This window comes from Parasteatoda tepidariorum, chromosome 4 (genome assembly GCF_982258835.1).
Source record: "Parasteatoda tepidariorum strain Cologne lab strain chromosome 4, Ptep-v5.0, whole genome shotgun sequence".
Classification (NCBI taxonomy): Eukaryota; Metazoa; Arthropoda; class Arachnida; order Araneae; family Theridiidae; genus Parasteatoda; species Parasteatoda tepidariorum.
The window spans coordinates 96,764,945-96,906,544 of NC_141758.1; the positions used below are offsets into that span (position 1 = coordinate 96,764,945).

The 141,600-nt window shown below is 30.9% G+C and overlaps 1 protein-coding gene and 1 long non-coding RNA gene across 2 annotated transcripts; both read right to left on the bottom strand.

Annotated features, from left to right (window-relative positions):
- Positions 1 to 25,046: 25,046 nt before the first annotated feature.
- LOC107453943 (Iroquois homeobox protein 5a) lies at positions 25,047 to 121,628 on the bottom strand. The gene is made up of 8 exons (XM_071182783.2): positions 121,325 to 121,628; positions 61,101 to 61,259; positions 50,624 to 50,712; positions 50,381 to 50,540; positions 48,121 to 48,277; positions 36,169 to 36,390; positions 35,025 to 35,375; positions 25,047 to 26,934 (listed from the first exon to the last, which is right to left on the bottom strand). Exons 1-8 carry the CDS (start codon positions 121,370 to 121,372, stop codon positions 26,804 to 26,806), a joined length of 1,317 nt encoding a protein of 438 aa, XP_071038884.1. The 5' UTR covers positions 121,373 to 121,628; the 3' UTR covers positions 25,047 to 26,803.
- LOC147812058 (uncharacterized) lies at positions 103,704 to 108,248 on the bottom strand. Its single transcript, XR_015433210.1, has 2 exons — positions 107,908 to 108,248; positions 103,704 to 105,496 (listed from the first exon to the last, which is right to left on the bottom strand). It is a non-coding gene; the product is annotated as an uncharacterized LOC147812058 (long non-coding RNA).
- Positions 121,629 to 141,600: the final 19,972 nt, after the last annotated feature.

The following is a 141,600-nucleotide window of genomic DNA, read 5'->3' on the forward strand; positions in this document are numbered from 1 at the left end:
AAGCGCAAAAAGTGAAATTAACATTAAGGGATTCAAACTTTGAATTGCTCTCTTGACCAAACTATGGGGTCCACATTTCCCAGATTGCGACTACCCCTATATTTTGAAGATTAAGAATTCAAATATGTAAAAAAATATACATATGTTTATTCAGAGAAAGTACGATTTTGTGTCCGATTTCGTAACTTAATTAATAGTTAGCACTAAACAATTAGCATATTTGAGGTCACCCCCCAGAAACTATATTAAGATTGGCACTTAGTATGTGAAAATCCGATCATTAGAACAAAAGTTATTCAGGGTGATATCTTTCTTTTTTTTTTTTTTTTTTTTTTTTTTTTGCTCACTGTACATTATTTACGTCGCACTAGAGCTGCACAATGGGCTCTTGGTGACGGTCTGGGAAATATTCCTAAGGATGATCCGAAGACATGCCATCACAATTTTGATCCTCTGCGGAGGGGATGGCACCCCCGCTTCGGTAGCCCGACGACCTGCGCGCGAAGTCGAGCACTTTGCGGTAGCACAGTTTAGCGAGGACCAATACCGCACACCCTCGGTCCCTACGCAGACTGATCCAAGTGGTCACCCACCCGCACACTGACCGCAGCCAGTGATGCTTGACTTCGGTGATCTGCTGGGAACCGTGTCTTAACGATCAGTCCACCGCGGGACGGTGTTCTACTAGGAATGGTATCTTTACGATAAGTCCACTGCGGGACAAATGAAAATGGAATGCAGCAAAACTGTAACCCTGTGGTAAAGTTGGAAATCTTTCACACCAGGTCAAGGGTACTAAGCATTAGTGATGCGACTATAGTTACCAGAAGTTTGGGAGCACTACCCTTAAAATATATGAATTTTAGACTATTTGCTTATTTACTGAAGATAACAAACAGAACTTATCAAATCTGAGTGCAAGATTGATTGATAAGGAAATATCTCTGTCGCAATCTACACAAACAAACTAGTGTTTTTTAACCCGTTGGCAAAATGGGTGTTGTTTTGGGTTTGATAGCGTGCGCGACTTATTTCGACGTCATCAAACTTTTCAACTGTGTCCAAGAGTGATAGTAAACAGTGTGCATGCGTTGCTAGGGCGATCACTGCTGTTTTTATTTTTATTTTCAATCGCAGGCATTTTTAATGTATTTACATAATAACAGTATAAAGTATTTTTATATTCTTTTTATTATTAACGGATAATTACTGACTTGACGGCGATTTCATTATAAATATGAATACTGAAGAAGGAAAAGTATTTTGTGACGTTTTGAAACACGTATGTAGCTAAGATTTGAAAACCAATCAATTGAGACAGTTTTTGCAACCCATGATTTGAAATGTTGTGGCGTTTAACGGATTAAATCAAGAAAAGAAAAAAAAATTGACCAATGGGTGACCAGTGATCGAAATAAAGCGATCACAACTTTTTCCTTTTTTTTGTTTTTTTTTCGGAGAAAAATTTATACTTGTTTATTATTTTTTGCTGTTCCTTTTACACGTTAACAACTATTCAAAATATTACACAAGTAATAAATTTTTTTATTTTATTTATTTATTAATTTTTATTTATTTATTTATTTATATATATATATTTATAAATATATATTTATATATATATATTTATAAATATATATATATATTATTTATAAATATATATATATATAAATATATATATATATATTTATATATATATATTTTATAAAAAATATATATATTTATATATATATTTTTTTTTTGCTTCTAATCATCCAAAATTTTAACAAAAAAAAAAAAGATCACCAAAAGGGAAGAAAGGCCATTTATAGAATAATGAAAACATAAATATGTCTTTATTACGTGTCATCAAAAATTATTTGGCAGCTTTATACAGTGAATTTAAGCAATTTTTCAAGCATGTGCACGAAATGAGCTTCTGTTACCAGTCATATTGACGGTCTCTATGGAAACCGGTTTCACCATTGGGTTGCAAGTGCAATAGAAATGTTCTATTAGTTCATTTAACGATCCATCTTTCCTTATTATTTACAGATGCTTTCCGCCAAGGCAAAAAATTTTCCGTTTCCATAGCAACTGCCACGAACTTTGCACGATCTTGGTTACTGATAGTATACAAAATATAAGTAATTTGAGGAAAACATTTTTCAGTGCAATATATTTTCTAAAATAAATTAATAGTGCAAAATGGAGTTGTCAATTTGTTCAATATCAAACGGTTTTTAGACAAATTTTAAAAAATAAAGATGAACTTAAAATACAGTCGGACTTCTATTTAACAAACTTTCAATTTGCAAATTTCTCTATTTTGGGATTTTATTTCGAGGAAGCAAGTGCAAAATTTTAGAAATTTCTTTGTAAAATTACTTCCAAATAGCAAAGTAAATTTTCTATTTCACGAACTCTTCTTTGAAATCCACTTTCCCGATTTCCCAAAATATTTCAGAACATTTCAAACTCGTTAGCGCATTTTGTGCTGGAAATGACCTTGAATTGATATTCGAACTCACTTAACTTTTAGAGAAAGCAGTGAAATCTCTTTCCCTTTTTGTTTGCTTTCAAACGAAAAAAACTCAGACAAAACTAACGGATTTTATCATCGGCAATCAAACTTAAGAACACCTGTGGTAATGTATGTTTAAAATTACTTTTATAATAAATGCAGCTTTAATTTTATACATGAATTTAGCTTTTTTTTAGTTGAAAACACATATAGCATGAAAGAGTAACTCTGGATTATGTTTTGCTCTATTCTTGCTTTCCATGCAAATTTCTTTTATCAGGGGTCTGTCCAGACATTTTGTGAAGGGTCCGTTTTTGTAAAATTGTGAAAAAATGACTCGTAATTTGTGAAGATAAAATAAACGTTAAATCACATTCTTTCAGCCAGGGTCCGCTTTTGTGAATTTGTGCAAATAGGGTCCGTTATTGCAAAAAAACTTTTTCAAGGAGTTTTTAAATTATAAAGACATACAAGATTATGCTCAACACTGTAAGATAATAATTTTAAAAAATTGAATTTTTAAAAATAAACAGCAATTGCTGCTACTAAATTAGAGATGAATCATACAAATATTTGTTATTTAGCCTATACTGCTGCAGCAGAATATACATTTCGGAACGACGAATAAAGGTAGAAGCGTCTGCGGAAGACAAAACTTACTTCGTTTACATGTCTTCCCCCCCCCTTCCTGGGAAGGGTTTATTCGATTAACAAAACAATAATGAAGATAAACAAATTTGTGAAGGGTCCGATTGAAAGATAAATTATTTTGTGAAGGGTCCGTTTTTAAGTTAAAATATTTTGTGAAGGGTCCGTTTTTATGAAAAGTTAATATGTTAACGGACCCAAATTTCTTCTAAACAGACGCCTGATCAAGATATGCATTTATACTACTGAACTAGGATGTATAATTATCAAAAGATAAAGTGTCGTAAAACCCCATTCCAGCAAACAATTTGGAAAAAACTATGAGGCAAAAACAATAAAAATTTATGTTAGATGTGCTAATCTGCATTTGTATAAGTAGTATCTGAAGTCTCAAACGAACATTCTAACTAAGTAGCAGAAAATTCTAAGTAAATGGCTTTCCACCTAAGGTTCCAAAAATGAAAATTTTGTAAACTAAAAAGTAAATGGGGTTGTTTTTGCTAAGGTACATGCACGTGACTACCAAGACCTGTCCTAGGGTTAAATGCACTCGTGGAAAAATGTTTTATATGCTCTCTTTGTTTCTATACAGCCAAATACTCATTGAAGAGGACACCATAACACGGGAGAAACTTTTCGTCCCAAATTCTCTTACACAGCTAATTTAAAATTTAAACTATAAACAAAGTGAGTTCAGACAAACCTAGAGTAGGCCACGAAGTTTCAAATACTGAAAATAAATTTTTAAAGTATTAAAATAAAAACAAATTACGAGAAGTTCTCTTAGGATTACGCAATTTAGAAGTTTTCTTCCAATAATTAGTCTGCGTTTTGATATTTTGATTTTTTTTTCTTACTGCAATTGAAACTTCATGGCTTATTCTAGGTTTGTCTGAACTCGCTTTGTTTATACTTTTAAATTTTGAATTAGTAATGGAGATGAAAGAAAATTTAAGAGGAAACTTCTTTCCGTGGCATTTTTTTAAACAAGCGCTAAGAGACCGTAATATTTGCTGTTATAACCGACAACTCGTAAAATGGCAAACATTTATACAAACTTATTATAAATAAAATATTTTATCTATTTCTGTACATCACAAAATAGTTAATTTGCTTTGAATTGCCTCTTTCCTGTGATATTGTCCTTCGAATGAGATTTGTCGCCCAAAAAAATCACCCTTTATTTACACCTCGCATCTAAAAAAGTTCACTGAATTTGTGATCATACAATTTACATCGCAAAATCTGAATGAAATCGGTCGAATACATCTTAAAAAGAAATTTAAATGTAAAATTTTTTTTTTAGATTTTATTGCTACGTAGATTTAGTGATTTCTTTAGGAATATTGGAAATGGCCTAACATATGAGATAAAATATTTTATAATTATTATTTATTATTTTATAATATTATTTTATTATTTTATAAAATTATTTTATTATTTTATATTTATTATTGTTATTTTATAATATAAATATTTACTAATATACTTAATTTTATTCAAGTTTAAAATAAAATAACCAATTTAACAATGAAATGTTTCTCGCACTATTCTCAGCATTTATAGATAAAACCGTACTTAATTTTATTCAAGTTCAAAATAAAATAACCAATTTAACAATGAAATGTTCCTCGCACTATTCTCAGCATTTATAGATAAAACCGTACTTAATTTTATTCAAGTTCAAAATAAAATAACCAATTTAACAATGAAATGTTCCTCGCACTATTCTCAGCGTTTATAGATAAAACCATACTTAATTTTATTCAAGTTCAAAATAAAATAACCAATTTAACAATAAAATGTTCCTCGCACTATTCTCAGCGTTTATAGATAAAACCATACTTAATTTTATTCAAGTTCAAAATAAAATAACCAATTTAACAATAAAATGTTCCTCGCACTATTCTCAGCGTTTATAGATAAAACCATACTTAATTTTATTCAGTTTCTTCTACACCAGTGTTTCCCAAACTTATGACTTATGTGTACCCTTTCTAAACTTTTCGTTACGCTGAGTACCACTAATAAAAAAATGAATGAATTTTTCACTATAAAAAATTTGCACAAAAGTTAAAAATCACAACTGGCCGTTGACACCACTAATTATTAACTGTTAACTCTACAAAAAATAGTCAATAGAAAAATACGTAATCTTAAATTTTCATGGCTAGCTTTGTTTTTAAATGAAACTTTTTGAAATGTTCGTTTGTTGCAAGATATTTCGCATATGAACGCGTACCTGCACTAAACTGTTCCCGTATCGATGGGGTATATGCGTACCACACTTTGGGAAACCTGTTCTACACCAAAAATAAATTTAGAGCTAGGCTATAGTTCAATTTAACTGCCCAACATCAAATTTAATTTTAAATTGATTAATAAACTTTTAATGAAAATTGTTCCGTCAAAAGAAGCGTTTAGAATTGTATACTAAAGATAAATAATTCAGAATATAAAATGAACGATTGAAATTTAAATTATTGAAAAACCTTCACGATGACGGTGCGAATCGTGAGGGATTGTTTCCACGAGAGATCGACCAAGCGTGACAATAAGGAAACCAAATAAATAAAAAAAGAAACCACTATCCAATTGAAGATGCGCATCAGAGCAAAAAGCATTCCCTTCTCTAAAAACCGGATCTATTTATTCACTTCCACAAATGTTTCATTCCTGGCATTATTCAAACACTACGTTAATGTTTCTTTTTTTTACTAATAAAAGTGTCAATGACTAAAGTAAAATTATTGAAATGGGTGACATCAATAACGGATCAGTAATAGCGCTTTATTTACGTCGCACTAGAGCTGCATTGTAGGAAATTGGAGACAGTTTGGTAGGTAGGTTCTTAATTTACATCGCACTAGAGCTGCACAATGGGGTATTATAGTCAGTCTGGGAAACATCCCTGAAGATGATCCGAAAACATGCCATAGCATTTTTCATCCTCTGCTGAGGGTTTTAATTGTCCGACGACCTGCGGGTGAAGTAGAGCACTTTATGGCAGAATAGCTATCGAGAACCGATACCGCGAACCCTCGGTCCCTACGCAGGCTGATCAAAGTAGTCACCCAACCTCTTACTGACCGAGGCCAGTGATGCTTGACTTCGGAGTGACAGTTTGGGAAGCATTCCTCATGATGATCCGAAGACATGCCATCACCGTTTTTAATCATCAACAGAGGCTTGCTCTTTTAGGGTAGTCCGATGATCTGCGAGCGAATTCGAGCGCTTTGAGGTAGAATAATTTAATGAGAACCAATACCGCACACCCTCGGACCTTGCGCAGAGTGTTAAAAGTGGTAAGGTCACTCACTCAAAATCAGTGATGCTGCACTTCGGTGATCTGTTATTAATCGTTTCACCGAATCATCGAAATGATGTGATAAGGAATAAGATGTTTTTGAAACTAAGTATAAAAACAGGCATTAATGCAACTAAATAAAGTAATGATTTTAGCATAGCTTTTTACATGCATACTTTTCAAATCATGACCTTTGTATTGATTAGAAAGAAGAAAAAAAATGCATTCTTATAAATGAGTGATGTGTAAGCTTTGTATTTTGTAAAATTTCTGCTTAAGAAAATGGGCATAGCATTTAATTACGTCTTTCAAACTGCTTTTATATAAATTGTTCACTTAAAAAATTTTTTTAACTAATGGATTCTAAAAAATTTTTAATGTGATACGTATTTGCCAAATATTTTAATAAAAAATCAACAGTTCTTTTTACAAGGCTGTACCGTGACCTATGAATTTTTAACAGCGGTATTCAATAGACGTCACTCGAATTTATATTTTTTTACAATCAATTTATCGAATTAGTGATCTAAAGGCGAAAGAGATGTCTGAAAAGTTAAATGGGGTAATGTGCCCAGTAGCTATTGAGTTGAGGTGCAACTTCCATAATAGGGAGATTTCGCACTTTTACATTACAGGGATGAGATTCTTCCGCGGATTCGCGGATTTCCGCTTTTTTTTTCAGATTTTTCCATTTTTCCCGCTAATTTCAGCTAAAAATTTTTTTTGCACAAGTTAAAATTTTTTATGAGGAATTTAATTTTCCGCGGAGGGAAATTATTGAAGTCCCTTTTCCTCCCTCTGAAGTTTCTCTAAAAATCATTTCCTTGGGATAAAACTGGTTGACCTTTATACAGGGATGAGATTTTTTTTGTCTCTCGAATTTCAGCCTTTTTATCAAAAACTCCGATTCTCTAAAAGTTTCGTTTTTTTTAATAAATATCCCGTTTTTTTTTCTTTTTTTTAAAATTCAGTCATTGAAGTAAAATAATTATATTTATTTACGATTTTCAAAGATAAACAGAAAATTCAATCTACGCCCTAGCTGCTAACCCTTCCGCATTTTTACTTATTTTAGCTATTTTCTCCGATTTCACGCACAGAAAATAAGATTTTCCGTATTTTTTATCCGTCGGCTGGATAGTTCGTATTTTCGTAATTCAGACGTCGCTGCTTCTTGTATTCTGGCGTGAAAACAAACAAAAAAGAGGAAAAAAATAGAGGTGATTTGCGGTGAAAATATTTATTTGCTCATTCAATTAATCTTGCAAATTTTTATTTATTATGTCTAAACAAAAACAATACAAACTTTTAGAAATCACAAGTCCAGACTCTGCAAAAATCTCAATTTTTATTCACGCGATTTCAATATCAATCATCGATTTTCGTATTTACCTGATTTAAAAGTTGCACATTGCGATTCTTATTTACGCTATTTAAATATCGTATATTATGATTCTTATTTACGACATTTAAAACCCAATATCGTGTTTTGTATTTATGCATTTTTAAAATCGCGATTTTATTATCAAATCTCGATTTTCGTATTTACCTGATTTAAAAGTTGAACGTTGTGATTCTTATTCAGGCGATTTAAATATTGTACATTGCGATTCTTACTTACGAGATTTAAAAAATCAATATCGCGATTTGCATTTACGAGCTTTTAAAGCCCTATGTAGCAATTCGTATTCACGCGAGCTTAAAATCCAATATCGTGATTCGTTTTTGTGGTTGTAATATCGCGCGATTTAAAAATTATGCATCGTGATCAAAAAATTAAAAAATCATGATTTGTATTATCGCATTTTTTAAATTCGGTGTAGAGTTTCATATTTGCGTGATTTAAAAGTCTCATATCGGGATTTATATTCACATGGTTTACAAGTTTAAAAATCGCAATTTTTTTTATCACATTTTTGCTTATATATATATATATATATATATATATATATATATATATATATATATATATATATATATATATATATATATATATATATATATATATATATATATTTGGGGTTTCCTCTTTTTTACTTTCTGACTGTTCTCATCCCTGACGTTAGCATCCGTACGTAAGATTGGAGTAATATCTGCGCAAGTTCACGCTTATTTTAGTTGCTACGAATCGAAAATTTCCACTACAGCGCGAGAACGCGAGAATCTCGCATATTTTTTTCTTTTCTCTCATTAAAAAATGATTACCACGAGAAATTTGCGCATTCTATAAACCAATTTCAAAATTCGCGAATTAGAAATGAATTAGAATTTAGAAATGAATCCTGTGATCTTACAATTTTTCATTCAATAAAAAAAAAATAATTTTATTAGTTTTTGGTTAACATTATGGTTGTCTAATAGCATTAGTTCCATAAGAAACTAGATATATTTTCGCTATTTCAAAATCATAAATTATATTTATTTTAACTAAACAATTTAGTTAAAAGAAGTAAGATGATTAATAGAGGTTCAATAATATTTTTTTTTAAATATTAATAATAATAATAACAAGCTGCATTTTTTTATCGCCGAATTCATCAAAATCTATAATCTACCAAATTCTCCTGCTCACAGATCCACAGTTTTATGTAGAGCAACACATTTTGAATCATATGTCACAACTTTAAAGAAATAGTCTACGTCCATTGTAAATGTTTGTTTTGATTTTATGGTCGAAGTTAAAATGATATTCCACTACGTTAGCGTTTGCTTACGGATCTTTCCAAAATTTCTTATTTTTCATGTGAGGCCATCAATGTCATTTATGGTTCAAAATCGCTAATTGAGGTGAGAGTAGAGAGAAAGAGGATTTTTGATTAGGACATACTTTTTTTAAAACTTTTTTTACATTTTTTTGAAAATTTTATTTTTATTGCAATTTTTTTAAGACTTTTTTCGGACCTATTTTTCTGGTACCACTTTTACCCGCATTCGTTTTTTATTCAGCTCATCAAAATATCTGGAAAAAGTTAATCTGCAAAAGAGAAAGTTGAAAGTAGAAAACTCCTATATATAGCCAGGGGTCTGTTTAGAAGAAATTTATATATATATATATATATATATATATATATATATATATATATATATATATATATATATATATATATATATATATATATATATATATATATATATATATATATATATATATACACACACCCTTGTGCAAATTAATTGAAACAAACTCAAAAATTTTTAGTACATAATATGATCTCCACGACACTTTATTAACATTTGATCACGATTCGGCATGGATTCCACTAATTTTTTTACAGTCATTTATAATATTTGTGTCCTTGTACCACACATGAATTAACGCCGTGATTAGCTTCTCCATAGTTGTACAGTACATATTTAATAGGCGATTCTTGCATATGGCCCAGAGATTCTCAATTGGGTTGATATTCGGAGAGTATATATATATATATATATATATAGAGAGAGAGAGAGAGAGAGAGAGAGAGATGACAATAAAGAGCCAAAAAAAAAACAGATTATTAACTAAGAATATTAAGAAAATGTATGTGATTTAGAAGAATGTATATTTTTCCCTTATTTTCTAAATATTTTTAACTTACATAGAGATATATACTATATACACAAGAGAGGGATAGAGTTATTGTGGATGACAGGGGTCACGTGAGTTGTGGAGGGAGGGGAAGGTGAGAGAGTGGGTTGTGTCCGGGTCCATAGATACTCTTCATGGCATCGCTTACAAATTAAAGAAACGGCGGGAGCACCACGGATATGGAGAAGGCACCCCGCCGAACACAACTGTCACTTCTCCCGCTACACACACACACACACTCCCTTTCGAACATTTCTCTCTCTTCTCAAAGAAGAAAACTTTTTTCCAAACCGGAATAAAATGTCTCATTCTCAGAAAGAGAAATTTGACTCGTTTTCCCTATTTTTGTGTCTTTCTTTCCTCATCTTTGAAATAGACGATAACGAGATATATATTCTACGAAAGATTCTATGCAAAATCTTAATTATCAGGTGATACTATACAGCTTTATTGTTTTTACGCGGTTTGCACTTGTTTATGTTTGCGTATCAATTGGTTAACTTTACAATGAAATTGTAAAGTTAACCAACCGCGTTTGCACTTGTTAAGTTACCGCGGTTTGCACTTGTTATGTACAAATATGAATGAAATACTTAATACATAAATACAAATAGGAGGTATATGAAAAATATCCTGAATAAAAACCCATTACATGTATGTTTAAATATAAAAGTATTGCTTAAAACTCGTGCAAAACATGTAATTATCAAAAAACTACAGAGTGTCTATTAATTTGGTTTAATTATTATAAGATGCTAATGAAATGTCTGATATGATAAACATCCTATCTTTCTTTAACATATCGTCTAATTTATCCAATCGTCTAATTTATATTATATATCGTCTAATTTAACCCATTGATACGCAAACGTAAACAAGTACAAACCGGTTTCAGTTGCATAAATACAATAAAGCTGTATAGTATCACCTGGTAATTAAAATTAAAATTTTACATAGAATTTTATAATAGTGCGTCATATATATATATATATATATATATATATATATATATATATATATATATATATATATATATATATATATATATATATATATATATATATATATATATATATATATATATATATATATATATATATATATATATATATATATATATATATATATCAGGTTCAAAAAGCAGAAAAACAGAAATTGAGGAAAAATTATCTGATACTCGGGAAGTGTTTCCATATCTGATGTTGAGGATTGCTCATCAGCTAAAGATTACTAATTTTTTTTGTACGCAAGACGAAGAGTGATGAAAAATAACACAACTTTTTTTGCTACTACATAATATTTTTCAGTCATTTATATGAATATAATGTAATAAAAGGGAGGAGTTTGGGAACCATTAGTGAAATTGCCTGCGTAACGGATATAGTGAACACCCGGTTATAGTGAACCGAAATTTCAGTCCCATGAAGGTTCACTATAGCGGGGTTTGATTGTATATATATATATATATATATATATATATATATATATATATATATATATATATATATATATATATATATATATATATATATATATATATATATATATCAGGTTCAAAAAGCAGAAAAACAGAAATTCAGGAAAAATTATCTGAGAGTCGGGAAGTGTTTCCATATCTGATGTTGAGGATTGCTCATCAGCTAAAGATTACAGATTTTTATTTGTACGCAAGACGAAGAGTGATGAAAAATAACACAACTTTTTTTGCTACTACATAATATTTTTCAGTCATTTATATGAATATAATGTAATAAAAGGGAGGAGTTTGGGAACCATTAGTGAAATTGCCTGCGTAACGGATATAGTGAACACCCGGTTATAGTGAACCGAAATTTCAGTCCCATGAAGGTTCACTATAGCGGGGTTTGATTGTATATATATATATATATATATATATATATATATATATATATATATATATATATATATATATATATATATATATATATATATATATATATATATATCAGGTTCAAAAAGCAGAAAAACAGAAATTCAGGAAAAATTATCTGAGAGTCGGGAAGTGTTTCCATATCTGATGTTGAGGATTGCTCATCAGCTAAAGATTACAGATTTTTATTTGTACGCAAGACGAAGAGTGATGAAAAATAACACAACTTTTTTTGCTACTACATAATATTTTTCAGTCATTTATATGAATATAATGTAATAAAAGGGAGGAGTTTGGGAACCATTAGTGAAATTGCCTGCGTAACGGATATAGTGAACACCCGGTTATAGTGAACCGAAATTTCAGTCCCATGAAGGTTCACTATAGCGGGGTTTGATTGTATATATATATATATATAATTATATATATAATATATATATATAATATATATATATATATATAATATATTATATATAATTATATATATTATATATAATATATATATATAATTATATATATAATATATAATTATATATATATATATATAATATATATATATATAATCCTAAATTTTATTTTATTTTATAACCGTCGTTGAACAGTAGACACTATTCTGGGTTTACGACTACTAATGTTCAACTCCGTAGCCTTGTAATTTTGAACCCAATCCAGAAGACAAGGGAACTCCTGGATTAGTACCACCAGAGGTATGATTTGTTATTGGAACAGGAGGACTTTGTGACTTGACAGATATAACATGTGCATCAGTTACCGTTTACTACATGGGGAGTCTTCGGCTGGTATTAGATGAAGAAGATTTCAATTGCCCAGAATATCAATAATAAAATTTTCTTAATTGTATAAATAGTCGACATTCTTTACGCTAATGATTCAATTTACAGTTAAATCAATTTTAAAGTAGGGTTCCCTCTGAACAGAAATGTATTTTAAAGAAATAAAAAACTACCGTAAACCGGGGCGAGTCTGCCCATTTTTTCAGTTTGTCAACTTTCAAGTGGTCAAACTTTTGTAAATATTAAAGAAAAAAGGCTTTTAATAGGTGTTTCGGAATCGCTATTTATCCCTCTTTAAAGCTGTGAAATCGATTTTAGAAAATATTAACAGTTACGCTGTTACTGTATATTTTTATAGAACTGCTGACAAATCTCTCGTATGGAGCGAGTCTACCCATTCTACTAAAATTAATGTTAACATTGTAAATAATCAAATTTTACTATTAAATTGTTATTTTAGTTACTATATGGGATATTTATGAAGTAAAATTCATAACTATATTCCATTTTTTTATTCATAAAATAACACACATTGAGTATTTGATCGATTATCACATTTTGATCATAGTTTTGTTTTTATAATCATTAACATTATAAAATAACATTTTTTTCTGATTATTGTTGATAAAAATAAATTAAAATTAATATAAATTTACAATTAAATAATTAATAAATAATAATAATTAAAGATTATTAACAAAATCGAAATTCAAACATTAGGAATCATGAAAAATTTCGTATGAATATAATTTCGAACCATCTGTAATAATAAATAATAATTTATTTAACTTGCATTAAATAAAAAAAGTTAATTTTGTAATATAAAAATTGAAGAAATAGGTAAAATAAACATATTTTATATTTACATTTATATTTAACCTATAAATTTTCTTATTAATGATAAATTTTTCTATGCAGAATTAAAATAATATACTCAAATTCATTTAAAATGACTTAATTTTAATATAAACAAAGTTCTAAATTATATTATTATGCTTTATTAAAACTAAATACGAATGGGTAGACTCGCCCCACGAATTCTGGCTTTTTGTTTACAACAGCAAAACTTACATTCTTTTTGTTTTTTTTTTCATATAAAATTAATGTAATCTTAGTCTTAGATAAGTTTATCACTTAACCAACGTGAAAATAGTAATAATAATAATATACTTACGGAGCACCAACTATAAGTTTGCTGATTTTCAATACAAATCCCTCAAAAGACGTTTGAACAGCTCGGTTAAAAAGACACCAAATAAATAAAAACGGATCAAACTACTACAGCGCCATCTTCCTTAGAGTCTGAACTAAGTCCTCCGTAGGTAAAATTTTTTTTATTTGCAATTTAAAATAGTGAAAATTAAATAAAACTAAAATGGGTAGACTCGCCCCGGTTTACGGTACATTTAAAAGAAGCAGAAAAATGTGGCAAATTTTGACCTTGAAAATCTTTAGAAAAATTACGTTTCTTTATCCAAAAATAAAGGGGGGAGTAAAACTGACTTTTTTACTGACCAGAGTGTGTCCATGAAACTTTCATTTCAACAAACTATATTTCGCCACCATTGTTAATTATTATCGAATAATAATGCCTTGAAAATAAAGGCAGTCTTCTGAAAGGGACTGTTGGGAAGTGTGAGTTGGGGTCATCCATCAAAACAACAACAGTTATTTTTTTTCTTCCAGGAAGATAGAATTTTCTTCAACAGTAGAGGCGGCGGTGTTCACGCCCTACTCGTGTTTACAGCCATCCCACACACAAACAGGTGGAATTTTCTTGATGAATGGGACATACACCACGATTAATAAAAGGGGGGGCAGCTGGCCAGACAGATGATGCCCCAACAGCTGATCCCCCTTTTATCTCGTCTTAGAATCTCTGGACACCCCTAACGGTAGCTGATTCAATTAGCGCTACTCATCTGCCCCTGAAGTAGAAATTTCATTCCAGAAAACAACAACAGCTTTTCTTTTTTAATTATACAAGTCTATCCTTATTCACTGAATTTCTTTTTAATCTGGAAAAAACTTTTTTAAAATGAATGGGATTCGAGATTCAGAAAATATCTCTGGATAGACAAAACTCAAAATATATTTCAGCAAAAAGTTTTAAACCTAAACAGATTAAATAATGCTTTCAAAAGGATGCCTGGAAACTCATTATAGTTATATATCATCGTTTATATAGTTATCGTCCACACATAATTATCGTTCGTAAACGGAAATAATAAATAAATAAAACCCTTACAGCGTAAAAAATGGAGTTTTATTTGAAGATTCGGGTGCAAAAATATAAATTTTTCTCTCCTTTTATTGTAAAAAAAATTTGTCGTCTTTTTGTTTTCTTCTTTCTGAAGTTTCTGAAGTCAAAGAGAAACTACTACGATTTTTCTCAAAGTATATTTCAGCAAAAAGTTTTAAACCTTAACAGATTAAATAAAACTTTCAGAATGATACATGAAAACACATTATAGTTATATATCATCGTCCATTTAGTTATCCTCCACACATAATTATCGTTCGTAAACAAAAATAAATGAAACCCTTAAATCATAAAAAATATAGCTTTAAAAAACTCCATTTTTCTCACCTTTTATGGTAAGAAAATGTTGTCGTTCATTTTATTTATTTTGTTTTTTTTCTGTCAGAAGTCGCTGAAGTCAAAGAGACACTGTTACTGTGATTGTATATCCACTTTGGCATTTTAAAATGCTTTAAAAAAAAAAAAAAAAAAAAAAAAAAAAAAAAAAACACCTTTTTGTTTCAAAATAGTTAAGGCAAACAGAAGCAAACCAAATAAAACCAGGTTTGGCTTTATTTGCTTTGTTTTTATAACAAAAAAAATTATTTATTCTCTTATTGTTTTTACTAGTGTCTAAGAGAGCATGCAGTCATGATTATTATTTCCAATGAGCTGCACAATCGGTCTTGCCCATGAGCAGACCTAGTGCGTTCTCCAGAGGTGGTATCCACTCTTTCAGGACCACCACAATGGGTGAGATACCGTTGGTCATGTTAATTTGGACGTCTAGTTTCTGCCATACTAGATGGCAGCACCGAGACTCTATTTGGATGCTAAAGTGCACTAGGAGTTTAATTCTGCCGGAAATGCCAAGAGCCAATAAGGCACTCCAGGGATCTTTTACATGCCGCATAATCATACGACATGGCCTCTGAGGATTTTCTGCATCCCGAAAATCCGGTGTCTGGGCCGGGGATCGAACCCGCAGACTTGGACTCAGAAGGCCGACGACAAACCAACTGCGCCACCCAGCCACGAGTCATGATTATTGAGTTTGTTTAGAATTACATTCAAAAGATGCCTTTCTCACGCATCGGAGTGAGGAAAAAATGCTGGTGATTTTTCTATTCTCGTTTGAGAAAAACGAAAAATGTAGAATAACGAAGTAAGAATTGGTTTTCTTTTCTGAAAAATTTTCGTTCTATTTTTTCATACAGTTATTGGTACAGATTTCCACATAGCTCTTAAAATCCGATATTTTTAATACGATATTATTTATTACAACAACTGAATCTAGGATTGAAAACACGCATTTAGTAACCTCTTTTTGAAGAGTTCGATTCGCCTGATTTCGTCGTCGATGTTTTTTCCAGATAGTTACTGCAAAAGATTTCGCGATTTTTTAGTTTTTTTTTAATGTGATGATGAATTACAAAAGGCAAAAAAGGAAATAATTAGTTTGTTATCTTCCTTCAAAATGCAAGAATATCGCCCATAATATTAGAATTAAAAAAAAAATTACATATTCAATTAAAAAAAAATATTTTATTTGATCACATTTATTTATTTATTATTTTTTTTGAAGTTAGCGCTTCTGTTACTTTAAATTAAAAACTTGTATATTTGTTATTTTTAAGTATCCTGCAGAAAGATATTAGTATTAGAGAGAGGTATGCCGCCGAAGGCCCGAAAAAGTTCTAAAACGGGGCTCACCTCCATGACTTTGTTCACAGGTGCGCATCAGGTAACGCTAAATGAGCAATACCTTCGGCATCTTCCTAGGCAATAAGTTCAGTGCTTGTAGTTAAAGAAAAAAAAATGTTTAAATCTCAAAAAAGTATAAATTGAATTTTAAAAAAAAAACTGCCTTCAAACTATTTAATTTAGGCTTAACAATTTCGGCTATTTTTTCCTTTTCATTGTCAAGAAATGTATTAAAACCTTGTTTAAGTTAAAACTAAGGACAGATTTTTTTTTAAAGCACTGATTTCTTGTTTTTTAAAAAAGCTGTTTTTATAGTTTAAATTTAAGATTTGACGTTAGTTCATCAAAGAAAAAATTTTAAAACTCAAAAAGTATAAATTGAATTTAAAAAAAAAATAACATTCAAACTACTCAGTTTAGGCTATTTTTTTTCCTTTTCATTGTCAAGAAATTTATTAAAACCTTGTTTAAGTTAAAGCCAAGGACTGATTTAAAAAAAAAAGGAAAGAAAAACACTGATTTCTTGTTTTTTGAAACAACTGTTTTTATAGTTTAAATTTAAAAGTTGATGTTAGTTCATTAACCTGAGATGCGTTCGAAAATACCTTAAAAGTTATTACTCGGAATTTCATGGTTTTATTTTAACTGGCTTTGGTTTAAGTAAATGGTTTTTTTGCGCCTAAAATAAAATATCTATACATGTCTTTAATTATTTTATTTTATAGCAAAATTATTATAGTATTTTTCTCTCAAAGTTTCACACTTTCAAAGTCATTTGTCATTTGGTGCGATTACATTTTAAAATGTTCAAATAATTTTCTCGTATGGAATAAGAAACAGGTGCAACATACGCAGTAAAAATTACTTATTTGTCACAAACAGTTTTTACGTAACAGAGTGAAGATAATTGTCATTTTCATTAGAATTTAAAACATGTTTTTTTTTTCCTTTCTAAATGACATTGCGCTCTATTTTAATGTCCATTCTCTCTGTTTAGCCATTGTTCGAAGGTCATCTTTCAAATTTTCGAAATGCATGTTCCCAATTGTGACTTTTGTTGTAATTCTCCAATATTTCCATTCCAACGCTTTTTGTGGGTGGACATACTTATTCAAACAATCATTGTTTATTGTAGTTTTTTTTTTTCCTTTCTTTTTTTCTGGAGGGGAATCTTTTGTGTGTGCCCAACAATAAGGAGGATTTTCAAAAAATGTCTTTTATTCAAAAAAAATAAATAAATAAATAAAGGAAAGAGAGAAAAAAAGAGAGAGAGTAAGGGAAGACACGCAGAAATGTTAACTGAATGCATGACGTAAAAATGTTGGCAAAGTGTTAAATATCCGATTTATATCACTAAAAAAGCTTAAAATTACTCTGATAACCCCTCTTAACATTTTTAATAGTTCTTTTCAATTTTCATTTCCATCAAAACTCCAACTAATGCATACACCAAAAACTGATTCAAGATCAGCGAATTCCTTGTCAGTCAGAAAATCTTATTTTAAGATAAATATGAATAAAATCGTGCAAAAATTTCATTCTTTACATTTTATTTCATTTTATAATCGTCGTTGAACCCAATTTTGGAACCAATTTTGAGTTTAAGACTACCAATGTTCAACTCCGTAGCCTTGTAATTGTGAACCCAATCCAGAAGACAAGGAAACTAATGGATCAGTATCTCCAGAGGTATTGATTTGTTATGGGAACTTGGAGAACATTGTGACCCCGACAGATTAAACTAAAAATGCTGGCAGTTGGTCAAAGTGGTGTAGTGAAGCACCAAACATACTTCTTGGTCCAAGAACGTTCTTTAACACCACCGGTTCCCAAATGGTATTCCGCGGGAGAAGAACTAATGATTTGTTGAAGAGTTAAACGGGTTAAAAGAAATAAAACTTTTTTATACAGTTTTTTTAAACATTTTTTTTAAAACCTGTAATTATATTTAGATCCAATCACTTATCCAGTATTTGTTTTGAATAAACGATGAAAATGTTGGTAGGTACTTCATTTACGTTGCACTAGAGCTGCGCAATGGGCTAAACGCGACGATCTGGGAAACATCCCTGAGGATGATCCGAAGACATGCCGTCGCAATTTTGATCCTCTACAGAGGGGTTGGCTTTCCCGCATTGGTAGCCCAACGACCTGCACGCGAAGTCGAGCACTTTACGAAAGAACAGTTTAACGAGGATTCTGATACCTCACATCCTCGGTCCCAACGCAGGCTGATCTAAGTGGTCACTTACCCGCTTACTGACCGCAGCCGGTGAAACTATGAAAAGATCATAAACTTATAAAATATTGCCTTAGTACTTCCCATCACGCTTTTAAAATTTAAAAAAAAAACTAAATAAAAAATTATGTTTTCCTTTTAACCATTTTCAACAGTATTTTTAGTTTTTATTTCAATGAAAACCATTTTCATCTTATATTCATACACCAAAAAAAAAAAGAAAAAAAAAAGGAAAGAAATTCATAGCATGACTTGATTCAGCTCCAAGACTGTGAATTCAATTTTAGATTATAAAGGAGAAAAAATGACATTCTTCTTATCTAATATTTTCAAAATCAAGCGCGCTACTTGGTATTAAATAGCAGAGACTATTTTTATTATTCAGAAACACTAAAATTTATAAATATGGTAAGATATGGTACAAAAATGGTAAGATATGGTATAAAAATGAAAAAATGATATTCTTCTAATTGAATATTTTCAAAATTAAGCAATCTTTAACACATTCACAATTGTCTTTATATATTTTAGAGATAAAGTTGGGTTCCATCGAAAAAATGCAAATAATTTATGGTTCTCTAGTCGAAAAAAGTTGGGAACCTCTGTTTTACTCTACTTGGTTGTTAAATAGCAGCCACTATTTTTATTATTCAGAAACACTAAAATTTATTAATATGGTAAGATATGGTACGAAAATGGTAAGATTGGTATAAAAAAATGAAAAAGTTACATTCTTCTTATTGAATACTTTCAAAATCAAGCAATCTTTAACACGTTCACAATTGTCTTTATATATTTTAATGATAAAGTTGGGTTCCATCGAAAGAATGTAAGTAATTTAGGGCTCTCTAGTCGAAAAAAGTTGGGAACTTCGGTTTTGCGCTACTTGGTATTAATTAGCAGCTACTATTTTTATTATTCAGAAACGTTAAAATTTATTAATATGGTAAGATGTGGTACGAAAATGGTAAGATATGGTATAAAAAAATGAAAAAGTTACATTCTTCTAATTGAATATTTTCAAAAATGAAGCAATCTTTAACACTTTCCCAATTGTCTTTATATATTTTAGTGATAAGGTTGGGTTCCATCGGAAGAATGTTAATCACTTAGGATTCCATGACCGAAAAAAGTTGGGAACCTCTGTTTTATGCTACTTGGTGTTAAATAGCAGCCACTACTTTTATTATTTAGAAACACTAAAATTTATAAATATGGTAACATATGGTACAAAAATGGTAAGATATGGTATAAAAACATGAAAAAGTGACATTCTTCTTATTGAATACTTTCAAAATCAAGCAATCTTTAACACGTTCTCAATTGTCCTTATTTATTTTAGTAATAAAGTTGGGTTCCATCGGAAGAATGTTAATCATTTAGGGTTCCATGGCCGAAAAAAGTTGGGAACCTCTGTTTAACGCTACTTGGTGATAAATAGCAGCCATTATTTTCATTATTCAGAAACACTAAAATTTATAATTATAGTAAAATATGGTACACATATAAAGTTACTTTTACGATAATCAAGGATTTTTCAATGTATATAGGGTTTCTTCGAATAAAATTTGCTTGCGAATCCAATGTACATAATGCACCGAGAGAAAATTAATATGAATTTGATACAGTTTATATATTGATGTGAGCCTATTTAATACAAAGTAAGTTTTAAACTTGTAAAAAATACAGTCGGAACTCTATTTAACGAAGTCGCTAAATCCCGATAATTAGTTCGTTATAAGAAAAATTCATTAAGTAGAAAATCACCTTTTGAAATAATTAAACAACACAAAACAGGTTTTAAATTCATAAACACTAGACATAATTAAAATAGCAATTGATGTAGCTTTATCTTGTAATACTAGAATAGTTTTATCTTCTAATATAGTATCTACTATATTTATTTGATAAATCTTAATCATAAAAGAAATCTGCATGGAAAGCAAGAATAGAGCAAAACATAATCAAAAGTTACTCTTTCATGCTATATATGTTTTCAACTAAAAAAAAAGCTAAATTCATGTATAAAGTAATAGCTGCATTTATTATAAAAGTAATTTTAAACATACATTACCACAGGCGTTCTTAAGTTTAATTGCTGCTGATAAAATCCGTTAATTTTGTCTGAGGTTTTTCGTTTGAAATGCAAACAAAAAGGGATTTTACTACTTTCTCAAATAGTTAAGTGGGTTCGAATATCAATTCAAGGTCATTTCCAGCATAAAATGTGTTAACTAGTTTGAAATGTCCTGAAATATTTTGGGAAGCATGGATAGTGGATCTTAAAGAAAAGTTCGTTAAATAAAAAATTTACTTCGCTATTTGGAAGTTGCTTTACGAAGAAATTTCCAAAATGTTCTTGATTCCTCGAAAAAAAATCGCAAAATGGAGAAATTTGCAAATTGGAAGTTCGTTAAATAGAAGTCCGACTGATTTCGTTCGATTATTCGCCAAGAAATTTCGAACTTCATGTTTTGACAAACAACTCATACAAACTGTAATAAAATGCAGTTATATTTTTTGTTGAATAATAAAGATATTTGTGTTCTCTAAAGATTCATATAAATCTGTCAATTGTATAAAATAGTTCTATAATACTTGAATTCTACTCACTTCGGTTTTGTTCAAATTCGTACTAATGTTCTGTCTGTGCCATGTGTATTTTGGTTAACAAACTAATTTTATTTTACGAAATACTGCATTTATGCATCCTGAACTTAAGATTCTCGGTTTAGATTTTATCTTAAAAGTAACTTTACTGATTTTTATGTGTGTTCATATCTCACTGCAATTATAAATTTTAATATTAATGAATAACAAATGTAGCGGCTGAACTTAATCCTAACTAGCATAAAAGAACATTCTTCATCAAGAACTACCCTAGGTTTTGGTGTAGTTTGGTGGTGAACTTCGGTTAAATTATCTTTACTTTTAAGAAATAGTGTATTTGTGCATCGTAAATGAATGATTCTTGTATTATATTGTATCATAAAATAATTTTACTGATTATTATGTGTATCATATCTTCTTGTAATTTCAAAATTTAGTGTTACTTAAATCAAAAATGGTGGCGTCTACTTTGCACCACGTAGTGTAGAAGAGCATTCTTGGTGTAGTAAAACACGGGGTTATGTACGGTTTGTCTAACGTGAGAACTCCCCTAGCCATTCGCCTGGACCCGTGGCGGTGACTATGGTAACGAGGTATAACTATTTCAAGTAGGGATGTGGGATCACTGTTTTGGACAGGTTTCGACGAGAGAAAGGGAATCTTTTTCTTCAGTCTATTGCGTTATTCTTGTTTCCATAGCAACGGACGGCCTCAGACTTTGTGACGTGGGTAGTTCTTACCGTAGACAAACTATATGGTGTTTCTTTTTTGCTGTAATAAGGAAGAAAAGGATAATAAAGTAAAAAAAAATGAATGAATAGAGTGATAAAATGTACTTTATTTGGGAGTGTAACAAAACATCGCTATAAACACTCTAATAAATCCCATAAAACAATTAACGGCACTTGAAAAATATCTGATTACACAATATCACAGTTTATTATTATTAAATGAGAAGTCAGACCGACAGATATGCAACGCTTCTAGCTCCTTGACATCGAATGTGTACGTTAAAATTACTTTTTACAGTACGTTTTGTGAAACAAGGATTTGACAATAAGGATCGGATACCCAAGTAAAAATTCTTGATGCTCCCATAAAATCATTTTGATGGCTTATGTCAGTTTTTAGTGCTATTCATGATGGCCCAACATCATTTGATGGTCACCATCATCCAACATATTCCATTATGCGTTCATGATTTTTGATATGCCAGCAAACTTCCATCATTTCCTGATGAAAAATTCTACTTTAACACTAAGATGGTTAACCATCAATGGAAGTTTGATTCTCATGGATCAACAATCCATGAGATGGTCCATGATGGTTCCAAATATACATTTCCATGATGGTTTAATAGCAATTCTTGTCGGTTTTCAGGAATATGCCATCAAAATAATTTGGCTTTTTTTATGTTGGCTCATTATAAATCAGTCCGAATTCCTACATTGAGATGATGGTTGTTCCTGATCTTTCCAACATTTTATTTCTGATATACTATGATGGAAATTCGTGATGATCCGTAATAGTACAATAATGCATTTCTATGATAGTTTAATAATAATTATTGTTGATTTAGCGGAAATTTACTATCGAAATTTTTTTTTTATGCTGCCTATCAAAAATCAGCCCGAATTCCTAAATTGTGATGATGGTTGTTCCTGATCTTTCCAACATTTGATTTCTAGGAAACTATGATGGAAATTTCTGAACAAAACATGTTCGCTATTTCTATGTTAGCCATCATAAATCAATCCGAATTCCTATATCGAGGTGATTCTTACTTATGTTGGTTACCGTCAAAAATATAATGGTTCGTAATGGAATTATTGATGGCTACCATCAAGTTGATCCATCAATGAAAAAACCATCAAAGATTGTGTATCATTAAACAGCTTGGATCAGACAAGATAAGCACATTTACAGACTCTATAGTGTTTCTAAAACTGAAGAAACGGATTGTTCCATTAAAGAATTAATTATTGAAGAAATGAATAACATAGAGTAATGGTGCTTTTGCGTTCTCGAACGACATTGCATATCTGCGGGAAACTTCTCAATAGGATTAATAAAGGAAAGGACATTTTCCGCACATTTTTATTTCATTGAAACAGTAAGTTCAGCAGCTTTCTCTTTAAAAAAAATATTAAAGAAATAAATTTCAATGAAAGTCTATACATTTGATTCTACATAGTTTATCAATATATCATTTACAAAACATATAGATAGCAAAAAAAAAAAAAGAAAAGAAAAGAAAAGAAGAAGGAAAAAATATGTCACATTTTTAAAAATAGCATTCGTGGCAAAGACAAGAGTAGTTGAAAATCGTAGTACGATGAAAATCAAAACAAGTTTGAAGTTTAAAAACAGTAGTTTGGGGCTAAATGCAGTAAACGAATTACTAACCACAATAAGCAAGCAATCTTGAGCGCACAAATTAAAAATTATTATTATTTTGAACAAACTATTTTTTTGAATAATTCTTCCGAATGAAATTCCCCAGTGAGATTATATTCCATATTTTGGGCGAATGATATTCTGTCAAACGATATTTTGTCAGTTTTGGATATTATTCAGCCATAGTGTTTGGTTTTCCATGACCAAATGTTAAAAAAAAAAAAAAGAAACAATGTCAATTATAGCAGTATGATAATAATATATATATATATATATATATATATCATAAAAAGGTTTAACTATCTTTATATGTTATTCCTTTTCTGTAGATCCTTTTCTTAATTTATTATTCAAAACGAAACACTTTCTCACTCTCTTAAATTCACATCCTGTCCTTAAATCTATTTTTGGTTTAAGTATGCGTAAATTAAAAGTAAGAAATTTTTTCCTTTGCTCTTTGTGGGAATCGTGCGACCTATTTAACAAACCAATTACAATTATTAAGATTTCCCTTATTCCCTAAAATGAAACATTTTTCGGATTTACTTTGCAAGATTTTCCCTAGCTTTTATTGAGGAGCACAACGATTTCGTGTTCATTTTGATAACCGTTCTCTGTCTAATATATAATAAATAAATTTTATACCCTCTAGCCATGTCTGGTACGCATACATATTTACTTACACAGAAAAAACTTATCCCAATAGGGTAAATTTACTTTTAACAGAAAACGCTTGTTTTGGAAAACTGACTTTGCACTTGCACAAAAGTCAGTTTAGCTTTTATAAGTTCACTAGTTTTTGTCTTCCTTGCTATTGTAACCCAAATCCTACTGTTGTTAAAATTCATGACTTGACTCCATTCTGTGTTTACATTTCAACAATTTGGAAATTCCTGTTCCTTAATACAAAAACAAGTATACATAAAACCGTGTGCACATCTTCAAATCGCGTTTCTGATCATTCAGAATGAGGCAATATTTTTCATTCAATGACAATCAAAATAAAAGATTAATAAGTATTCTCTCGAATTAAATTAAATAAATTAATTTAATTCGATTAATTAATTTATTTAATTTTTAATTAAATAAAATAATTTAATTAAAGGAATTCGATTAAAATAAACAGAAATTTCGATAAAATAATTTTTTTTTTTTTTTTTAGAGAAATTACGAACAACAACTGAATTGTTGAAAACTATTGGGCTTACTTATTATAAACTTTGGTTTGTTTGAAACATGATAGATGAAGTAAGAAAACAATCCTATTACTAATTTGAATGAATTTAATTTTTTAAAGTGAATTATAATGTTTGTCGTTCTTAATCTCAAAAATTGAAATTAAAGCTTTAAATCAAGTATGCTTGAGAAAACGAAATGGAATTTGATTGTTTTGTTTTTCTACATTTAAAACTTAAAATATCTGGAATTCGATTTTAAAAATCTAATAAAACATTTAAATTAAGCCTACAAAAATTCGACATGTGTCCAAATTAAAACTTATAAAAGAAGAAGTGAAATTAAAACTTATAAGAGAAATTAGTTTATTTTATAAGAATGTTTATTTAATAAATGAAAATGATTGATGCAAGTTGTGCGAAGAAAAATATTGATTTGTTCAGAAGAATTATTAAGAAATGCAAAATACGGAAAATATATGCAAATATGTATAATTGTTTTCTTTTGTAGCTTGTCATGTTCTCTTGTATGCTAGAGAATAAGACAGAAGATACAAAACACAGGGGGTGATATTTGTTGACCGCCGCTTAGAGTCTATAGATTCTCCTATAGATTAGATTTTATAGATTTCGCTCATTATGAGGAGAGTAATTAATTGTGTCTGCATATTCAAGATGTGCACAAGAAATAAAGAATTTATCAAAAGTATGAATTGATCCGTCTTGCAACAAATGTATACTTTACTTAAACGCATATTGCATGCTTTCTTAATATGCAATATGCACTTCATGTTGCAAAAAAAAAAAAAAAAAATTTAAAAAGCAAATTTAAAAAATTTATTAAAAAAAATGTCGCAGAAGATACTATGTTCTTGATGAAGTTACCACAGTCTGGTGTGAGTCCCTGTAAGCTCAGCCTAAATAAAGCCTTGCAAAGTTTAAAAACAAAAATAGGCAAAATGAATTACAAAGTTTAGCTTCGATATTTCGATTGACTATATGGAGTTATACGAACCTATATGTATATGAGGCATTTTTGTTATTCTTCAGAATTTTTTTTTAATGAACTTGTTACGCTTTTACATAGGACAAATAGGGGAAAAAAACATAAACAAAACAAGAACGGATATTTTATGCTTCTGCAACAATAAAATTCAAAAAAAAAAAAAAAAAAAAATCCCCATTAGAAGAAGAAAAAAAATTTAAAAAAATAAAGTAACAACAGAGTTGCCGTGATTTCCCCGTCTATTCAATCGTGAAATCCTTTAAAAATATTTTATTTACCATGATTTCCTGGGTAACCAGAATTTACCAGGGTAAATTAGGGTAATACCCGAAGATTAAAAATTAAATAGAAATATAAAAAGACTTCCAGATTACAGACATAACTCATAAGGACTCTAGTAAAAGTGCAGACAGTTCGTCGAAGTCAGATGAAGTAAAAGTTGTGCAATGTGTCTGCAAAAGCATTTGTGGTTATAAAATGCTTCATGGGGGTGCCACACACTCGAAAAGTGATTTATCGTCTTCGATGCAGTTCGATCCATATTTTAAAACAGTATTGATTGCTATATTATATAGTACTTTTGACGAGTATTGCAAGTATCCAATGTATCGATCTTCGTTGGCCATAAAAAGTACTTTGATGGCTTTAGAAGTGTATATAATCACCGGTGGTGCAGGCGGATAATAAATAGTTCTTCCGGCTGGGTTTTCGAACGTTTTCTATCGAACGGCATATCGGGGTGGTTCCTCGTAGTCTTCAGGTATGCAGTCTGATGGAGGATTCTGATTGGACGATGTGCTGCCAGATAGTACGGATGGGTGATTACCAGCAAAAGTCTCCATTTTTTCATCTACAAAAAAGAAATATGTTCAAGACACAATTATTGATTTCACTCAACCTTTTCATCTGCACTCAATACAGTCTGCTGAGCAAGATATTCTCAAAAAATACGGGAAAACGATTTTTTTCCTTCATTTATTTCTTTTGTTAAGAAAAGCATTTAATTTCTTTCGAATTTTTGCTCTAGCCTAATTTATTTCTATTTTTCTCTCTCTCTCTCTCTCTCTCTCTCTCTCTCTCTCTATATATATATATATATATATATATATATATATATATATATATATATATATATATATATATATATATATAAAATCCTGCCACAAGGTATATATGAAACAAAACATATAGACATACAAATTGAACAAAACTTTTGGTAAACTAGTTAAATATAACTTTCTAATTTCTATTTATTTATTTTTTTAACGTTTTTTACAATCAAATCTTTTTAAGCATTAAAACCATTTTTCTTTTCGTAAAACGAGAGCATTTGCTTCATTTTTTATCGCTTGAAGCAAAATTTTGAAATGGTATTACATAAATATAACAAAAGTTTCTGTTTCTGAGAAATTTCCTATCGCTATAAATTCTGTTCTAATCTCATGACATCGTGATATCAGTTACATTTTTTTGACAAAAATCGCTCACTCATCATAATAGTCATTGATGACACAAAAAAATGTATTCTATTCATTTCCTCTCCTGTTTTTCAAACTAGGTTTTCAAAATAAAATTCCAAATCGGCGCTGTATAAATTTTGAACATTAATAATTAGTGACTGAAATTAAACTTAGTAACGACACCACGAGAACTAAACTTATTCCAAAGCTATCTTCATGTTTATCGGTCAAATGTTTTTGCAAAAATCGCCCACTCTTCATAATAGTCATTGATGACACGAAAAGAAAAATGCATTCTATTCATTTCCTCTCCTGTTTTTCAAACTAGGTTTTCAAAATATCATTTCAAAACGGCCCTGTATAAATTTTAAACATTAATAATTAGTGACTGAAATTAAACTTAGTAACGGCAACACGAGAACTAAACTTATTCCAAAGCTATCTTCATGTTCATCGGTCACATTTTTTGGCAAAAATCGCTCACTCATCATAATAGTCATTGATGACACAAAATAATGTATTCTATTCATTTCCTCTCCTGTTTTTCAAACTAGGTTTTCAAAATAAAATTCCAAATCGGCTCTGTATAAATTTCAAACATTAATAGTTAGTGACCGAAATTAAACTTAGTAACGACACCACGAGAACTAAACTTATTCCAAAGCTATCTTCATGTTTATCGGTCAAATGTTTTTGCAAAAATCGCTCACTCATCATAATAGTCATTGATGACACAAAATAATGTATTCTATTCATTTCCTCTCCTGTTTTTCAAACTAGGTTTTCAAAATAAAATTCCAAATCGGCGCTGTATAAATTTTGAACATTAATAATTAGTGACTGAAATTAAACTTAGTAACGACACCACGAGAACTAAACTTATTCCAAAGCTATCTTCATGTTTATCGGTCAAATGTTTTTGCAAAAATCGCCCACTCTTCATAATAGTCATTGATGACACGAAAAGAAAAATGCATTCTATTCATTTCCTCTCCTGTTTTTCAAACTAGGTTTTCAAAATATCATTTCAAAACGGCCCTGTATAAATTTTAAACATTAATAATTAGTGACTGAAATTAAACTTAGTAACGGCAACACGAGAACTAAACTTATTCCAAAGCTATCTTCATGTTCATCGGTCACATTTTTTGGCAAAAATCGCTCACTCATCATAATAGTCATTGATGACACAAAATAATGCATTCTATTCATTTCCTCTCCTGTTTTTCAAACTAGGTTTTCAAAATAAAATTCCAAATCGGCTCTGTATAAATTTCAAACATTAATAGTTAGTGACCGAAATTAAACTTAGTAACGACACCACGAGAACTAAACTTATTCCAAAGCTATCTTCATGTTTATCGGTCACATTTTTTGGCAAAAATCGCTCACTCATCATAATAGTCATTGATGACACAAAATAATGTATTCTATTCATTTCCTCTCCTGTTTTTCAAACTAGGTTTTCAAAATAAAATTCCAAATCGGCTCTGTATAAATTTCAAACATTAATAGTTAGTGACCGAAATTAAACTTAGTAACGACACCACGAGAACTAAACTTATTCCAAAGCTATCTTCATGTTTATCGGTCACATTTTTTGGCAAAAATCGCTCACTCATCATAATAGTCATTGATGACACAAAATAATGTATTCTATTCATTTCCTCTCCTGTTTTTCAAACTAGGTTTTCAAAATAAAATTCCAAAACGGCGCTGTATAAATTTCGAACATTAACAATTAGTGACTGAAATTAAACTTAGTAACGACACCACGAGAACTAAACTTATTCCAAAGCTATCTTCATGTTTATCGGTCAAATGTTTTTGCAAAAATCGCCCACTCTTCATAATAGTCATTGATGACACGAAAAGAAAAATGCATTCTATTCATTTCCTCTCCTGTTTTTCAAACTAGGTTTTCAAAATATCATTTCAAAACGGCCCTGTATAAATTTTAAACATTAATAATTAGTGACTGAAATTAAACTTAGTAACGGCAACACGAGAACTAAACTTATTCCAAAGCTATCTTCATGTTCATCGGTCACATTTTTTGGCAAAAATCGCTCACTCATCATAATAGTCATTGATGACACAAAATAATGTATTCTATTCATTTCCTCTCCTGTTTTTCAAACTAGGTTTTCAAAATAAAATTCCAAATCGGCTCTGTATAAATTTCAAACATTAATAGTTAGTGACCGAAATTAAACTTAGTAACGACACCACGAGAACTAAACTTATTCCAAAGCTATCTTCATGTTTATCGGTCACATTTTTTGGCAAAAATCGCTCACTCATCATAATAGTCATTGATGACACAAAATAATGTATTCTATTCATTTCCTCTCCTGTTTTTCAAACTAGGTTTTCAAAATAAAATTCCAAAACGGCGTGGAATAAATTTCGAACATTAACAATTAGTGACTGAAATTAAACTTAGTAACGACACCACGAGAACTAAACTTATTCCAAAGCTATCTTCATGTTTATCGGTCACATTTTTTGGCAAAAATCGCTCACTCATCATAATAGTCATTGATGACACAAAATAATGTATTCTATTCATTTCCTCTCCTGTTTTTCAAACTAGGTTTTCAAAATAAAATTCCAAATCGGCTCTGTATAAATTTCAAACATTAATAGTTAGTGACCGAAATTAAACTTAGTAACGACACCACGAGAACTAAACTTATTCCAAAGCTATCTTCATGTTTATCGGTCACATTTTTTGGCAAAAATCGCTCACTCATCATAATAGTCATTGATGACACAAAATAATGTATTCTATTCATTTCCTCTCCTGTTTTTCAAACTAGGTTTTCAAAATAAAATTCCAAATCGGCGCTGTATAAATTTTGAACATTAATAATTAGTGACTGAAATTAAACTTAGTAACGACACCACGAGAACTAAACTTATTCCAAAGCTATCTTCATGTTTATCGGTCAAATGTTTTTGCAAAAATCGCCCACTCTTCATAATAGTCATTGATGACACGAAAAGAAAAATGCATTCTATTCATTTCCTCTCCTGTTTTTCAAACTAGGTTTTCAAAATATCATTTCAAAACGGCCCTGTATAAATTTTAAACATTAATAATTAGTGACTGAAATTAAACTTAGTAACGACACCACGAGAACTAAACTTATTCCAAAGCTATCTTCATGTTTATCGGTCACATTTTTTGGCAAAAATCGCTCACTCATCATAATAGTCATTGATGACACAAAATAATGTATTCTATTCATTTCCTCTCCTGTTTTTCAAACTAGGTTTTCAAAATAAAATTCCAAATCGGCTCTGTATAAATTTCAAACATTAATAGTTAGTGACCGAAATTAAACTTAGTAACGACACCACGAGAACTAAACTTATTCCAAAGCTATCTTCATGTTTATCGGTCACATTTTTTGGCAAAAATCGCTCACTCATCATAATAGTCATTGATGACACAAAATAATGTATTCTATTCATTTCCTCTCCTGTTTTTCAAACTAGGTTTTCAAAATAAAATTCCAAATCGGCGCTGTATAAATTTTGAACATTAATAATTAGTGACTGAAATTAAACTTAGTAACGACACCACGAGAACTAAACTTATTCCAAAGCTATCTTCATGTTTATCGGTCAAATGTTTTTGCAAAAATCGCCCACTCTTCATAATAGTCATTGATGACACGAAAAGAAAAATGCATTCTATTCATTTCCTCTCCTGTTTTTCAAACTAGGTTTTCAAAATATCATTTCAAAACGGCCCTGTATAAATTTCGAACATTAACAATTAGTGACTGAAATTAAACTTAGTAACGACACCACGAGAACTAAACTTATTCCAAAGCTATCTTCATGTTTATCGGTCACATTTTTTGGCAAAAATCGCTCACACATCATAATAGTCATTGATGACACAAAATAATGTATTCTATTCATTTCCTCTCCTGTTTTTCAAACTAGGTTTTCAAAATAAAATTCCAAATCGGCTCTGTATAAATTTCAAACATTAATAGTTAGTGACCGAAATTAAACTTAGTAACGACACCACGAGAACTAAACTTATTCCAAAGCTATCTTCATGTTTATCGGTCACATTTTTTGGCAAAAATCGCTCACTCATCATAATAGTCATTGATGACACAAAATAATGTATTCTATTCATTTCCTCTCCTGTTTTTCAAACTAGGTTTTCAAAATAAAATTCCAAATCGGCGCTGTATAAATTTTGAACATTAATAATTAGTGACTGAAATTAAACTTAGTAACGACACCACGAGAACTAAACTTATTCCAAAGCTATCTTCATGTTTATCGGTCAAATGTTTTTGCAAAAATCGCCCACTCTTCATAATAGTCATTGATGACACGAAAAGAAAAATGCATTCTATTCATTTCCTCTCCTGTTTTTCAAACTAGGTTTTCAAAATATCATTTCAAAACGGCCCTGTATAAATTTTAAACATTAATAATTAGTGACTGAAATTAAACTTAGTAACGGCAACACGAGAACTAAACTTATTCCAAAGCTATCTTCATGTTCATCGGTCACATTTTTTGGCAAAAATCGCTCACTCATCATAATAGTCATTGATGACACAAAATAATGTATTCTATTCATTTCCTCTCCTGTTTTTCAAACTAGGTTTTCAAAATAAAATTCCAAATCGGCTCTGTATAAATTTCAAACATTAATAGTTAGTGACCGAAATTAAACTTAGTAACGACACCACGAGAACTAAACTTATTCCAAAGCTATCTTCATGTTTATCGGTCACATTTTTTGGCAAAAATCGCTCACTCATCATAATAGTCATTGATGACACAAAATAATGTATTCTATTCATTTCCTCTCCTGTTTTTCAAACTAGGTTTTCAAAATAAAATTCCAAATCGGCTCTGTATAAATTTCAAACATTAATAGTTAGTGACCGAAATTAAACTTAGTAACGACACCACGAGAACTAAACTTATTCCAAAGCTATCTTCATGTTTATCGGTCAAATGTTTTTGCAAAAATCGCTCACTCATCATAATAGTCATTGATGACACAAAATAATGTATTCTATTCATTTCCTCTCCTGTTTTTCAAACTAGGTTTTCAAAATAAAATTCCAAATCGGCGCTGTATAAATTTTGAACATTAATAATTAGTGACTGAAATTAAACTTAGTAACGACACCACGAGAACTAAACTTATTCCAAAGCTATCTTCATGTTTATCGGTCAAATGTTTTTGCAAAAATCGCCCACTCTTCATAATAGTCATTGATGACACGAAAAGAAAAATGCATTCTATTCATTTCCTCTCCTGTTTTTCAAACTAGGTTTTCAAAATATCATTTCAAAACGGCCCTGTATAAATTTTAAACATTAATAATTAGTGACTGAAATTAAACTTAGTAACGGCAACACGAGAACTAAACTTATTCCAAAGCTATCTTCATGTTCATCGGTCACATTTTTTGGCAAAAATCGCTCACTCATCATAATAGTCATTGATGACACAAAATAATGCATTCTATTCATTTCCTCTCCTGTTTTTCAAACTAGGTTTTCAAAATAAAATTCCAAATCGGCTCTGTATAAATTTCAAACATTAATAGTTAGTGACCGAAATTAAACTTAGTAACGACACCACGAGAACTAAACTTATTCCAAAGCTATCTTCATGTTTATCGGTCACATTTTTTGGCAAAAATCGCTCACTCATCATAATAGTCATTGATGACACAAAATAATGTATTCTATTCATTTCCTCTCCTGTTTTTCAAACTAGGTTTTCAAAATAAAATTCCAAATCGGCTCTGTATAAATTTCAAACATTAATAGTTAGTGACCGAAATTAAACTTAGTAACGACACCACGAGAACTAAACTTATTCCAAAGCTATCTTCATGTTTATCGGTCACATTTTTTGGCAAAAATCGCTCACTCATCATAATAGTCATTGATGACACAAAATAATGTATTCTATTCATTTCCTCTCCTGTTTTTCAAACTAGGTTTTCAAAATAAAATTCCAAAACGGCGCTGTATAAATTTCGAACATTAACAATTAGTGACAGAAATTAAACTTAGTAAAGACACCACGAGAACTAAACTTATTCCAAAGCTATCATAAAACCTCTTCCAAACAATTTCGAATATATTTCCTTCTCTTTTTTGCCTTGTAGTCTCTAAACCAGGAAGGAAGTTCACAGAAATGAGGAAAAAATTCCAATGTATATGTTCCATTGTTAATGAACGTGTTGTTTTTAATCAGTTTGATAGTACTTAAAATTCTGCTATGAAGAGAAGTATTATAAGCCATCATCCTGAACAAATTGGCAAACTGAGAGGGATTTTGTTCAAAATATTAGGCATACCATTTGTTTTCAAGGTACTAAACTAAGATTCGTTTATTCGTGTTTTATTTTTTAATTTATTGATTCATTTTTTTTAACTGAATACCGTTATTGAACTATTAATACTAAACATATCATAAACGATCAAATGACCGTTTAAGAACTTTTGCATTGAAAATGCGCTTATCATCTTACCGTTTTTTGTGCATTTGACTTCATGACTTTTTCTAACAATTATATACAGTTAATATTCGATTATTATTTTTTCGTATTTTGTTCGTTTCGAATAATACTTGTCGTATACCTATTTCTACCACAACCGGTCATTTGACCGGGAGAACAATTTATTGCTTTATATGGTTATCGGATCAGAAATGACGATGCAATGCGTGTTCAACGTATTGCATTCGATGAGTTGCACATTTCTGCAGAGACTGTTGCTTAGTTCTTTTCTTGCTTAGCTTCAATCAGAATAACTGCGAATTCAAATTTCAAGAAAGTACCTAAAATTTTAGATTTGCATTTTTTTTATAAGACAAAGTGACAAAAAGTAAATGTTTCGGTAAAGAGTTTATATTTTATTTTGACAGCTTTACTTCATTTCTAACTAACTGTTAGTTTTTTACCAGAAAAATGTCGAAACAATCGAGGCAGCACAAGTTTTTAGAGGAAATAATATTAATTATAAAAATAATTATGAGAATAATAGAAATAATAATAATTAAAAGAAATAAGTTTGCGGAAAATGTACAATGGAAACACTCTGTAAATGTAGAAAACACGTTGAGCAATGAATTAAAAATTCTTATTCTTTGTGTTTATAATTCATAAAAATCGGCAATATACAATTTTGTTTAATTATAATGACGTGTTTTTAGTTTATTTCCTTCCTAACATCCATGTTTCATACATTCAATGAAGAAACATCAAGTCCGGGTATTTGACCGGCTATGGTAGAAATAGATATAGATTAAGTGTTGGTATGTTTAGTGTTTAAGACGGTTGCTTAATAGTAAGCAACTTTATAACAGATGTTATGATTATTTGCATTTTATTAACTGAATCATGAAAGTACTTACACTTATGAATATATATTACTACTTATTTACGCAAAGAGTAATAAACTCAGACGATACCTCTAATTTGTCCATCCGTGATGGTGTCTTGGGAGGGACAGAGGTTTAGGTAGGCACCACCGCCGTGTGGTTCAATGTATGAGGCTGATGAAGGCACTGCCTGGTGTCCGGACACCATTTTCATGTTGGGCGGGGTTTGTGGCGGAGTGTCTGTCTGGAGAGTGATAGGATTGAATCCATGGAGATTGCAGCTACCGAACCTCTGGAAAGGAATGGCGGCACAACTTTGGTATGGAGTTTTTGTTGGCGACCATCCGTTAGAAGAGAGATCATTCGCGTAAGGCATCTCTAGAACTTTGTTTGTAGCTGTGTCTGCCAGAGACCAGATCTTCGGTTTGTAGAGATGATCGCCTAAGAGAAAACGAGACGGATTAATGGAGTCCCATGCACCATAATAGAACGGCAGGTAGGCAGGTAATTCACTAGAGCTGCTCAGTGGGCTATTGGCGATGGTCTGGGAAACATCCCTGAGGATGATCCGAAGACATGTCATCACAATTTTGATCCTCTGCAGAGCTTCGTGCTGGAATACTAACATTGTGCACTACTTTTTCAATTAATATCGAATCGAAATATCGCAAGCACGATTGACTAATATCGAATCGAAATATCGCAATACACCCACAGACCTTATGCTCGCATAACAAGTACTTCAATTTGGGGAATACCAATTTTAAAATACGCTTTAACTATTTAACAATTTCATTTAATCTAATTTTATAAACCGTCGTTGAACAGCCGATCCAATTTTTTGGGTTTACGACTACTAATGTTCAACTCCTTAGCCTTGTAATTTTGAACCCAATCCGGAAGACAAGAAAACTCCTGGATCTAGTATTGGGACAAACTAGCCTCCGTGGAAGACTTTTTGGTGGAAGTAACCAGCGTTTGCGTTACATGGAGAGAGCCACGATACCATGAAAACCTCCCACGGTTAGCCTGAGGGAAATTGCTTAAGGGATATTCTAGATCTCGGAACATTGCATATCTTAGCCCTAGCTTTAAGTCTTAGCCCTAGAGTGAAGAGAAGCTATCCTCTCTGAAATGCGCTGTTTCTATAGCAGCAGACAACCTCAGGTTTTTGTGGCGGGGGGAGTTGTTGCCGTAGACAAACTATAGACGATTTGCGGAAGGTTGGTATTACCTGAGAAGCATGAAGAGACTGTTGTGGAATCCTTGGATGACCTGTGGTGAGAGGCCATGTATGTCTCCATGGGACCAATGTCCGGTGAGGAGCTCTGAGAGGACGGAGTGAAGCCACTGGACGAAGCCTCCAGTGTGGCATGTAGCGCATCAACAGAAGCATCTTCGTAGTGGTGACGGTCGCTGATCGAAGATCGGTACGTTTCATCGGGTCCTCCTATTTCTGCAAAATAAGCAATAAGATCCGATATTTCATTCATAAATACAACCCTCCCAGCCATTTCTACTGAAATTCATCTGATCAAAAATTAAGCATGTCCCAGAGATCGATTTAGAGAATGGGGGAAGCATGCCAAGTAGCTACCCAATATTTATTTTTAAATGAGGCATATTTGGATAAATGTTAGACATTTTGACAATGGATTTTATTAAGATCTTTTAAAGTCACCAGGAGGATTAGCAGATTTTTTACTAGCTTTATCTAGTTTTAACCATCATGTCAAAAATAATTTTTGACATAGTTTTTGAGAATTGTCAAAGAAATTTTGGTGTAAGGATAATTATCAGCTACTATAAATATGAAGTATTTATGAATAAACATTCATATAAAATTACAAAGAATCAATCAATTGTTTTTATTAATTATAATTGTAATTAATTATTATTTTGACATTAAACTCTTTTTCTGTTTTGGAAATGCAATTTATCTAATCCGTTAATTTATTTAATTATTGAAAAAATACTAATTAATCATCTTATTCATAATGTGTAAAATTAATTTTCATTTACTTTCATTTTAGCACCTTCTTTTTCCGAAGCAAGCGATTATAAAAAATAAAATAGTTTTGAAACCTTCTCTACTCCAAGTTCATTTTTCAGTTTTGTATGAATATGACCGAAATTCGAATATTCTTTCATTTGATGCTGAGCTGCATGGACTAGAATGAAAACGTATAAAAACTATTATATAAAATAAATAACTATATAGACGTATTAACAGTACAATAAAATGACATGTAATTAGGAAATTTATTTTATAAAAATGTACTAAATATTAGTAGTAACTTAATTAAACTCTTGAATAGATTGCTTGACTCATTTAAATAAGCACTTATATTTGTTATAAATTATAGTTACCTTACTTATCCGGGAATATAAATAGTCATAATTTATTGAAAATATTCATGTACATATGAAAATTCTTAGGTCCTAACATTCCGTCAAAACAAATTTGTTTTAGATCAAAATTTCACAAAAATTGTAGCGCTTTTTTTTTTCTTTTAAATTTAAGGTCCTACTTAAACTTAGAGAATTCAAATTAATAAATAAACAAATTGTCATAAAAAAATTTAGCAGGGAAAAATATTACAAAGCAACACATTTTTGAGCATTAAAAAAATTTTGTTGGAAATTTTTTAAACCGAAAATTTTCTCTGATACCAATAATTCTTCCGCAATAATTTCAGGGACACCAATAATTCTTCCGTTAACCATTTTAAGGGTTTTTGACATTTCGAAAAAAATAAGCACTTTCAGGGATTCTGACGGTTTACTTAATCTAAAAAATATCTGCATTGTGGCATAAAAAAAAATTAAAATCAATATTTAGATTGGCAATAATTTGCAATTCATAGTTACTACTTATAATATAAACTTAATAGTTATTACACAGCAAATCATATTGATCTTAAAGTATTAAGAGTAACATGTTTTTAGAAATTAATAGTTTCAATAATTTCGGCTACATCTTTATATATAACTAGGAGGCTCCGCCCCCTGCTCGCTAACGCTCGCCAACCCCCGAGAATTTCTACGCAATCCTATGTGGTTCACGCCGTGAACCATGGCTCGCTGGGCTCGCTCGCCAATGAACACAATGTTCTAGCACAATGACATAATATATTATCATCAAAGACATAGTATTTTATCATCAAAGACATAGTATTGTACTTATGTAGAAGAATTCTACCAATGTTCTTATTGGCTTTTAAAAAAGTATATTAGCTATTTAGATTGTACATGGTGAAAAAATCAAAACATTAGCTAAATAAGAAACATATTAGCAAAATAAAATTTTAAATATTGCTTCACTAATATTCTGCATTTTAAAGCGTGAAAATTCAATGCATAAATAAACGCGAAATATAAAAAAATTCAATGCATTCAATACAAACACTTAAACATTTTTTAAACGTTTAGGTAGCTCCCAGTAGAAAAATATCAATTCAACAGCGGCCTTTTAAAGCATTCTCACTTCAATTAATTAATTAATTCCTAATTGAGTTTAAACTAAATATTGTCATGTTTTTAGTGCATGAATCTGAATTGAACAACCTGATAATGCTCACTCTGGTTATTGTTATCTGGTTGCTCACTACGTGCTCTTGCGCGCCGAATCCAATCAATTAAAAATGAAAACTGTTGCCAGCGCGAGAAAAGAAATATCATCGGTTTTATTGATGCATACATACGTACGTACGTATTAGTGTTTTATATAATATAGATTATTGTATTCATTAATGCAGCCTGCATTGTGCGGGATTTAACATCTAATAAAATACTCTCTCCAATGACAAAAAAAAAAAAAGAAATTCCCCAGGTTTTTATCAGATTTTGACAATTTATGATATTTTTCGACAGGTTTTTGACGCGTCAATCCAAAATCCCGACCCTGGGATCTTTTATGCATAAAAATCCCACCAGAAAGCCTTTCGGGAAACCAAACCCACTGCAGACTCTCAGATAAATTTTAACAATGTGGATATTTAATTCGAATTGTATTATGTCGGCTCTTTTTTTTAGGGGGGATGGGAGTGGGGGTGGAGAGGGAGAGAGAGAGGCCATGTTCTCGTTTGCATACTAAATGACGAATCCAATTGTGTGCTCAAACTTTATTCGTCCGAACTCGCGTGATTGTGACGGAAATTCTGTAATTGGCCTCTCCGCATCGGCAAACATAAAGATAATTATTCTGTTTGGAAGAGGAGCCCTCTTCGGCCATCATTATTATTGTCCATTATGGCCATTATTAGTGGAGTGTGACAGCGAGGCACAACTCCCATTGGTGGACATCGGTCATGCATGACCAGGACCGGTCACGCGAGATGCGGATGTCTATTAAGGACTGGAAAGGAAAGAAAAATGTTAATGCCGGTTGAGCTATTACATTGTAAAAATGAATGACATTATCATATTTTGCACGCGAACCTCTTTTTATTTGTCCTCTCACGACACAGAGGATATTTGTTGGTCCCTTTTTATATAAAACGGACCACTTCTCTTGTCCAATGAAATTTCAACATCCTCTTTTTCAAGTCACGAATGCCATTAAAATAGTCTTCGAACGCACACGGATTATCCACCAATCGATGGCTTCAGAATTTTTTTTTTTCTTTCTAAGGTATTTTAAAGTTTCTGAAGTCAATACTGTTAGATTTTCTTTTTCAGTTCAGTTCAATTCCCCATTTGACTGATTCCATTGGCTCGACAGATAAAATATTTTTATTTTATAAACGTTGTTGAATTTAGGGTTTGCGACTATCACTCCATGGCCTTATCGTTTTGAGCCCAATCGAAAAGAAATCCTGGATCAAGTGTTGGGAAAAAGTAGCCTTTCGAGAACTTTCTCCCGCACTTTTAACGGAGTAGATACATGCTTTTTGAATAAATAAATCTGCTAGTCTTAACAAAACGCAACACAACAAATCACTTTGCGATGCAGATCCAATGTAGCCAAACAAAAGTGCCTATTTAAAAGCAACCATCAGAAAGGTCTTTTTATGCCACATGGTTGACACTATCCAAATGTTCAGAGATTTTAATTGCGTTTTTTGAAGCATCAAGACCAGTTTAAGCGCCTTAACACTTCAGGCAAAGCTATGATTTTAAACTATCTTAACCTTCGTGATATAAAATATTATTTAGGCTTTAGAACAAAAACATATTTTAAAAGTTATTAAACTTTGTGACAGACAATTTGATGAGATTTTTTCACCTAGATGGAAATAATCAAAGTAACTGAATAATTCTATATTTTTACGTAGCTCAGATCGCTTTTTAACTATTTCGATTCAACTTTTGCAGCATTAAAATTTAAATATGAAAAGCAGTTTATTTTAATGGTGATATATTAAAATAAGTATACTATGAGTTTAAAGTTATCCACTTTTCCCGTTTTCCCAAAAAATCACCTGGGACAATATTTTCCGATCGCCTTGAATATTGTAAAAATACATACATATATATTGCATGGGAGTAAATAATACAAATAGTATAAATGCATCGAATTATTTGTTTCTGCAAAATTGGGATCTGCTTATCCATTAGGGAATAAAGTTTAATCTTTGGACATATATGTCCCATTCGGGTCGAAAGGGTTAAATATAAACAAATTAAATCACAAAACCATTTTTAAAAAACTGTATACATTTTGCATCATTTTCAGAATTAGCATGGAGTGCTATGGTTAAAGATAGGCTTAACTTGACATCAAGAATCTCAAAACACAAGAAGAACTTTATTCCGACAGAGCAACCGCTACAATTCTGAAAAAAATTATTTGAAGGATTCTTCATCATACATATAAACTTAAATTACGTCTGAATTACTTAACGTTACGTCTGCTTATGTTAAAATTTGCAAATAAACTAAAATTACGTCTGCATTACGTTACGTTAAAATTGACAAATAAACTTAAATTACGTCTGCATTGCATTACATTACGTCTGCTTACGTTAAAATTTGCAAATAAATTTAAATTACGCAAGAAATATTTTTAACGTTATGAAACGAGCACAACTTTTTCGTTTCTTACGACATAGTAAGACCACTATATTTTCTACTATCAAAATGTGCTATGCGAAGCTCATAAGTTTCTAATCAAATAGATAAACTACCAGGGTAGAGTCCCTTACTAGTTATTTAGTGAAGTAAAGCAGTTTAAGTACTCGAACTAGATTACTAATGATTGCCTGAAATTGAAAAATATCTATAGTCTTATAAATGAAAATAGAATACAATATTAAAAACTTTTTAAACTTGCGCATTTAAATTTAAAAAAAGAAAAACTATTTCATTTGTGACAAACAGTTTAGTTAAAAATAAAATTTAGTAATAACAATTTAGTTAAAAATAAAATTTAGAAATAACAGTTTAGTTAAAAATAAAATTTAGTAATAACAATTTAGTTAAAAATAAAATTTAGTAATAACAATTTAGTTAAAAATAAGATTTAGAAATAACAATTTAGTTTTAAAAAAAATTTAGTAATAACAATTTAGATAAAAATAAAATTTAGTAATAGCAATTTAGTTAAAAAATAAAATTTAGTAATAGCAATTTAGTTAAAAATAAAATTTAGTAATAACAATTTAGTTAAAAATAAAATTTAGTAATAACAATTTAGTTAAAAATAAAATTTAGTAATAACAATTTAGTTAAAACTAAAATTTAAAAAAAAAATTATGACGAAGAATTCAAGTTTTTAAATAGCTTTATATGCAGAAACAAAAAATTGGAATCATTCGAAGTTCATTAAAAAAAATGATAGCGAAACATACTTTAAAAAGTTCGATTGAGAAAAGGAAGATTTTCGTCTCGAATTTCCGCGTAGGAAACAAATGGAACTACGAACAAATGAAACAGAAAAGTTCTGCTCTATTTAATTGTTGGGACTCAATTATTCTAGGATTATTTTTTCTAAAGAGGATTAAACGAAAGCATTGCAGACATATTTTCAACTTTCAAAATCATATAAATAATAATTCCTTTTGTTAATCCATTTATTTATTATCAAACTTAATTTCTTCAATGATTAAAAAATGACGTTCTTGCATTTAATTTTAGGATATAGTGTTATTCATGACGTGATTTTTAACTAACATGCAACATTGTCTTTTTTTTAATGAAGATGCATAGCTTTGCCTTCATTACGAAAGACTATCATTTCTTACTACTAATACGTTGCTCAATATGCAAGAAATGCCAGATTTTTGAATATTAATTAGCGCTACTGTAATAGGGAAAATAAAGATTAAAAATCATCAAAAATCAATTTTATTATTCTAGTAGAACTGTTCTCGTAACGTTAGGAAGCGTTTTTCGGCGTTCGTCTAATGAAATGGTTTTAGATTATTTTAATCCTTCCTTTGCCCTTTCTCCATCAGAAATTGAAACGGTCATTATCACTAATCAAAGTTTAAAAAAGTTTTTTTTTGTTACTTTATTTGCAATTTTATTCCTGTCATTTGAGGCGATAAATATTAACATTGTTTTTGCATTTTAATTATATTTTCCACATTACTGTCATTTATGTTTTAATTCATTGCATCTGCTTTAAATCTACAGTCAAATAATTTGCATCGGACATAATCGGGCAAAAGTGATAACAAAAAGTGACTTTTTCAAATACTAATTATTTTTTATTAGTGCGGACTAACTCTAACCTGTGTTGCTTGCCTTAGCTGTGTGCCGTCAATAGCTTAAAAACCTTTTTTATTCACTTAATTTGCAATTTTAATCCTTTCATTTCAGGCGATAAATATTCACATTGTTTTTGTATTTTAATTAAATCTTCCGCATTATTGACATTTATGTCTTAATTCATTGCATCTGCTTTAAATCTACAGTCAAATAATTGCTTATAGGGCATAATATAAGACAAAAGCTATAACAAAAAGTTAAATATTTCAAATAGTAATTATTTTTTATTAGTGCGGACTAACTCTAACATGTGTTGCTGCCAATGGGCCAAAAGATTAAAAAAAGTTTTTTTCTCGCTTAATTTGCAATTTTATTCCTTTCATTTTAGGCGATAAATATTCACATTGTTTTTGTATTTTAATTAAATCTTCCCCATTACTGTCATTTATGTCATAATTCATTGTATCTGCTTTAAGTCTACAGTCAAATAATTGGTATCGGACATATTATAAGACAAAAGTGATAAAAAAATATTTCAAATAGTAATTATTTTTTATTAGTGCGGACTAACTTTAACCTGTGTTGTTGCCGATGGATCAAAAGCTTAAAAACCTTTTTTCTCGCCCAATGAGCAATTTTATTCCTTTCATTTTAGGCGATAAATATTCGCATTGTTTTTGTATTCTAATTAAATCTTCCGCATTACTGTCATTTATGTCTTAATTCACTGCATCTGGGTTAAATCTACAGTCAAATAATTGGTATCGGACACATTATAAGACAAAAGTGATAACAAAAATATTTCAAATAGTAATTATTTTTTATTTGTGCGGACTAACTTTAACCTGTGTTGTTGCCGATGGGTCAAAAGCTTAAAAACCTTTTTTCTCGCCCAATGAGCAATTTTATTCCTTTCATTTTAGGCGATAAATATTCGCATTGTTTTTGTATTCTAATTAAATCTTCCGCATTACTGTCATTTATGTCTTAATTCACTGCATCTGGGTTAAATTTACAGTCAAATAATTGGTATCGGACACATTATAAGACAAAAGTGATAACAAAAATATTTCAAATAGTAATTATTTTTTATTAGTGCGGACTAACTTTAACCTGTGTTGTTGCCGATGGGTCAAAAGCTTAAAAACCTTTTTTCTCGCCCAATGAGCAATTTTATTCCTTTCATTTTAGGCGATAAATATTCGCATTGTTTTTGTATTCTAATTAAATCTTCCGCATTACTGTCATTTATGTCTTAATTCACTGCATCTGGGTTAAATTTACAGTCAAATAATTGGTATCGGACACATTATAAGACAAAAGTGATAACAAAAATATTTCAAATAGTAATTATTTTTTATTAGTGCGGACTAACTCTAACATGTGTTGCTGCCAATGGGCCAAAAGATTAAAAAAAGTTTTTTTCTCGCTTAATTTGCAATTTTATTCCTTTCCTTTCAGGCGATAAATATTCACATTGTTTTTGTGATGTAATTAAATCTTCCGCATTACTGTCATTTATGTCTTAATTCACTGCATCTGGGTTAAATCTACAGTCAAATAATTGGTATCGGACATATTATAAGACAAAAGTGATAACAAAAATATTTCAAATAGTAATTATTTTTTATTAGTGCGGACTAACTTTAACCTGTGTTGTTGCCGATGGGTCAAAAGCTTAAAAACCTTTTTTCTCGCCCAATGAGCAATTTTATTCCTTTCATTTTAGGCGATAAATATTCGCATTGTTTTTGTATTCTAATTAAATCTTCCGCATTACTGTCATTTATGTCTTAATTCACTGCATCTGGGTTAAATTTACAGTCAAATAATTGGTATCGGACACATTATAAGACAAAAGTGATAACAAAAATATTTCAAATAGTAATTATTTTTTATTAGTGCGGACTAACTCTAACATGTGTTGCTGCCAATGGGCCAAAAGATTAAAAAAAGTTTTTTTCTCGCTTAATTTGCAATTTTATTCCTTTCCTTTCAGGCGATAAATATTCACATTGTTTTTGTGATGTAATTAAATCTTCCGCATTACTGTCATTTATGTCTTAATTCACTGCATCTGGGTTAAATCTACAGTCAAATAATTGGTATCGGACATATTATAAGACAAAAGTGATAACAAAAATATTTCAAATAGTAATTATTTTTTATTAGTGCGGACTAACTTTAACCTGTGTTGTTGCCGATGGGTCAAAAGCTTAAAAACCTTTTTTCTCGCCCAATGAGCAATTTTATTCCTTTCATTTTAGGCGATAAATATTCGCATTGTTTTTGTATTCTAATTAAATCTTCCGCATTACTGTCATTTATGTCTTAATTCACTGCATCTGGGTTAAATCTACAGTCAAATAATTGGTATCGGACATATTATAAGACAAAAGTGATAACAAAAATATTTCAAATAGTAATTATTTTTTATTAGTGCGGACTAACTTTAACCTGTGTTGTTGCCGATGGGTCAAAAGCTTAAAAACCTTTTTTCTCGCCCAATGAGCAATTTTATTCCTTTCATTTTAGGCGATAAATATTCGCATTGTTTTTGTATTCTAATTAAATCTTCCGCATTACTGTCATTTATGTTTTAATTCACTGCATCTGGGTTAAATTTACAGTCAAATAATTGGTATCGGACACATTATAAGACAAAAGTGATAACAAAAATATTTCAAATAGTAATTATTTTTTATTAGTGCGGACTAACTCTAACATGTGTTGCTGCCAATGGGCCAAAAGATTAAAAAAAGTTTTTTTCTCGCTTAATTTGCAATTTTATTCCTTTCCTTTCAGGCGATAAATATTCACATTGTTTTTGTGATGTAATTAAATCTTCCGCATTACTGTCATTTATGTCTTAATTCACTGCATCTGGGTTAAATCTACAGTCAAATAATTGGTATCGGACATATTATAAGACAAAAGTGATAACAAAAATATTTCAAATAGTAATTATTTTTTATTAGTGCGGACTAACTTTAACCTGTGTTGTTGCCGATGGGTCAAAAGCTTAAAAACCTTTTTTCTCGCCCAATGAGCAATTTTATTCCTTTCATTTTAGGCGATAAATATTCGCATTGTTTTTGTATTCTAATTAAATCTTCCGCATTACTGTCATTTATGTCTTAATTCACTGCATCTGGGTTAAATTTACAGTCAAATAATTGGTATCGGACACATTATAAGACAAAAGTGATAACAAAAATATTTCAAATAGTAATTATTTTTTATTAGTGCGGACTAACTCTAACATGTGTTGCTGCCAATGGGCCAAAAGATTAAAAAAAGTTTTTTTCTCGCTTAATTTGCAATTTTATTCCTTTCCTTTCAGGCGATAAATATTCACATTGTTTTTGTGATGTAATTAAATCTTCCGCATTACTGTCATTTATGTCTTAATTCACTGCATCTGGGTTAAATCTACAGTCAAATAATTGGTATCGGACATATTATAAGACAAAAGTGATAACAAAAATATTTCAAATAGTAATTATTTTTTATTAGTGCGGACTAACTTTAACCTGTGTTGTTGCCGATGGGTCAAAACCTTAAAAAAAAATTTTCTCGCTTATTTAGCAATTTTCTTCCTTTCATTTCAGGCGATAAATATTCACATTTTTTTGTATTCTGATTAAATCTTCCGCATTACTGTCATTTATGACTTAATTTATTGCATCTGCTTTAAATCTACAGTCAAATAATTAGTATCGGACTCAATCGGACAAAAGTGATAACAAAAAGTTAAATTTTTCAAATTGTAATTATTTTTTATTAATGCCAACTACGAGTAACTCTAACATGTGTTGTTGCCAATGGATCAAAAGCTTAAAAACGTTTTTTTTTTCCTCGCTTGGTTTGCAATTTTATTCCTTTCGGGCGATAAATAATCACATTGTTTCGCATTAATTAAATCTTCCGCATTACTGTCATCTATATCTCAATTCATTGCTTCTGCTTTAAATCGACAGTCAAATAATTGGTATCGGATATAATCGGACAAAAGCGATAACAAAAAAATAAATTTTAAAATGATAATTATTTTTTATTAGTGCGGACTAACTCTAATCTGTGTTGCTGCCAACCAATGGGTCAAAAGCTTAAAAACCTTTTTTCTCGCTTAATGAGCAATTTTATTCCTTTCGTTTCAGGCGATAAATATTCACATTGTTTTGCATTAATTAAATCTTCCGCATTACGGGGCGGATCTACTTAAGGGCTTTTTGGGCTGCAGCCCAGGGCCCCGTGGATAAAAAGGGCCCCAGTCCCCACTGAAAACAATAGGTGATATTTTAAGTTTAAAAAAATATCTAATATTAAAAAAAACAAAAAATATTATAAGGTTGGCAACTCTGAGATCAATCAACCCTGCTCGTCTATCGAACGGAACGGGGATTTCCCCTTCGCTTGTTTTTTTATCAGTGTATTTTTTCGCGTCTATTACTGGGGACTTCCCGCCGCGCCGTTTAACTCCCGTCTTAATTTTGTTTTTTTCCCCGCACTTCTGTTCTCGTCGTCAAAGTGACAAACTTGTTCAGTTTACTAATAAATGATAACTTAAAAGTTATAAAGACTGAACCTTTCTCTTATATTACTTATAATTGAAAGTACATAATCAGTATAAGAAAAGATTTCCCTCTCTTAGTTGGTAAGTAATAAGAATTGTAAATCATGTTTTTTTTTTGTTTTTAATGTATTTTTTCAATTCTAAATGAACTTTTTAATCGATATTTAATGATAATTTGTGAATTACTGCGCTCATTATTGTAGTGCAAAAAATATACGTTTTCTTTTCTACTTCGACCCGTAGGTGGAAACTGTTAAATCGTGAAGCAAAACTCAAATTTACGTTAAAAAGTTTAAGCCAGACCAGATGGTCTTGTCACTATGATGCTGTCAAAGCTTTGAAAAATAATTATGATGACATTATGAAAATTTTCGAAAGTTTCAGCGAAAATGAGGATGAGAAAGTTGATTTGCGGAAAGAGGTACGAAATTTATTCATAAAATGGCGAAACTTAATAGTGCAATTTTGATTATTTTTTGGGAAGAAATATTGGGGAGATTTAATTTAGTTAATAAAAAAAATACAGAGCCCCTGTTTAGATATTTGTGAAGGTAACAAGTTAATTGTGTCATTAAAAGACTTCGTGAACAACATAAGGCACCAATCAGATCAGACGCTAAAGGAATACGAAGAGAAAGCTAAAAAATTAAGTACTAGTGTGGGAATAGACTACAGTGACATAAAATTATTTTATTGTCCTATTTTTTTCTATATACTTATCTACATCATTATAGAAAATAGTTTTTTGATAAAATGGCTATTAGGGCCCCTAAGTAGTTTCAGCCCTGGGCCCCACAAATTCACCATCCGCTAATGCGCATTACTGTCATTTATGTCTTAATTCACTGTATCTGCGTTAAATCTACAGTCTAATACTTGATATCGGACATAATATAAGACAAAAGTGATAAGTTAACTATTTCAAATGGTAATTATTTTTTCTTAGCTCAGACTAACCTGTGTTGTTGCCGATGCGGGGAGGTTTTTCGTCTTCATCATCCTCATCTTTTTGCTCCTTCTTAGGATCCTCGGATTCCGCTTTGTTCCTCGGTTCCCACGTCATTTTGTTCTCTTTCTTTAAGCGACGCCGCGCATTGGCAAACCATGTTGACACCTTCAGTAAAAAAAAAGAAAAGACAATACAGTTGTTTAATTATTTAAAGTTGTTTTAATGTCTTTTTAGAAATAATATAAATTCTCCTACAGCTTGTAAAAAATCATGTATCCTAGTGTAGTAAATTTTATCAAACTGTTCCAACTTCCACAAATATTTTTCTAAAGATACACTATCTGGCCAAAAGAATCCGGTCACCCAGTGGTGTGAACTTAGAACGTCTTGAGGCACATATTAATACCCAGAGAGCATGCAACCTTACGGCAACCTTGTATTATCACGAAAATGTTTGCACAAAAAACCTTTTTTCAATAAAACAAAAATATTGCAGTTTCAAACCTTTCATCCTAAAAGGATTAAAAAGTATTTTTTAAAGCTTTTTTAAAAAAAAAAGTATTGTTGCTTAAGGTCTGGTTTCTTAGGACAAGAGCCTTATCTGGGCGTCAGCGGGACGTCAACGTCCCGCTGACGCCAACAAAATACTGGTTTGTTAGCTCAAGGCCTGGTTTCTTAGAACTAGCACCTTATCTAAGCGTCAGCGGAAAGTTGACGTAGAGCTGACGCCAAAAAAATACTTTTTTGTTAGCTCAGCGTGAGCAGTCGGTCCAACGCAGACATTATCTCTCATTGCGCATGCGTTAATAACGTAAACAAATATTTATTTTGATTTTGTTATTGTCGACCAGTGTTTTGGAGAACAAATAATGACTTTGTCCAAGAAAAAACATATTATAGCTGAGCTAAATGAAGAGTGCTATGTTTAATGAAGAAGCTATGTTTAATGTCAAAATCAAAATCTTGACTGATTTCAATGTGCTGTTGGATGTTGTCCGCCATTGCTTCTGTGGTTAACGTCACGTTGTAATCCAACTGCAGTTGAGTTGAACGGCAATTGTAGTTCAAGATGAGCGTTCGATGACGTATACTATCAAACTCACAAATGGACCAATCAGAGGTTAGCGCTGATTTCCAGCTGACGGAGTCCTGTCCTAAGAAACCAGGCCTTTAGGTCTTTAATGACGTTTTAGATGACGTCACACCAGCGATAGGATCAAACTGCATTGTACATTGAAATTTCATGACAAGGTGGATTCTAGCTGATCAGACAAGACGTTGCGAAAAGAAACCTTATAATTACCTAGATTTAAGATTATTTTCATCTTGAGACTAGCATTTAGGAAATGATTTTTTGGCGCTCGAAAACCCTAAGTCAACCTCGATTTAAGGTTTTTATATAAAAGGTTGTTTTCCAGGGTTTTGAATTAGGGTAATGTGAGTAGAATAGAGCAGAAGATCACAGATCTCGTTTTAAGGTTAGAAGGTTTACACACATAAACCGTATTGCAAACCTTTTTAGATTTACATTAAAAGGTTTTTGCTGAGTGGAAATAAACCTTATTTTGCTTATCTGGGTATGATGTTGATCTCCTTTTTGCATCGGTTTTCAGCCTGCATATGTCTGGGAACATTTTCCACCAGCTTTTGATAGGAATTGACTTCCATCACTGCTGAAGTGAGTGCTTGCAGTGAGGTGGGTCGATTTGGTTGGCTAAGTAATCTGTGCTCTAATTCGTTTTATGCGATTTACATCAGGGCTCTGAGAAGGCCAGTCCAGTTTTTAAACACTCATTTCATCAAACCACGTCTGTGCAAGCTTCGATGCGTGAATGGAACAGTTATCCTGCTGGAAGAGAAATGGGCCTTCCCCGAAATATTGCCATAGAGATGGGAGTGCAGCATTCTCCACATACATCTCAGAGTTCATGTTTCCAGGAACTAACGGACACAGGTCAAACCACGAGAAGCACCCCCACACCATTATGGTTCCACCACCATATCAACCCGGATGTCCGGATACATTTGGCCAGAGAGTGTATAAGTCATTTGGAGCAGGACTTCAAGAGAATTTTTTTGAAATTCCTCCAGCACCAATTAGGAACTACATGAAATCATCGATTACTTAAATATGAAAACAGTGGAAAAGGAAATTTAAGAACTATAACTTGTATAACTATATTGGCTTGAAGAGGATCGTTGTTAGATTGAGAGGTTTCCATTCAAAGTAAGGATGTGTCAGCATTTAAATACAAGCGGCGTTCAGACCTGTGTGAGTGTCATCTTGGTGATGATGGCCAGCATAATCTTCTCTCCCTTGGTTGGGTAAGGGTTCTTCCTGTGTTCGTTTAGCCAGGCTTTGAGGGTACTCGTGGAATCCCGCGTTACGTTCTTCCTTCTCGCTCCGTTGAAGTCTAAACCTCCATACCTGCAACACAAGGTATTAAGAACTCATCACAATAACAAAAAAAAAGAAAGAAAGAAAAAGAGTGAAAAAGAGAGAAAGCTCACCCGTAAGCCGCCAAGGTGGGATCGTAGTAGTAGGACTGTGATATACTCCTCCATGGATCAGAACCTTCCTTCATTCCATAAGTAGAGTTCTGCAAACAAACATTCAATACATGTGTTTTATACACTGTTGTATGAATGCCCCTACAATCCTCTTCATTAATAAAATGAAATACAAGGAAAATAAAAAAGGTTTTCATAGCAAACTTTTCTAAATACAGTCAAACCCCGCTATAGGGAACTCCCGGATATAGTGAACGAAATGTTCGCTTCCGTCTCTTGCTACACACGCATAATGTATTTTTTGTGGACATAGTGAACCAAAAAAAAAGAGAGGAAGTTGGATATTAAGAACTTTTTTGACTGATTTATTTTCTTCATTTTTTAATAATGTTTTTGAAATTTCTGCTTCAAAATAAGGACATGTACCGATTGTTAAAACTATCTATAGCATGGAATGTAGCAATACGTAATTTTCTTGTTTGTATCATTATTGAATTGGTTCAGCATTCAAAGAAGCCGCCATCTTCCAGTATCTGGATAAATGCTTTAAGTCAAAACCGAGGAATTTGCTTAGCGATTTGGTGAGATTACTTTTATGTGCTCGAATGGCTGGTTAGACAGGTTTAAAAAGTGGAATAACATAAATTCAGGAAAAATTATCGGAGAGTCGGGAAGTGTTTCCATATCTGATGTTGAGGATTATTCATCAGCTAAAGATTAAAAAAAAATTTTGTACACAAGACGAAGAGTAGTAAAAAATAAAAGTTAACGCATTTTTTTGTTACTACGTATTTTTTTTCCAGTCATTTTTTTTTTCTTCATTTTATTGGTCATTTATTTAAATAATGTGTAATAAAAGCGGGATGGAATCATTAGTTAAAATCGCTTGTGGAACGGATGTAGTGAAGTACCCGTTATATCGAACCAAAATTTCGGTCCCTTGAAGGTTCACTATAGCGGGGTTAGACTGTAGTTCATTAAAAAATGTTATTTTGAACACTTAGTTGAGGAACTCCCAATAATCTTTGCGTGTAGGAAATACTGCAGTAGATAAAAATTCTTAAAATCAATTAGTATTTTTTCCATAACACATTTTGTTCCATATAATAGTTGAATCACCCCCCCCCCCTTTTTTTTTTTGTCTCGCGTTTTCTTATCTTAGATTCTTTTATGTCATTAGAAATGTTAAATTCCTTTTTTACATGGAATGAAATGTTGTTTAATATAGAAGATGTGTTTTAACACCCGAAAACAAATTTTTTTATCTAGCCATTTTTTCGCTCTCTCTTTATTTTTGAAAACGAAAAGTAAATAACGGAGAAATCAAATTTTTAATTAAAAAAAAAAAAATTCTACAGTGTTTGTATTCGAAGTGTGCTTCGAAGTTAAAATTGAAGATCTAATTTGAATGAAAACGACATTTTATTAAACTATCAGCGAAGTTTTCACCATTTCTAACTAAACATCGATTCTAACATCTCCATCCATTCAGGTGGTTTTTCATGTAAGGAGATCAGAAATAATACAGGAAATAAAATTAGTCTGTGACATCATTCTGAACTTTTTTGCTTTCTTATCCCGCAATGGTAAATCAACTTTTCCAGGAGAAAACTGTATTTTACGATTTCCCGTAATGGTTTACTACAAACTATTGGTCTACACAAACTCTGTCTAAATCATTCAATTCCAAAGCTATTCCAAAAATATCATCTGTTTGTGTAATCGATCTAGCTGTGCTGTTTTTTATTAATGCTTATTTTAATCCAACGTTTATAGGAGGTCTGTGATAGTATTTTAAACTTTTTTGCTTTCTTATTCCGTAATGGTTAGTCCACTTTTCTTAGCGAAAACTATATTTTACGATATCACATAATGGCTTCTTACTACGAACTATTGGTCTGCACAAACTCGATCTAAATCATTCAACTCCAAAACTGTTCCAAAAATATCGTCTGCTTGTGTAATCGATCTAGTTGTGCTGCTTTTTATTAATGCTTATTTTAATCCAACGTTTATAGGAGGTCTGTGATAGTATTTTAAACTTTTTTGCTTTCTTATTCCGTAATGGTTAGTCCACTTTTCTTAGCGAAAACTATATTTTACGATATCACATAATGGCTTCTTACTACGAACTATTGGTCTGCACAAACTCGATCTAAATCATTCAACTCCAAAACTGTTCCAAAAATATCGTCTGCTTGTGTAATCGATCTAGTTGTGCTGCTTTTTATTATTGCTTATTTTAGTCCAACGTTTATAGGAGGTTTGTGATATTATTTTAAACTTTTTTGCTTTCTTATTCCGTAATGGTTAGTCCACTTTTCTTAGCGAAAACTATATTTTACGGTATCACATAATGGCTTCTTACTTCGAACTATTGGTCTGCACAAACTCGATCTAAATCATTCAACTCCAAAACTGTTCCAAAAATATCGTCTGCTTGTGTAATCGATCTAGTTGTGCTGCTTTTTATTATTCGCGATCGCAACGAACTATAGGGGGCGTTGTTTTATGAGACGCTTACCTGCGATTTCCATATGAACCGTCATTCAGTTACTCTGGAGACGTCGTTAATGTAGCGTGTAGCATTGCAACGTTCCTTCTTTAATGTGGCTTATTAAATTTAAAAAAGAAAAATGCTTGATCTTCTTTCTTGTACAACCGAAAACAAAATGGTATCTCTTTTTATTAGAGAAGGAATATCCAAAACACATCGGAAAAATATTTGTACATTAACAGAAAAAAATATGTATATTCTTATAAGAGTTAAAACCTAATGCCCGAGAAATAGTATTACTAAATTTAATGATATAACATGAAAGGCCCATTTAAACTTTACATTCTTTAGTTTTAAGAATCATATTAGTTCAAAAATTAAAATGAACAAAAAGTATACATAAGCCTCATAATTTTATGAAATTTAATTTTGTAAACAACGTTTTTTGACAACAATTTTTATCAAAAAATTTCAAGTTTCAATAAAAATCATTATTTAGAAACTAAGAAACGTAAAATAAAGAATGCTGACGAAACAAAAAAAAAAAAATTCTTTTTTGTCGCCATTTTTAGTGCTACGAATATTCGTCTTTGGGATTTGCCAGAAACAAAACAAGATGCAATTTTATTTTTTCAGGAGGGAAATGCTTTACCGAAAAAACGAAAATGTACCGATTCCCACAACATAAAACTTTATCTTGGCAAACGTACGTTTTGGAAAGGTTTTTTCATTTGGAATCTTATTCATCAGAGTTCATATGGCGATATGATTGTTTTGAATCTATGCTAAACTCTATATCGGCTCATTTTCCACCGAAATCCAATTAACTATTTTGATTTTAAATAAAGTGTTTTATTTTATGAACTGTCGCAAAAATTTTAAGTGTAGATTGGCGGCACTTAAAAACCGCCAAATCTGTAGCGGCGGTGGCGTTAATACGTCGTAAGTACCGAATTTTTATTCCATACTTTTCTGAATCATATTATTTCAAACATTGGAATATACAAGAAGTATACATAAACACATAATGTTATACCATTTAATTTTTCAAAAGTATTTTGAGAACAATTTTTATCAAAAAATTATAAACTAAAAAACGGAAAATAAAGAATTCTTAGGATAAAAAAAAACGATTTTAAGAATTATTAACATTGAAATAAAAACTTTCATATTGTTTCTTTTTTTATTATTCTTATAGTTCTTAATCAGACGTAAAAAACCATTCTGTAGAGAACCATCATCAAATGAAAAAAAAATATTTACAAGCAAATTTTTTATTGTAAAAATCATTGCACTTACCTGATTTATGATTCCCGGAGAATTCCAAAATGATAAGTTCCTTGTTTGAAAACTTTATTCTCAAATAATAGATACATAGTTTATACCTTCATTACTTTTAGATAACATACTACACAGCAAAATTTTATAATTGATATGAATTTGAATATGTAGCTAAAAACAGAATAGCTGAATTCTAGTTGAACTTATTCTTTCAAAATTAAAAAAAACTTACCAAGAAAACGATTTAAATTAATTAAGAATCAGCAGAAATGGCACTATTTCAAGTAACTTGGATAATTTTTTATTGTTGTTTTCCGAATTATATGGATACAGAAATATATACTATTCTATAACGAAGAAGAATATGCTATAACTATTACAATTCTGTATGTTCTGAATTCATATTTATTCACTGGAATGACGAAAGCAATGTTGACTTCACTTTAATTCGTAATGAATTGAAGACAGAAGAAATGCATTTTACCTTAATACACACATCTATAACAGTATCCGAAATCGGAAGTCATCAGTTGCAAGTTTGTTGATAATAGAAATTAAAAATTATTGAGGAATTTTTCTTCAAATGTTTGGCGTGTTCTGTTCCTGAAAGATTTACTAATATTCTGGAGATTTTTTTAAAGTTCTTCGGCCTTTTCCTTAGGGAAATTTTGTTTCTTATTTGCTGCTAAAAAATGGCGTCTGATTCAGTCAATGACTTTGATGGAACTAAATGAAAACGTGATAAATTAATGTCCGATATTTACAGGCTCCCGCTAGACGGCGTACTCGAGCGTTGCGATCGCGAATTGCTTATTTTAGTCCAACGTTTATAGGAGGTTTGTGACATTATTTTAAACTTTTTTGCTTTCTTATTCCGTAATAGTTAGTCCACTTTTCTTAGCGAAAACTATATTTTACGATATCACATAATGGCTTCTTACTACGAACTATTGGTCTGCACAAACTCGATCTAAATCATTCAACTCCAAAACTGTTCCAAAAATATCGTCTGCTTGTGTAATCGATCTAGTTGTGCTGCTTTTTATTATTGCTTATTTTAGTCCAACGTTTATAGGAGGTTTGTGACATTATTTTAAACTTTTTTGCTTTCTTATTCCGTAATAGTTAGTCCACTTTTCTTAGCGAAAACTATATTTTACGATATCAAATAATGGCTTCTTACTACGAACTATTGGTCTGCACAAACTCGATCTAAATCATTCAACTCCAAAACTGTTCCAAAAAATATCGTCTGCTTGTGTAATCGATCTAGTTGTGCTGTATTTTTATTATTGCTTATATTAGCCTGTTATTTTATGAGTCTTGCAGGACAACAGCTAAGAAAAAAAAAGAAAGAAAGAAAAATTATAAAATCTCTGAACATGCAATGAGCTGCTCCACGTGGAAAGAAGCACATTTTGTGCCCGCGGTAAGAAATGAGATTGTTGAAGATGATTTAAAAGATTGTGTATTTGACATCTACATTTTCATGAGTGAAACACTCCCTTCCGCCCAGCTAACAATTATATAAAGAGAACCAACCCTACTTCATACATTACCCACCTCTGGTAATTGCTGATGTTGTTGTCTTAACAAGCAATGAGAATAAAACGATTCATCGAGGAATATCGATTACTACCCGACTCTCCTTACCTATTTTATTCTAACAGAAATAATCGAGGGGGAAATATTTGATTTACATTATACATGACGTATTTCGTTTTAATTTATAATCGGTGGAAAGTGAAGGCCAAATAGAAACCAGAAATGTAATTTTTTAAAAGGTATAGATTTATTTTTCATTTATCATATTTTATGTTCAAATATTTTATTTTATAGCCGTCGTTGAGCAGCCGACCTAATTTTTTGGCTTTTGCTTCGATTTAACGGAGCGAATTGCTTCGATTTAACGGGCGGATTTGATTCCCTCAATCAATTCGTTAAATCGGGGTCCAACTGTAACCGAATTTCAAGAAAATAAAGATGAAATGACATCATATCTTATCAGTTTTGAGCAGATAACACAAATTCCAAAGGAAGATTAGGTGGCTTATCTATCAAGCCTAGTACCACCAGATATTTCAAATATGTTGGCGAGAGAATCACCTAAAGATGCCAATAATCACGATTTCGTAAAAGAACTGAATCTGAAACGATATGACCTTAATGCCGAAAAACTTAAAATTTTTTTACCGGCATTTAAAGTCCCCTAATAAGTCTTGGCAAAATTTTGCTCAAGGATTAAATTGTTGTTTTAATGAATGAATTTCTGATCCAAAAATTACTAATTTTGAGGATCTTAAGAATTCGATGTTAACTGAGCAAGTTGGGCGTCATGTACTAAATGATATAAGAGACCTTTTTCTCGAGGAATGGATGGAATTAAATGCTTATTTTGTATAATAGCCGAGAAATTAGATTAAGTTTAAAAAACAATTTTAAGAGAAGTCTTTGTTGCATAGAAATCCAAACAGTCAAAATGATTTTTGGCGAACTGTTGCTAAAGCTGAACAAAAGTCAGTAGGGCAGAAAGATATTGTATTTAAAGAGATCACGAGAAGGAATTTGAAAGAATTTCTACGAATGCGGATCTGATAATCACTTCCGGTTTCTATGTTCCTATTTAAAGAAAAATTCAGAAATTGTTTTATCTTTACGCGTTTCGGAACCTTTACTTAGAGATGCTATGGTTCTATATAAAAGTGTTGGAGCCGTGACGACTTAGGAGATAGAGCGTTCGCCTTCCAATGAGGTGAACCGGGTTCGATTCCCAGCGATGACTGGTCGATACGAATTCAGCATCCAGCTTGCATCGACCACAGATCTAACGTAAATTATCCTCAGTGATTGACAAATTATTTGTTAGAATCCCCTTGCCGCCAGGCTCACCGTGAGCAGTATCCGTAGTTATTTTTTATTTTATAACAGTCTTTGAACAGGCGACACTTATGTTATGTATGCGAGTTTACGACCACTTATGTTCAACTCCGTAGCCTTGTAATTTTGAACCCAATCCAGAAGATAAGGGAACTCATGGATCTAGTATTGGAAGAAATTTGCCTTCGTGGAGGACTTTTTGTTGGAACTAATCCGCATTTGCGTTACATGGAGAGGAAGACCACGAGAAACTCCCACGGTTAGCCTGACGGCGAAGGGATTGGGATACCGATATTACGAGACACCAGTGCCACCTTGGATTTAGTTTCTAGGAAATGGGTGAAACAAGAAATGTACACAGGAGAATTCGTTTAGATAAAAACTCCTATACAGAATGAATCACTTTGTTTTCCCTTAGCTGAAGTTGAATTAAACTGTAATTTTTGGGAAAGTGGGCAACCGTATTAGAAAATTCTCCACATCAAAGATATTATTTATTGGAAAACAAAACAGTGGCAGTACTGTTAAAATGTGTCAATTGCCAAAATTTTTGCGAAGAACCAATTCGAATAGAAAAGAAAACTTAGCAAATCCAGTTGAAAAGAAAACTTTTCGGAAGTTGAAAAAAAATGGAAATTAATTAAAAACATTGCTGGATGTTTTTGTAAAAGAAAAGATGAAAATTCGTCAAAACCTACACAGCTGAAAAATCTAGAAAAAAGGCTCCAACTGAGAAACGATTGCTGAACATATTGATGAAGTTCTAGTTAGAAAAAACTTCATGAGTTTAGCTATTGGCCTTCATGGTGGAAATATTCTAAAAGCGAAATGTATAGAAGGAATTTTAGCTGCAAATGTTAAAAAGTGTAGTTTTTTAAAGTACATGGAAGGATCAAAAGTGCAGTCGAAAAAGCGAGTACTTTGCTTAAGTTTACTGAAGAATCAGTGCACGTTCTTCGCCGGCTTGTAGGAAGAATTAATGCAAAAAATTGAAACAACTGTAAAAGATATGATGAGAGAATCTGGTGTATGCATTAGAACGGATAAAAAAAAGTTTTAAGAAACCCAGCACATCACGTTGCATTTGTAATTGTTGGAGCAAAAGAAAACATAAAAGGTTCCAGTATGTTAATGGACAATAATTAAACCACTTAAAAGAGGTTAAAACGTTTCGAAAAAGGCCCTTGTAAAGGGTAGTCAACTCAGAAACAAATGTTAAAAGTTTTGGAGATCGCCGCCATAATTCCTAAGTAGAAATTTCGGTACTTTTCCGTTAGCCGGGGGCAAGCGAAAGATCGCCAAATAATGTAGAACTCCTCCAAATTTCTTACAACCATAAGGGGAATGCAAGTTTGGGGCGACGTGCTCTATTCTCTGAATTCATTCAAAACAAAGCAAGTTTTCCTTGTTGTTGTTGTTTCTAATGTCACTTGCCACACGGGCAAGCCTGCTTGGTGAAACCGAGCAAATTTAAGGCAGAATGTACGTTTCTTGTTTTTCAGTTGCGCTATCTATGGCCAAGAATTCGACTTCTGCCACACCATACGTCGCACCCGTTTATAGGGCGAACATCCATTCATTCGTCCACAGATCGTAATTTTGACCTGAATCAGAGAACTATCGATCTCCAATCCAGTATCCCCAGAGGTTTTGATTTGTTATGGGAACATGGAGGACTTTTGCGACTCAACAGATTTAACATGCATCAATCACTACACGGGGAGTCTTCGGTCGGTGGGGTTCGAACTCACGAACTTTCGGACATGGGCCCAGCGCTCTACCGATCAGGCTATCCCGGCCCAAGCAAGTTTTCCTTTCTTTCTTCCATCTTGATTTTTGTTCTAAGAATGATGAAAATTTGGGAGTTAGCCAACAATATTTGCTTATAGTTGAACTTCTTTTGTTTATTATTAATAAATATTAGTTTATAGTTGAACGTTTCCGATTTTTATTCCGTTGACTGTTTTGTCATTTGCTTCGCTTGGCGACTTGGCTGACGGAAAAGTACCATGAAATTTCTCTGTCGACGACAGGAATACTATTAGACGAGTAATAATAGTCAAAAAGAAAGTTAGAGATCCATGTCAGGCAAGCGGTAATCAGTTCAAATGTAACTAAAGAAGTCCTACCAGTTAATTTAGATCCAAAAACTACAGAAAGTTCTTTTGGATCAGTCAGACGTATAAAAAATGACTAATACTTCGAGTAGACTTTTTGAAACACATCAATATTTATAGGTATAGATTCTTAAGTTTATTTTTTCACTCTAAAAAAAAAAACTTTTCATAAATATATATTTTTATGTAACCGCCGTTGAACAGCCGACCCAATTTTGGGTTTACGATTACTAATGCTCAACTTCTAACCCTTGTAATTTTGAACCCAATTCAGAAGACAAGGGAACTCCTGGATCAAATATCGGAAAGAATTTTCCTTCGTGGAGGACTTTTTGAGGAAACTAAACAGCTTTTGAGTTAATTGGAGAAGAAAACCACCCACGGTTAGCCTGACGGAAAGGGGACTTTAACCTATGATCAGTCTACGTCATATATATTTTACGAATATTTTACGTCATCACTGTGGTTGGTGCAAGCCGTATGCGGAATTCGTATCGACCAGTCGTTGCTGGGATTCGAGCCCAGTTCACCTCATTGGAAGGCGAACGCCTTTAACCATCACGGCTCTTTTCCTTAATATTATGAAAAAAGTATAATGAGGTCTACTTAGATTTTTAACAATTAAAATTTTACGCTTGTTTATTAAAAATGTTTCAAAGTTCTTTTTCGCAAATTGCTTCTAGTTTTTTTTAAAAAAAGGGGGGGGGGGAAGAATTAGCCTCTATCGTAACGAGCATATTTTAACAAAACAGAGCTCAGAGGAGATTTTCTGAAAAAATATTTCCAGCTATAGTTAATCTTGATTAAGTTAAGCACTATCCATGATGTTTTTTCTTTTCTTTAAGTGATAGTTAATTTGAATTTTTTCCTACAAGAATTTGTGTATTAAGTTTTGAAATAAATATTTAGAGCTCACGTCGGATTTTTTGTTAATTGTGACACTACGCTTCCAACAAAAATAACCAAGAACCAGAATTATAAAAATTAAGAGGTTGTTTCGATTTTAAACTTTAAAATACAAGACAATGCTATGACTTTCTTTTTCCATTTTGCTTGATATGAACGGGATAAAAAAGCTTATTTTGGACGTATGTAGTCACCAGGGAAAATATATTGGGTTGTCTGAGCGTACGCGCGAACAACCATTTTAAAATATAATAACAAACAAAAGTACAAACGAGCAACAACAAAAAAAAAAAAAAAAAAAAATTGACATAAATACGAACGAAAATTTAAAAAAATTTTCAAGAATTTAAAAAAACACTTAGATTTTTATTGTTATATATATTACTTAGAATTGGTTCAAATATTTTAGGCTTTGATTTACCTTACCTAACGTAAGATTTTTGGTTTTTAGCATTCAAGTTGGTTGGATTTTTGAGTACAGTCTAAAAAAATTTCTTGAGTGGATCAAAAAATATAAAAGAGGGAAAACGAAGTTGTAAAAGAGAGGGAAGGTTGTGTATTACTATAAAAAGGCGTAAATAATGGGGAAAAAACAATTGGATATGCTGATTATGCTTTAAAAGGTCTTATCTTCAAAGAAATACAAAATACAATTTTTTTTTTAATTCTGCGTATATTTAAAACCTTGAATGTAACTAAAAGTTGAATTAAAAAAGTTGCCCCTTTTTTATCGAATCATTAAATATCATGCTGAATGCATCAAATAAATGTAAAAAAAAGAAGAAAAAAAAGAGCTTACTAATGTGGGAGTATAAAAAGAAGCAGCGGTGGCAGGATCTAAGTTCGAATCCGGTTGATAAGAAGGAGCGGCGTAGGAGGGAATCCTGGGATAGAGGTGCGTTTCGGGACTGTTGCGCTCATAGCAGGCATTTTGTGCGGTCGAACTTCCAATCACTATCTGGAAAAAGAACATTTTATTTTAAGGAAACCAGTCTTAGTAAGAAAATGTGAGATCGTCTGCTGTGAAGTCAACGTAGCAGACGATTTCAAATTTTAAAACATTGTCAACTTTCACTCACATTGTTTTTCATTAGTTAGAGCCATAACGCAATAAATGTGAGCATCAGTTATTTCTCTGCATCAAGAATAAGTAAATAAATGAAAAAAATAATCCGTTACATATTTGTAAGGCTTTTATAAATTAATTACAATTACCCTATGCAGATCAACGTAAGAGTTTGCTCAGACAAGGAAACTTGATATCCGCATAAAAAAAGAAATCTTCTATAAAAATAAAATTAGTTCAATTGACGATTCTAAGGACAGAAAAAGGTGAAAATCCAAAAAGTCAAAGAACATTTTTATTTAACCTTGTGCACTCTGATGTTACCTCTGTTTGAAATAAGGAATGTGTGAATGCTTGTGTGAATGCCTGTGTGAATGTCTGGTGCTGGTATTGAAATTTTGTAGAGATGGAGCATCCACTTTTCACTACTAATGTCACAGGATGATTATTTACAAGTATTATTAGAAATTTTTTTAGTTGCCTTCTCCTTTGTTCAATTCTGCTGCATTTAAAGTTTACAAAGTCTTTAATATTAATATTATTTTTTATTTAAATTCCTAATAAACATTAATAGTTACAATAACTCGGTCAGTTTTATTTCGATAATGTATTAATTTCTTTTTTGTATAATTATGTCCTAATTTTTTTTTCTTTACCCATTGACAAAGTGGGTGTTGTTTTAGGTTTGATGGCGTGCGCGCACCTTATTTGGACGTTATCACATTTTTCAACTGTGTTCAAGAGTAATAGTGAACAGTGTGCAAGCGTCGTCATTACATGGGTTGTTATGGAAACCGCTGCTGTTTGATAATTTTTTCGAATTTTTTTTTTCTTCACTTTTTTAATTTTGTTATGCATTAAGTGGGTGAGTTTATTTTTGAGATATGGGACCAGAGAAATCCCATCAATACTTCTTGAGTTGTGAATAAAGAGAATTTCATCATTTGAACTATAATTTTGTTTTTATTGTTTTAATTAAGAATCAGAAATTCTAATCTAGAGTTCACACTGGATCGTTTTCAATACTAATTCAGGTGAATATCACAAATAAGGAGGGCCCCAAACTGGTCCCAAAGGTTAGAGTTGAAGCAGGAAAAAAAAACGATGCCTAAATTTCTTTTCTATCAAAATACACTTTCGTGAATAGAATAAATAAAAGTTGAGATATAATGAGTTTATTTATTTACTTATTTATTTATTTTTTACATTGAGCACTAGGAAAAGGTAAATTTTTTGAGAACAGATCATGAAAGCACAAAGAAGGGGTGGGAATTTAAGACAAAAAATGCTTAAAATTGGAATAACTTTCCAAGAAATTGAAATTTCAAAAAAAAAAAAAAATCACCCGATTGTCACCAGAAACTGCTACGAATTCACAACATCTAAAATGGTTAAATAACTCTCCAAATTTGGGTGCTCAAAATCCAAAAAACACCAAAAAATTGTGTGCATAAATAATCTATTTCATGTTAATACCGAATCGAGCATCCATAAACTCTTTAAAGGATGTAATTAAATTGAAATCAATGTTGGCGTACATCTGGAAATTGATAACAACGATAGATTGTTTACAACTGAGCACGAGAAATTGAAAATTTGTCGTCTCACTCGCTGCCGAACATTCCACAGAAACTGAAGTTGGCTGTTACAAAAGGCTGTTAAAAAGTTGACTGTTTTAAAAAAGACAATTATGTTCTCTTAAGAAGATTTAATTAATTGTATTAAATGGTTTTATAGTATATAATTTAATTTTTCTACTGTTCTGTTAAGCTTGGTTCGGATTCATCTTAATATTCTCTCAGTGCTGCTTGATTAACATTATGTTTTGTTTATATAACATTATGTTATTTTATAATGTTTACTGGGGGGTTAAGTTCCCTGTTCGTTGATGCCCACCAGTCCCGATGATTGCTTAGCAATAATTGGGTATACTATAGCCTACGTCACAGGATGTGTTATTCCTACTAAATTTATCTAAAAAGCAGCATTTTCTGCGAACCTGATTTTTAGCAACAAGTAAACATTAAATGAAGTGTGTTGTTATAAGTCGCTACTCGGCAGGTTGAAATTGTATTAGTCTAGTTCCTTTGGAAATAATTTATTTTGTTGTTTTATTTAAGTTTATGAATTTAGTAAACATATTTAAAACTCAGCTTATTAATTAAACTAAAAGGTAAATGTTATTCCTAGTAAAGTTTTCGAAGTGGAAGTAGTTGTGTTTTTTTCATATTATACCCAATTGGGTATAATATTAAAAAATCTTCCACTTAGTAGGAATAACATTTACCATGACGCAATGCTAAATTCTATGCCACTATCCACATAAATCAATTATTAATCAAAAATCGAATATCAATTACTTTTCTTTATAATGCAATAAAATCTGGCGAGCAGCTATTTAAACGATCAAACACTTCGTTTGTTTATTTGTGGCTTGAAGTTAGGCTCTCAGAAAATGCCGTTCATGGGTTAAATTTAGTAGGAATAACACAACCTGTGACGTAGGCTATAGTATACCCAATTGCTGCTTTTTGGCATAAACAGTTGAAATTATGTAACTAAAAATGTATGTACTAAAAAGAACACTTGTACCTCCACTTCCCTAGTCCAAATATTTTCCTTGTGATACTATTAAGATCTATAAGTGAAACATAAATCAATTTTCTAAGTAATCATTTTTTGAAATAGCATTTAAAATTAAAAATATATTCTTAAAACAAATCTGGTGATTTAATTAAACAGTGATTTAATATTTTTGCGTTATAAGATTTTGGTTAATAAGATCAGACACCGATTTAAATAACTTTATCTTAAAATGTAACATAGTACTTTATTCTAATAATAATAACAATAATCCTTCTTAAATTCTTCATTTAGAAGTCAAACAATAATAACAGTACTGTAATTTCTTACGGTTAACATTAGGGAAACAAAAACATTTATGGAAAAACAATAACTTAACGACTCTTATCAATTTTATGCTGATGTCAACCAACCCAATATGAAAACTAATGTGGCAAAACTGGATCCTATCATGTGATTTTTCCAGCCAATAAAAATGTATATACAATAAAGGAAAACTGCGACACCATCATTCGATTTTTATATATACACTGATGGACAAAATTAAGAGATGGAAGACATTTTCCCAAATATCTCAGAAAATACTGAATATAAATAAATGAAATTTGGTATGGATATAGCTTATTCCATGATAATAAAGTATGCGAAACAAAAATGAAAGTGCCATTCACTGGCAAGACCTATGGCCAATAAATCCAATGTAGTCTGAACTTAAGGATAAAAGATGACAATGAAAGTGAAGCTTGTACAGTGTGTGTTGCCTCTAGTATGGTGTATGGTCATCCCTGACAAACAGACAGCATGCACAACGAGTATGCATGCTGTTAATAAGGGAGTTAAGGAGGACTTGTGGAAGACCCTCCCATTCTTCCACCATTTCGTTGTTAGATTCCCCTAAAATAACTTTGTTTAGAAGAACTTTTAGTTGCATGCACGGTAAAAAACCAGAAATGGAGGCAACTATTTTGCACCAATCTCCAAGAACCAAGGATAGTTTTTGGTGGAATGAATTAAGCTATTTTACACCAAAATTAATACAATGAAACACCACATATGTGTTTCATTACTCCAAAGAACCAAGGATAGTTCTTGGTAGAATGAATTAGGCTATTTTACAGCAAAATTAATGCAATGAAACACCACATATGTGTTTCATTACTCCAAAGAACCAATGATAGTTCTTGGTGCAGTGAAATACCAAAAATGTTCTTATTTGGTACGAAGTTGCTGACAAACTGTTCAGTAACTCTGAAATTTATAGTTATAGTAAGATTATAATACACATAAGAGTTATTTTCAAGATACGATATGAAATAAGAATTCAGGATGCATATCTTACTACACTGGCGGACAAAATTAAGAAATGGAAAGCATTTTCGCACATTCATTCGCACATGCAAGATACCCGCACACCGCTCCATGTGTTTGACAATGGTTCCGTGAATGCCCAGAGGTACAGGCAGGAGGTCGTAGAGCCCTATGTGCGTCTTTTCAGGGGCGCTGTTGGCCCTGAGTTCATTTTTATGGACGACAATGCGCAACAACATAGGGCTCTCAAGGTTGATGAGTATCTGGAAAGCGAGGATATTCAACGAATGGATTGGCCAGTCAAATCCCCTGACCTGAATCCTATTGAACATGCTTGGGATGCTCTTGGGAGAGCTATTGTGATGCGCCAACCTCCCCACAGAACCATTCTAGAGTTAAAAATTGCTCTGGTGGAAGAATGGGAGGGTCTTCCACAAGTCCTCCTTAACTCCCTTATTAACAGCATGCATACTCGTTGTGCATGCTGTCTGTTTGTCAGGGATGACCATACACCATACAGTGCTTGTACAGTGTGTGTTGCCTCTAGTATGGTGTATGGTCATCCCTGACAAACAGACAGCATGCACAACGAGTATGCATGCTGTTAATAAGGGAGTTAAGGAGGACTTGTGGAAGACCCTCCCATTCTTCCACCAGAGCAATTTTTAACTCTAGAATGGTTCTGTGGGGAGGTTGGCGCATCACAATAGCTCTCCCAAGAGCATCCCAAGCATGTTCAATAGGATTCAGGTCAGGGGATTTGACTGGCCAATCCATTCGTTGAATATCCTCGCTTTCCAGATACTCATCAACCTTGAGAGCCCTATGTTGTTGCGCATTGTCGTCCATAAAAATGAACTCAGGGCCAACAGCGCCCCTGAAAAGACGCACATAGGGCTCTACGACCTCCTGCCTGTACCTCTGGGCATTCACGGAACCATTGTCAAACACATGGAGCGGTGTGCGGGTATCTTGCATGTGCGAATGAATGTGCGAAAATGCTTTCCATTTCTTAATTTTGTCCGCCAGTGTAGTAAGATATGCATCCTGAATTCTTATTTCATATCGTATCTTGAAAATAACTCTTATGTGTATTATAATCTTACTATAACTATAAATTTCAGAGTTACTGAACAGTTTGTCAGCAACTTCGTACCAAATAAGAACATTTTTGGTATTTCACTGCACCAAGAACTATCATTGGTTCTTTGGAGTAATGAAACACATATGTGGTGTTTCATTGCATTAATTTTGCTGTAAAATAGCCTAATTCATTCTACCAAGAACTATCCTTGGTTCTTTGGAGTAATGAAACACATATGTGGTGTTTCATTGTATTAATTTTGGTGTAAAATAGCTTAATTCATTCCACCAAAAACTATCCTTGGTTCTTGGAGATTGGTGCAAAATAGTTGCCTCCATTTCTGGTTTTTTACCGTGCATGCAACTAAAAGTTCTTCTAAACAAAGTTATTTTAGGGGAATCTAACAACGAAATTTCAAACAAGAAAGTGCAAAGCTTTTCTTTTTTTTCGTGGAGCTAATATTTATTTTTTGTTCTTTGCCGGGGGTTTGGAAGCAAAACGCTATGTTCCCCCCCCCCCCTGCAGCTCTTTCCGTTCTTTGCAAGCGACTCTCTTTACTTTTCACGTCCCATCTAACGAGTGGGGCGGCGGAGGAAAGACGCACCCCTGGGACGAAATATCTAAGTGAGAGGGTGTCTTCCTAAAAGCTGCCATCCCCTCCCTCCCCCCACTTGTGGATCGAGTTTTTGTATCGAATGAAGATAAATAATCTCCCCCGACTCCAAAGCAAAATAGAATGTGGGTAGACAACACTTTTTCTTTTTTTTTTTATTCATTTATTTACGCACTCGAATGAAGTGAGAATTCCTCGGAAAAAGTCACGCTTTTATACACCGTACTTCCACTTTAGCGATATCTTCTGTCATTTTGAGTTTCATATCACGATGTATCGATGGGAAATATCGATCTTTTATACTATTCGTTATTTATTTTGCAGTTTAAATTAGTTACAATTCTTTCTTTCTTGAGAAACATTTTTTTTTTTTTTTACTAAATGTATGTTTTGTTTATTTTGGAACACTTCTTCTTTTCTATTTGATTGCATGTGAGTTGATATTCTTTCACGCTTTTATACACCATACTTCCACTTAAACGATATCTTCTGTCATTTTGAGTTTCATATCACGATATATCGATGGGAAATATCGATCTTTCATATTATTCGTTATTTATTTTGCAGTTTAAATTAGTTACAATTCTTTCTTTCTTGTGAAACATTTTTTTTTTTTACTAAATGTATGTTTTGTTTATTTTGGAACACTTCTTCTTTTCTATTTGATTGTATGTGAGTTGATATTCTTTCACGCTTTTATACACCATACTTCCACCTAAACGATATCTTCTGTCATTTTGAGTTTCATACCACGATATATCGATGGGAAATATCGATCTTTCATACTATTCGTTATTTATTTTGCAGTTTAAATTAGTTACAATTCTTTCTTTCTTGTGAAACATTTTTTTTTTTTTTTTTTTTTTACTAAATGTATGTTTTGTTTATTTTGGAACACTTCTTCTTTTCTATTTGATTGCATGTGAGTTGATATTCTTTCACGCTTTTATACACCATACTTCCACTTAAACGATATCTTCTGTCATTTTGAGTTTCATACCACGATATATCGATGGGAAATATCGATCTTTCATACTATTCGTTATTTATTTTGCAGTTTAAATTAGTTACAATTCTTTTTTTCTTGTGAAACATTTTTTTTTTACTAAATGTATGTTTTGTTTATTTTGGAACACTTCTTCTTTTCTATTTGATTGCATGTGAGTTGATATTCTTTCACGCTTTTATACACCATACTTCCACTTAAACGATATCTTCTGTCATTTTGAGTTTCATACCACGATATATCGATGGGAAATATCGATCTTTCATACTATTCGTTATTTATTTTGCAGTTTAAATTAGTTACAATTCTTTTTTTCTTGTGAAACATTTTTTTTTACTAAATGTATGTTTTGTTTATTTTGGAACACTTCTTCTTTTCTATTTGATTGCATGTGAGTTGATATTCTTTCACGCTTTTATACACCATACTTCCACCTAAACGATATCTTCTGTCATTTTGAGTTTCATATCACGATGTATCGATGGGAAATATCGATCTTTCATACTATTCGTTATTTATTTTGCAGTTTAAATTAGCTACAATTCTTTCTTTCTTGTGAAACATTTTTTTTTACTAAATGTATGTTTTTTTTTATTTTGGAACACTTCTTCTTTTCTATTTGATTGCATGTGAGTTGATATTCTTTCACGCTTTTATACACCATACTTCCACTTAAACGATATCTTCTGTCATTTTGAGTTTCATATCACGATGTATCGATGGGAAATATCGATCTTTCATACTATTCGTTATTTATTTTGCAGTTTAAATTAGTTACAATTCTTTCTTTCTTGTGAAACATTTTTTTTTTTTTTTACTAAATGTATGTTTTGTTTATTTTGGAACACTTCTTCTTTTCTATTTGATTGCATGTGAGTTGATATTCTTTCACGCTTTTATACACCATACTTCCACTTAAACGATATCTTCTGTCATTTTGAGTTTCATACCACGATATATCGATGGGAAATATCGATCTTTCATACTATTCGTTATTTATTTTGCAGTTTAAATTAGTTACAATTCTTTTTTTCTTGTGAAACATTTTTTTTTTACTAAATGTATGTTTTGTTTATTTTGGAACACTTCTTCTTTTCTATTTGATTGCATGTGAGTTGATATTCTTTCACGCTTTTATACACCATACTTCCACCTAAACGATATCTTCTGTCATTTTGAGTTTCATATCACGATGTATCGATGGGAAATATCGATCTTTCATACTATTCGTTATTTATTTTGCAGTTTAAATTAGCTACAATTCTTTCTTTCTTGTGAAACATTTTTTTTTACTAAATGTATGTTTTTTTTTATTTTGGAACACTTCTTCTTTTCTATTTGATTGCATGTGAGTTGATATTCTTTCACGCTTTTATACACCATACTTCCACTTAAACGATATCTTCTGTCATTTTGAGTTTCATATCACGATGTATCGATGGGAAATATCGATCTTTCATACTATTCGTTATTTATTTTGCAGTTTAAATTAGTTACAATTCTTTTTTTCTTGTGAAACATTTTTTTTTTACTAAATGTATGTTTTGTTTATTTTGGAACACTTCTTCTTTTCTATTTGATTGCATGTGAGTTGATATTCTTTCACGCTTTTATACACCATACTTCCACTTAAACGATATCTTCTGTCATTTTGAGTTTCATACCACGATATATCGATGGAAAATGTCGATCTTTCATACTATTAGTTATTTATTTTTCAATTTGGATTAGTTACATTCTCTCTTAATATTATTTTTCTTTCTTTTGTATAAAAGTACACGCGCATACAATAAGAGGAAATAAATAAAAAAAGAAATCCATTTAAAAGTAATTGAAAAAAAAATAAAAATTAAAAAAAAAATCTAAAACTAATTAAAATTGGAAAAGATAACAACGAAATGAGGAAATCTCGTCACCAGCCGATTATGTGTATCAAAATAGTGCTTTCTATTTTAGATATTCAAATGAACATAAATCTGTAAAAATTAAAATATATGTGTCGTCTGCAAGACAGCACTTCTTCAGGGTACACATTGACTACAAACACACAGGGGCCTTTCTGTTGTCAGTGGAAAAACCAAAACTACCAGTGCCCAGTTTTGGTTTTTGGTTTTTCCACTGACAACAGAAAGGCTCCTGTGTGTTTGTAGACAGTGTGTACCCTGAAGAAGTGCTGTCTTGCAGACGACACATATATTTTAATTTTTACAGATTTATGTTCATTTGAATTTCTAAATTAAGCAAATTTGGTTTTAGCTGCATTAGGCGCTTTTCCATTTTGATTTAATGTTTTAATTTTTTCTTCTTCGTCTATTATTTGCTTTTGTAAATTGAATTCATTTTCCGATTAAAATATCGTTTTCTAATAATTTATTGGTGTAGCCAAAGCAAAATATATAAATACAATATTGGAAGGAGCACTAAAGAAAAAGAAAATGGTCAAATTGATTCGTTAACAACATTCTATCATGTTAAATATCAAACAAATTCAAGAAAAATACAAATATAAACACAAAAAGGACCATATAAAAGGAGAATAGCTTGTATATTTTTTTTAAAAAATGTATGTCTGTATCTTGTATTTTTATTATTTATTTTTTAATATATATTTTACAAAAATGATTTCAAAATATTTTCGCTACGAAGTTGTTAGATTAAAAAATATGAAATTGAAGCACTAATAGAAGTAGTGTGATATATTTTTAAATAACGTTCCCTTTAGATTTAAGAATTGAATTATTTTTTCTCGCATGAGTTTAAGAACCGCATTTGAATTGCCTATGACCTTGGATTGACCCGATAACTGGATTCGCGCAAGGTAATAATTGATATATTATGCTATATAATTCAAAGTTTAAAATTAATAAAATATTAAATTTGAAATACAACATTTTAATGTAATGATTTTCATAGAATTCATTAACATTTATTGAAATTATTAACATTTAAAAGTCAACTCCATGACGACTAAACCTTTTAAAACTAAGATATTCTATATTCTTCACATTATTTAGCAATTATCTAAAAATATTCCCCATAACAAACAAACAGACATTTCTAATTTCCCCAAACGAATTTTTAGATTTTTTATATATTGTTTATGTGTGTTTTCTCTCTCTTTAGAATTACGTATAATGTTTTTTATTTTAACTAGCCATCGCTCGTTCATCGCCAGAAATAGTTTACGTAGTTCAATTTAGATTGTTTTGTTCACTCTTTTCGCCTTATTTCTCCGTAATGCCCCCCCCCATCGTCTATGCTTTTTTTTTATCGATATTATAACATCGAAAAATCTTAAAAAATGTCTATGCGTTGAAAAATTGGAAGAACCATCAATACACACTATTTAATTACTCCAAAACTAATTCAACATTCAAACAATGTTAGATGTTTAAATGTTGAATGCTCAAACATATGAGAACATGTCTAAAAAATAAGAAAATAAATATCCAGGGTGCGTAGCGTTTTTAAAAAGTGTGTAAAGATGCTTATTTTCAATTTTCGTTTTTTAAAAGCCCTTAAGGGTGTTTTTCTCATTGGGTGTTTTTAAAATGTGCTTAATTTTCCCTTTTCAAAAAGGAGATTTTTTTTTCTTTACCATGTCGATTTTCGCCAAGTATTATGGCAGTGTCCCTCACTTATGCAAAAATTTAGCAATTAAGGAATGATATATTATTCGTATAGTTTTGCTTGGTTTAATTCTCTAAAATATTATGTATACAGAACTAAATTTAATCAATTAACACACAATGTTTAAGTAGTTTATGTCCTCAAAATTAAACTTAAAATGCTAAAATAACTTCCTGAGCTAAGAGCTCATTTAGTAGTTCAGAATGAAAATTAGAAACTTAAATTAAATTATTCAATTTCATATATGAATAAACTGTTATTAAGAAATGAGTCCCTCATTTTAGTGTTTTAATTAATGAAATGCACTCATAAAGAATAATACCCTCTGTTTCATCCAATTTTTAAAAGAAATCTTCTTGAATTTCTGTAAAATGAGAAGTCCCGTAAAATTCTATAAAAAAAATTAAATAAATTTAAAAATTTTTTTGATGGGAAGTCAACTGCGAGCATGAAAAAGAAAGATTTCGAATTTACAGGTAACTGTTCAATTGCAAAATCTTGCTCTAGAATAATTCATGTTGTTTAAAAAAAAATGCTTTAAATAGATATTCCTAGTGATACTTCAGAAATTATTTATCTGATTTCCGTTTTAATCAGATTGAATGATCCGCTGTATAAATTACTTTTAAAAGTAATGCAACCAAAAAAACGACCGATGATTTTGGAATTCACGCACCATAAAATTCTGATTTTTGTTGGCACAAATTATTTTAACGAAAGTCTGCGTGATGCTAAGAACAAAAATTTTAAGTGATTAGACGTATTTTGTAAAGCTGAATCTCAAGTTGTTTAGTATACAGTGTTTTATGTATAAAGAGTAACGATAGTGATTTGGCCGAATAAAAAGTCTGCCAAATATTAACATTTTTCATTAATGATATTATTTTCTACATTTAGTCATTATTGAAAAATATATAAATTTATTTATACTATTGGTAAAAGGATAAATCTATAATTGTTTGGGGGCCAGGATTGGCAGGCGCTGGACTCACGATTGTGAGAACAGGAGCTCGAATCCATACGGCCTCAGACTGGTGCACGTTAAATCTGTCGGGTCATAAAGTCCCCCATGTTCCCATTACAAATCAATATATCTTGGGGTACTGAATTGGAGATGGATCGTTCTCTGGTTCAGATCAAAATTACGATTTGGGGATGAATGAATAGATGTATGAATAGGTCAGCTCTATAAACGGATTTGTCAGAAGTCGAATATTTGGCCATAGATGGCACCACTGGAAAACAAGAACAATCTCACCCCTTGCCTTAATGGCCTATGACAATAACAACATTAGAAATATTTAAGATAAATAAAAAAACTGAATAATAACTAGAGCCCGGATTTTGATGACCTAAAAAATCTCAATTAATGCCCTTAAAAAATGCAAAAAATGCCCTTATGAACTGCAAAAAATGCCCTTAAAAGTGCAAAAAATGCCCTTAAAATGCGAAAAGTGCACTAAAAATGCCTTATGACATGCCTTAAATAGAAGTAAAAATATTGAACTAAAACAATGTTTTACTCTTTAAAATTATTATAAGTCGTTTCAAAAAATATAAAACAATGCAATACTTGTTCTACGTTCATTAAAGTTTGACAAATATGTTTTATATCCAAAAATAACAAAAAAAAGGAAAATATATTGACTCCAAAACATTTTCATTTTGTATAGAAACTTAAATGAATATAACAACTTCCATGTCATAATATTACTAAATATCAGAATTACAGTGGATTATTAAATTTTTTTTTTAATATTTTGAAATGTAAACGAGCGTCTCTTGTCTGAAAGCAAATTTTTATGCCAGGAGAAGCTTCTTTCAACGTCTACTGATGTTATTGGTGCGTACTTGAAAAGGACGGTCACACTTACTGACAATTTTTCTTCAATTTGAAAAGATGTTGCTTCACCTGTTAATATCCTAGAAATTTTCTTCATTGTTTGGAAGCCAGTGTAACAATAAAAAATTATAAAAAATAATAAAAATTAGAAAAATTTAACAAAAAATTTAAAAAATGCTTTAAAATGCAAAATACGCCCCAAAATTTAAAAAAAAATGCCCTATAAATCTCAAAAAATGCTCTAAAGGACAAAGAATGTCCAAAAAATGCAAAAAAATGCAAATGTCATCAAAATCCGGTCTTTAATAATAACTATAAAAAAAAACTAAAGTTGTCAAGTTGAAGAAGAAGAAAAAAGGAAATAGGAAAAATTCTTTTCTTAAAGCAAAACTTTAACTTTAAAAATTATATTTTCCTTTAGAAAAAGTATCCATAAAACGTTAAAAAAAGACGTAGTCTATCAGAAACACTTTTAAAAATGCCGCTCTAATCACGAAAACGTTAATCGAAAAAGATAATCTCAACAAAAGCGGAACAGAAAAAATAAAAATCACTCTTAATTTTTGAGAGAAAATTTTAAAGCTGATCATCTTCGTATTTCAATTACCGCGTTTTCAAGAAAAAGAATAAAGTCTAATACAAACACTCTTAGTTGCCACGTCATAAAATAATCGTCGATAAAAAAAAATTTTCTTAAAAAACGAAAAGCTGAACTAAAATCAAAACAATAATCGTTCTTAATTTTTAAACTAACGCTAAAAATCTCGATTTAAAAGAGGAACAAAAAGAAAAAAATTTTTAATAGTTTTTGAAATATAAATTTAATGTTGAAAATCACACTTATCTTAGATATTACCGATTATGCGCGTACCGTATTAAAGTTTGTTAGAAACGCACTGTTTAAATTCTGCGCTGTAATAAAAACAGAACAACTGCAAAAACGAAACAAAAAAAAAACGTTTTTGATTCGTGAAACAAGAAATTTTGAAAAAATAACGAAATTAACTTTTCAGAAAGTAATTTTAAAGAAATCAACAGTACAAATAATTTAGTTCAATTCTTTAAATTTCGCATCCAAATTTGTCTTGCAGAACATAAATTTACAAGTTTTAGAACTGAACCTGCGAGCTTTAGAACTCGTATTTCAGAACATAAATTTGCAAGATTTAGAACTTAACTTGCAAGCTTAAGAACTCGTCTTGCAGAACATACATTTGCACGTTTTAGAACTTAACTTGCAAGCTTTAGAACTCGTCTTTCAGAATATAAATTTGCAAGTTTTAGAACTGAACCTGCGAGCTTTAGAACTCGTCTTGCAGAACATAAATTTGCAAGATTTAGAACTGAACCTACGAGCTTTAGAACTCGTCTTTCAGAACATAAATTTGCAAGATTTAGAACTTAACTTGCAAGCTTGAGAACTTGTCTTGCAGAACATAAATTTGCAAGTTTTAGAACTGAACGTGCGAGCTTTAGAACTCGTCTTTCAGAACATAAATTTGCAAGATTTAGAACTTAACTTGCAAGCTTAAGAACTCGTCTTGCAGAACATACATTTGCACGTTTTAGAACTTAACTTGCAAGCTTTAGAACTCGTCTTGCAGAACATAAATTTACAAGTTTTAGAGCTTAACTTGCAAGCTTTAAAACTCGTCTTGCAGAACATAAATTTACAAGTTTTAGAACTGAACCTACGAGCTTTAGAACTCGTCTTTCAGAACATAAATTTGCAAGATTTAGAACTTAACTTGCAAGCTTGAGAACTCGTCTTGCAGAACATAAATTTGCAAGTTTTAGAACTGAACCTGCGAGCTTGAGAACTCGTCTTGCAGAACATAAATTTGCAAGTTTTAGAACTTAACTTGCAAGCTTGAGAACTCGTCTTGCAGAACATAAATTTGCAAGTTTTAGAACTTAACTTGCAAGCTTTAGAACTTGTCTTGCAGAACATAATTTGCAAGTTTCAGAGCTTAACAAATAGGTGTTCAAACTATTTCTAATAATGCATAGTTCAAATTACGGTTTTCGATGATTAATCTTAATTAAAAATATTCAAATTCCAAAAAAAAAAAAAAAGCTTTATCTTAGCTTTGCCACATATTTATTTGAATAATCGACTGAATATTGGCCCAAACATTCGGCCAACCGAATATTCGGTATGAGGGCCGAATAGTACCTAATACCGAATAGTGACCGAATATTCGTTACCTCCTTAAGAAAGCGTACATTTTTGTACTAATTTATACTGGTTTACACATTTTGAAGTGTGTCAAATTATTATCCAGACTTGTGAGGTATTTTTTCTTAACGCCCTTTTTATGCCAAGTCCCATTAAATCATACTTAAGTAGAAAGAACTAACAGTTTAAAAGAAGCATAAATTAAAACAATTAAAGTTTAGAAATTATAAGTTTCATAGAGTGATTTAATTTTTTACATATATTTCTATTTATTTATTTGTTTATTTTTAGATCTATCATAAAGATATTGCTAGGAACAATGCCTCACTTCTCCATATAATAAAAAAGGAGGTAAATAGGCATGTGTGTATAGGTACAATTTGGTATAAGTTTGGTATTTATCATAGTGATGTGTAAATAGGTATCAGTACAAAATTGTGTTTTGATAGATAGAAATCTTTTAAGCTATCAGCCCCCATCAACTTTGATATTTTGTCCTTCGATTTAGCGCGAGGGAAAAAAAATACATAGAAAACAATATATCCATTTGTCTCAACATCAACTTCAGACTTGTTCAGTTCCTGTCCAAATTACGCACTATAAGATTCTATGTAACGCACTATAAGATTCTATGTAAAATCCTAATTATCAGGTGATACTATACAGCTTTATTGTTTTTACACGGCTGAAACCGGTTTGCACTTGTTTACGTTCGTGTATAAATTAGTTAAATTAGATGACATATAATATAAATTCGACGATTCAGTAAATTTGACGATATATTATATAAATATAGATTATTTATTATATCAGGTATTATATTAGTGTAATAATTAGAACAAATTATTAAACACGCTGTAGTTTTTTAAAAATTGCATGCTTTGCACGAGTTTATGTGCAATACTTTCAGATTTAAACATGCACGTAATGGGTTTTCATTTAGATTTTTTTATATCCTTCCTATTTTTATTTATTTTTAACGTATTACATTATAATGCTTACCAATTGATACGCGAACGCATTCAAATGCAAACCGTTTTCAGACGAGTAAAAACAAAAAAAGATGTATAGTATCACCTGATAATTATGATTTTACATAGAATCTTATAGTGCATCTAATAATATGACCAATAATATGACTAATAATATGACTGTAATTGTATAAGTACAACAATGTGCATTTGATGTATGAAAATTCCGATAACTTTTAAAGTATTAGTCACATTGACTGTGATTATGTGTCATTAAATTTAGCATAAAAAATGAAAATCACAGGACTTTTTCCCACCCTAGAACTTCCTCGCTGCTGTCGGACCCTACGATGACTTATGAGAATCCTTAAACGGGAAAGGCCGTACCTCAATTTGCCAAGGATTTTAACACTTAAGTACCAACATGTGCCAGTTGCGAACTATTCAATGGATCACTGATTTAAAACCTTATCACTGATTTAGAACCTTTGGAGTCCACCACTATACCGATGCTGAGGGAATGGCACAACGCTGTACGCCTCGCCTGGGCCACCTCAAAAATGCGTGGGCAGATGAGTCTTGTTTGCAATTGTGTCTGGTGTATGGAGATGCACATTTATAGTTTGTCTAAAGTAAGAACTCCCCTAGTCATTCGTCTGGATCCGTGGCGGTGACCATGGTAACGAGATATAACTATTTCAAGTAGGGGTGTTGGGTCATTGTTTAGGACAGATTTTGAAAGGAAATATTTTTCTTCGGTCTACTGTGTTAAAACTAGAGTGAAGAGAAGCCACCCTCCCTGAAATACGCTATTCTTGTTTCCATAGAGAAAGACGGCCTCAAACTTTGTGGCGGGAGTTTTTACCACAGACAAACTAGAGTGACCACCTAATGTATTAACAATTCGTATTCAATCTGGTGGCGGTTCTATTTATGGTATGGGCATGTGCTGTTGGCGTGATATGGAAACCCTGATAAATCCAGATACGACTCAGTCATATCTTCATAGTGCACACATAGGACCGGAATAGACTGGTTGGTAAGGCACTTGGGCTATGTCCAAGAGCTCGTGGATTCGATCCCCGTCGGCCGAAAACTCCCCGTGTATTAAATGGCAGCTGATGCACGTTAAATCTGTTGTGTCGCGAAGTCCTCCAAATTCCCATAACAAATCAATACTTCTGGGGATACTGATCCAGGAGTTTCCTTGTCTTCTGGATTGGTTCATAATTGGTTCAAGGCTACGGAGTTGAACATTAGTAATCGTAAACCCATAAAATTGGGTCGGCTGTTCAACGACGGTTATAAAATAAACTAAAATAGTGCACACCTAAATCCTTAGATATGAGGATTATTCAGCATATTCCTTCCTACGTGTTCTGACATGACCTCTGATCTTCCAGCATGACCTCTCACACAAGTTGATGAGATGTTGCACCTGGCTGGTAGGAACCTTACGCAATATTTGAGAGTTTTTTTCCTTTCCTCTCTTGCTTTTTAGAGTTCAAAAGCTAAGCATTTATTTACAGTGGACGTAAATATAAAATTTGGACGGTGCTTTTTAGGTCACTTTTGGACAGTGCCTTTAAAGAGAAATAAGTCCTTCAAGCCGCAAAACTGGGGGCCAAATAGGCAATTATCAAGTCAGGGGTCTGTCCAGACATTTTGTGAAAGGTCCGTTTTTGTAAAATTGTGAAAAAATTCCTCGTAAGTTGTGACTATAAAATAAACGTTAAGTCACATTCTTTCAACCAGGGTCCGCTTTTGTGAATTTGCGCAAATAGGGTCCGTTATTGTAAAAAAACTTTTTCAAGGAGTTTTTAAATTGTAAAGACTTACAAGGTTACGCTCAACACTGTAAAATTATAATTAAAAAAATTAAATTTTAAAAAATAAGCAGCAATTGCAGCTACTAAATTAAGCGATACAACATACAAATATTTGCTATTTAGCCTATACTGCTGAACGCAGAATATTCACTTCGGACGAATAAAGGAAGATGCGTCTGCCGAGGACAAAATTTAGTTCGTTTACATCTGTCTTCCTTCCCCCCCCCCTTCCTGGGAAGGGTTTATTCGATTAACAAAACAATAATGAAGATAAAAAAATTTGTGAAGGGTCCGATTAAAAGATAAATTATTTTGTGAAGGGTCCGTTTTTATGGAAGGATATTTTGTGAAGCGTCCGTTTTTATGAAAAGATATTTTGTGAAGGGTCCGTTAACGGACCCAAATTTCTTCTAAACAGACCCCTGCAAGTATTTCATACTTAAAATAAAAAACAATGTGAAAGATAATTATTTTATACTTTTAATTAATATAATTATGATGTTTTACTTTAAAGTGCAACGAGTAGGTTCCTATTCTATTTTGCTTTCTTTAAGGAAAAAGGCTTGAATAAAAAAGCCATGAAGGAACCGAATGAACCGGGATAATAATCACACGGTCACCCAAAGTACTGAATGGCACAGTCCTTCGAACGTAGGAGACAAAATGGAAAATAGATGGTCGGAGACTATTGAGAGACCACACAAATTCCTGCGTGGTTCTCTGAAGCGCTTCTCTGAACAATATTTTTTTGAAGAAAAAAAATGCAAAAAATCAACATATTATTTTATTTCATTAATAAATATAAGGAGCTAAAACAAAACATAATAACTAAACAGAACTAAACTAAAACAAAACATAATCCGAAAAATTATCTACCTTACTTTCACTTTCTCTCGCGAACGCCATTTTTTTTTTATTATGTAAATTCATCGACCATCTTATATACCAGGGATGGCGAACCAATGGCACGCGATCCATTTATGGCACGTGACACAATATTCTGAGCACGCCACCGATCACAAAGTTTACTATAAAGCATATTAACAATTAAATTGAAATTCACAAAAAACAAACAGCAAAAAAAAAAAAACATTATTAACAAAACAATTTACAATTAATTCCAAAAAAACAATTAATAACCATAAAAATCAAACTAACAGTAAATAACTAGCAAAAAAAAATTTAACAGTCCTGCTTAAACTAACATTTTAACTACATCCTAATATAAGTTATTTGTCATCTAATCTGCAACAACAGAAGTCACACTGATGTTACTATAAATTGAATTACATGTATAACTGAGACATTGCAAAATGTATTTTTTTTTCATAATAAATAAAGAGTTTTGAGTTGATAGTATTTAGTATTATTATTTTCCCAATAATCACAAAGTCAAAATTATTTGACGGCACGTCTATGACCTCATTAAACTATTTTTTTAAAAAATGGCTTCTTACAATGGCAAATGAAATCTTACATAGGACTCTATGTAAGATCTTTATTATCAGGAGATGCACTTATACAGCTTTATTGTTTTTATGCGACTGAAACCGGTTTGTACTTGTTTACGTTCGTGTATCGATTGATTAACACTGCAATGCGATACGTTAAAAATAAATGCAAATAGGAAATGTATAAAAAAATATCCTGAATAAAACCCATTACATGTATGTTTAAATATAAAAGTAATGCCTATAAACTCGTGCAAATCCTGCAATTATTACACTGAAGAGCCAAAAAAAAAAAAAACTGATATAGTTGCCTAATATCGTGTAGGGGCCCCGCGAGCACGCAGAAGTGCCGCAACACGACGTGGCATAGATTCGATCAATGTGTGAAATAGTGCTGGAGATAATTGACACCATGAATCCTACAGGGCTGTCCATAAACCAGTGGGAGTAAGAGGGGGTGGGGATATCTTCTGAACATCACGTTGCAAGGCATCCCAAATATCCCAGCGATGTCGTAGATTTGATGTTTTACCGGATTTCCGATACTCACGGTATACTCGTGAAATGGTCGTACATGAAAATCCAAATTTCATTGCTATCTCGGAGATGCTATGTCCCATCTCTCGTGCGCCGACTATAACACCACCTTCAAACTCACTTAAATCTGTGTAACCTGGCATTGTAGCAGCAGTAACCGATCTAAGAACTGTGCTAGACACTCGTTGTCTTATATACGCGTTGCCGATCGCAGTGCTGTACTTTGATTGGCTCCATACCCCCTTTATTTGCATACTCATGCCTGTACCAGTTTTTTTTTTGGCTCTTCAGTGTAAAACACTATAGTGAGTCGAATAATTTGGTCTAATTATTATGATATACTGATGTACTAAATATTCTATATTTATATAATATGTCGTCGAATTTATATTACATATCGTCTAATTGAATCCATTGATACACGAACGTAAACAAGTGCAAACCGGTTTGAGTCACTTAACAACAATAAAAGCTGTGTAGTATCACCAGTGGCTGGGTGGCGCAGTTGGTTTGCGGTTGACCTTCTGAGCCCAAGTCTGCGGGTTCAATCCCCGGCCAAGACACCGGATTTTCGGAATGCAGAAAATCCTCAGCGGCCATGTCGTATGATTATGCGGCATGTAAAAGATCCCTGGAGTGCCTTACTGGCTCTTGGCATTTCCGGCAAAATTAAATTCCTAGTGCACTTTAGCATCGAAAATAGAGTCTCGGTGCTGCCATCTAGTGTGGCAGAAACTAGACGTCCAAATTAACATGACCAACGGTATCTCACCCATTGTGGTGGTCCTGAAAGAGTGGATACCACTTCTGGAGAACGCACTAGGTCTGCTCTTCGGCAAGACCGATTGTGCAGCTCATTGGAAATTTAAGAAAAAATTAAAAAAAGTCTCCAGATAATAAAAATTTTGCATAGAATCTTATACTGAGTCTAATAAATTGACCAGGGATTGCATATAACTTGAAAAACGAAAATGCATTACGAATTCCTGAAAAATAAACGTTTTTTTTTTTGCATCCATGCAAAGCATGAAGTCGAGCATTTATGCGTTACGTACGCGTATGAGTTGCGTTTTGTTTCTAGAATGTGAGGATGGTTTGTGGAATTTAATAAGTTCACTGCCATAGATTGAGGGATATGATTCTAATCACGATTCTATATTGAACAGCAGGATCGAACACTGTAGGAGGGTGGAGGAGGATTTTCGCATCGGAACGTGATGGGGCTGACCGAAACAGTGAAAGGGCGGCTCTTCCTGAGAAGGAGGGGGAGGGGATCAGAGACGATTGAAAACCGATATTTACATATAATGAACCGAGAGAACCGCAAACAGAAATCTCTTCCCTCAATATTAAACCCCCTAAAAAATAATATCAGTTCACAGCATGGGTCAACTGAAAACGATACAAGAGGGATTTATCTTTGTTCATTTTATTTGATTTTTTTCCCTCCGCATTTATAAATAATTCTATTATCAGGGATCTACAAAAGTGTAAAATCTCTAAGATCTTTTAATCTTAATGATCCTGATGACCTGATCAAGCAAATGCTATGTCTGGTAATAATAATATTTTCTCGAAATCAACTAAATTCCATCTCGTTTTTCGAATTTTTTAAGACCTTTTCAAGGAGGGTGAATTATCCTTTGTTAAACTTTATCGTTCGCGGAGGGATTTTCAACTTAAATTCATAGAAAAACTTAAATACCTACAGTTTTTCAATTGATATGCTTGCTTGTTTGTTTGTTTTTTGGATATATATATATGTCACGGCGAAAGACCGAAATCGGTGGTTGTTGACTTTCACCGGTGAATGTCGACAAACACCAAATACGTCGGTGAAAGATCGAATATTTCATTACATTCTTGTACATTCCTACCCTCACCGGTGTATGTCGACAATCACAGATATGCTTTGGTGAATGTCCGAAATATTTATTACATTCGATTTTATATGAATTTATTCGATATTTTAACCCTACACTGATGTTTTTTTTAATGTTAAGTGCCACAGCCCGGTATACCCTACACTAATGTTTTTTTTTAAGGTTAAGTGCCGCTGCCCGATATACAATTGCCCGGTATACCCTTCACTGATGCTTTTTTAAGGTTAAGTGCCATTGCCCGTTATATATTTGCCCGGTATACCCTACACTGATATTTTTTTAAGGTCAAGTGCCATTGCCCGTTATATATTTGCCCGATACTCCAAACACTGATGTTTCTTCTAATCTATCGTCAGTAAGTATTAAAATATAGAATAAATATAAATATATCAAATAAATATAATAATATTAACGAATAAATTAATATAAAATTGGACAAATATTTCGAACATTCACCGGTGAGAGTCAGAAATAAGGGTATTTAGCAAATATTTCGGACACACACCAGGCGAACGCATGTCGACATTCACCGGTGAATGTCGACATTCTCCGGATTTCGGTGTTTCACCGTAACATATATATATATATATATATATATATATATATATATATATATATATATATATATATATATATATATATATATATATATATATATATATATATATATATATATATATATATATATATATATATATATATATATATATATATATATATTGTTTATTCATAATTTATATTTATAACAGCCGTCCCAATTTTGGATTTACTACTACTAATGTTCAACTCCGTAAACTAATAATTTTAAACCCAATCCAGAAGACAAGGGAGCTCCTGGATATCCACTGTTTGGATTGCCCTCGTGATGGAGGCTTTTTTGACGGAACAAATCCGCATTTGCATTACATGGAGCGTAAAACCACGAAAACCTCCCTTTGATTAACCTGACGGCAAGGGGACTCTAGCCCATGTTCCGTCTACCACTGAGGATATTTTACGTCAGCCATGTGGTTGATGCGAGTCGAGTGTAGAATTCGTATTGACCAGCCATCGCTGAGATTCGAACAGGGTTCACCTCTTTGGAAGGCGAATGCTCTATCTCCTGAAGCACAATGGTTCATATTTATTTTATTCTTTTTTTGTAACCTTCGTTGAACAGCCGGCCCAATTTTGAGTAAACGGCTACCAATTTTCAACCCCGCAACCTTGAAATTTTGAGCCAAATTCAAAAGACAATGGAGCTTCTAGATAAATTATTAGGGGAAATTTTCCTTCGTGGAGAACTTTTTGGTGAATCTAACACGCATTTGCATTACATGGAAAAGAAAATCACGAAAACCTCCCACGGTTAGCCTGACGGCAAAGAAACTCTAATCCATGATCTGTCTACCTCCGAGGATATTTTTACGTCAGCACTGTGGTCGGTACGAGCCAGGTTCGGAATTCCTATCTGCAGCCATGGATGGGATTTGAACCCGGTTCTCATCATTGGGAGGTGAACGCTCTATCCCCTGAGCCACCACGGCCACTTTTGTCGCTTTTTATCTTACCAACCCAGAAAAGGATTAAACACACTGTGCAAAAAAACGTAACTGTATCTTAATACCGAAATTGGTGACAGCTACTTTATATCAAAAAGTCGTGAATAAGAACATTATTGGCTGTCTGACGATACGACTTTGGGTCTCAATCTACGACTCTCAATCTACCACTTTGAAGTAAAGTAGTTCTTCCCATTTTCGGTGTTGAATTTTCGATAGTGTGCACGTTACATTTGCTCTATGTATTGTTTCTATAGCAAATGCATATTAAACAGTGCACGGTGAAAAACAAAGTACCATTAATCGAATGTTTTTTTGTCAAAAATAAGTAATTCACTTTTTATCTCACTCACCCGGAAAAGGGTGTTGAACGCACTGCAAAAAAATTTAGGGTATCTTACATCAAGAATGGGGGAAACTAATTTACACCAAACGCAGTGTAGTAAAATACCATAAATAATTCCTTGTTTGTTGTAGCAAAACGCTAAGCATGTTTTCTATACCACATTGTAAGCAAATTTTTGTGTATCTTAACACAAGAAATGGCGGAGCCTGCTTTACACCAAATTGATGTTCCTCTTCACCTAGACAGTTCTTGGTGTAGCACCATACCAACTTCAATTTGGTGTAAAGTAGCCGCCACCATTTTTGTCACTACAATTTAGATATGATACACATAAAGAGTCAATAAAGTTATTTTTATGATACAATATAAAGTAAAAATCATTAGCTTAGGATTACATATCTACACCGATTCATAACATAAAGTTTATTTGTTAATACACACGGTTTAAAGCGAATATTGTTATGATTTCACAAGCTAAACTTAACGATACCGAAGTGAGTAGGGGAGAGTTGGATAAAACGGGATGCGTCGCCTAGGGACCAGACTATTGCAGCTATCTAGCGGACGACGACAGAAACTTGTTATTTGACTGTGATTATATCATTTTCAGTGCGTACCGTCTCGAGATCACTAGTTGATAGAAAGTTGTAGGTCTCAGAACTTTTTTACTCCATTTTTTGCCTCTTTCTACATTTACGTGCGTTGTTTTTCACATTGTACTGCCTATATATATAGAATTACAATTCCGGTGAGTATTACATTTGATGAAGCATTTATTAACGAGTATTCTCATGTCTAGTCCATCTAATTTTTCTTTCCTGTTTAGGCAGAAGCCATGTTTGTTTTGAAAAGTGTCTGAGTCTGACAAAACGGGATACTTATGAGTTGGATAAAACGGGATAGAGTTTTTTTTTTTATATCCCGTTCTATCCACCTATTTATTTGTTGGCCTAATACTTTTACTATATTATTATTACTATATCGAAAGAGAGGTAAAAAAAGCTCGTACAAATACATTGACCACTGGATTGGCCGCAGTGAAAAAGTTGGACAGATAAGAGACAGTATTCAATGTTGAACAAGAAAAAACGCGTGAGCATGTATTGGTATTGGCTCTAGAAGAGAGATTATTTGGTATAACTCTAACGGACATACGAATGCTAGCATTTGAGTTAGCTGAGAGAAACAATATTAAGCATAATTTTAACACAGGGAAGAAAATGACTGGGAAGTGCTGGTTGTAATCATTTCTTGGCAGGCATGGAGAATTCAGCCTCCGAAATCCGGAACCCACGGGTATTTAATCGCACTACAGTTAAGCAGTTTTTTGAACTTCTGAATTCTCTATTAAGTAAACATAGGATTACTCCAAATGATATTTATAATGTTGATGAAACAGGAATTCTAACAGTGCCAAACAAGCCTTCAAAAGTGTTGAGTCTACGAGGCAAAAAGCAAGTGGGTATAGCTCGTTCACCAGGAGTTGGCACTTGGCTCCGCCTTCATCACGTGGTATGCGACGATACTATTTCGCTATTTTTGGGAGAAGGTTGTGAGCAATCCTGAACAATGTTGCTATTTGGCGATCGTTTGGCAAAAATATTTATTTCGCAAACTTTATGTGCATTTTTTTAACAATGAATATTTCATAAATTTGATGATATTTTACACTATTTTTTATGATATTTCTTTCTTTTGAGTGAATAGTTTGTCCTTTATGAGACATTTCGCTGGGAGAGCAACAGTTTTTAAATTTAAACTATATTTAATTAGCTAGTGTAACAAAAGGTATATTAGCAGATGATAAAGCAAAGTAAGTGACTGAAAAAGAATTCACTTTCTGTGTTTGGCGCAAATTAAGGGTTGTCTCAATTTCAACAACGGAGATGTTTCTCTTCTAACTCCCGCGCTGAAATGAACTCTACGTCCGAGGAGGTGGAGCCAAGTCTCAACTCCTGGTGAACGAACTATAGCTTGTCTTCAGCCGAATGAGGAGTTTTGGTTACTGTTGAAACATGCATCAGTGCAGCTGGGGTATTCTTCCCTCCTATGTTTGCATTTCCTCGAGTGAAGGAAAACCCAAGACTCACGGATGATGCATAAATAAAATTTTTAGAAATTTTGCTTTTCAGTTTTCTGTCAATTAATGATGTTTTTAGTCAGTTTTACACAAAAAATTAAACATTGTAAACCCTATCCCGTTTTGTCCGACCCAGGTATGCTAAAACGAGATATGTTAGAGTTTGGAAAATGATTTTTTTTCCTGTTTCAGAGTCATTAAAATTAGTTTAAAATATGTTTTTTCTGTGCTTCAATAAGTGACGTCGCTATAAAAAAAATAATGTGTAGTTCTCTTTAACAGATTTTCCGTAGTAAATAAAAACAGTAATGGTATCCCGTTTTGTCCAACTTTCCCCTATATGTTAAATATTATAAAATGTTTTATACAATTGAGTTGATTGATGTAAATTTCATTACCTATTTATCTTTATTATGCAACTGGAAGCATATGTGACTTTTTATAATAGTGTACTGGAGTAGTCTGCCTAATCACACAGACAAGAGGATTGTAATTGGCAAATTATCGACCGCAATCAATATTTTCGATAAATTAGTGAAGAGGATTAAATAGGTTATGATCAGTTTGTCAACTGAATCCGACAAGACGATTGTAATTACTTGACAAATAATCGACTATGATCTTTGCCCTCTCATAGTTGATAGATAAGCTTTACGCGACTGAAACCGGTTTGCACTTGTTTACGTTCGTGTATCAATTGGTTAAATTATTATTGGTTATTGGTCCAAATTTTTCAATGGTATAATAAAAATTAACATATCTAACCCCTTTGTGCCCGTACATCGCGTCAAACTTCACAAAAAATTAATACAATTTTCTATGATTGTTTAGAGTGTAATTGTACATAGTTGCAAAATATATTAATTAAAAACAATTAGAATACATAAAAGTAGAGATTTTAAGCTTCAAAATGAGCTAAAGCAGAAGCATTTTTGATCATTTTTAAAGAAGTTATGACACTTTGAATTTTGCCATTTTTTTTATAAGTTTCTAGGTGTACTGATACTTTTGAGCGGTACTGTATATCGAAAATTAAAGAAGTTCAGAGCTTCAGAAATAACGTTGATAATTAAATAAACTCACTCATTATGTGCAGCTGGAGTCATCGATTATATCACTTTTAAAGCAAATAAAACCGCAATTTATCGCAATTAAAGCAAATAAAACCACCACTTTTAAAACAAATAAAACTACAATTTTATATCACTTTCAGAACATATAAAACCACAATTTATCACAATTAAAACAAATAAAACCACAATTTATGTCATTTTTAAAACCACAATTTATATCACTTTTAAAACGAATAAAACCACAATTTATGTTACAATCAAAACAAATAAAACTACAATTTTATATCACAATCAAAACAAATAAAACCACAATTCGCCTTTAATTTCTAAAATTAACTGAGCTCTCAAAAACGACCAGTGGTCGCAAGTAGCGCATAAGAAGTGAGACTACTGTAGTCGCTACGCTACTATTTTTTGCGGTATGTAGGGTAGCGTGCTACTTTCTTTTTAAGATAATGTAATGAGTAGAGCAATACAAAACAGTAGTTTGTAGCTATTCCTGGAAAATACTTTTAACATTAGTTTTGAAAAGAAATACGGTTCTAAAGCATTTAATTTTTCGAATTTCATGGGCACAAATCATCGCGGGTCCGCCAATGGATTCAACAGCTGAGCTACAGCAGATATTACGCATTTAAAATCACGTGCAACTGATATTTAAACTAGCCATTACGAAAAATAGATAACTAATCACTTCGGTCGCACTTTCACATGCAGAAAAGTGACGTTATTTCGAAGAAACGGTACATTTTTTTCGATGAACTTAATTTATTAGAGGAAATAAAAGAGCATTAAGCAATTAAAAAGTTGAAATTATTTGATAATTTACCATTTCTTAAATTAAATATTCGTTGTCAAAAAGAGCATAAAAAGTTGAAGGTTAAATGAACAAATTCGAAAAAAAAATTTTTTTTTGAAAAAACAAACTCGCTCTTGTAATTATGAATAAATATTTCTTAATTATTCCCTTATATTTAATGTAAGCCAATTTCTTATTCAAAAAAATTTTGAACGTATGTGTAAATTAAGTTCTCCAGCAAAGTTCGTCTGCGTAAAATAGTGAGTAGAGAACCGATTATCCGGAACGATCGGGACTATCGCTATTCCGGATAACTGATTTTTCCGGTTTTCTGAATCGCTACAAAAAGCCGTTTTTGTAGTGTTAAACCCAACTAAAAAGAAAAAAAATGTTTGAAAATAATCTTAAAAATAGGAAAAAACGATGAGGTAATGCACTAATGATTATTTCTGAAATGATGGTAAGGTAAACATCTTTCAAAAAAGAAAGAAAAAACCTAAAATCTTATGAGGAAAAAAAAAATTTTTCTTAAATAATTGCGGGAAAATTTTTCGAATTTCTTTCCGGTTTTTTGGTTTTCCGGTTTTCTGATTTCCGGATAACGGGTTCTGTACTGTAGTAACTAAATTCCAAAGCAGTTTGTAGTCACTACATTTAAAAAAAAAGTAGTTGTAGTTAGCTACATTTGTAACAAAGTAGTCGGACTTCTATTTAACGAACTTCCATTTTGCGATTTTTTTTCTAGGAACCAAAGAAAATTTTGGAAATTTCTTCGTAAAATAACTTCCAAATAGCGAAGTGAATTTTCTGTTTAACGAACTTTTCCTTTAGATCCACTTTCCCTATTTCTCCAAAATATTTCAAAACATTTCAAATTTGTTAACTCATTTTATGGGGGAAATAAATTTATTATCGAAGCCACTTAACCTTTAGAGAAAGCAATAAAATCCCTTTCTGTTTGCATTTCAAACTGAAAACTTAGACAAAATTAACGAATTTGATCTGTAACAATTTAACTCGAATGTGGTAATGTATGTTTAAAATGTCTTTTATAATAAATGCAGCCATAATTTTATACATAAATTTAACTTTTTTTTCAGTTGAAAATGTATGTAGCATGATAATGTAACACTGGGTAATGTTTTGCTTCATTCGTGCCTTCCATGCAGATTTTTTTTTTTATGGTTAAGATTTATATAATAAATAGTTGTTGTTGTTTATTTACGTCGCACTAGAGCTGCACAATGGGCTATTGGCGACGGTCTGGGAAACATCCCTGAGGATGATCCGAAGACATGCCATCACAATTTTGATCCTCTGCGGAGGGGATGGCATTCTAAAATTTTATAAATAGATTTATAAAATTAATTGCTATTTTAATTATATCTATTGATCATGAATTTAAAACCTGTTTCATGTTGTTTAAGTATTTCAAAAGGTTATTTTCTATTTAACGAATTTTCTACATAACGAACTTATTATCAGGATTCTGCGACTTCGTTAAATAGAGGTCCAACTGTACTTGTAGTTTTAGTAAACTACAAAAATAATGTCGTTTTTCCGATCACTCAAAACGACGCATTTTCTTATCAACTATAAATCGAGTGAAAAACATTAGAGCCTTGTGTAAGCTTTATCAATTATTGGTGTTAAGAATTAATTGCATTTTTTAAAGTGTCAATGAACGCATGAGTATTAATACGCAGAAAATAAAGTACGCAGATTTCTCTAGCACCAAATTCGTATAGGTATTACACCACAATTATTACAGTGTACTTTTTATACTTAGCTCTCATTTTCAGAGCTTAGTAACGCTGAAATTCATTTTAACAATAATATATGATACTCATGGGAGTATAAAACACGATACAATTTAATGTATGCACACACAGTATAGAACATTAACTCTTACAAGTTTTAAATCAAACATACACATAAGAGAGTAGAGAAGCTGATAGAAATGAATTATTAGGTAGATTAATACTTTATATACATCTCACTAGAGCTGCATACTGAGTTATTGGCGACGGTCTGAGAAACATCCCTGAGGAGGATCCGTAGACATGCCATCGCAATTTTGATCCTCTGCAGGAGGGATAGCTCCTCTGCGTTGGTAGTCTGACGATCTGCGCGCGAAGTCAAGCACTTTACTGTAGAACAGTTCAAGGTGGACCGATACCACCCACCCTCGGTCCCTACGCAGGCTGATCAGAGTGGTCTCCCACCCGCTTACTGGCCACAGCCAGTGATGCTTGACTTCGGTGTTCTACTGGGAACCGTGTTTTTAAGGTCAGTCCACTGCGGACAAACTAATTATTATAAAATTATTTAATAAAATTGACAGACATCTAAAAATTAAATTATTATAATCCGACAATTAAAATTATACTTGCATTTTATAAAAGTGAATTTTGGTTTCAGAGAATAGTGTGCAAACACAAACTCTTTGTAAACAATCTGCTGACGATATACAAACTACGCCAAAATTATATTTTTGGAGGCGAAAATGATTCAGCAATGAAATAAAATGATGAAAGCAATTCTCGATTATCGATGTTAACATTTAACGAAAGAGTATATTGTAATCAAGTGTGGAAGAACCATTGATTTGATATTGAAAGCAGGATTTTCGTCACACAGCTTTACGGGTCAAATTCTAGGAACCATCGTAGTGTGGGCATTACCGGGAGATTTCCCACAAAATAGAATATCCTACCGTTAAATCTCATTTGTGATTCTTACGTTCTTATTAGTATGCACAATTATTAGTTTCATTTAGTATTGGTTTTTCCAAATTTAAAATTTACTTTTTTTAAAACAAAAAAGTAGCTTTTTCGAAACGCAAGAGGGATGCTTTTAAAAATATTGGTTTAAAACAATTATTACAAAATGATTACTTAGAAAAATTATTACTTAGAAAAAATGATTACAAAATGATTACTTGGAAATAATGATTAATTAGAAAAAATTATTACATAAAGAATGATTACTTAAAAATGATAACTTAAAGAATGATTACTTGAAAAATGATAACTTAAAGAATGATTACTTAAAAAATGATTACTTATAAAAACTACTACTTTGGTTCACTAATGATCCAAAAAATTGGATTTTGAAGAAATAATTCTATCACAGATAAATAAAAAGTAATCTCTCGTACTATCACAATAAAATATCCTACAATCACGTAAATAATCTATGACAGTAGGCAATAACAATTATTTAAAACCTAATGAATTTTCCCTTTCATAAAGTCATAAAAATACTAAGTTACGTAAAATATTGATTCGGAACAATTTAATAGATTCAAAATTTAGGCATCAGGTTTTTAAATAAATAGTTTTACTCTACGATAAAAAAGCATAAATTTGAAAATTTGTGTTGTAAAGTTGACTAAAAAAGAAAAATATAATACAGAAAAAAGAGGCACAGCACCTTCGAAAAGGGTGATCATTGATGGTGATAAAGATTACGATAAAAGTGATTTTTTATTTATTTTTTTTATTTTTTGTCTAGTTTGACAAAAATAAAATTATTTTCTCCTTTTTAATCTGATTTAAAAACTTAATTTTTAAAACTTTTATTCCATTTTTTCACCTATTTATCTTCAATTTGTGTTCAAAATTTTAGAAATTTAATTAGATGATTAAATGAGAATAAATTTTGCTTGCATATTATATAGGAAAGAATTGCAACTTAATAATTTACCCGACACGGGTAAATTATTAAGATTGAAAAGCAAGAGAAAATCAAAAAGTTTTAATTTAATTTTATTAGATGCCATTAATATAAAGTAGTCACTCAAAGAAATCAGCAAAAGAGCACAGAAAACATAAACAATGATGCAACAGAACAATAACACAGAAAACAAAAACAATGAGGTCAGATGCTAAGAAGGAACTTCCAAAAACGTAACCCAACAGTGTTTTAATTATATAAAATCTCAGGGTAAAAAATAATCAAGAAATTTAAATTATTTAAAATTTTATAATTGTTCCAGATTTCGTATTCATTGTTTATTTACAATGGACGATGAATGGATACTTAGTGAGTACTTTATATAGGAAAATAAAATAAAAAATCATATGTTTAATAAGGGGTTTAAATTTTTTCCGATATTCTAGGACGTCCTGAGAACACAAGGAATTTACATCAATTTAAATCTATTATCAAAGTTTTACTTATTTGCTTTTCCTATGAGCTGTATTGATAATTTTGATCAGTTCTTTTAAATTTTTTTGATAGGTTTATTAAAGGAATTTTTTAAAAGTTATTGTTTGTAGTACTTCATGCAATTGTGTGTTGATAATCATCCACAATTGTAAAGGAAATTTTGAGGAGAAATATTATGGTAAGTAAAATGGAAATTCATTAAAAAAAAGAAAAGAAATCATGCAAACTATGCTATTTGGACAATGCGCAGTTTGAAAAATATTACATCGACATAAAATAGGCTTTAAAATAAACAGATAAGTGCCAAAATATGACGTTTAGGATACTGCAAACATTCCAAACTAGTTCTCATTTCACTTAAAAATAATTAAAAAAAAAGTTGTTTAAAAATTGTCATGACAATGCCTTGTCAAATTTAGCGTCCGGTAAAAATTTGTTTAATCACAAAAATAAAATAAGTTGTTCATCTTTCCTTTCAAAGTCAACATTAAATAAAAAAGAAATCATGTAAATTATGCTTTTTGGACAATGCACAGTTTTAAAAGCATTATATAGAAATAAAATAGACTTCTTGCCAACAGAATAAGCAAATAAGTGCCAAAATATGACGTTTAAGAAACTGCAAACATTCCAAACTAGTTCCCTTTTCACTAAAAACTAAAAAACAATAAAAAAAGTTGTTTAAAAACTGTCATGACAATGTCATGTCAAATTTAACGTACGGTAAAAATTTTGTTTATTCACAAAAATAAAATAAACTGTTCATCTTTCCTTTCAAAGTTAACATTAAATAAAAAAGAAATCATGCAAATTATGCTTTTTGGACAATGCACAGTTTGAGAAACACATTACATAGAAATAAAATAGGCTTTAAAATAAACAAATAAGGGCCAAAATATAAGTGTTTAAGAAACTGCAAACATTCCAAACTAGTTCTCATTTCACTAAAAAGCAAAAGATAATAAATAAAAAAAAATGTGTATAAACTGTCATGACAATGTCTTCGTGAAATTTAAAGTCCGGTAAAAAATTTTGTTTAATCACAAAAATAAATTACTCGAATAAAATAAGTATTTCTTCTTTCTTTTCAAAGTTAACATTATACAAAGAAAAGAAATCATACAAATTATGCTTTTTGGACAATGCACAGTTTTAAAAGCATTATATAGAAATAAAATAGACTTCTTGCCAACAGAATAAGCAAATAAGTGCCAAAATATGACGTTTAAGAAACTGCAAACATTCCAAACTAGTTCCCTTTTCACTAAAAACTAAAAAACAATAAAAAAAGTTGTTTAAAAACTGTCATGACAATGTCATGTCAAATTTAACGTACGGTAAAAATTTTGTTTATTCACAAAAATAAAATAAACTGTTCATCTTTCCTTTCAAAGTTAACATTAAATAAAAAAGAAATCATGCAAATTATGCTTTTTGGACAATGCACAGTTTGAGAAACACATTACATAGAAATAAAATAGGCTTTAAAATAAACAAATAAGGGCCAAAATATAAGTGTTTAAGAAACTGCAAACATTCCAAACTAGTTCTCATTTCACTAAAAAGCAAAAGATAATAAATAAAAAAAAATGTGTATAAACTGTCATGACAATGTCTTCGTGAAATTTAAAGTCCGGTAAAAAATTTTGTTTAATCACAAAAATAAATTACTCGAATAAAATAAGTATTTCTTCTTTCTTTTCAAAGTTAACATTATACAAAGAAAAGAAATCATACAAATTATGCTTTTTGGACAATGCACAGTTTTAAAAGCATTATATAGAAATAAAATAGACTTCTTGCCAACAGAATAAGCAAATAAGTGCCAAAATATGACGTTTAAGAAACTGCAAACATTCCAAACTAGTTCCCTTTTCACTAAAAACTAAAAAACAATAAAAAAAGTTGTTTAAAAACTGTCATGACAATGTCATGTCAAATTTAACGTACGGTAAAAATTTTGTTTATTCACAAAAATAAAATAAACTGTTCATCTTTCCTTTCAAAGTTAACATTAAATAAAAAAGAAATCATGCAAATTATGCTTTTTGGACAATGCACAGTTTGAGAAACACATTACATAGAAATAAAATAGGCTTTAAAATAAACAAATAAGGGCCAAAATATAAGTGTTTAAGAAACTGCAAACATTCCAAACTAGTTCTCATTTCACTAAAAAGCAAAAGATAATAAATAAAAAAAAATGTGTATAAACTGTCATGACAATGTCTTCGTGAAATTTAAAGTCCGGTAAAAATTTTGTTTAATCACAAAAATAAATTACTCGAATAAAATAAGTCTTTCTTCTTTCTTTTCAAAGTTAACATTATACAAAGAAAAGAAATCATACAAATTATGCTTTTTAGACAATGCACAGTTTGAAAAACATTGCATAGAAATAAAATAGGCTTTAAAATAAACAAATAAGTACCAAAATATAAGTGTTTAAGAAGCTGCAAACATTCCAAACTACTTCTCACTTCACCAAAAAGTGAAAAATAATTAAAAAAAAGCTTTTTATAAACTGTTATGACAATGTCTTTGTAAAATGTAACGTCCTGTGAAAATTTTAGTTTAATCACAAAAATAAATTGCTGAAATAAAATAAGTCAGTCTTCTTTCCTTTCAAAGTTAACATTAAAAAAGAAAAAATCATGCAAATTATGCTTTTTGGACCATGCGCAGTTTGAAAAACATTACTTAGAAATAAAATAGGCTTTTGGCCAACGGAATAAACAAATAAATGCCAAAATATAACGTTTAATAAACGGCAAACATTCCAAACTAGTTCTCATTTCAATAAAAATTGTTTAAAAACTGTCATGACAATGCCTTTGTAAAATTTAACGTCCTGTAAAATTTTAGTTTAATCACAAAAATAAATTGCTGAAATAAAATAAGTCAGTCTTCTTTCCTTTCAAAGTTAACATTAAAAAAGAAAAAATCATGCCAATTATGCTTTTTAGACCATGCGCAGTTTGAAAAACATTACATAGAAATAAAATAGGCTTTTGGCCAACGGAATAAACAAATAAATGCCAAAATATAACGTTCAATAAACGGCAAACATTCCAAACTAGTTCTCATTTCAATAAAAATTGTTTAAAAACTGTCATGACAATGCCTTTGTAAAATTTAACGTCCTGTAAAATTTTAGTTTAATCACAAAAATAAATTGCTGAAATAAAATAAGTCAGTCTTCTTTCCTTTCAAAGTTAACATTAAAAAAGAAAAAATCATGCCAATTATGCTTTTTAGACCATGCGCAGTTTGAAAAACATTACATAGAAATAAAATAGGCTTTTGGCCAACGGAATAAACAAATAAATGCCAAAATATAACGTTTAATAAACGGCAAACATTCCAAACTAGTTCTCATTTCAATAAAAATTGTTTAAAAACTGTCATGACAATGCCTTTGTAAAATTTAACGTCCTGTAAAATTTTAGTTTAATCACAAAAATAAATTGCTGAAATAAAATAAGTCAGTCTTCTTTCCTTTCAAAGTTAACATTAAAAAAGAAAAAATCATGCCAATTATGCTTTTTAGACCATGCGCAGTTTGAAAAACATTACATAGAAATAAAATAGGCTTTTGGCCAACGGAATAAACAAATAAATGCCAAAATATAACGTTCAATAAACGGCAAACATTCCAAACTAGTTCTCATTTCAATAAAAATTGTTTAAAAACTGTCATGACAATGCCTTTGTAAAATTTAACGTCCTGTAAAAATTTTAGTATTAATCACAAAAATAAATTGATGAAATAAAATAAGTCAGTCTTCTTTCCTTTCAAAGTTAACATTAAAAAAAAAAGTTGTTTGTTGTGTCCATTTTCTTAAATACGCATTGTGTCCTGAGTAATAAAAACTCGCTGACGGAATGTAGATTTCTTACGAAAGAATCAAAAAATCACCGTAGATGCGATTATCTCTTAGCGATCCATTTCCCGATAACTAATTGTATGGCGTGAATTCGATTATTAAGATCTGGTATCGAATGACACTCGCCTCCTCCTTTCAGAAAAATAAAAAATAAAAATAATAAAAGGTAAATAAAATCAATCTCCAGCGAGCAAGTATCAGGTTAAGTGATAAATGCGGAGATACGTGAGGCGAATGCGTAAGTGAGGCAGGTGTGGTCCCTTACGCAGTCACTGCTCTAAGTAAAAAATAAGACGCATCTACATCTCTATCTTTGCATTCCAGTTCTTTAAATGGGAAGAAATGACAGTATACAGGGGTTTCACATAAAATAAATGACCAAATTTTAAATATTTATAGTTTTGAAGCTATTTGACAAATTGTGATATGCCATATTAAAGAAAAAGAAAACCAATGTCTGAATTCAAGTTTTGTAAATAGACAGAAATGTGTTGACGATATACAAAGGTTTAATATATAATAAGGCATAAAATAAATGACCAATGTTTAATAAGGCATAAAATAAATGACCAAATTTTAAATATTTATAGTTTTGAATCTATTTGACAATAAGTGACATGCCAGATTAAAGAAAAAGGAAATCAATGTTTGAATTCAAGTTTTGTAAATAGACAGAAATGTGTAGACGATATACAAAGGTTTGCATAAAATAAATGACCAAATTTTAAATATTTATAGTTTTGAATCGATTTGACAATAAGTGATATGCAGTATGCATGTGATATGCAGTGATATGCAGAAAAGGAAAAACAATGTTTGAATTCAAGTTTTGTAAATAGGAAGAAATTACAGTATACAGGGGTTCGCATAAAATAAACGACCAAATTTTAAATATTTATAGTTTTGAATATGTTTGACAATAAGTGACATGCCATTTTAAAGAAGAAACAAAATTCACATTCCTAATAAATGCATTCTTTATATTCTCTTGGGCGATTCATAAACAGTATCTTTGACATATTTCCTTTTCTATTTATTTTATTTTTATTTTATAGCCGTCGCGTTGAACAACCGACCTAATTTTGGGTTTACGACTACTAATGTTCACCCTTGCAATTCTGAATCCAATCCAGAAGACAAGGAAACTCCTGGATCAAGTATTGAGAGAAATTTGCCTTCGTACGGGACTGTTTGATGGAAATAACCCACATTTGCGTTACATGGAGAGGAAGACCACGAGAACCTTCCCCGGTTAGCCTGTTGGGAAGGAGAATCTAACGCATGATCCGTCTACCACTAAGGATATTTTATGTCAGCACTGTGGTCGGTGCAAGCTGGATGCGGAATTCGTATCGACCAGCCATCGCTGGGATTCGAACCCGTTTCACCTCATTGGAAGGCGAACGATCTATCCCCTGAGCTATCGCTGCTCCTTTTCTTTTTAAAAGAATTTAATTAAAAAATTATAGATTTTAAAGAAAGATTTCGTCGTTTTATTTCTGTCTAAACGTTTCCTCAACTCAAATTTTTAGGTGGAATGGATTAAAAAAATTACCTTTCCTAGGTGTTTTCAATTCTTATGAGTAACAAAAGTTTTATTTAATTATTTTTTTTAATTTTTTTTTTATAAAAAAAGAAACTTTATTTACATTTTATCGATTTTTCAGTAAATATGTATGGCGTCTGAACTCTCTGACAGAAAACCGATTGACTACAAATTGAAGAGGTTTGTTAATGGGATACCTGCAAGTGACGTAGAGTGGGTATCTCGATCCTGATTGGTTGTTGAAATGGGGCATTTGTTTACGTTAGCAACTGTTCTTTTCCTTCTATTTCGAGTAAGCCAAGCCCCAATTCTCTTAAGCGATGGAAAAAACCGAACTCAAACGTCGCCAAATACAGAGAAAATTTTCCTCCGCAAACGGAAGTTATGTGCTCAGAAACAATACGGAACTTATCACAAACTTTTCTCTATATCTTCGGCCACTGCCGCAATTTTTTGGGTGTTGTACTTTACGTTAGAATTTGTTTTGCTGCTCGCAAACTATAAGAATTATAATCTTGAAATTACAAAGGCTTTCTGAAAAATGTACAAGGATTACGATATGGAATAAAAAAAATTAAAAATCGATTATCAGTTCGGGAATTATTAATTTTTAAACATGTAGTGGTCTGCTGAGCTGCTAGAAAAAATGAAATTCGATTGCATTTTTAGTGGGGGTTTTTTCTCACAAATTTTTTCTCACTTTTATTTACTTGAAATAACTATTTTTCATCTATTGTTGTAAAAAATGTAATTTATCTCTCTCGCGTAATCTTTATTTTGTATGCTCACGTTTAAATTGGTGGTGAAAGTAATTATAATAATAAAAATTTAAAAAACTATAAGTTAGATAGTTGCCAGATATATATTATATTAAAGTTTTTTTTTAAAAAAAAAATAATTCAAGAATTCAAAAGAGATAAAATTCATTTCTTATCTGAATTGTAATAATGACATACTGTTTTCATTTATCGATCATCGAGCAAAATCACTTCTCTTTAATTTTTTATTCCGGCACCAACATTCTGTTTTTCTAAATTTAATGTTTTAAGTAGTAGGTAATAAGCAGTAGGTACTCGTAAATCTAAGTCCTTCATTTAGCTGTGATTTACACAAAATATGCTCATCTAAACTTAAATTTTTCTTGTAGCTGAACTCCAAAAAATGTGGCAATTGCACCAAAGCCGTGTTCCACAAAGTGTTACCATTACACTTTGCTTCTGCTGCAGACTTAAGAGTGTTCTTAGTGTGAAGCTACCATGTTTTCTATTCATTAACATTGCAAAGAACTCCCAAACCCAAAGTCTTAGGTCGTCTGCTGCTATGGAAACAAGAATAGCGCATTTCAGAGAGGGTAGCTTCTCTTCACTCTAGAGCTAACACAGTATACTCAAGAAAAAGATTTCCTTTCAATCTCGCCGAACCGAGCCAAAACCTGTCCTAAACAATGACCCCACACCCCGACTTGAAATAGTTGTACCCCGTTACCATAGCCACCGCAACGGCTCCAGATGCATAGCTAGGAGAGTTCTTACTTTAGACAAAATATTCAGTATGATATGACACACACAAGAAGCAGTGAAGTTATTTATACGAGACAATATGAAGAAACAATCATTTTAAGTTGCACACATTTATGTACTAATTTTTAAAATAAAATTAGTTTGTAAAAAAAAAAGAGACAGAGAATATTAAGACGATTTTGAACTGGGTTTGACAGTGCTGAAGTGAATAGAAATTATGCATGAGAAAATTATTTAATACAGTTTACGGAGATTTGAAAATTAAATTAAAAAATCCCTATTACACAACTAAAAACGTCTATACATATTTAAACCGTGAACTTAAAATTATTTCGAAGCAGCATTGAATGCAACAAACACTCGCCAACTCATGATCGACTCTAAACAATTACAGACAATTCATTTACACTTTAACGGATGTTGTTAAATCTTATGAAGCTTGCACAGAGATCAAATACTTTTTATTTAGAAATCGAGCAGAGAAGGAGTATTTTCTCTCTGCTTGATTAACAAATTCATTTTATTTTAAGAAATATTCAATAAATAAATCCTAAATTTATTTAGAAATTTTATTTTTTTTATTTAGAAATCGAACAGAGAAGGTGACCACGCACGATGCTGAACATTTCTTAGAAACAAGTAATCTGTTATAAAAAGGCATACGTGTTTTTACCCGTGTATTAAATTTAACATGTTCTCATACGAAGATCTACACAAAAATCGTGCATTCCAACTGTGTATTATCTTACAATTGTTTTATATAATTTTATAATATATAATTTCTATCTGCTTCGGTTTTGTTAAGCCTAATTCGAATTCATTGTATTTTCTCAGTGTGCTGTGTATCTGCTTGATTAACAAATTCATTTTATTTTAAGACACATTGAACACATGAATCCTAGATTTGTTTAGAAATCTTTTTCGTTAAAAAAAAATTTTCTTTAAATTTTTTTTTTTATTTAGAAATTCAACAGAGATGGTGACCACTCACAATGCTGAACATTTCTTAGAAACAAGTAATTTGTTCTAAAAAAGCATATGTGTTTGTAGTTGTGTATTAAATTTAACATGTTTCTGTATTCGAAGATAACAAAAATCTTACAAATGTTTTAAATAATTTTGTAACATTTAATTTCTATATGCTTCGATTTTGTTAAGCCTAATTCGAATTCATTGTATTTTCTCACTGTGCTGTTTATCTGCTTGATTAACAAATTCATTTTATTTTAAGACACATTGAACACATGAATCCTAGATTTGTTTAGAAATCTTTTTCGTTAAAAAAAAATTTTCTTTAAATTTTTTTTTTTATTTAGAAATTCAACAGAGATGGTGACCACTCACAATGCTGAACATTTCTTAGAAACAAGTAATTTGTTCTAAAAAAGCATATGTGTTTGTAGTTGTGTATTAAATTTAACATGTTTCTGTATTCGAAGATAACAAAAATCTTACAAATGTTTTAAATAATTTTGTAACATTTAATAATTTCCATCCGCTTCGGTTTTGTTAAGCCTAATTCGAATTCATTGTATTTCCTCACTGTGCTGTGTATCTGCTTGATTAATAAATTAAGTTTTTTGAGAAATATTGAATAGTTGAATCCTAAATTAATATTTATTGCTTTATATTGTACCGCAACTTTATTGACTACTTTTTTGTTTTGTTTGTTTATTGAAAATTCATATTTCCATGGCCATTAAAATCAATTAAATAGCTTCATTGCTCAAAAATCTTAATTTAAGAAACGAACACATTGTTTGTAATATATTAGTTCTAATTCTTTCAAACCACAGGTATTTTGTTAAGTGAATACAATTTTCTGGAAATAACTACAGTTCGGTACTTAAAATATATTTGTAATAATTTTAAATTTGTTAATGTTTTTATAGCAGCTTTATATTTTAGTTACAAATATTATTCTTTTAATACCATTTTAAACATTTGATTTTTTTCAAACTCATTATCTCATTAAACTATACTACCGTTTCATTCAAATTTTTATTTGCTATTTAAAAATAAATTCTTTAAAAAGTGATGCAAAAATTTATATACCTTGCAATTCAAAAAATTTAACTATCATTAAATAAAATACTAAAATATAAAATAATACAAGTAATTATAAAAAAAAAAATTTGTGTGAAATTATTTTCGAATAAATAAATTTTATAATTGTGTGCAAAAGGATTTCAATTTGCTTAAAAAGCTCTCGAGATCTGGCGTAATACGTAAAATATAAAACTAATATAACGTAAAATGTAAAATATCAGAACTTTGGGGACTGTATTTCCCAGCTTGTAGTTACCTCCCCATATCTGGGGGTCAGAAATTATAATCGATCGATAAAAAAAAGTCATGTTTATTTATAGAAAGTACTTTTTTTCGTAATTTAAGATTTGTCTGCACTAATTAATTAGCATTCTTGAATTCACCCCCTTCAACCATCAATATTGAGTCGTAGTTCTTGAAAATCTGATAATTAGATCATAAGTTATTCATGTTTTTTTTTGTTTATTTCTTTATCACACTGTATTTAAACTGAGTTGTAAAATATTTTTTTAATTACCATTTATCTTTGCGAAGCAAAATGCTTTTTTTCCGTTGTAAAAGATTCGTCGTGTAAAACATAATATTTCTTTGCTGTTGAAAATATTCTAGATTGCCCAAATTTAATGTTTTTAAGCTTAATAATAATTTAATTTCAGTTTCTACATCGGTATTCTACGAATTCAAAAAATGAGAAAGAGAGGCGAATGAAAAGTTGCTCAATTTAGCTACCACTTACGAAAATAAGAGACTTTTTCCCAACAAAGAAATATTCAACTATTTTTCTATGCTTTGGCATGCTTTTTTGCTTTCCCTAAATGACAACTTATTAATGAAGTAGACATTCACTGTTATCAGTAACGTCAAAAGCACTTCATTTTATTTTCTTCTTGAAAAAAACTTCTTATGATTTTAGAAACTTTTTTTCAAACATTTCTGTTATGGAAATTTATGTATTAAATAAAGTAACGTAATTCAGTCTACAATCTTAGGACAATCTACTCTACAATTCCCGGCCAATAATTCCAAATTATTAGACGTACTATAAGATTCTATGTAAAATTTTAATTATCAAGTGATACTATACACATTTATTGTTTTTACGCGACTGAAACCGGTTTGCACTTGTTTACGTTAGTGTATCAATGGGTTAAATTAGATGATATATGATATAAATTAAATTATTGAATAAATTAAACGATGTATTATATAAATATAGAATATTTTTAATATCAGGTATTATATAGGTATATTATAATAATTAGACCGAAATTTTTAGACTCAGCGTAATGTTTTAATAATTGCATGTTTTGCACGAGTTTATAGGCAATGTTTTTATATTTAAACATAGATGTAATGGGGTTATTCAGGAGATTTTTTATATACTGCATATTTGTATTTTTAACGTATTGCATTACAATGTTAACCAGTTGATTCACTAACGCAAACAAGTTCAAACAGGTTTCAGTCACATAAAAATAATAAAGCTGTATAGTATAACCTGATAATTTGGATTTTACATCGAATATTATAGTGCGTCGAATAATTTGGGACTGTACACTCTAAAAACTGTACCGCTGATTTCAGAGGCACATTTGGATCGTTTGTGCCTCTGAATTTTAAGGGCACAACGTGCCTTTAAAAATGAAAGGCACAATGTACCTCTGATTTCAGAGGCACATTTGGATCGCTTGTGCCTCTGAATTTTAAGGGCACAACGTGCCTTTAAAAATGAAAGGCACAATGTACCTCTGATTTCAGAGGCACATTTGGATCGTTTGTGCCTCTGAATTTTAAGGGCACAACGTACCTTTAAAAATGAAAGGCACAATGTACCTCTGATTTCAGAGGCAAAATCAGATGTACCTCTTAGCTTGAAAGGTACATTGTACCTTAGATTTTGCTTTTATGAACCACTCATTGAAATAAGCATTTAGTGGAACCAAAACCTGTTATTTACCAGATTTGAACACACTTTTTTTTTTTTACCCATTCGTAATTTGCTTGCACTTCATATAAAAAGGGGTTTACACTATTACCAAGATATTAATTATAATAATTCTTAATGAAAAATATTTCCCAATTCTTTGAATATTGGCCACTTGAGGTGATCATCTCAAGGGATTCCATCTAATGCTTTTTCATAGGCAATTATAAAATATGTAAATTTATACAATTTCTTTAATTATGTAGCGTTTAATGATACTTCAACAATTACAATGATGTTTTTCTAATCAGATATAGGTATAAAAAATATTTATTTCTGTTAAACCAAGTCAATATAATTCATGGATTTTTTTTCCAAAAAGTATCCTCAAAATGGAAATTTCTTATAAATTTAGATATTTTTTAAATATTTAGAGATTCAATAAAATAGCTTTATAACAATCAAAATTAAACACTAAATATCATGAAATCTAATATCTTTTATTTTCACACATAAAGAACAATATTACATAATTTAGTAACAGTTGCACACAAATATGGAAAAATATAGAACTTTCACAATATTTTAAAATTATAGATGTAGATTTTGAACAATTTGTATGTTTTATAACATCAAATATGTTTCATCAAATGACTTTACAAGTGTAAAATCAAAGATTTCTTTCTATTGAAATGAATTTTTTTTTAAAAGCCTGATTTTGGCGAAGCATATTAACCCATTAGGCGCCATCATTCCCATTTTGGGAACATTAGCTTTCAATTTTTTTAGAACTAACTGTACTTAATATTACTTAATTGACAATTTTATTTGAGCTCTGAATATATGAAAAGAATTTTGCAATTTTTTTTGAAAGCTTGTTTCAGAATTTTTATTTTTTATAGTATTTTAAAAATCGTGAAATTCCGCATTTTTATCCCCAATCATTAAACATGCATTTGTTTTATAAATATTATTAAAATAAAAATTATTTTAACTTAAACTTGATTACAACAATCTAATGTACTAAATAAAATTAGCCCATAGAGAAAATGTACAATGGCTAGTTTACAATTGAAGATCCCTTTTGAGGGAAAGTATTGGCGAAAGCTGTTTTCAAACGAAAAACAAGATGCAGATTATTTTAGCAGAAAAAATATTTTTTCATGACAATAATATATGCACTAATTTAATAACGCAGAACATAGCGTCGATTCAGGTTTATCTTTATATTACTACACTAATCTAATACGTTGCCAAAAATAAACCTCAATCTATGTTTATTTCCTCCCCTCAAACACGATAAAACATCTGCATTTTTCAATCTCTCCCCCATTCATTGCACGTTTACTCCTCCCCAACAGCAAAATGACTCTAAATTTCTATTTGCATTTTTAAAAAATAATTAATTTATAATAAATTTGTATTATGTTTAAAAGTTTCCTACAGAAAAAATCTATCATAAAAAATTTCTAAAATTTTCCTTTGGCTAAGAATTTTAAAATCTGGCAAATAATTTGAAATACTTAGTATAGGCTATGTATATATATATAGTAATATCATAATTAAAGGTCAATAAAGAAAAAGTGCAGGTAAAAAAAGAAAACACAACACCGGAAGCAAAATTATAATGGTAAACACACTTAATACAATGAGTAATTTAACCAGTGAGAATAGCCAAAACCAAATTTACAAAAATTATAATAATTTAAAATAAAACAAAATTAAAAAAATTAGCACTATAATGAGAAAATAAAATATAATAGTAAAAGGTGATAACATATAGATAAATTTGCTTTACAGAGTGGAACAACTGTAAGTCAATTTTACTTGGAAATGGTAAGATTCGTTTAATGCAGACCCTTATAAAAAAAGTCCACATGTTTCGCAGAGAACTTTTATTAAAACATTTTCCAAATTTTGAAAAAAATCAAATGACACACATTTTTCTTTCTTTTAGTTTTCACTAGTTATTAATACAGAATCACAATAATTCAGAGAAATAGCAACGGACATTTAAAGGTTGTATCCGGAAGAAAAAATGCTCAACACTTTGCCGGGGGAGGTACACGGGCAAAGCATTTGCAGAGGAGGCCTGATCAAATCCTTCCCACAGCATCCACATTATTTATAGTTTAGCATTGACCACAGTGCTGATGTAAAATACCCTCCGAGGTAGTTGGATCATGGGTTTGAGTCCCCTGGACGCCAGACTAACTGTAGCAGGCTTAGTGGTTTTCCTCTCCATGTCAGTGTTTTGTCATGCATTCATCTCGGCTAGAACATTTAAAACAGGACTTATCAATGTAAGAGTATTTTATTTGAATAAGTTGTTAAAAGTTTCTATCACAATGTACACAAATACATTCATGAAGATTTTATTACATTAAGAATAGGTTTAGCTAAAATAATTTTTATATATAATATTATTGAACTAATTTAACACGTTGAATGCCATAGGGGTCACCGGTGACTGGTGCCTAGATTATTCGAAACACATAACTCGAATAAATTTTTAATGCTCTAATTTTTTTTTATATTATTATTACTAAAATGGTTTGAAGAAATAATTGTAATATATACTGAAAAAATCATTTTGGCCAGACGGACAAGCCATGTAAAATTAGTGTGGCATTCAACATGTTAAAGAAAAAAAAAGTGTAAATCTATCTAAGCTTAAATACATAAGAAAGTGCAAGGATTGTTCTTAACACAAAACAAAATTGGAGTCAACAAAGAAAATTCAAATGTAAATCGAAAAGTAATTATTTATTATTTATAAAAATATTTAATAATTAAAAACATTTTTTTGCATTTACTGGAACACAGTCGAGACAAAAAGTAACAGCAAAAAAAACTATTAATCATTTAGTTATACTAATAATATAAATTTAGATTACACAAACATTAAATTGTCTTTCAGAGAGCAAAAAAAAAAAAAAAATTTCACTGTATCAAGTTTATACACATATCAATCCTTACAATCAATATATTTTCTTTCTAAATATTGTTATCAAAATTGCTTCGCTTCATATTTTTTTTACTACAGTTCAGAAAAAGCATTAGTTATAGATTAATAAAAGTTTTTTGATAATGTTATTCTAAGTAACACAGGTAAGGTAGCAATAACAATAAAAAAAAATAAAAGTTTCTTAAAAATTATTATCACTGATGCTGAATTAGAAAGTTTTACTAGGTAGCTTTTCGTAGCAAGAAAACATGGAGTATAAAGTGTTGAGCATTGAATATGAAGTACCAAATATTTTTTAAATAAAGTATTCAGTATATATCGATAAAGCATTAAGAATTTATCTTGGAAAATGCCAGTGACACAACAGCGATTCTGCATATCTAATCCATTTGTGATCCAATGAATGTTATGCAAATAATTTTTTTATTTTTTATATATAGTTATTGATATCAAAATTATGTAAATTAAACTGCTCTAGTTAGCAATACTTTAATATTTTTCAAAAAGTTCAAGCTGTTAAGTACTTGGCATTATATTATTTTAAACAAAGAGCAAGGTACTCATCACCACCCATCACTCAACCATGACCAAAAATCCTATTTCTAGGGCTTTACTTTTTAACGGCCATGGTTAAAATGCCATGTAATTTTGATACTGGTCAGATAAAGTGGACTCCGCTTGAGCTAGCTCGTTTGAATCTTCTGCACGATAACCAATGAGAGAACTTTCAGTTGTGGCGGAATTTATATGCAAAGTATACACGCCAGTTGTTTTATACATTGCCAGGATCTAACTCATTACCCTAGTTCTCTAATAAGCAGTGTGAAAGATAATTTAACCAGCTGTGCCACAAGAGCACCCTGGAGCAAGCTATTAATCCTTTTTAAAAATCAAATAAATTAAATTTCAATTTGAAATGTTACAATTTTTAAAAGGAGTTTCACAGTCATAAATAATTATATATCCCATGTTATCTATTTTGAGTCATAAATTCAAAACTAAAATTTGAAATTATACACTGAAAGCTGTGATGTTAGAATAAAACATTTTTAAACATTACTTTTTCAAAAAAAATAATAACTAATTAAAAATTTATAAATCATTAGAAGATTGCCTTTTTCTCCCATGCTCACACCATATTTAAAATATAAATAAAGCATAATCTTATTTTTTTCTTCAGGTTTATATCAACTGTAAGTTTAGTAACAGTTTGAAATAATTATAATTAGATATCAATGTCAATTGTTTTCTAAAATAGCTAATAATTGAAAGTATACTTTTCATAATTATAATAAAAATTCGAAAACATTCTTCGTTGTTTTTTAAATTATTCAATCATTCTGTTAGAGAATTTCTGTGATAGCTCTCGAATGTAAACTAAGATAAACAAAAAAGCAAATTGGTATTTCAAATAAAAATGATTTCTTATTCATAGCTATCGCCACATTGAAAACCTCATACAAAATTATAATCAAACACTACAGAACAAATATAGGGCACTTTAAAAACATTCCTCTTAATATTATAATGATAAAACATAAATAATACAACTACAACAGAAATGTAAACATAACTAGGGTTAGCTCTCTCGCTTAAACATTTTTATAAGATTTGTAGCATTAACAATTCAGTAATAAAAATTGAAATGTATTAATAAAAAAGATGCCGCCGTTACTTAGGAATAAATATAAAAATAAAATATAAGTATTAAACTTACCAAATTCAAGCATTTTTATAACATCGATAGAACACATTTGTAGACAAACTTCTTCCATCGGTAGCGTGGATGGGAAGGGACAGAAAACGTATTTCGTCATAAAATTTTTCACTGATGTGCGCATGCGCTTGTTCTCCGTTACATGATCGTACCGAAGAAAAAGAAATGAAAGGCACAAAAGTCTTTTCGTACCGCGCATTGACTGGCGTTTGCTTTGGTGCCTTCAATTTCTCGTGGTGCCTCTCATTTTTAAAGGCACATTAGTTATGTGCCTCTTACGCGAGAAAATACACGGTACATTTAGCTTGTGCCTCTGAAATCAGAGGTACAGTTTTTAGAGTGTAGATATGTATTTTAAATCAAAATAGTTGTTTGTAATAAGCGAGGTTCGTTATAAGGGAATTTTGCTGTCTTTGCTTCAGATTTTCGACTCAAATTCTACAGATTAATCGCAATTTGAAGAATCTAGTAACAGTCGAGCCTCTTACTATTAATTTTACTTTTTGCATATATCGAATAAAAAAAAATCATTTGTCGAAATGTAATTTTTAATTATTACTGGCCCCCGTTCTTGGTGCCAGTAATATATATATATATATATATATATATATATATATATATATATATATATATATATATATATATATATATATATATATATATATATATATATATATATATATATATAAAAGAAGATTTAGTTTTTTTAATTATTTAATTTAATAATGATCGAAAAATTCTGAATGTTTCGAAAATGTTCAGTTAGAAATTTTTACATGGCGTTTGCCATTAAAATATGATTTATTCTTTATTTCTATCCTATCTAAAAAATTCCAGAAAGATATTTTACTAATTGCCAATAACCTTTGAAATTTTTACCATATTCAAATTGAATTTTTTCGTAATCTGTATGGGAAATATTATTATTTCCGCACCCGCGTTTTTTAAAAAACACTATTTTTAAATTTTTTTTTCTAAATTTTACAGAACGTTTTACTACTATTTGTAAGTTATTTTGTAATGTTCATTAAATTACTTAAAAACAGCGTAAAATATGAAATAGTACAATGCAAAAAATTTTGGTGTACAGTAGTCACCATTTTTGGTGATGAAATAAACTAGGCATATTTTTGCATCGCATGTAGTCACATTTTTTATTTATTTATTCACTGTAATAGTTTTCATTTCTTTTATTTATTCATTTGTTGTTCGGTTGTTTACTGGCACATTTTCATGCACATTAATTTAATTTAATGGCTCGTAAAGGACTAAAAAACGTGTTAAAAGTTAGAAAAAGTGAAATGCTTCAAAATTATAGAACAATATTTCTTTTTTTAAAAAATGCATATTTAATTGAGCTTAAGAAGGCATTTTAGGTAAAACCATGAGAAGCAATAGAGTGCGCTAAATTTTCTAACTCATAAACAGGAGTTCGAAGTTAAAATCATATGTTTATATTGTACTTTCTTGGCATCTCGTTAAAAATATCTCCTTTTTTTTTAAAAGACAAATAAATTTTTTCTAATTTCTCCTATATTTTTTTTTGTAACCGTCGTTGAACAGCTGACCGAATTTTCAGTTTACAACTTCCCGCGTTCAATTCCGTGTCCTTGTAATTTTGACCCCAATCCAGAAGACAAGGGAACGCGTTCTATGGCTTATCATATTTCAAAAGGATCTAATTTTATCTGGATTCTCACTTACCGTATTAAGAATTATTATCTGAAATACAATAACAGGATGGGGACAGATAACCTTTTAACTGACTATTATTTATTTCCTATCATTTGCACTTGGACTGCTGCCTATTACAATATTTTTAACCCTCAGCTCACTGCAGTCAGTAAATGGCAATTTTTTTGCTTTAATCTATATTCATATACTATAAAAGGATTTAGTTTTTATTTGTATAAATGATTGTACATTTTCTTAGAATTCTTCTCGGGCTATTATGAATTCTCAGTAATAATAATGCCTCATACAGCCCATGCCTTTAAATATATTGTGTGCTATCAGTAGGGGAGAGTGGGGTCAATTGTAACATTTTTTACTTAACTATTTTTAGCTAGCAAAAAATCGAATATATTATTTGTATTAATTGACAGACGAGTAAAGTAGACTATCCTCTACTAGAAAAAAAATAAATACCTGATTTTAAATATTAATATATTAGTTATTAAAAATTTTTGACAGTCGTGCACTTGTTACAATTGTCCCCACTTACGGGGTCAATTGTAACAGTTCATAAATTCAACTAAAACATACTTAATTATGCATATTATCATAGTTGTGATATATTTTTTTATTGATCAAAATAGTAGTGATATTTTAGGAGTAAAAATAATAATGAGCAGAGACCTAAAGGGTTAAACTTTTAACTTTAAGGGGTTAAAAATTTTAATTTATGCTGTGAATGGTGACAAATAAAATAATGCACATGCAACATAATATAAATGATATAGGAAACTATTGATGGTTCTTAAAGTGTTAGGTAATGGTTTGTAAACGTAAGATTATTTATTTTCAGCTGTTACAATTGTCCCTTTACTTATTGTTACAATTGTCCCCAAGACGCCATTTCAGCTTCATTTGTTAAAAACAATGCTAGTTAATTAGCAAAACTAATATTTTTTTATTGAAATGTTAATTAAGGTGTCCACTTACATATTCGGTTACTAATTTTTATTTGTTTAAACAAAATTACTTTGTTACAATGTAATATTCTAATACCAAAAAAAGTACTTGCGTGGCGTAAAAATAATTTTTGTGGTGTAACTCTTTCAAAAGTACATAAAAATGGTTGCCATCAAGGGTGTACATGTAGATTTATTAAATACACCTTGTGCGCCACCTAGGAACCAAATCTAGAACCCGACACTCGAAATTTTTGCTCTGTTACAATCGTACCCACTCTCCCCTATATATATATATATATATATATATATATATATATATAATAAACAGTGTTTTTAAAATAATACGTGCATAGAAAATTTTTAATAGCGTCTGATCATTATAATAATGAAAACTTTTATAAACTCTTAAACCCGAAGCTGTTTCAGAATTACCATGTTTCTTTTACTGATAATTAATAGCATTTCTTTTTTAATTTTAAATAGAATATATACTATTATACTAGGTTAGTAAAATCGAGCGTTTTTTTTTTTTTTTTTTTTTTGTATTCTTTATAATAAGTCAGTAGAATCAGATTTTTTTTTTCTCATTTATATTAGCTTGCAACACCTTATATTTTTCCACTTCTTTTTAATAAAGGTTTTAAAATGTATATTATATTTGTAAAAAAATTTATCCTGCAAAAAAAAAAAGAGGATAATTACGCTGTCTTTAGCTGTTAAACAACTTTTTTTAAAGAATTATCTTCTTAAAATAACTTAAAAAGTGGAAGCTATTCATTATTATTATTTTGTGCTTACATTTTTAATTATATTTTCTGCTTTTCAACAGCTTTTCCGAATCACTCGATTAATTTTTCTTCATTAACAATATATATATATATATATATATATATATATATATATATATATATATATATATATATATATATATATATTTTCTTCATTAACAATATATATATATATATATATATATATATATATATATATATATATATATATATAACAATAATAAATTTGAATTATAAATTAAAATATTTAAAAAATTGAATTATAAATTGAAATAATAAATTAAAATATATAACAATAAGACAGTAATAAATTTGACGAAAAGCGAGTAAGCTTTTCGTCAAATTTATTATTCCCTCAAGTCCATTAGACTATTAAACTTAAGTCTATTAGACTAATCTATATGTCTATTAAGACTATTGCCTTATGAATTCAAGTCAAATTTATTATTTCGTCAAATTTATAAATTTCGTCAAATTTATTATTTTCGTCAAATTTATTATCAAGCTTAAGTTTAACATAAGATGATGAAGAATGCCATAACAATCATAACCATCTTTCGCAATCAAACACATAATAAAGCGAAACTCATAATTAATCTTCCATTTTTTTACAATTTGACAAACTGCGAACTAAAAATGAATAACGATATTATATCGAACCGTTTATTTTCTATCCAAATCAAACTCTTAATATATTTATACAAACTATTGAAATTCAACGCAAGAACATAAGTCACTTCAACAGGAAACGCCATGTTTTAACTTCGCTTCCATTTTACAATTGGAACGCTTTTGAGGGAGGTGTCGTAGGTTTAACCCTGTTTATTCTAGAGAAAAGATTCGAATGCGACGGAGAGTCTTGTCTCCGTCCCTTCGCGGACTGCCGGGTCTTCAACACTGCATTGCTTTCATCTTATTCCATCGTGTGTTTATAACATCTATTCACTTATTTGCTTTCCGGTGGCATTTAAAGTAGCCTCAAACCACTTCCAAAAATGCCATTCGAGTACCAAACGTTAATATTAAATACCGGGAATGAGATTGTTCGATAGTATCCTGCTGCAGCCAAAAATTTCAGACTACAATTTTTTTTTAACACACAATATTGGATTTTTTATTTTATTTTATAACCGTCGTTAAATAGCCGACTCAATTTTTGGGTTTACGACTACTAATGTTCAATGCCGTAGCCTTGTAATTTTGAATCAGATCCAGAAGACAAGGGAACTCCTGGAAAAAGTATTGGGAGAAATATGCCTTCGTGGAGGACTTTTTGGTGAAACATAACCGCATTTGCGTTACATGAAGAGGAAATCCACGAAAGCATCCCACTGTTAGCCTGACGACAAGGGGACTCTAACACATGATCCGTCTACCACTGAGGACATTTTATGTCAGAACACTATTTGGAGACCGCTGTTTCTGTTTGCAGAGAAAAGGAATTTAAATTATTGCAGAATTTTTTTTAAAAATGATAACCAGTTCTATAACCAATTTTTATAACCTGTTCTCATATGACTAACAAAATGGTGACTTATTTAATGAGTCATTAAGGCTTAAATGGTAGTTTTAAAATAAGAACTGCCAACAGTTTCTGAAACTACAAAATAATTAAATTAATAAAAAAAGTTAGTAATTAAATATGTACTCTATGTATGCACTTGTACTGTGTATACACCTGTATGTACTCTATGTATACCTTTAGTGGACTGATAACCGTTCAATATCTTACTTATTTGCGGGTGGGATTTTTAGTAATTTTGTTCCCTCTTTAATGAAAGTGCTTATTATGTAATCTTTAATCAATGAATGTAATAGCAAACGTAAAATGTTGAAAACAATAGAAATCACTAAAGGAATACAATTGCTTTTCAGGTTATTTAATTTCATTTATTTATTTATTTATAAATAAACAAACTGAAAAATAAATATTTCTTAAAATAAAGGGAAAGAAATCGGAATATGACGGGGGCAAAAAAATAAATAAATAAATAAATTATAAATTAATTAAATAAATTTCGTCTAACTGTATGGTTTGTTTTCTAATATTTTTCTTGTTAGAAACCCAATAAAAGCACGTCAAAAAAATGTTTAAAAATTTTTAAAAAAATAAGTAATAGAATTTTTAATGTTTAACATTTGAAGATTCTTGATGGAACTACCTTAAAATAAATGTTTGAAGGCAATTTTTAAAACACATTCATGCAAACAAAATTATGTAAGGAATGATAAATATGTTTGATTAATAATAATCAGAAATGTTTAAATTGTTAAGTATACGTATTGTACACGACTTTGTCATTTTGATTGAATTGATTTTGAGATAATTTTTTAATTAATTTATTAATTGTCATTTTGACGAAATATGAACGAAATTTGTAAGCAATAGTGTAACAATAATGAAGATATATTAGTCTTTCAAAAACAAATTGTAATTTTGGAGAGGAATTATTACTTCAAAGATAAATTTTGAAATATACAATCCCTGGCTAAGTTATTAGACTCACTATGAGATTCTATGTACAATCTTAATTATCAGGTGATACTATACATTTTTATGTGACTGAAACCGGTTTGCACTTGTTTACGATCGTGTATCAATGGGTTAAATTAGACTATATATAATGTAAATTCGACGATTGAACAAATTAAACGATATATTATATAAATGTAGAATATTTATTACATCAGGCATTATATTAGTACGTTATAATAATAAGACCAAATTTTTAGACCCACTGTAATGTTTCAATAATTGCATGTTTTGCACGAGTTTATAGGCAGTACTTTTATAGTTAAACATACATGTTATGGGTTTTTATTCAGGCGATTTTTTACACACTTCCTATTTGTATTTATTTTTAACGTATTGCATTACAATGCTAACCAATTGATACACGAACGTAAACAAGTGCAAACCTGTTTTAGTCGCTTAAAAAACAATAAAACTGTTTAGCTACACCTGATAATTAAGATTTTACATAAAATCTTATAGTGCGTCTAATAACTTGGTCAGGGACTATAATAATTTTGAATAGTATTATTTACAATTATCGAATGAATATGTTATTGCTTTTTATCGTAATTGAGCTATATAGAGCTGCCAGGGGATAGAGCGTTCGCCTTCCAATGAGGTGACCCGGGGTTCGATCCCGGCGATGGCTGGTCGATACGAATTCCACATCGGCTTGTACCGATCACAGTGCTGACGTGAAATATCCTCAGTGGTAGACGGATCATGGGTTAGAGTCCCCTTGCTGTCAGGCTAACAGCGGTCTTCCTCTCCATGTAACGCAGATGTGGGCTAGTTCCGTCAAAAAGTCCTCCACGAAGGCAAATTTCTCCTAATACTTGATCCAGGAATTCCCTTGTCTTCTGGATTGGGTTCAAAATTACAAGGCTGCGAAATTGAACATTAGTAGTCGTAAACCCGAAAATTGGGTCGGCTGTTCAACGAAGGTTATATATATAAAAAAAAAAAAAAATTTAAAATAAAAAAAAAATTTGAGGTATTTAGTAAATATTTTATAAATTAAGATTATCTATGGATAAACCCCAATGACTAATTCTCGAATTGGTTCTTGAGTTGATACAAATACTTGAACAACGGAGAAGGGAAATAAGAAGAGAAAAAGAAAAGAAAAGAAAAAAACCGAATGCAAAGACGTAACCTGCCCCGTGAAATTAATTTCCCACCGATTCGCCCTCAGCAAAACAAACAATAATGCGCGTGCACCCCCCACGGCGACTGACTCTATGAGCTTCATTATTCTGAACAGGCCGTTTAACCTCTCGTCAATTCTTCTTCCGCCGCCGCCCCCACCTCCCTTCCTTGTCAGATGCGGGCATTTTTTATTTTTTCAGAATGTTTAGGTCTTCTTTGTTTCACAGTTTTGCTTGTAATGTGATATGAGCGATTGTAAGAATGGCTGACTCAGAAATATTTCACACTGGTATTTTGTGTAAACACGGAATGAGAGCTCAGATCTTATTTTTTTCTTAAGAACTTGTCAACATTTTTATGAAGTAAGATCATGGATGGAGATGATTCAATTACTTCGGTTTGATTTTCACAAAATAAATTGATGTTTAATAGCTAAACAATATTGCACATCCGAAAATAACCGACATAGAATGATGTTAGACCTCTCTAAATGTGAGAGAAAGATCGAGCCTATTCTAGAACTTTCCATGTATTTTTCTCTGAAAAAATAACTCCAATACCACAATCACAATCAACATTCTTTTTTTAAAAGAAAAATAGATTGTTATTAATCGATTCTCTGTTGTTATAATGTAATTAAGAGGTTTAAGAGGTAGGTACATTATTTACATCGCACTAGAGTTGCACAACGGGCTATTGGCGACGGTCAGGGAAACATCCCTGAGGATGATCCGAATACGTGCCATCGCAATTTTGGTCCTCTGCCGAGGGGATGGCTTCCCTGCTTTAGTGTCTTGACGACCTGCACCCGAAGTTAAGCACTTTATGGTAGAACAGTATAATGAGGACCGCTACAGCACACCCTCGGTCACTACACAGGCTGATCAAAATGGTCACCTACCCACTTACTGACAGCAGCCAGTGATGTTTGACTGCGGTGTTCAACTGGGATCAGTCCACTTACGATCAGTCCACTGCGGGATTATTTTTTTTTCAAGAAAAATCTTATTTATGCCTTATTACGTTATTTATTATATTCGCGTAATTATTAAAAAAAAATTATCTTGTTTATGCGTTATTTATTGTTTTTATTATCATGCATTATTTTATTTTTAAATTTCTTCATCATCCAAAACGATTTATGACATTTATTTATTTATTTTTTCTTATGAAACTGAATTTTAAGAAATTCTTTAAGCCAATAATCGTGCAGCATTGAATGACTTTTATAAAGTACATTGTGATTTAAAATTTGAACTAAAATAAATCTGGAGAAAGTTGCTATATCTTCAAATTTATTAAAAAGAAGGTTTTATCATATCAACATTTCATCAAACTCATCCATCATTAAAATTAGTTAAGAAACAATAGTTAAGATGGCACAATAATTAAAATGTTTTCACAAAAAACCGCAATGAAAAGTGCTTTTAAATAGTTATGATTAAGAAAATTATTGCCAATTCTTATCCCAAATGTTTTGCATATGTTTCTTTTGTGCTTTCTTTAACAGTAATGCTAATAGTTTATTTTTGTTTTTAATCCATTCAAAACAATTCAACTCTGTATAAAAATAATTGTTTTATGCGAATCAAAAGAAAAGAAAATAGGAATCAAAAGAAAAAAGAATTTCAAAAGAAAATAATCTGCAATTTCACTTCTTTGGAAAACAAAATATGGCATTTGTACCAATTTTATTTGAGAAAAAGTACGTTATGTGCAAAAAATAGAATAGGAAAGTGCGGTAAGATTGATTCCTTTGATTCCTCCAATTAAGATTTTAATTTAATTCTATGACTTCTTTTTAAAATTTAAATTTGTCTTTTTTTCAAATAAAATACTCTAAGAATTCATAAGTTTGAAGTAACTAAATTTTATAAATATAATTAGAATTGAAATATTGCCAATAATTAATCATAAGGATATATTTGAATGACAAATACACAGATCAAAATTATTGAAAGCGTTTTACAAATGTACCAATATTAACAACTGTAAAACAATTTTTTAAAAAAAAACTCCATATTGAAAAATATTTCAATGTAAAACAATTAAACGCACTCATTTCTTAGAAAAAGCTAATAAATAACGCTATAAAGAAAGGCAATTTATTTATTTTTAAACAGTCTTTAGTCCGCCATATTAGAATAATTTTTCTTTTAAAATTGTTCTACTTCTTAATCAGAAGAAATGCATTTGCTGTTATAAAAAATTGTGTTCTTGTTTTTTAAAATTTTAAAGATTTTTCACTCTAAATTTCAACGAATTAAATGACATTAAAACTGTATAATGTAATAAATATCTTCGTTTCCCTAATTTAAAGAGAACCTGAAATAGCCTGTTCTGATATTATAACGTTTTTGATTTTGTTTAATTTCTAAGTTAAAAGATTAAAAGTACTGTTTTTAATATTATTATTATTAGAATAGTGTAATTTTATGTTACACTTTAAGATAAAGTTATCTAAATCAGTGTCTGATCTTATAAACCACTTTACAATTATTATTTTTGGTGCAAATTACACTCATATGCTATTATAAATTACGTTATAGCGATTAGTTAAATGATTTAGAACTTAACTTTCGGCTTCGATGAATGCAAAAATTTTATTTAAAATACATCCATCCGTTTGGCAAGCAAAAATATTAAATTACAGTTTAGAAATCACTAAATATGCTAAAACAATATACTTTTAATTTTAAATTTTATTTCTACAAATAATTGCATAGAAAAATGCTCACATATAGAACTTATAGATTCATGTTTACTTAACAAAAATAATTGGACATAGGAAGTGATGTCACAAGCGTTCTTTTTTGTGCATACATTTTTATTTAAATAATTTCAACTGTTATATGCCACGAAACAGCAATTATTGCAAAGCGGGGTTGGTGATCGTCTGCGAACAGTAGGCTTAGCCTCCCTAGTGCAAATATAATCCGTTATTTGTTTGAATCATCGTTTCTTAAAACTACACGAGAAACACCACGTGTACTTGCTGAAAAGATTCGATCAAAAAATTTAGTTATCAGAAAAAATTTAGTTAGTTGGTTGACTTTTGATGACAGATCATTCAATCAATTTGGAATCTTTAATCATTCATTCTTTTCAAACAAATAAAATGATCACAATCATTTTGATTAGTATCCTATAGTAATTAAAATAATCACTAAGCTAATTATTATTATTATCATTTAAAAATAAAAGAAGGAATTCTGGGGGTTATACGAAAACATAGTTAATTGGATGGGCTAATAATTTTTCACTCATATCTTCTAGCTTGAGGAAACAAAACTTTTGTGCAGTCGCTCTCTGATAATCGTTTATCGAAGCAGGTGGGCGTAACGTAGAGCCGCGATGTTATATTACTATGTTAATGTTATATGTTGATGATGTACTATTATCAACCTATAGCAAGCTGATGTTATGTCACCACTCAACTGCATTTTTATAAATAAAAAAAATTTCAAAAAAATAAATAGTAGAACAATTAAAGCACACGTCTTAGAAATGTGTGTTTTTCAAACTGTTTCTATAACTTGCAAGGAAAATTTTAATTCTTTTGGATAATTTACTTAGTATCAGTTAAAAATATCTTTAACATGAATGTTATTTTTTATTATGTGCAATCTGCCGATCACTGGTTCTAGTGGTTGCTGTACTGGACTACGTTGCCAGTGGCTGCTGGTTCGAATCCCACCGTAGGCAACGATGTAACTTTCCCTCTCTCTGCGTTCTGTGTGTGTTCTCTGCACTACTATTGAGTATACTGTACTGTCCCTAGCCAAATTATTAGACACACTGTAAGATTCTATGTAAAATCTTTATTATCAGCATATACTATACAGCTTTAGTGTTTTACTGTAACCGGTTTGCATTTGTTTATGCTCCTGTATCAATTGGTTAACACTGTAATGCAGTACGTTGAAAATAAATACAAATAGAAAATATATGAAAAATCTCCTGAATATATAAAAACCCATTACATGTATACATGTATGTTTAAATATAAAAGTATTGCATATAAACTCGTGTAAAACTTTTAAATATTAAAACACTACAATGCGTCTCATAATTTGGTCTAATTATTATAATATACTAATATAATGTCTGATATAATAAATAGTTATATTTATTATATCAGATATTATATTAGTATATTCTATATTTATATAATATAAAGTCTAATTTATCGTATCGTCTAATTTATATTATGTATCGTCTAATTTGACCCATTGATACAAGAACGTAAGCAAGTGCAAACCGGTTTCAGTCCCGTAAAAACAATACAACTGCATAGTATCACCTAATAATTAAGATTTTATATAGAATCTTATAGTGCGTCGAATAATTTGGCTAAGAACTGTATGTGCTCAGCCGAAATTTACCTATAACGAAATGCTGATTAATGTTAAAATGCTAGAGAAAAATAGCGACGATATCATTTAATTTGAAGAAGACAAAATTATCTTTACAATTTTCAAATTGCTAATTAAAATTCAAAATACTTTTTAAACCTAATAAACTAAAAGCCGTCCAACTGTCATTCAAGATTCCAAATTAATTTTCTATTTCAGTTTGGAAATTATTGAAATTTATTGTTTCCAAGATTGATTGCATTTTTTTTTCTCGATTAATTCAAATCATCCCTTTTCGTTCTAGATCTTTTTCTTACCGCAGCTAGTAGCGCAGCAGAACGAAACCACAAGTCCTGACCCTTCAAAACAAATCACTCTGTACCTTTTTTTACATTCTAAAATGATGTGTGAGTGAAGTAAGTCAAAGAGGGGTTAAACTCCCTTTCGTTTACTTTAATGTATAATTGCCAAGATTAATTAATTCTTCAACTATACCCCTAACTCCTGTTTAGAGCAACAAATGAATAAGAAGTCCCCTATTGAAGTGATCAGTTATTGTGTTTTATCTTTTTCACTGAAAAAAGGAAAATCCATTCAAGCTGGTAGTAAAACATAACTATTTTTTTTTTTTTTTCATTTCAGTACCTCTTCTTTATGCAATTAAAACGAGAACTAGAAACAACAAATATGTGTTTAAACGAGAAAATGTACCGTTAGTTACATATAAAATGATTTGGTTCCATTAAATTTTATTGTTATAAGCGGGTTATTCGATTATCCGATACGCAATTTAGTACGGACGACTGTACTACAATTTAAATTTGAAGAAGGGAGGTTTCTAATGTTCTTTGCTCTGTACGTTGAAAAAGAATTGATACACGGTTAGAAATTTCTCGGAAAAAATGGTTAAATAACAATTTATTCAATGGTTATTTTACCATATTTAATCAAACCAGTCAAGTAACCATAAATATAATGGTAATCAAACTGTTAAGTTTGAGAAAAACTGTTTATTAACTGGAACCACCTAATGAAGCTACTTAGTTCATTGCAACTGCGTACACATCATAGCTGAGCGGGCTTATATATCAATCTCATGACCGGCGGGACAGGGGTTCGAATCCTAGTGTTGACACCATAATATTTCCTCCATTCCCTTCAATGTATGAAGAATTTCCAGTGTCCGGTACGCTCGAATGCCCATTTGCTTTACGAAAAGCCGAGCTCTTATGTCTAGTTATTATTATTATTATTTTTTTTTTGCTTTTTTGAAAAATGCTAGTTGTAAATGGTTTCAAAACCATAACGGAAAAAAATACCCCTTTACCGTAAACTTAACGGTTATTCAGATGGATAGACAGCTGCCAGTTATTTTATCATAATTTTGGAATGAAAATTTTAACAGTGTACAAAACTTGCAAGCTTTTTCTTTTTTAAAAAAAAAAAAAAAAAGATCAGAGAGAACTTTAAAAAGAATCAGAAGCGCATCAATGTTTTCAGATCTAATGATAAAAAAAAGTATTTTTCAGCATCGAAGTATAAATATGTGTGTATAACCCAAATATACCTAAAAAGAAATGCTGATTCATGTTAAAATGCTAGATTAAAATAGTGTCATTGTCGTTCAATTTGGAGAAGAAATTTTTTTTTCAAATTAACTGATTAAAATTCAAAATACTCATAACCTTTCTGAAAGAAACGATCGAGTAGTAAATGAATGTTGACTTGCTATCATCCTATGTTTTTAAACCTAATAAAATAAACGTTCTACAATTGTCATTCGAGATACATGTACTACAATCGAATTTCGAAGAAGTTTCTACGTCCTTTGCTCTAGGATTTAATACAAAACTTATAAGTTCTTTTTTTTTTATGAAAAAAAAATTTTTGAAAATAGAAAATGTAAAGACAAGAGGGAACTTTAAAAAAGAATCAGAAAGTTGAAAAATAAAAATTGTAGAATAATGTACTTACAGGTGATGAGGCAGCGTACGTGGAATATCCAAACTGTGTGTACGACATGATCGCTGATATTAAAAAGATGCTGACAGCTTGTCTTACATAATAACACCAATCACTGCGACATACAAGCGACGACACATTCCACTTCTAACTACGACCTTCCATCGTCTGCTACACTACGGGAATTGAGGTGAAAGGGGAGGGGACTGAGGCCGATCCTCCTATTGGTGGAACGAGGCACGTTGTCCCCGCCCCGCATTCCCCGGAGAGCGATTCTCAATGCCGAAGATGACCAGGAAACGGGTCGCCAAGGAGTGGTTTACTTTTTGATTGTCTCTTACTGGATTATCACTGTTTTTTTCTTTTTTTCTCCTCTCCCCTTCCTCCCTCTCTCTCCCTAGCGTTTAAAGAATTACGTTTCGTCAATATATGTATATTTTTACATCGGGGAAAAAAGTTAGTTCTCTGACATGCGTCTCATTCCGGTGACGAAAGCGTCAATGAAAGGCCTTAATTCGTCAATGCAAGGCCTTAGTGGATGTAAGGCAACGCGGAGATTTGATTTCCTAGATGACTTTTAAGTGCTGGAGGATAGGGAAAAAAACATTGTCTCTAATTTCAAATCAATCTGGGACAGTTATTTTGATTTTTTTTTTCAAATTAAATCTGACTTTTCTTTAAAAAAAAAAAAAAAAAGGACTCTAAGAATTTCTTATGTTTGAAGTAGCAAAAATTTTCTAAATATAATTAGAATTGAAATATTATCAATAGTTAATCGTAAGAATATATTTGAATGGCAAATACACAAATCGAAATTATTGAAAGCGTTATACAAATGTACCTTTATTAACAACTGAAAAGCAATCTAAAATAAACTAAGAGCTCCATATTTTATAACCGTCGTTGAACAGCCGACCTAATTTTTGGGGTTAACGAGTACTAATGTTCAACTCCGTAACCTTATAATTTTGAACACAACCCAAAAGACAAAGGAACACCTGGATCAAGTATTGGGAGAAATTTGCCTACGTGGAGGACTTCTTGATGGAACTGACCCGCATTTGCGTTACGTGGAGAGGAAGACCGCGAAAATCTCCCACGGTTAGCTTGACTGCAAGGGTACTTTATCCCATGATCCATCTACCACTGAGTGTATTTTACTTCAGCACTGTGGTCGGCGCCAGCTGGATGCGGAATTCGTTTCGACCAGCCATCGCTGGGGATTCGAACCCGGTTCACCTCTTTGGAAGGCGAACGCTCTATCTCCTGAGCCATCGCGGCTCAAGAGCTCCGTATTGAAAAATATTTCAGTGTTAAACAGCCAAACGCACCCCATTTGTTAAAAAAAATGATAAATAAAAGTAAGAATAAATGAATAACGCTATAAAGAAAGGCAATCTATTTATTTTTAAACAGTCTTTAGTACGCCATATTAGAATAATTTTCATTTAAAATTCTTATATTTCATAATACGAAAAAATTTTATTGCTGTTATAAAAAAAAATTTGCTTTTTTTTTTTTTTTTTTTTTTTAGAATCTCAAAAATTTTTGACTCAAAGAGTTAAATTTTTTTTAATGACATTACCACTATAAATTCTACAGAGGAAAAGCACAATTTTCATAGAAGATTTTTTCTGTTTTTGTCCACGCACTGTAAAATTTTTTACTGACTGTTCCCGTATATTTAATGATTCAAAGCAGTTTTGATAACAAAACGGATTTTCTCTTTTTTTTCATCCTAATCATAAACGGTTTAAAACTTTCAGTTCAAATTGTAGTTTTTGTCATGCAGTTTTGCTTACCGTCCGTAAACTGCACATTTTTTTCAAATCTTTGTACGATTATTGTCTTCTTATTTTTCAGAAATTATTTTATGTTTTTGAAAATCGTATCATTGTCAATTGATACCTTACCTGTTTATTATATCTCTTTAGACATAATTTTGCCCCGCAGTGGACTGATCGTTAAGACACGGTTCCCAGCAGATCTGTGAAGTCAAGCATCACTGGCTAAGGTCAGTGTGCGGGTGGGTGACCACTTGGATCAGTCTGCGTAGGGACCGAGGGTGTGCGGTATTGGTCCTCGTTAAACTGTTCTACCGTAAAGTGTTCGCGTGCAGGTCGTCGAACTACTTAAGCGGGGGTGCTCCGCAGAAGATCAAAATTGTGATGGCGTGTCTTCGGATCACCTTCAGAGATGTTTCCCAGACCGTCGCCAATAGCCCATTGTGCAGCTCTAATCCGACGTAAATGAACTACAACAACAACAACAAGACATAATTTTTTAAATCTGCCAGACACTTTTATAAAGGTATACGGGCCTCTATAGTTTTAAACGCTCTTACCCTGAAATATTATTTCAAAAAGACTTTTATTATTATTATTATAATTATAACCGTCATTGAACAGCAGACAAAATCTTTTTGGTTTACGGCTACTAATGTTATTGTTATGTGCTAATGTAATGTTAATGCACTGTAATGTTTTACTAACTTCGTAGCCTTGCAATTTTGAACCCAGACAAGGGAACTCCTGGATCAAATATTGGGAGAAATTTGTCTTCGTGGAGGACTTTTTGATGGAACTAAACCTCATTTGCGTTGCATGGAAAGTAAAGCCGCGAAAGCCTCCCACGGTTAGCCTGACTGCAAAGAGACTCTAACCCATGATCTGTCTAACACTGAGATAAAAGGAAAGATAATTTACATACAGGGCGCTTATATTCACCGCCTTTATTATAGAGCCTTCTACTAGCTTTTTATTTTATTTTAGTTAATAGCCGTCATTGAACAGCAGACACAATTGTTTGGATTTACGACTACTAATGTTCAACTCCGTAGCCTTGTAATTTTTAATTCAATGCAGAAGACAAGGGAATTCCTTGATCTAGTATTGTGAAATATTTGCCTCCGTGGAGGACTTCTTGAGGGAACTAACCCGCATTGGCGTTACATGGAGGAGAAAACTACGAAAACTTCCCACGGTTAGCGTGACTGCAAGGGGACTCTCACCCGTGATCCGTCTAACACCGTGGATATTTTACGCCAGCACTGTGATCGGCGCAAGTCGGATGCGGAATTCGTATGGACCAGCTGTTCGCTGGGATTCGGTTCATCTCATTGGAAGGCAAACGCTCTATTCCCTGAGCAGTCAAAGCTCAATACGACTTTTAAGATAAAAATAGTTTACGATTTTTCTCCGTAGTGGGTCGATAGAGTTACGGTAGCTCAGAAGATAGAGCCCTTGCCTCCCAATGTGGTGACCCCGATTTGAATCTTAGCGTCGATTGGTCGTACGGATGCTGTTCTCCGCTCGCATTGACATTGTTACTTTACAGAATATTTAGTTAAAATAACAGTTTTTTGTTGTTGTTGAAATAGCAGAGTTTGTTTGTTTAAGTAACAGAGTTTGTTTGTTAAAATAACTGAATTTGCTTGTTAAAATAACAGTATTCCTCTGCTGAAAAACCTGGTGTCTGTTTTGAAATAATTGTATTTTTATGCGAAGTAAACGGATTTATAGTGGCGTATCAGCTGACAGGTTTTTCTTCTTTTTTTTCCGTACATTTGACAGTTTTCTTTTACTGTGGAAAGCGCTCTAGTTTATTACACACCAAATTGTAACGAATGAATTATTTTAGCGCAGAAATATATCTACTACACATTTTAAAACTATGATAGTCCATAAAAAATTTAAATCTCATATTAAAAGGCTTTGCAAATTTTTAAAACTGTGATTTTAAAAAAAATAATAATAATTTGACCTAAATTAAGGATTTTTTGGAGAAAAAAACATGTTGATATAAATTATGATTTAATTTTAACTGATTTAAATAAACGATCCCTGTTTACAAAAAAAGTATTTCGTGGTTTCCATCTGCATATAACGCAATTTTCAAATTTCCTTTCTATATAACACCGTGTTCTGCGAAAGCAAATTTATCCTAATCATTGTACCTTTGTTCTCTATGTAAAATAATTTATTACTTACAGTCTGATTACAATCGTTTAATTTTACTGAATTCGTAAATCATTAGTAAAACCCATTAAACACTCGTACAATTTCACAGAAAATTTTTTTTAAAATTGATTTGCTTTTTATGGATCCATTTTAATAGATAATGAGTCTTGCCTGAACCAGTTACAAATAATTAAACAAAGTGAAATCGATTTCAAATAGTCCAATTTAATTATTTTCAACAAGTGAATTGATAATAAGTTGTTATTGTAACCTATAGCTTATTAAAATCTAAATAATTTATTTAATGAAATATTGCTAGCAGTGGAAAATAAAGAATTTGAAAAAACTCAACTTTCTCTCTCTTTCTATTTATTTACATTTTTCTTATGTTTACTCTTATCTGTATTTTTTATTCATATTCTTATATTATCTTTATTCTTCTTATTTATTTATATTTCTATTTATTTACATTCTTTCTATTTATTTATCTATTTATTTATTCAAATTATAGTTCTCTTTAGCAACTCTTAAAGATTATAGCAACATGCGTAGTCAATATTATAAAACTAATATACGTGTAGTCAATATTATTCTCTTTAGCTTTTTCGTTTTTCTCTTCATTTATCAGAAACGTATTAGTGTAATCAGTAAGCGAGATTTTTAACAAAATAAATTAAAAGTTATTTTAGCTCGAATTTCGGAGTGAATTTTTATTTTTTTTCTAAAACAATATTTTCGTAAAAAAAAAAAAAAAAAAAAAAGAAAGAAAAAAAAAGTTCATTTCTAAAATCATGGTTCAGTTAGAATATTCAATAAGTTAACGTGTAGATAGTGTGATTAAAAAGTGCACCATATTGAAAATAATGAATGTAACAAAAAATTGTTTTGTTTAATAAACGTTTCTAATAAGTTTTTTGTTAAAGAGGGGGGAGGATAAAAAAAAATTTGTTTTGACTAGTGGGCTATGAATCAAAGGAGGTTTAGAATCAATAATCTATGTCGTGTCTCCTGATAGGATTTTCAACGTAATAACATTACAAGTTTCATCCATCAACTCTTTAGGGCCGAGATAGCTTGGTTGGTAAGGCATTGGGCCCGTGTTCAAGAGGTTGTGGGTTCCATCCCAGCCGCCCGAATGATGCACGTTAAATCTGTCGAGTCGCAAAGTCCTCCGTGTTTCCATAACAAGTCATAACTCTGGGCGTACTGATCCAGGAGTTTCCTTGTCTTCTGGATTGGTTCAAAATTACAAGGCTACGGAGTTGAACATTAGCAGTCGTAAACCCAAAATTGGGTCTGCTGTTCAACGACGGTTATAAAGTATAAAACAGTATATTACGAGCCGCAGTGGCTCAGGGGATAGAGCATTCGCCTTCCAATGAAGTGAAACCGGATTCGAATCCCAACGATTGCTGGTTGATACGAATTCTGCACCCGGCTCTCACCAACAACAGTGCTGACATAAAATATCCCCATAGGTAGACGAATCATGGGTTAGAGTCTCCTAGCCGTTAGACTTAACATCGGAGGTTTTACCTTTCCATGTAACGCAAATGAGGCTTAATTCTATCAAAAAGTCCTCCCCCAAAGCAACCTATTAGGTTTGAAGCTATCTTGATATCCCAGATTTTCTGCTAAATGAGACTACCGTGATTTTTCCTGACTTCTTCGGCTTTTTGCCTTGATATTCCTTAATTTTGTGCACGTTCAGAAGACCACTAATTGCTACTAAAACAAGCAAGGATTTTAATATATTCTATCCGAATTGAAGAGTAAGAAAGTATAGAGTTTCAATTCAACATCATTTTATTTTAATTAATAGTGAAAATTTGATAGCTCAGTTAACAATTTTACATAATCAAATCTATAGGGTGATGAATTCAAGTTCATTTGTTTACTATTTTCAGCCAACAACCACAGTAATCATATGGAATTTTTAAATTGTGAATCGGGAGGTCATTTAGCAAATTACTATTTTATTTTTATTTTCTCTTTTGTTTCTTTAAGATAATTGAAACCCCACTTTAATATTATTTAGCGACGATTAGAAACATTAATCAAATATAATTGCTATTATGAAAGAATACTGACTAACTAATGCTGTTTATTTCTTTTGCACAGCATTACTACAAAATTTTCTATATAGTGATATTAAACTATTGGGAATTGTTCAGCACTCTATTAACTAAATTGTACTAGAAACTTTTAAGACTTTATGTTCTAAATAAGATAATTTTGAAATGAAAAACAGTATAGTCTTTTATTCTTAGAAACAAATTTTTTTCTTGATTGAACTTAGTAACTTACTGAACTTAGAGCAAATAATTTATACATTTTTTAGCTGTGCGTTTGACATTAGAAATGTAGTATGGTGTATGTGTATACTTTTTCTGAAGAAATACAATTGTCCTGATTTTTTCTGTAATCGACTACGAATCCTGATATTGTCCTAAATGAAGTAAACTGAGTTATTTTCTAAAACTAAAGGAAAACTCTATGACCCTCCTTCTAGATGAAAAAAATATGTATATATAATAATTTACTGTATAAAATGCGAAAGAAATTTATAAGCAATAAAAATATTAGCAAATATATTTTATTTTATCCCCTTTGTTGAAAAGCTGTTAACTGTTAAACTCGTGTTAAAAAAATACTACCAGAAACACTTAACAGTTCGCGTAACCGAAAATACAGAAGTGATGAAAGGGCCATTCTCATTTATTAACTTGTCTTTTTTTTTTTTTCCTTTTCCTTTTTCCTTTCTTTTTTTTTCATTCTCTTTTCAATTTGTTCGAAAGTTATTACCACTTTATTTTACCTCTTCGCATTTCTTTCGTTTTTTTTTCGCGTTAAAAAATTCCTATTAATCCATTCTTTTTTTTTCTACAGAAATCTTCATTTTATACGCTCGCACTTGACTTCATGTCAAAAGTTTTAAAAAAAAAAGGATAAATAAAAATAAAATTAATAAAACACTATAAGAGTATGAGATTTGATACTGCTACAGATAAAGTTAATACTTCTATGGAAATTTTTAAATATATAAACTGCTCAAAAAGAATTAAAATTATTTCTAATTTTAACAGTTATATGATAAAAGGTTATTTTTATAAATTTTTAGCAAGTAAAATTCAATATTAGTAAAATGTGCTTAAAAGAGTAACGAGTATTCAAAAACAAAATTATCTTTTTTTAAATTGATTTTTAAGAAAGAAAAAAAAATTAAAATGATTGAGATATAAGAATAAGGGATAGTGAGCGAAGCGATAGAGTAATGATTGTTTTAGTAATTAAAAAAAGTTGCTGTTTTATTTTAATTTCCTTAAAAACTATCGTTAGGTTGATTTCTTAAAAATATAAGACGAATTGCATCTAGTTTAAGTACTTTAACTAAAAATGAACAATTAATGTTTTCAAAAATGTAATTTAAATCAAACCTTCGTGAATAGAATTAAATTACTAGACTTTATTACTAGATTTTACTTAATTATTAATGAATAGATTTTATTTAATATTACTAAATCACTACATTTTATTTACTCTATTCGATAGAAACTACTTGATAAACTTCTTAATTCTTTAAACTACATGATTTTTTAGAATTTGACTTTGTTTAAATTTGAAAGTCAAATTTGAAAGTAAATTTGTTTTTGGATCTGAAAGTAAATTAACTTTTTACCCCTTGCCAAAATAGGTCTTGGTTTGAATTTGATGGCATCATCACACTTTTCAACTACAATCATCAAGAGTAATAGTAAACAGTGCGCATGCGTCGTCATTGCATGCGTTGCTATGGCGACCGCTGCTGTTTGATAACTTTTTTAGAATTCTTTTTTTCACTTTTAATTTTGTTATGCATTAAGTTTATTTTTGAGATATGGGAGCAGAGAGATACTTCTTGATCTGTGAATAAAAGAGAATTTCATTATTTGAACGATATTTTTGTTTTTATTGTTTTAATTAAGAATCACAAATTCTAACCTGCAGTTCAAACTGAATAGTTTTCAATGCTAATTAAGGTAAATATCACATATAAAGAGGATCCAAACTGATTGACATGGTCCCAAAAGTTCGAGTTGAAGCAACAAAAAAACGATGCCAATGCCTAAACTTACCGAGACTGAAAAAGCTAAAGAACGTAGACAGGAATACCTTAAGCGGTACACACAAACGGAAAAACGAAAGTATTCCGTTCGCAAACGCAAGCATGAAGCCCGTCCCTGACTAAAGTACCAATGTAGTTGAGAGGATTGAACCATACCGAAGAGCGAATGGTGACTCTCCGAACCTCTTTCATCAAAATACGAGAACTGGGTGTTGATCACCAGTTTTGGATAAAAGGATCCATTGTCAACGTACTCAATAACTTGCACAAGACCGTAGGCTGTCTTCAACGCAATATAAATGATTCATTCACTGTTCATGTAAAATTGAAGGAAAAAAAAAAGCCTAGCATTCAAATCATATTTCATGTATGAACTTGTGTATCCGAAACGGGTGTATGATGCAGCTTACAATCTCCCTCAAAACCCAATTGTACCAATCCGAAAATGTTAATATTGATCTCGATTGGCTGTTCAATGTCTATTCAGTCATCAAAAGAATTTACACAGAGTGAGTCTGAGCTGCATTTAAATATGTCTGCGAAATTGGGTGCCGAGCAGTTCACGATTAACAGTTAAAGATGTCCAAGATGAAAACACGATAAAGTTGCTTTTCCAAAAAAAAAAAAAAAAAAAAAAAAAAAAAAAAAAAAAAAAAAAATATTAGACAACAACCATTTTGTCAGTGGGTAACCTGTGATAGCCTTGCGGAGATCTCAATTTTTTTAAAATTTATAATATTAAATATAATGATTGAATTGTTTGTAATTGTTATATGTAAAGTTAAATATATGTGAAGTTTTCAAAAATAATACCGAATATGGCCTGTCAAAACATGATTCCAACGAACATGTACACTTACACTGAAAGATCCGACCCTTCCAAATTTCTAAAAGTTCAGCGTTTAATCATATGTGGGGCGAAGTTTGTGGTCAACGCCGCAAAGAGATGAGATTTTTGTAAAACTTCTAATATTTGAAACTAGGAATTTCCAGCACCAGATTGCTGAGATTCAGGAATGATTTCCTCCTATTGAGCTTTACAGTTCCTTTTCCAGTAAAAATGCCCCTAAAAATACTGAACTTCAGAATAAAGACAGCTATGTCAATTCTTTTTAAAAATAAACCAAACAAAATGCTTGAGTCACGGCTACTGAGCCATTTTTTTTTCTCAATACAAAGTAAACAATAACAGTCTTTAACTGTAGATTGAATTTTTTAAACACAATAACAATATATGTTAAATTTTCACATTTTCATAAAATAAATTCCGTTTTGATTGAAAAGTTTATTTTAACTGTTTTATAACGAAGAATAGTATTTGTTTGGAAAAAACTTTCATTGGGTACTACAAGCACTTAAAACTGGTAAGAGTTAAGATCCAATTTTTCAATTTATTTGCAACGCTGCTAATTTTTTTTAGTAACATTTCAATTTAGTTAAATTTTTTTATCATTGTTACAAAAGTTCTTGTTAAAGGCCGGGATAGCTTGGTTGGTAGGGTGCTGGGCCCATGCCCACGAGGTCGTGGGTTCGATCCCCACCGGCCGAAGACTCTCCGTGTAGTAAAAGGTGACTGATGTACGTTAAATCTGTCGAGTCACGAAGTCCTCCATGTTCCCATAACAAATCATACCTATGGGGGTACTGATCCAGGAGTTTCCTTGTCTTCTGTATTGGTTCACAAAATTACAAGGCTACGGAGTTGAACATTAGTAGTCGTAAACCCAAAATTGGGTCGGCTGTTCAACGACGGTTATTATTATAATATAATATAATATAATATAATATAATATAATATAATATAATATAATATAATATGTTAACTGTTTTTTAAATTTTCACATTTTTGAAATGTTCATAAAAAATTTCCATTTTGATTGAAAAAATTTTTTGAACTTCTTTATAATGGAGAATAGTATTTGTTAGTAAAAAACTTTCACCGTGCACTACAAACACTTAAAACTGGTAAGAGTTAAGATCCAATTTTTCAATTTATTTTCAGTGCTGTTAATTTTTTTTAAGTAGCATTTCAATTTAGTTACATTTTTTATCATAGTTACGAAAGTTCTTATTGCAAAAGTTTTTATATTAATCACATTACTATTATATATTGCCTATGACAATATTGCAAATTTTTAGTCTTTTAATGTTACTTGTGCTTCTTGCATACGAAAATTCTTTCAAATAAATTACAAATTTTCTCAAAAAATTTTTTTAGATGGTAATTCACATTTTGGGGAAAGCGATGGGAAAAAGTGGCTGGTTGTTTATTTAATTTAAGTCGCCACCTTTTTTTTACTGACTCGCCGCATTTTTTCCCCTCTACCAGTTAGCATCTGCGGATCTGATTATCAGGTAAATTTCGAAAATTACTTTCCAAGTGTTTTTCTTCACTTAATTTAGATTAGAAAGTAGTTGTGTTTTTTTTATTATTATTTATTTACAAGCAATTTTACAAAACGATTTTTAGTAGAAATGTTTAGTAGCAGCATTTTTAATAGATTTATAGTTGAAGGCATCGCAAAATGTTCTGATTAAAGTAGAAAAGAAAAGAATCGTGAGATTTTTTTTAAAATTTTTTATTTTTAATTGAAAATTTAGTTGTGAAGTTTCTCTAAGTCTTGGCCACCAGAATAATCTGGTGGCCAAGATTCTTTCTTCTTGAATGCCAACCTCTAATATATGTCAGAGAAAAATAATCATTTTTGATCCACTATGTGGTCAGCCATTTTTAATTAGCCTTTACCTTTCTATGGTCATCTTGACCCTTAATGGATAATTTATAAACTTTTGGAAATCGTTCCTTGATAACGTACGTCCTTCTAATGGTCAACGTAAAGTACAAGTACGTGAGTGCAATTTTTTAAATTTTACTGGTTCCACAGTGGACTGATAGTAAAGAAACGATGCCTCGTAGAACACCGAAGTCAAGCATCACTGGCTGCCATCAGTAAGCGGGTGGGTGACCACTTTAAATAGCCTGCGTAGGGACTGAGGGTGCGCGTAATCGATCCTCGTTAAATTGTTCTACCGCAAAGTGCTTGACTTCGCGTGCAGGTCGTCGGGCTACTAAAGCAGGAGAGCCATGTCCTCTGCAGGGGATCAAAATTGTGATGGCATGTCTTCGGATCATCCTCAGAGATGCTTCCAGGACCGTCGCCAATAGCCCATTGTGCAGCTATAGTGCGACGTAAATAAAGTACCTACCTACCTGAAATCTTAGCGAATGATTGAATTTTCCATTTTTTTTTTTTGGTATTGCCTTTAAATTTTTCATGGACTTTTACGTTTGAAATCAATTCTGATAAGTGCTGTTGTTGTTCTTGGTGAACAAAACATTTCCCAGGGAATACTGTTTGTCTAAGATAGGTACTCTTCCCGCCACAAAGTCTGTGGCAGTCTGGTGCCATGGAAACAAGAAGAGTGCATTTTAGGGCGGGTAGCTTCGATGAAGAGGTCTCCTTTTCTCTCACCGAAACCATTCCTAAAGAGGGACCCCGCTCCCCTACTTGAAATAATCATATCTCGTTACCATAGTCACCGCCAAAGCTCAAGACGAATGTCTGGAAGAGTACCTATCTTAGACAAACAGTACTAGTGCTGTTCCAGATACAAGTTCTTATTATATCTTTCGTGAAAGTTGACCGAATTCTTAAAAGCATAGATGGTGAAACTTTTGTCTGGCGTTTTTTTTGGTGACTCATTATGGCGATTTTTATTGTTTTTGAAGATTTCATTCAATCCATTTGATCACGGATGGTACGTTGTAGTACGACTCTCGTGAAAACTTAGTAGTTTAGACTGTTCTTCAGCCCATTGTGCAACTCTAGTGCGACGTAAATTAACAACAACAACAATAGACTGTTCTTTGTAAAGATTTTATCGATTTTGGCGATATTTATTTTTCGGGTTGGCATTCCAAATCGTGTTATACACGTACTGTAGATCTCTCCCGCAACTGTTTCAGCAATATAATATTCTCAGGGCCTGATGTAGAAATGAGGGGGCCCGAGGCGCAAAACTGCCACGGGGCCCCCTATTCGTTACTTTAAAACAAAACTTTCCTATTTCGTTATGAAGTGTTTTTAAATTATTATGACATATATAAATTACGATATATTAGTAAACTTGAGCTTATATTTATTTTAATCTTCTTTAACTCATGATTCTAAGCGACATTCTTAAGAAACAACGCAAAAAGAAAGTATTTGAAACATTTAAGGGGCCCCCCAAAATGAGGGGGCCTTTGGCCTGGGCCTCTCAAGCCTTATGATAAATCAGGCTCTGAATCTTCTTACGGCGCTGCTTCTGTGTGAATAGGTAGATCGCAGGAAGATAGTTCTGTTTATCTTCTGAATCTGTTTTTTTTTTGTCGTGTGCTTGTTTAGGCAGTGGAGGTGCGATTGTTTCTGTTTTTCAGTGGCGCCATCTATGGTCAGGAATTCGACTTCTGCCACACCATTCACACAACCACATCCCGTTTATAGGGTGGGTCACATTCACACACAAAGGAGAAAGGACATAGAACACATAGAGACAGAAAGAAACATCCATATCTTGCCCAGGATTCGAACCCAGGACCTTTCTGATGCAAGGACAGTTCCCTGCCCCCTACACGCGTCGGTCGGCTCTGAATCTGTTAGTGATCCTATTAAATTTTTTTATTTTTTTCACGGCAATCCCTGAACTTTTTTTCTCACATCACAGAGCAGAGAACAACACACAGAGAGGGAAACATCCATGCCATGGGCGGGATTTGAACCAGTAGCCACTGGCTTCAAAGTCAGACACGCTGGTTGCTCGACTTCCTGGCCGCCAATATTAAATTTGTGTGGACATGATCATATCTTCTGGGGTATCGCTGGCCGAGCGGAATAACTCGCCAAACGCTGTGCAAAGTGTGGAGGCAGCGGGTTCGAATCCCAATATAACCTTGGATATCCTCTGAATTTTTCTATTTGACTAAGGTTTATAAGCCTTAATTGAGCACACAAGCCTGCAAATGTATGTTGCATGAATAGCAGAAATAAAAAACAATTTCAAATCTTCTTGTTGATAAGTCCCGCAGTGGACTGATCGTTAAGACACGGTTCCCAGCAGATCACCGAAGTCAAGCATCACTGGCTGCGGTCAGCGTGCGGGTGGGTGACCACTTGGATCAGTCTGCGTTGGGACCGAGGGTGTGCGGTATTGGTCCTCGTTAAACTGTGCTACCGTAAAGTGCTCGACTTCGCGCGCAGGTCGTCGGGCTACCGAAGCAGGGGTGCCATCCCCTCCGCAGAGGATCAAAATTGTGATTGCATGTCTTCGGATCATCCTCCGGGATGTTTCCCGGACCGTCGCCAATAGCCCATTGTGCAGCTCTAGTGCGACGTAAATTAACAACAACAACAATCTTGTTGATAAAGGGAATATTTCTGGATTAGTTGTGATGTGACGTCATATTTTTGCTCTATGGCATGGAATACATGTTCGAGTCTGCAATCTTTGTTTATATTCGACCAAATGAATCTATCTTTGATTAATTTAGTTGTAGTTTTGATACCCAGATGTGATGAATTGAATTAAGAATGTATCGTAATTCAACTTTAAAGTAATGAAAAGTTCCATTATTTCTTTTGAGATATCGCAGTAAATGTATTCTTCAGAATCAATAGAAAACTCTAAAGAAGAAAACAATGAAAATAATGAAAATATAGAAATGACAACCGAAGCTGACGTCGTCAGAGGGTACCAGCTCCGGGAGTCATAAAACCTCTTCTATCGAGAGAGCACGACAAATGTCTAGAAATTGCTCTCTCTGTACCCTGATGGTTTTGTGAAAAGTCTAGGAAAAAAGAAAAGGAATATTTTAATACAAAAACAAAATACAAAAATAAATTGCATTAACTAGTTACAAAAGAAAAACATTGTTGAAAAAAACCTACTTAAATATATTGGGAAATCTTGCAAGTGAACAATCTTGTTTTGTTCTTAAGAGACATTTTCCCAGCAGCGGAATTATGCATGTTTGCTTTATTAACTACATCTTCTTTTAATTGAATTGAATGGAATGCCAGGTGTTGATAATTTCTAGAGGAACTAAGTTTAAGGGAGGAAAATTTTTTGTTAAACTTTGATAGATAGGGTAGGATTATTATAGGTATTTTCAGACCTATGATGAATATTGAATCGAAAGATTTAAGTGTATCTCAGCATCAAATATTGATTGGTCGAAAGGGAAAATTTACTGTCGGATGCTATTTTGGAAAATAACGGGGAATGGAAATAGTTTGCTGAAAAAATTTTATATTCTGACAAAACAAACGTGTTTTCAAACTTAATTACTTTCTTTTTGGCAATAAGAAATTCCTTAGTGATAACAAATGTAAAAATGGGATGCTTGCAAGTGACGTAGTGGGGGTATCTCGATCCTGATTGGTCGTTTAAACGTGGCTTTTACGCTAGCATCTGTTCTTTCCATTCTATTTCGAATAAGCCAAGCCCGTCAAGTTTCAATTCACTTATGTGACACATTCTAAATTCTTTCACAGTGATTCTTTCTCAAAGATTTCAATTCTTTCACTATATATTTACCCAGAGACTTAGCACAAAGACAGGCATGTTGCCATGTGGAACATAAAATAGTTACGCATGGAAGTTGCCAGGTTCATAAAACAAAAATCTACCACGATTACAGTAAAATGCACAAACAAATATTTAGTCTAAGTTAAGAAAAAGAAGTTAGATCAGAAAGAATTATATTTCAACTAATTCTCTGTAACTAATTAACTTATCGTTAATTAGCATTTTAACTTATGTAGAGTAACTTATCTCAACTTTAATACGCCATTTTGCTACTGTTGCAACTGTTTTACTATGTACCAAGACTTATTCTAAGGGAAACTATCCTGTATTTTCTGTTGCTTTTACTTTATAAAAGTACAATTCAAAAGAGGAATGCTCTTTAATTTCGCCACAACCGAATTAACTCAAAAGTCTCTTAACGTACCCTTTTTTTTATTCTCTTCTCTAACTATGTCAATAGCTGTTCTTATTTGCCTCGCTGCAAATTACTTTGATTGTTTCGTATTTGCCTTTTTTTTTTTTTGCTGCCCTTACAATACTATAAGTATACAAGAACATCGTTTAGAAAGAGAATTGTCAGGGGTCTGTTTAGAAGAAATTTGGAACGGAAGATTAAAAACGGACCCTTCACAAAATATTTTAACTTAAAAACGGACCCTTCACAAAATAATTTATCTTTTAATCGTAGCCTTTACAAATTTGTTTATCTTCATTATTGTTTCGTAAATCGAATAAACGCTTCCCAGAAAGGGGGGGGGGAGGAAGACAGATGTAAACGAACTAAATTTTGTCTTCGCCAGACGCTTCTTCCTTTATTCGTCCGAAATGAATATTCTGTGTTCAGCAGTAGGGGAGAGTGGGGTCAATTGTAACAGGGTACGATTGTAACAGAGCAAAAATTTCGAATGTCGGGTTCTAGATTTGGTTCCTAGGTGGCGCACAAGGTGTATTTAATAAATCTACATGTACACACCTGCTGACAACCATTTTTATGTAATTTTGAAAGAGTTAGATCACAAAAGATATTTTCACGCTACGTAAGTACTTTTTTTGGTATTAGAATATTATATTGTAACAAAGTAATTTTGTTTAAACAAATAAAAATTGTTAACCGAATATGTAAGTGGACACCTTAATTAACATTTCAAAAAAAAAATTATTAGCTTTATTAATTAACTAGCATTGTTTTTAACAAATGAAGCTGAAATGACGCCTTGGGGACGATTGTAACAATAAGTAAAGGGGCGATTGAAACAGCTGAAAATAAAATTCATAATTTCAATTGCAATTGTTTAACCCCGTAGGCCCCATTTCTTATGTTTACAAACCATTACTTAACTCTTTAAGAACCACCAATAGTTTCCTATATCATTTATATTATGTTGCATGTGCATTATTTTATTTGTCACCTTTTCACAGCATAAATTAAAATTTTTAACCCCTTAAAGTTAAAAGTTTAACCCATTAGGTCTCTGCTCATTATTATTTTTACTCCTAAAATATCACTACTATTTTGATCAATAAAAAAATATATCTCAACTTTGATAATATGTATAATTAACTATGTTTTAGTAGAATTTATGAACTGTTACAATTGACCCCGTAAGTGGGGACAATTGTAACAAGTGCACGACTGTCAAAAATTGTTAATAACTAATATAATAACATTTAAAATAAGGTTTTTATTATTTTCTTCTAGTAGAGGATAGTCTACTTTACTCGTCTGTCAATTAATACTAATAATATATTGGATTTTTTGTTAGTTAAAAATAGTTAAGTAAAAAGTGTTACAATTGACCCCACTCTCCCCTATAGGTTAAATACTAAATATTTATAGGTTGCATCGCTAATTTAGTAGCTGCAATTGCTGTTTATTTTTCAAAATTTGATTTTTTTTTAATTATAATTTTACTGTGTTGAGCATAATCTTCTATGTCTTTACGATTTAAAAACTTTACAATTTGAAAAAGTGTTTTTGCAATAACGGACAATATTTGCACAAATTCACAAAAGCTTGAAAGAATGCGACTTAACGTTTATTTTATATTCACAAATTACGAGTAATTTTTTCGCAATTTTACAAAAACGGACCTTTCACAAAATGTCTGGACAGATCCCTGATTGTAACTAAACATTAATTAATTTCTCCTTCAACCTTACTACAAATTAAACGAACACTTACTACACTATTTTTTTTTTTATTTTATTTATTTATGGCTTTTCCGGGAACTTTGCACAGTAAATTATATCAAAACACGTTTAAGAAAAATAATTCTCTTTAAAAAAAATTAATACAAATAAAAACAAGTATCTAAGCTTGAAATTCACAATGCTATTTCATAACTGTAAAGATTTGTCATAATCATAATTACATGCAAATTAATAACTACCGAAAATTATTATGTTAGTTACTGAACTATTAAGCGAAACTAATCAACGGAAAAATTTAAACGCAGCGATGCATAACGCTTTTATTAATAAAAAAATTCATTTTTCATCCTGCGAAGATGTTTACTTTTAACAAATTTATTTTTATTCTTCAAATAAGAAAACTGATGATTAACAATAGAAATACTTTTTGTTGATTACTTCTTAGCTATAATCAATGAGATCAATGGATAATTTTCTCATTTATAAAGTACTATATATATATATATATACATATATATATATATATATATATATATATATATATATATATATATATATATATATATATATATATATATATATATATATATATATATATATATATATATATTAATAATTAAGTTTTCTTTTCCTCCTATAGCAGAGTGAGGAATGTAAAGAAACTCGAAAAAATAAATAAATAAAATAAAGCATAACAAAACAGAACAGATTAAAAGAAACAAAAAAAATTAAAATAAAATACTACACTGTTTTTTATTTTGACAATATCTTTCTCGCATGGTATTATTAGACATTAATACCCATTCTGCCAATGAAAATTATAATTTTGTATCTGTTTTTAATTATTTATAAATAAAGAAATAAATAAAAAATTTAAATTTTCGATAATAGAATGTGTATTAATGTCTATATGTGAGAAAGACACTATCAAAATAAATATTAGCGTAGTATTTTTCATTTTATTTATTTTTTATCTTTCAACAGTTGTTTAGGGATCGCAATATTTTTGTTTGAAAGAAATATTTTTTTCCATTTTCATTTTGTACCACGAAATTAAATTCAGTTCAACTTTTAAATGGATTTTTCCCAAAAGTTTTTATAACGCTTTAATTTCATATTTCGTAATCTGGCAACATAGTTACGAAAATCTTTTTAAACCATTTACTGCAAGTTAATCGTAAGTACAAGCCATCTTTTTCTCTTTTATATGTTCCTTCTTTGTGTTTTATTTTGTTTTATTTACGATATTTTCACCTGATTGAATAGTTAACAAATTAGAATCTCTCTCTCTCTCTTCCCTCCCCCCCCACCTTCTTCTCCCCTTTGACTATGTTAATATGGAAGGCACTATTTCGCGGATATAATTACGTAATTTGATGACAGATTATATATTTTCGAAATTGGTTAGTTTCTTTTATTTTAAATTAATAAAATTATTTAATTTTTTAAATTTTTTAAATTTGTTACTATTTTTATTTAAAATCTTTGTTTTTCTTTTCCTTTTGCTTTTTTGGGGGGTTCTCCTGTTTTCTTTGTGCTTTTATTTTATATGATGGGTTCTTAGTACTTGCTGCTTATACGCAGTTAATAAAAATTAATAAATGTTAAATTTTCTAAACGAGTTGTTGTAAGTTCTAGTAGCATGCTAACCATATAGCCCATTGTTTACTATAGTAATTGGCTATATGGCTAGCACTTTATAATTTTCTTCATGAGTAAAATGAATATCAAATACTTTTTGTTGTTGTTTTATTTATGTTACTTGTACTTTCTTGTAGTACCGAGTAAATAGCTTTCCCTAATTATTGTTTGATTTGGTAGTGAGACTTCAGAAATGTCACAAAATAAGTTTTCCCTTCTACAAACAGGGTACGAGTATTGAGTTTTTTGGGCATGCTTAAAAGGTAATAAGGAGAAATAACTTTAAAAGGCCAATAGTAAAATGTGTTGATAACAAATGAATTAATGAATATTTTTATTGAAAGTAAATTATGAATATTAAAACATAATATGTTTAGTTACCTGATTATATATGGGTCATTCTCACAAAAACAGTCATTTTCATGTCCCCAGTATATTTTATGTTTGTTTTACAGCTTACGAAAAAAAAAAAAAATTCAGGGAAAGTGTCCTTCGGAATGCAAGCTAACAAAAGAATAAAAATAAAATTATCAATTTTTATTTTTTATTTATTTTAGGTAATTAAAATATACCAATATGTCATTCCCTCACTTGTCCCCACTGCTGATTTAAAAAAAGAAAAAAATTGTTTCTGGAATAAAATTTTTTTTTTTACAAATTCGTGTTTTTTATTTCAGAATACTGAAATATAGAATTCAGAAAATCAATTTTATATTTAATTTCTGATAAAAATATTAACTCAGTACTATTTTAAACTTTGTCCCCAGTGTTTCGCGTCATTCCCTCACAACAATGTTCTTATCACCTGCAATCTTCTTAGAATAAAAATATTTTAATAAAAACTTCAGAAGTTAACAACTGGCATCATAGAACAAAATTGCAGTATGTTTCCATCTTCAACTTAAAGAAGCTTTGCTGTGGAATAAATTTGAATGAATCAAACCAGGTAAAATTTTTTACATTTGTCATTCTCTCGTGTCATTTTTTAGAGTAAAATAAAATACAACTTCACCGAGAAAGTGGATAATTACATGTTGCTTTCTTGTATGAATATAATTGTATGTGATTGACTTCAGAAATTAATTAGGCCTAACTGTTATTTTTAAATTTTATTGAATTAGTTATTCCCTCACTAGTGTATAAAGTGAGGGAATGACGCTGAAGTGAGGGAATGATTCAAGATGAGTATATTATCAAATTTTTTTTTTGTTCAATCGTGCCAGCCAATTTTATTTCCCAAACCTGTAAAAACTATTAAATATATAAGACTAAATTATAATAAATATTAGATATAATTAGTATCTTATCATTTTCAAACTTTAGGTAGATGTAACTTAGATAAAAACATGTATTAAAATAAAATATCGTTCCCTCACTATTAGTGTCATTTCCTCACTTTTTAAATGGTGAAAATAATTAATTTACTTATTAATTATTTTGAAAAATAAATTAAAAAATTATTAAATTAATTTATTAAATTAATTAATTTATTTATTAAATTAATTAATTAATTATTAATTATTATAAATTAATTAATTATAAATTAATTATTTAAAAAATTAATTAATTTAAATATTAAGTATAATTTATAGGATATATACTTTCTTTATAATGCCATTACATATTTCTATTAATATAAAAAGTTTCAGAGCTTTTTATTCACTTTACTTTTTTGGGATTTTATGAACTGAAAAATGACAGTTTTCGTGAGAATGACCCATATACGTATTTATAATATAATCAGGTAACAAAAAATATTATATGTATGCATTTATATAAATATAAATTTAAAATGTAGAGAAAACATTGAAAAAATTACAGAGCAATGAAAAAAGGGAAAAAGTAAAAAAAAAAAAAATTATAAA

Excerpts from the sequence above, each read along its gene's own strand:
- LOC107453943 (XM_071182783.2), bottom strand. The coding sequence starts at position 121,372 with ATGTCGTACACACAGTTTGGATATTCCACGTACGCTGCCTCATCACCT. Across the intron at positions 50,713-61,100 it reads CTTTTTATACTCCCACATTA|AACTCTACTTATGGAATGAA; the intron begins GTAAGCTCTTTT and ends GTTTGTTTGCAG. Across the intron at positions 50,541-50,623 it reads CCCACCTTGGCGGCTTACGG|GTATGGAGGTTTAGACTTCA; the intron begins GTGAGCTTTCTC and ends CTTGTGTTGCAG.